Genomic DNA, 119,523 nt, shown 5'->3' with positions numbered 1-119,523 from the left:
CACGCTATCAACTTCTCATGAACTGAAGGTATATTCTCGATTTAAACGTTAAATTTGTTTCAACTAAACATTCAAGATGAAATCATTTGGTTTTATATTATAATTAATTGAAAAAATATTTGTCAACTTTTAAACTTTGATACTCCCAATGAAAACAAAATTTTGAAGATTAATTAAAAAAGCTATAACACCAAATTCGTTGCATAGAAGTTACAAAAGAATTATAATTAACTCTTACCGAAAATTAAAATGAAAACATAAAAGAGAGTGCTACATTTAGTAATAAATGTAGCACTTTATTTTTTGTTTACCTTAAACTGAAGAAAATTGCAGGAAAGATTTATATTTTAAATAATTAGAGTTGTGACTTCATGACTTCAAGATTTCTTTAAGAAATAAAAACAAAATGATTTATACTTCTAAAATGTAACCGGATTAATTTGCTAACCCTAACATTTAAGCGCAAAATCAAAATTAGAGTCGCTACGTCGTCACAATGTTGCCTTGAACAAATATTGGACCTTCTCCTTGTGTTCGTTTTTGAGTGTGTTCCCTTGAGACTATCATAAACCACTAGTTGTAATATTTTTAAATTTGACGTAAAAAATACGATAAATGTCTGTTTTTTTTTGAGTTCATTGTTTGGTCGAGAGTAATCCAATCAAGAGGATAGGTTGATGGCTATAGAATAACCATAATATGCCCAGTGCATAGCTTGTTGATTGCTTCCAGTACATTTTAACGGCAGTTTAGCTTTCAATTAATTCATTATTTTAGTGATCTAAACAAATACAGAAAAGACATGCAAACACAAGTGGTTACTTAGCTCGTTACTCATAGTTTTTGATATAAATGCAATAACCACAAATAAAAATATATGTCTTCAAACACAAATGATAGACTAAACATAAATAAATTTCATGGTGGCTAATCAAATTATGATGGAAAATAACAAAAATCATACTGCAAAGTACAGTTAACATTTTTTCTAAATAATTTTAACTCTTTCAAAACCTAAACAATTAATATTGTAAAAGCATTATAATTTATACATTCAAAGAACAATCATTCTACTTAGATAGAAAATAATAAATTTAATGAGATGGAATTTAAAGAATTTTGGCGGTTTAAATACGCAAAAACCCAGTTTAAATTCAGCGCCGGCTTAAATCTTGAAACATTTGATACAATTTTTAGTGGAACCAACCTTGTTTTCACTGCGGCTAATATTTAAACCGCCGCTCAAATTTTTTAAATTCGGCAACTGGTTACTTATCTCGTTACTCATATTTTATGATATAATTGCAATAACAACAAATACAAATATGTGTCTTCAATCACAAATGATAAGACTAAACATAAATAAATTTCATGGTGGCTAATGATATTGGCGAAAATCATACTGCAAAGTACAGTTAACATTTTTTCAAAATAATTTTAAATCTTTCAAACCTTAACAATTAATATTGTATAAGCAAAATAATTCATACATTGTAAGAACAATAATTGTCCTTGGAAAGAAAATAATAAACATTTTAACATTGAAAGTCGGTGATATTGAACCACGCCACTGACAGGTTTCCTGATGCTCTAGCACCCTAGTATTTGAAGTGATCCGGCTGGCAAACACATTTTTTTAATATTACAGAGCCAGTCAATCTGGTCCTAGAATCTTATCAAGATCCGTAAGTGTAGGCAGGCAGCCCAAAGTTTAGTACAGTTCCTAGAACTTTGAAAATTAGAAAAGTCCAAATTAATCCACTTTATGACTGCCGGTTGAAATGCCTGTTACTTTATTCATTGCCTCGCATAGAGTTTTCAAGGGATACAGATAACATATGCAAACAAAACTGGTTACTTAGCTCGCTACTCATATTTTTTTATATAACTGCAATAACCACAAATACACATATGTGTCTTCAATCACAAATGATAAACATAAATAAATTTCATGGTGGCTAATCAAGTTATGATGGAAAATAACTAAAATCATACTGCAAAGTACAGTTAACATTTTTTCTAAATAATTTTAACTCTTTCAAAACCTAAACAATTAATATTGTAAAAGCAACATAATTCATACATTGTAACAACAATACTTCTCCTTGGATAGAAAATAATAATTTTAACATTGATTGTCGGTGACAGGTGTCCTGATGCTCTAGCACCCTAATATTTCAAGCGATCCGGCTGGCAAAGCACATTTTTTTAATATTACAGAGCCAGTGAATCTGGTCCTAGAATCTTATCAAGATCCGTAAGCGTAGACAGGCAGCCCAAAGTTTATTACAGTTCCTAGAACTTTGAAAATCTGAAAACCAGTGCGATTGTGCTTTCTGAGCCATCGAAGATTAGGACGAGGTAACAATATTTTTTCACCCAGTCAATGTCCGTTCAAGTAGCCTGATAGAATTTTCACAACAGAAGTATGCAGTGTCCATTTCCATCACCTAAAATTAAACTTCATTAAAAAAGTGAAAAAAAAGAATAAGAAACAATAAGAAAAAAAGTTTGGTGGGTGGGGCAAAAACCAACTTGCAGATTTATTTTAATTAAGTAGTATTATGGTTAGTTTTGCTGCCACAAATTATTTCTTAATTTTGTAAAATTTCTATTTCCCTTGTTACACTTATCGCTTCAACAAATTCCCTATCCTCTTGCCCATTTACCCTTCCCTCTTGCTCATTTTGCTCTATGTATTCCCGTTTTCCATTCAATGTCCTAACACTCGCATTTTTGTCACTATCACCGTGATAAATAAAATACTTTTAATAAATGGTAATTTTAAGAATTTTTAGATATAAAAAATTGTTGTAATTTATAGGGTAATTTTTTCGTACTTGATTAGGTTGTCAAAAGCTGTTAAAGGTACTGAAGCAAACTCAACAAGCCATCTCTTGAAGTTTTATCTTCTTCTTACTCCTTCTCATCAAATGTGTCTAGAGGACGGGAAAACTCGTCCTGATCCTCATCCGCGTTCTCATCATCGTCATCATCCTCATCCTCGTCCTCGTATTCAGCATATAGTAAACTGCCTTATCAGTGAGTTTCAGGAGCTTCAAATTATCTTGGAACAAATAATATGATATATTTGGAGCATGAACTAATGGTGTATTTTTGGACCTACGCCCATCCCATTTAATGCCCATCCAACCTACAAGAACGTGGTTTTAACAGCTGTGGTAGGTCCGATGCAGTGTAGGTCGGATGTGCACGTTAAAAAAAGCATATTGGTGCATCCGACATACTATAAGCTGTCGCTTGGTCATCGTTAGTACATATGCTGGGCTGTTTTTGTAGGTCGGATTGGCACTTTTCGTAAGTCGGATGGTCATTTTTCGTAGGTCGGGTGGGCACTTTTCCTAGGTCGGATGGGCATTTTTTCGTAGGTGGGCTGGGCATTTCTTGTAGCAAGGCCAAAACATGTGGCCGCAGCGCTCGGCCCCCTAGCTTGTCCTAGCCGCATCTTACCTAACCTAACACAAAATATACACCAATTTTATTGACAACTGTTGAATTCAAGGTATTTCATAGCCGCAGCGCGCGGACCCATAGCCCTTCCTAGACGCAGCGCTCAGCCCAGGAATGAGCTTACCCTAACCTAACCCTAAATATACACTAATTTTATTTTTTAAAAATGTTGAATTAAAGGTCTTTTATGGCCGTAGCGCTCGGCCCCCTAACCAGTCATAGCCGCAGCGCTCGAGCCCAGAAATCATTACCTAACCTTCCATAAATATACACTAATTTTATTAAAAATTGTTAAATAATAGGTCTTTCATGGCCGCAGCACTCGTACCCCCCTACAAAAAGTGCCCATCCAACCTACAAAATATGCCCATCAACCCTACAAAATATGCCCATCCGACCTCAGAACAATGACCATCCGAACTACGAAAAATGCCCATCCGACCTACAAAGAGTGGCCATCCAACCTACGAAAAATGCCCATCCGACCTAGAAAAAGTAACAATCTGACCTAAAATTGAGTGGCCGTCTGACAGCTAAAATTAATTATTTCTGCCCTACTGTGCAATAGGCATGACAAAATAAGCTGCTGAATAGGTCGGATAGGCAAGAAATTATGCCCATCCAACCTACAGCTGTTGTAAATCAGATGTTGCAGTAGGTCGGATGGGCAGTATAGCGGATGGGCAATAGGACGGATGTGCAGTATAGCGGATCAACATTACCAATGAACTGAATGATTAATTCATTATACTGAAGGGATGTATCACATAAATTTCAGTTCACGTTCAGTTTTGTTGGGTCTGTCCTAGTGAACGATTTTTTGGACACCCACACCCTCATATCAATTTTGTACATGACCATTTATTTCTTAGCAGATTTATTATAAATTTTTTTGTTATTTAGGATTACGATAGGTTATAACACTTTTTGGGCCGATCGCAGCGGCTCGGACTGGCTATGGGGCCGAGCGCTGTGGCCACAGATTAGGTTAGTTAAGACACCTTCAGGGCCGAGCGCTGCGACCACGGGTTAGGTAAAGTTAAGACACTTCTTGTCAGACCCATGTACAAAATTGATAGGGGGGCCCAAAAATCGTTCTCTAGGAATATACGGTTTTGTTTTGTTTTAAATTGTAAAAAGTCGACCAAGTAATGTGGACAAATTTTTAAGGATTGATTTAACCTAAAAACATGTTTCTACGATATATAATAACCGAGTTCCAGTGCAAAGTCAATGTTAAAAATCACGAATTTGGGTGGGTACGTTTTTGGAATCAGTAGTTTTTTAATTATTAAATGACGACAAATGTGAACAAAATTAATTATTAAGCAACAATTTTCGTCGTGGTTATTTAATAGAAAACGATTCGGTAATTTCCTAGTACACGATTTTTGGACCCCCCCCCATCCTATCAATTTTGTACATGGGTGTGACAGGAAGTTTCTTAACTTNGTGCGGGGGGTGGGTGTTGGCGGGAGAGGGGGAGAGGTTGTGTTCGCAAACTAAATTTAGTTTATCTTAAAAATAATTTTAAGTGTTACAAGTATGCCTAATATTAGAAAATGTGCTCGTTCTTTTGTTTCAAAGATTGTAAAAAAGAAATAATTAATTCTTAAAATAAATTAAATAAAGGATCTTTAAAACTATTTTTAAAAAACCAAGTACATTTGAAGTACATTTTTATGGTTATAAATACATTTCAGAGCAAAATGTAAAAACAATGAAAACAAGTTATTGTTCATTTTAGTAGTAAACTTTTAATTACAATGAAACTACCTGTAGTGCGAGAATTTTTTATCATATTTTACCAAATGTGAGCAATCACATTTTAATATTTTATTACTAATTTGTTTTTAATAAAAAAATAATTCCAACAAAGTTCATACCAAGCCAATTTACGAAGATTGTAAAAACTACGTAAACTTTTGAACAAGATAAATCGCTGTTTGATAGGCTAAAAATGTTAAACACACTTATGAATATTACACTATGCAATACTCTTACCCATTACTCGGCTAGCAGCCAAATTCAAGTCATCCTTTGATTCAGCAACAATCTTTCTGACCTCATTCCTCTGAAGATTATAAAATTTATTTGCGGATACATCATTAGTTAAAGGAACTGAGTTTTTGCCACAAACTCAAATATTCTTATCCCTATATCTTGACAACCCAATGTCGTAGACCTTAGATATTTCAAACTATTAATTCTGTTAGATAAAATAATCTAAGTTTGAAATATGAAAGGGTTAAACCCACTGGTCGCAGAGATATAGAAATTAGAAAATTTGAGGTTGTGGCAAAAACTCAATTCCTTTACAATATTTCAAAACAAGGTAATTACAGAGGCCTACATTTGACAATTAACACTTGAATTAATAATTTAATGCGCAAGCAGTGAGAAGCTTCCCACCAACCCCCTCCCCACCCCCTAAGTTATAAAATCATCTTTACAACATTATAAATTAAAGTTAGGATTTATTTTATTCACTACTTATATTCAGTATATAAATGATTCGAACATATTCTATGTTCTCATTTGCGAGGGTGTGATTGGTTACGAAAAAACGGGATGGTTTAAAAACAAAGATTTCTTAGCATAGCAACTGACTATTAACATTAATAAAAAGTGTGAATGACAAAATATTACCGTGACATTGTCACTAAGAGCCATTAAGATGTCTAACTCTTCTCGTTAGTTTAGTTCTGTAAAAAAGCATTGTAATTAAAGGTAACATTTTAAGATAAGTGAACAGGATAAAGTACATTGAATATAATTTAAACAGTACAGGATTGTTATGATACATGATGATGAACAAAGTCCATAGATACATTTCAAGGAGGTGTGTATATTATTGTAATTGCTGAATTTTATATGCTTAAGGGTGTTTTAAGAGAAACAAAATTGATTAAAGGGGAAAATTTCAAGTGAATGATAATAATGATAACGGAACTAATTATGAGGATTATTCAAAAAACTTAATTATTATTTCATCTTGTAGTTTTTGCAAACCCAATAATTTCAGAAACATATATAATTAAGAAATAATTTTTCAACAATTAGTAAATTATGATTAGGGAAAAAGTAATGTAATGTCATAGTTTTTGTTCACACAGCAACATTTTAACAAAATTTCACATCTTTTTTAAAATTGACAAATGATTTAGGTCCATTTAAACTAGCTGTGTATATTATTGTGTTGACAAAAATTTAAGATGCTTAATGTGTTTAACGCAAATAAAATAATGCATTAAAGAGTCAAAGGGGAAACGTTAATGTTTCATAATATTGATAAACAAAAAAGTCTGAAAGTGTCACAATAAGTTTATCCAAAAGGGCATTAATAAGTTCAAAGAATTATAATGGCTAAATGACGTTTTTACTTGTGAAGACTAAATTAAGAAATTTCATCAACATGAAAATTACGTTCGTAATGCACCAAACCCCAATTAATTACAACTCCTGGAAAATTCTTAAACTTAGTGTTTAAGGTTCATGATACTTTAGACAAAGCCAATTTTTAGTTTATAATGTTAAACTTAAGGAACCAAATTTTATTCCATTTAATAGTTACACTGATCTTAACTTCATTTATTTTAAATATTTAATGAATAAATATTTAGATACCTTCAAATCCTGTTTTCTTTCCTGCCATCTTGTTTACTTAATCTGAAAAAAAGTAATTATTGAATCCAACACATGTATAGTTATATCACTCCTTCAATTTTAGTTTTATCATTCCGTCAGGTTTACTTTTATCTCTCCGCCAGGTTTAGTACAGGACCTTTTTTAGTTTCTGAACGCTCTCATGGCTGAGCGACTGCCAGCCATCTGGTATAAATCAAGCATTGATTTATCCAAAGATTTCTTCGTCCTCTTCTTATCCTTCTCTGCAAGGTTCTTGTTCTGACCCTTCTTCCTTTTCTTATCCTTCTGTCCTTCTCTCTCAACCTCTGGATCATTGTCTTCATCATTCTTTTTATCCTTCTCTTCATTCATCTCTGCATCGATGTCTTCATCATTCTTTTTATCATTTTCTTCATTCTTCTCTGCATCATTCTCTTCATCATTCTTGTCATAAATCTCTTCATCCTTCTCTGCATATATGTCTTCATCCTTCTCTGCATAAATGTCTTCATTATATATTCCATCATTCTCTTCAGCCTTCTCTGCATCCTTCTCTGCATCCTTCTCTTCATCTTTCTCTTGATCTAATTCTTCATTCCTTTCTTCATCCTTCTCTTCATCAGTTTCTGCATCCGTCTCTGCATCCTTCTCTGCATCCTTCTCTGCATCATTCTCTACATCTTTCTCTTGATCTTATTCTTCATCCTTCTCTTCATCAGTTTCTTCATTCTTTTCTTCATCAGTTTCTTCATCCTTAGTTTGATAATTATCTTCATCTTTCTCGTCATCCTTAACAGTAACGATTGATTTAAAAGTGTTGATTTTTTATTCTTATTTAACCCTTACTGCACAAAATTTAATGTTAACAACATCAACAGCAATTTATAATTGAATCATTTGTTATTATTAGTTGTTTTAATTATGTTAAGTAACTAATAGCCATTAATATGATGACAATAAACATGTGGGGACTCGTAAAGTTAGTGTTATTTTAATATTGATAAATCTTAAAGGGAGTGTTTGCGAAAAATGAAAGGGGGTATAGGGTTAATGCGATAAAAAAGCGCTTTTGATCGCTACTAATCTTACTTCTATCTGTTGCGTCTATAAGGAGAAAATTGATAAAGACGTCTCATACCGAAGAGCGTAGCGCCCATACAAATTGAGGAAGTTGGAGCATACCACTTAGTCCGTAAAAAAATCAAATTAATATCAAACAAATCATTCAGATATTACAACCTATAGTCATCGATTATCTTTCGCCACACTTGATATTTCATATATTTGATATTTCATACTAGTTTTGATATGGTTTTTTAAAATAATATTTAGCTTACAACTTGTTTTCGAACATTCCTGGAAAATATGAAAATGTCGTCTTCATTACCAAAAATCCTCGTAACAGGAATAAACGTTTTTATAAGTAACTCTCAGATCATAACAATTAAAACATATTATGAAAAATCAACTATATACAAATGTGGCGAAAGATAATCGATGACTATAGGTTGTAATATCTGAATGATTTGTTTGAAATTAAATTGATTTTTTTACGGTCTAAGTCGTATGTTGCATCTTTCTCAATTTGTATGGACGCCATGTTATTCGGTATGAGACGTCTTTTACAATTTTCTCCTTATAGACGCAACAGATAGAAGTAAGATTAGTAGCGATCAAAGGCGCTTTTTTATCGCATTAAGCCTATACCCCCTTTCATTTTTCGCGAACACTCCCTTTAATTATGATTAATCTTAATCTTGTTTTAAATATTTTTATATAAGGAACTAACCCTACCAACAAACTAAACTATCTAATCCCAATGTCTATCCAACCTGCTGTTGTCTACCTTTAAATATTTCAAACCATGAATTCTTGATAATCAAATAGTCAATATTTAAAATATCTTTAGTCTACACGATAAAGTTTTGAAGATAACGAAATTAGATAATATTTTTTGTAATTGTAATTCTTTATCGTTGTGAATGTGGAAACCTTATGGTCATTTTAAATAACAACGACAGTCACTTAGAACATGACTGGCAGACAATGTGGGAGGAACATCATACATTTGACATTCAAATCATTCTCAATTTTTTTGATAGGGACAGAGATTCGATATATTAATTGTGGATAGGAAGACATTAACATTATTATGAGTTGATACTGAGGTGCTTGTTGATTTGTTACATGTCTTGCTACCGAATTAACAAAGTATGAGACTTCAGAGAAACTGCAAAATTTAAACTGTTTATTTACTTATAGATCGTATTTCTAAATTTATTTCTCTATAATTTTTAAATGACGTTTTGAAATATTTACTCTCATACTTTGAGGGTAACTCTGAAATAAATAATAGATATTAACTTACTATTGAATTAGCATCTAAAACTGCTTCAGCAGAGTGTTTGAGTTGCATGTGTCTAAAGCAAAAATGTGTATATGAACGAGTAATTGTTGTATGTGTGCATGTTTCATCATAACACAAATACCAATTATTCGATTTGCATTAGAGTTTATTTTGTAAAGGAATGGATTTTTAGTCACAAACTAATATTTTCTAATTCCATTTAACTTAACAATCCTTATTCATAGACCTTTGATATTTCAAACTATTAATTATACTAGATCAAATAGTCTAAGTTTGAAATATCAAAGGTTTTCACCAACACTTTGTAAAGATAAAGGGGTTAGAAAATATAAATATCTTGCATAAAATCAATTCCGTTATAGAACAAGGGAAATGAATGTCTTTGGTTGCTTAAGATATCTATAGTTTGAGTTGGCTTCCTTAGAGCACTTATATAGTTTATAATGAAAAATGTGTACCACTGTTAATTTTATTCTATAAACTAAAGAAATTAAGTCTTTGTCACAAACTCTGAATTTATAATCCCATTATGTTTGGAACCCAATGTCGTAAATCTTTGATATATCAAACTTATATTATTTGTGCTAACATGCTTGATACTTTTAATTATTGGAATCTCAAAATATATAGTTCTCAAAAGCATAATTTGTGTCAAAGACTCAATTCCTTTAAAATTAAATATTTTTTAAGCATCTTATTTAATTTTTATTTTTATGATATGAATTAATTGTCAAAATTTAATCTAAAGAATATAATGTTCAGTAATTCAGTGGGCGCCAATCTTTGCAACAGTGTAAACAAACTTCCAATAACTGTAGAAACATATGAGAATGAAATAACATTTCACTTACGTTTAAAACGTACATATTACCTCTTGAGATTACTTTTCTCTTTATATGTTTTCTTGCATATGATGCAACAAATCTGGTTGATCCTTATGTAGTCATTTCTAAATAGAAGTGCAGCTATTTTATGACAACAGTAAAAATAACAGTCAAATTCAGTGGCCGAATTTAAAGAATTTAAGCGGCGGTTTAAATTTAAGACGCGGTTTAAATATGGTTGGTTCCACTTAAAATTGTATAAAATGTTTCAAGATTTAAGCCGGCACTAAATTTAAACCGGGTTTTGTCGGATTTTTGCGGATTTAAACTGCGGCTCAAATTCTTTAAATTCCATCTCAGCACGGTGTTAATTCAAAGATTATCACGGTTGATCTCTTGACAGTCAATTTGTGGAATTAGGACACTTTTAATTTTGAACAATATTACATGTCTGAGAAGGATGGTTGATACAATATTGCTTTTAATTTTCCAAGTAAAAATTACAAATATAAAGAGACAAGGGAAAAATTCCAATGATATAAACATACCGAGTAACAATATCTCTTCTTCTAGCCTTTGCCAGGCCAACCTTAGACAGGGTCAGACCATGATGAAAAGCTGATTTAAAAAAACTAATTTTTTAATTTATATATGTATATAACCCAATGTCGGATATCTTAGATATTCGAACAATTAATTTTTTTAAATCAAATAATGAAATTTTCAAATATCAAAGGTTTACGACATCAGGTTGGACAAACTCAATTTATTTTTTAAAAAAATTAAATCATTAATTCAAGTAAATTGATAGGAGTTGCTTTCCCAGTGAATGATCTGTAATGTCCTATATATTTCACTGTACATCTTCACTTAAAACATGAAGAACTTGTTGTCCAAAGGACTTGAGCCTTTCGCACTAACTGTGATTTTCTAATTTTTATATATTGACAATCCAATATCGTAGACCATACATGTTTCAAACTATGAATTCTGTTAAATCAAATAATCTGAGTTTTAAATATCTAAGATCTACACGATCAGGAACATAGGTATAGAGATTAGAAATTTTTAGTTTTAGGCAAGGACTCAATTTCTTTGTTTAAAAAAACCTAATAAACTCTAAGTGGACGAATGAATCATATCAAAAGAACGTTCATAAATAACAAAATTAATATACTGTAAGTGATAAAAAACATGGTTAATTAATTGTTTTATGTGTTGAAACACAACTTTTAAAAATGTTAAGAGATTTAAAGAACAATTAATAATAATTACTAAACAATGTGTCGTCCCAATGAAGTTTGATTAACAACATTATCGCAAAACCGACATTTTTTTTTATTCCGGGTACCATTTTGATCTTGAAATTAATTTAAAGTAAAATTAGGTTAACCTAAAATTAAAAGCAATAAATACAAGTGCATATAATAATGTGGAGGTTCGTTTACTGAATGAACAAGAAATTTAAATTGTACTAAAGGTAAAAGTGTTTGTAAAAACGAATTAAGAACATATGAACCTATATTAAGGCAAATGAACGAAACTAAGTTAAATCAAACAAAATCTTAAATTCCAGCATTTTGCACATTTACAATAATTATTTAAAATAAACATATTTTTGTGTAAATAACAAAAATAATAAATCGTACTTAAACAAATTGAGTCTTTGCCAATAACTAAAATTTTATTATCATTATATATTTGCAACCTGATACTGTAAACTTTTGATATTTAATACTTATAGTATTTGATGTAACAGAATTTACATTTAAGGGCTACGACATTGGGTTTGAAGGATATAGGGATTAAAGAATCATAGTTTGTGGTAAAGACTCAATTCCTTTAATATTTAACAATATTTTACATTAAACCTAATTATTACAAATGAAAATTTGCATTCAAACTAAAATTAGAAATGTCTCCATTTTCAATATAAATTATAATTATTTATAGGAAAAAAATAGTTCTTTTAAAAAATTAGGTTTGAAATGTTAATTTTCCCTAATGTTTATTATTATTAATTTTACTATTAGCCGTTGTTGCTTTAAGAAGAAATGTTAAAAACGTTTTTTAAATATCGGCAATAAAATTAACAATCCCATAAGAACACACTGACATTTAATTCTCCTGAGTTCCAATAAAGATGAAAATTTGTATTATATTTTTTGTTTTTGTAAAAACGTTTACCACGCCATGCAGGTGTATTTGCTGTCAATCTTCAGGATATTAACGTAAGAGATATCAATCCACACGTGGTCATACCTGACAACTCGTTATTTCAAATTCAGACCATAATTTTATGGGAAATGTAAAAATTAATTTAAATTGAAAATTTGATGGAAGGTTATTTTTTTCTAAATTTATAATTGAATACAAATTAACTTAAAATCGGCAATGAATTAATTTAATGTAACAAGAAACATGTTAAACATTGTTGGTAAAATGTTCACTCAGAGACCATTTTTATTGGTGTATTTCATGATACCCTGATGTCAGTTAAACAAATCATAATATATCTTATCAGAATAATAACAAAATATAAAGAGACATACAATCTCATTAGCACCGAACAATATAGTTTAATAAATGCATCATTGAGGGAGGGTGGGCTTTACGGCAATGAAACCGCAATATCCTGTTAGAAACCCAGTTAGTCCGCAGAACCCTAAATTATTAATATTTTTTAATATAAAAATTATATACTTTGTACACACTTCTGATGAATAGTGGAGAGCTTGAATGATAAATAATAAGTTGCAATATACAGTTATATATACATATTCCTTATACCTCTTTATCACTGCGGTCAGGTCATTTAAAGAAATTATAAAATTTAGCAAGTCAAAATTTAACACTTAAAAAGAGTTTTGAAGCATTGATTTTTATCTTAAAACTAAGAGAATTATGTTACATATTCCCGCATGTTTCAACTTTTGATTTTTTTCCTTTTTAAAGTCAATTATCATTAAAAGATTATTTTTTAAACAGTCTTTGGTTGGTGTTAGAACAGGATTCCGCGAGGTAAAAATAGGGTTCTGCTAACTACCTGGGTTCGAACAGGATATTGCGGGGTTCATGGACCCATGGTCCCCCTCTCTCCATCCTTAAGGCTGTAGAATAAGGAAAATTGTTTCGAAAAGCATGTATATACAAATGAAATAAAAAGTAAAGATATATAGAATAGATGTAATCAAAACGTTTCTGAACTGCATTTTTCAATACCATCATTTAAAAATGTAATAAAAGGTTCCAGAAGTTTTAAATATCCAAGGTGTACACAATTTTGTTAGAAAGATATAGGGCTTAGAATATTTAAATTTGTGGCAAAGACTCAATTCCTTTGTGAACAAGAATTAATAACTTTGGGGGGGGGGGGGGGGGCAGAATCTTGGCCCCCTCCCTATATCCAACCCCCTAAAGACTCCTCCGATCCTCAGCAATAGACAATTAGTCTACTTTTTATGATTTTAAATATTAATTAAATTAGATGTTATTGCTTTAAAGAAATAATTATCCCATGCTGAAATCTTTAATCTACATCGGTTAATAATCTGGATATTAATAACAAGAGGAGAACAATCATTATTTAATATGTAGAGTAAGATAAAGAGGAGATCAAACATTGCTTTGGATATTTGCAACTTTATTTTTTTATGGCTCTGAGCTTGTAACTTTTTAATGTTGGATATTGTGATTAATGCTTTTTCTTAACCAATATTTATTAATGCTTGTTTTCCTGTTGTTTTAAATTTCAAGTTTAATTAACCGAAGGTGATTTTTGATATCCAAAAGTTTTAAGTTCAGGTTTCATTAAAACCAATATCTAAGATTTTCAAAAGACTTAAGGAAAGTATTATTTGTGCACGGGTTTGTATCAGGAAGAGCATGGTTGGATATTTGGAATAGAAGAGGGAACCGATAAGTTATCAAGGACGGAGGTTGAATATTAAGGAAAATTATGTGCATTGCAGGGTTTGTTATAACATTAATGTATCACCTAGAAGTTTTTCATTTATAAAAAAAAGTTAAGGATATTCTTTAATTTTTTATCTATAAATACGTTATGGTACAGTGACTAGGTATTTAAATGATAGATGTCAATTAAATCATTGGTTTATTATTTCTTAATTATATCTAACTTAGATAATAACCCATTAGTTTAATCAGTCTGGACTGAAATGAATGCCTTAGTACATATAGAAACATTTTGATGCCAGAATTGTTTATTTTTAATAAATTTAATATTCAAAAAAAAGTTATTAAACATATTTACTTAATCACATTTTATGTCAATCGTAACGATAAAAAAATTTATACTTGAAGTGAAAAACTTAATCGAGTATTACATTATTTTATCATTTATAAAACCTTAACACTTTAATTATTAATATTTAGAACACGCTTATCAACTTCTCATAAATTGAAGGTATATTCTCGATTTTAAACGTTTAATTTTTTCAAATAAACCTTCAAGATGAAATCATTTGGTTTCATATTAAAATTAATTGAAAAAATCTTGTCAACTTTAAAAATTTGATATTCCCAATGAAAACAAAATTTTCAAGATCAGTTAAAAAAGCTATAACACCAAAATTGTTACATAGAAGTTACAAAAGAAATTATATTAACTCTTACCGAAAATTAAAATTAATACATAAAAGAGAGTGCTACATTTAGTAATAAATGTAGCACTCTCTTTTTTGGTTAAACTGAAGTAAATTGCAGGAAAGATTGATATTTTAAATAATTAGAGTTGTGGCTTCATGACTTCAAGAGCTCTTGAAAAAAAAACTAAAATGGTTTATACTTTTAAAATGTAACCGGATTAATTTGCTCACCCAACATTTAAACGCAAAATCAAAATTAGAGTCGCTATGTGGTCACAATGTTGCCTTGAAACGTCGCAAATATTGGACCTTCTCCTTGTGTTCAGTTTTTAGGGTCTACTCCATTGCCCCTGAATGGGTGTGGCATAAGTATACCCGCAGGCAGGTAGGCGTGAGGAGCAGGACTGCCTCCGTACTGCGTTGTTTCTGTTTGCTTTTGATAATAAGGCGCTAGTCCATAATTTGTCGGAGCAGCCACGGCAAGAGTATATAGTGGCTGTGCGATGGGCTGTTGAAAGTACTGTGGATGGGTTTGCAGTGGGGGAGCAGAGCTGTAGTTCCATAAAATCATATTATTGTTCATTTATTATTTATTGTCTAGTGATTAAATAAATTCATAATTATATAAATAATATAAGATTTTTATATTATAACTTTAGTACCTTGATGACCTGGATACGCATAAGTTGGAGGAGATTGGTGGAATCTTGCGACTCTAGTCTACATAATACAAATAAAGAAATTTTTATTTTATCTAATTACATTTTTAAAAATTAATTAGGTTTAAAAGGTTTACTCAAGGATATGGACAATTTGACCAATTTCTTATTCTTGCTACTGTATGTCATCTCTATCGCTACACTGTGCGGGTACAATGCAAGTATGGTAGCACGACTAAGAAATTGGTCATTTGTTTTTTTACCACATATCAAAAAACATGGAATTATAAAACTTAAACAGACTTTCAGCTGACTACGTTCCTGGCATGAATGAGGTCCGTCCACAATTTACATACGGGGACGATAATTTGTCAGAAAGATCTCTCATGTTAAATTCTTTTATACCTACCTGGAAGTAGGGAGCAGGTGAAGGTTAACCTGGTGTTTACTGAAGGGTATGGAGTGGGTGAAGGTTTACCTGGTATTTACCTTAGGGTAGGGAGCTGAAGGTCGACCTGGTATTCACCTGGGGGTAGGGAGCAATAGGTTAACATGGTATTCACCTGGGGGTAGGGAGCAATAGGTTAACATGGTATTCACCTGAGGGTAGGGAGCAGGAGGAGGTTGACCTGTCAGCACCTCGGCAGTTGCTTGGGGGTAGGGAGCAGGAGGAGGTTGACCAGTCAGCGCCTTGGCAATTGCTTGGGGGTAGGGAGCAGAAGGAGGTTGACCTGTCAGTGCCTCGGCAATTGCTTGGGGGTAGGGAGCAGGAGGAGGTTGACCTGTCAGCGCCTCGGCAGTTGCTGAGTTGGCGGAATTTCCAGCAGCTGACCTTGCCTTCAGAAAAAAGAAAGAAAAAAAATGATTTTTTCATTTAACCTTGTTATACAACATTTGTTTTGCTTTACAATGAAATAAATATAAAATTAACTTTTCAAATCCTGATGGTTAAGTTGTGTCGACATTAATTGATGATAGGAAACCACCCCAAAATCTAAGAAGAAATAAATATATATATAATAAAGCTCTTTGCTCATATATATGTTAGCTCTATCTGGAAAAACTGCTGGACCAAATTGGCTGACATTTTGTAGGGAAACTATGGGTATCCCGAGGGTAATTTAGGCTTAAAAATCGATTTTTTTTTTCTTCAAAATTTTTATTTTTTAAGTGTGTTCTAGTTCCACGCCCATCTTCTATTTCAATTGTGAACTTTTCTTTGTTTACATTGTAAAACAAAATTTTGTGGATTTTATAAATTTAAAAAAATCAAATTTTGTTAGGTACAAATTTTTGAAAATTCCATTATCCATTAACCTTTCCTGGGGTCTCTGAGGTCCCTCAATAAAATTGGGTCCGATCGGTTCAGCGATGTTGACTTTTATTGGATACAAACAGACAAAAAAAAAAACAGACGGTGAAAAAAGTATAAAAATAAACAGAAAAGTAACAATAAACATTCTGGAAATTTTAAAGGATGAAATTTGTTAAGAGTTAAATATTGTTTCCATGGCATCTCTTGTAGTGCTTATAAATAGCTGAACTGAGTCTAAAACTAAAGAACGAAAAGTTTTGACTTAAATTTTAAGTTCATGTTTAAATGCCACTTCTGACTTAATTTAAACCTGAACTTTAACCGTGAGGTTAAATATTTAACCCTGTGGTTAAATATTTAACTCGCCGAAATCGACGAGTTAAAATTCAAACTCAGGGATAAAATCTTGAAATCCCGCAATCCCTTCTTGTCTATCATCATTCAGTGGTAAGCGGAATTCAACTAATTACGATATATATAAAAGTAAAAACCTTGATTTAATAAATTTCACGTGTTAGATTAATTAATGTTTGCACGTAAACCCAAAATACGGTTGTAACTGAAAATGTGTTATGTTTTCCGTCACGTAAATAATTTCAAATTCAAAAAACAGCTGATTACCGAATACCGAAACTTACGTAATAAATATTTCTCGGTAAATCCTTTTCTCTGATTGGTTCAGATTTTTCCCGGGAAATTCAAATTTAAAACTGAGAAAGTTTAATATTTAAGTAGTTATTCATTATTTTACAGAACTTTTAACCCCGAACTTTAAATTCGCGCATTCTTTAGTTTTAGACTCTGGTATCATAATTCTATAACATATTCATTGTTCATTGTTCACATTCTTCAAAATTAAGTTTCATTCCTTAAATCATTTAATAGAAAAATTAAGGTATATTTATATTAGATTTTAATGGAACAAATTGTTTAATATCTTTTCAAATCAAAGATAAGAATAAATTGAAGAAATCATTTCTTTCAACTGTACCTTTAAGCAAAAACGACAGGAGTATTGATATCTGTTTTCTTTCAAAGGTATCTGCTTAGCATGTCTGGTTACTTCTAGAAGTAGAATATTGCAGTTAGAGGTACATTTCTTAGATCCATACAAAATATTGGATGATATGAAAAGGAAATAATTGATTCAAACATGGATGTTTTGACAATCAGAATTTTTCTTACATTTTTACAATTAAAAAAAAATCTTTAAAGTCATCTCTTCGGAATGAAAAATCTCTTTCAAACTTTTTATTAAAAAACAAGAACGCTACAGAAATAAGAAAAGTCTTTAGTAACAAGAAAAAATACACGAATATTCATTTACATATATGTATATATAATGCTTCTCTCTAATTTAAGGTATGGAATTCAAACTTAACAACACTGAGACATATAATAGGATTTACATGAAAAGAAAAGGACCTCTCTTTTTGAATAAAGTAGAAAAAGACTTCTCGTCTAAGGGAATGAAAAATGAAGGAGGATTTTAAAAATTGAATTTGCACTCTTTGCTGAACTGATATGCACCATAAAATTGTCTTATGATTCTGTAATGAGCCCAAATTTCTGTAAAAAATTGATATTGTCGATTGCTCCCTCTAAAGAAAAATTCACATTTTTGCATTTACTTATATTTGTTGGATACCTTTAACATTTGAAAAGAAATGGTTACAATAGAGACATTTCAGCCAATAATTCTTAGACTTGCATTTACCCTAAAATATTAATTTGGTAATTATTTTATTTACACTAGTGCATAATGAAGAGCTTAGAGATATTTCATATTTACAAGCTTTTTTAATAACTGTACTAAGAATTCAAAAGCAATCTTTTTTATTTAATACATCCTTTTAATTGGATTTCTTACATCTTTTAACTCTTTTTATTGGCAGACCAAAAATATGCTACTTTTGATAACACTTGCTCTAATCTTATTTAAAGGCTTTCTTTTATAAACTTACGATACTTAAAACTTATTTAAGTTGATCACCTTCTGTAATTTGTTGTGCTGGTTTAAATTTTATATGTTGCTGAACATTTCCTCACATATAAGACACTGGAGTGCCGTAGATTTAGTAAAACGTCTTCTCTGAAATATGTTATTGTGTTTGGAAATTTTTTTTTTTTATTAAATAGACACTAGACAGGGTATGCAGATTTTATAAATTTCTTTAAATGGTTTGTAAATAATATAAAATAATCACATTTAACCTTGTGTTCTTTTATACAACCAGGACAGCTCATACAATTTCCCTAGAGAAAATAATAATTTAAATAAATATTTATTTGTTGATCATTTTCGGAACTAAACCTGGATGATGTATCTGGATGAACAAAACCTGGATTATATTTAGATGAACTAACCCTTCTTGAGAAAAAAATTTTTTTTTCAGTAACCTCTACATGCTATAAATAGATGTGAATATCCTGAGGAAAACATTGAGTGATTTATCGGATATGAGAGAGATAAGGGCGTCCCAAACTAATAAGCTATTTAGTAGGTTACCTTGCTTCTACAAGTTCTCATTTCTCTTTGATCAAACAGATTTGTAGGACCAGTTTCCTCAGGTGTTGTATGAGGACTAATGGAAATTGTGTTTTCATCAGTTGTGTGAGTAGGAGGAGCAAGTGAAGAACTCGTTTCTTTCTTTCTCAGCTTCTTTCTCGTTTCCTCAGTTGTTTTAGGAGGAGGACTAATAGAAATTGTGTTTTCATCAGTTGTGTGAGGAGGAGGAGCAAGGAAAGAACTTGTTTTCTCAGTTGTTTTAGGAGGAGGACTATTAGAAATTGTGTTTTCATCAGTTCACTATTAAGAAATTTCAAATTTTCATCTACCAAAATTTGTTAGAGCACCAGACTCAAATACACCTTAGCAGAATCATTCGTCAAATCTTGTTGAATCTATTTTCAGTCGCCTTAATTCAAAGTTTGTTACATGATCTATCAACCAGTGTTTGTCCGCTCGCTGTGGCGACCGAGCCACGCCTCCACATAATTATCTCACAAAGTTTGTATCATGTCGATTCAACCAGCGACACTGCGCTGTTTAAAAATTAGCATGCGTCAAAATTTGTTGAATGTCCCTTCAACTTACTGCGCAACTATGTAATAAATGGAACGTTTGATTTCAGAAAAAAATTTCCAGGAAAATACTTTTTTTAAGCTATTGATGCCTAGATGTCATTGTCAGAGAGGAGTATGTATGATTAACTAAGGTACCCTCAAAACATTTATCAAAAATGTGGAAGTTAACATCGTTTTTTAAACTTAAAAGAACATAATCTAAAAACCAGTGCTTAGGATCCGTTGGATCCACAAGATTTTGGCTTCCTGGATCCGGATCCGGAAAAATATGCGGATCCACGGATCCCGATCCAAGGGGCAAAATATCAACTAAAAACTACAAAAAAAAATTTAATCTCAAAAAAGAGAGAATATAAAAATTTCCTAATTTCTGAATGGTTAAACAACTTTTAGCATGAAAATAAGCGAAAAAAATAAGATATAAATTTAATAAAAAATTTCAGTAAATTTGTAAGAAATAACCTGGATCTGGATCTGGATTCGGTTCCGGATCTGGATCCATTTTTTTACAGTGCGGATCCAGGATCCGGATCCGCATCAAAATTAGTTGGATCCTAAGCACTGCCAAAAACTAAGAACAGGATTTAAACAGTTGTTTGAGCTTGAAAGACAAAGATATTTTAGTTTTTCTATCTGAAAATTGATTATTTTCGAATTGTGCAGATTTGTGAAGAAGAGACATGAAGGAAGTTATCAGAATTAAACATGCATCAAGATACAAACACGACAATATCCTTTGTATTCATGTATGTATGGCTGGACCAAATTAGCTAAACAAATTGAGGAAACCCATGGGTGAGAAAGGCTACATTTTGTAATATCTTTAAAATTCCATGGGTACTACATCTCTAATCATGGTTTATTACCAAAGGAGGAGTATTTATCACTATGGATAATATAAATCTGGGCAACGCCAGGATCCAAGCTAGTAGGGATATCTAATTCATACTCAACTAGTGGATTTTGAAAATTTTATGGAAATTGAAACTTGTTTGCAGATTTCATAAAAAAAATTCACGGACTTTCAAAAAATTTTTACAAAAAAAAACTTTTAGCGCAATATTTTAAATTTTAATCATTTATAATCCTTCCCTGGGGCCATTCAAGATCCCACAAAAAATTTGGGCCTGATCGGTTCAGCTGTTTTGACAAACAAACAGACAGACAAGCCAAATTTATAAATATATTTTGAAAATCCGCGCACTTTTTTTAATGAAATCTGCGAACAAAATTCGATTTCCAATAAATTTTCAATATTCATGAAATTTGTTCATGAAATGTCTGAACTTTTTTTGTTTTTGTTTTAAAATGTACACAAAGAGAACATATTCACAATTTAAATAGAATATTAAAAAAAACATTTTTAAAGATGATTAAAAGCATTTTAAGTAAACTATTTCAATTTTTTTCTGGATAAAAGAACATTAAAACCAAATCTGATTAAATAAAAATTAAGGATGCTGCAGATCTGTTGAAACATTCGAAGGATAAGCGTAATTTCAAGTGACCCTCTATTAAAAAAGGGTATGGCCGAATCACAAAGGTACCCTTGAAACCTTCATCTGATAATGTGGAAGATTTATTTAGCTTTTAATTATCTATTGCTTCTGGAGTAAGAAAATCCACTAATGAAAATACTTAGTTTACAAAAACATTGATATAAATCACACTTAATCGGAAAAAGCTTTCAGGGTACCATTGTGAATCGGACATGACACTATCAATTGAGGGTTGCATGAAATAACGTTAAAGGTCCCTTAAGAGCTAAATTAAAGATTTACCTACTACTATCCAGTGAGCACGGCAGCTGTTTCTGAGCTTTCAGCTTTTTGCTCTGCTTTCTCCAACTGTACTTCTTTCTTCTCCAGGAGCAATCAGAGGTTTGTTAGTGGAGCTATAGGTTTATAGCTGCCCATTCTAAGTTCAACTAGACTTGTCTTGCTGTCTTGTAATTCACAGTCATTACAAATAGACAGTGGGTTTGAACTGTATAAACTCCTGACTTGGCGGTCGCAGGCTTAAGGAACCCGTGGCAACGTGCTCTCTACGAATACTACTATTAGCAAAAGATAAAATAACAGATAGTTATAACATATTTGACAAATTATGAACTATAACTTATGGCAACGACAAAAATATCCCGAATTAAAAATTAAAAAATAAAGAACATAAAATTAAATCTATAGTCATGTTAACCAAGGAATTGAGTTTGCACCACAAACTGTTATTTTCTGATACTTTTCTTTTTTTCAACCCAAATTCGTAGACCTCAGATAGTTAAAAATATTAATTCTGCGAGATAATAGGTCTAGGTTTGAAATAGCAAAGGTTTATTATCAGGATTCTAAGATAGGGATAAGAAAATACGCTAAAGATATTCTTTACTATAGCAACTAATTTAAGGCATTTACACCTCTATTCGCTCTCAGAGTTGATGTTTACCTAACCCACAAAAAAACATTCACCATGACAATTTAAAGGTTTATAGGAGAATATAATATGAAGGTTTTAATAAAGCATATTTTTGTTTATATAATAAGTCAGTGGTAGGCAATATACGAGAAATAAACTGCTTTTTAAGAAAATATGAACAATTAGGTAAAGATTAGATGAAGAAGCAAGGATTCACGCCATCCAACTATTAAAACCAAATGTTTACCTTGAGACATCTATCACTGTCAGCTAGCAAAGTTCAGGTCTCCAGTATGTATCGCTATCAACATTAATCCGATTATCCGCGTATTAGTCTATTAGAGGAAAAATGGCCGCAATCTGCTGCCTGCACCATGTAGGGTAGGACCGTAGGAATGAGTCTGAAATCTGTCCCCTTGAGTCATTGGGTCGTTTCATCACGTGATGTCATACGGCTACTCCATTGGCTGAGTCTTATTCACTGCCATTCCTGATGCTTGCACATGCGTGAAAGCATGCTGGGTTAAAACTTAAAATTTATCTCTTTTTGAAATATTTTTCACTCCAAAATCTTCATTAGCTCCATCCGTCGCACTTTAAAAACGTATTAAGCTACATTTAAATGTTTATCTATGAAGGGTAACTTGATTTTGGTGTCACTTTTGAAGCACAGAAATTTGCGTGTATGTTCAGCTGATCTTAATATACATCAAAGTTGATCTATCTATCCCGTTTAAACGATTTAAAATATGGAATTCAATATATGCATTGTCAGGCTGTTATATTTAAATCCAAACTTTAAACATTCCTATAACAGATTGAATGTTTGTTAAAGGTTTAAAAAGTATGCTTGTATCTAGCTTGTATGTAACTAGTACATGTTGTCTTAACACTGGACTTTCTGAGACTGGCAGTCAAAACCCCGCTCGACCTGCCCCACAACCATGTCACGTGATTATCTTCCTTGAAAAGGAGTTCCGACGGAGCTCCTCTTTTGGAGAATTCTCCTCAAACGGAGGGAACGAGGAGGATTCTCTACAAGAGGAGGAAATGAGGAGAACCATCCGTTTTTGGTGGAAGAAAGGAGTACTCCACTTGAGGAGTAATAGCAGAGCTCACCTTGAAAGGAATTCCTCCGGAATTCCGTTTTTGGTTGACTCTACAAGAGGAGGAAATGAGGAGGAATCTCCATTTTCGGTGGAAAAAAGGAGTCCTCCTCTTGAGGAGGAGAAGAGGAAAGTGGAGTAGGTTTTCTTGCTGGGGAATAAACGTCAAAATGTCTGAACTGATCAGGCCCAAATAAAAAAATGTGCCTCCATCAAAATTCGACTTTTATCAAATATTTTTTTTATAAAATCCAGAAACTTTTTGTTTCTTTTTATTTTACAGTGTTCACGAAAAAGAAAATGTTTACAATTAAAATAGAAGCGTGCCCTGAAAGCCTAGTAATATATAACCTTGAATGAACAAAATGTATCTTGACTACCTTTCAGTAGATGTAAATTCTTGGAATTTACATTGTCCACATAGACACATTGCCTCTTCTGGGTCAGGCAGCTCTTTGCTGTCAAGAGGTTCAGATTGATTATGAGGTTGAGGTTCGGTGGATTATCATTTGAACTACTGCCGTTTGAACTATGGTACATTTGATCTATTCTTCGTTTGAACTATTGTTCATTTGAACTACTAACATGATGTCATATCCTGTAGTTTAAATCAACACATTTCTTGCTCATTTAAACTATTTTTCTACCCCAATTCAGTTATAAGAAGTTATAGTTCATGACAATTAAAATAGTTTAAATTAACAAAAAAATAGTTCAATTAAACATAAAAATAGTTCAAATGAACATAAAAATAGTTCAAATGAACATAAAAATAGTTCAAATGAAATAGTTCAAATGAAAAAAGAATAGTTCAAATGAATTTAAAAATAGTTAAAATGAAAAAAAAAATTGTTCAAGTGAACATAAAAAAAGTTCAAATGAACATGAAAATAGTTCAAATGAAAAAAAAATAGTTCAAACGAAATAGTTCAAATGAAAAAAAAATTGAAATGAATTGAAATATAGTTTAAATGAAAATAAATAGTTCAAATGAAAAATAAACAAAAATTTCAAATAAAATTGTTGCCCCTTTATCTGTCACCTCCTTCGGGGTAATGTTACATCGTCTATATACGCAACATCCCCCCTACTGAACTTCTGACCTACTAACTTTCTGACCAACTGCAATATCGGACCTACGCCAGCTGTTTATTTTAGTATTATTTGAGGGTTAGGTTAGGTAACTATTTTTTTTGTTCAGTTTCCACGGAAGTTACGTTAAGTAACGTTATTTAACGTAACAATGCACGTATAGTTATGTACATGAACCTAACTTTTATGTCAATGAACCCTTAACATTTAAGCAGCTTTCACAAAAGAAACCCCAAATATGGGCACAGTTTTCACGGAAGTAACGTTAAGTAACGTTAATTAACGTAACTCAAAGTATGGTTCCGTGCATGAACCAAACCATACGTTAATGAACCCTAAATATGGAAGCAGCTTTCACAAAAGTTAGGTTGAGTAATGTTATTTAACGTAACAATGACAATATGTTTACAAAAAACCAAAATTTGATTTTTATGAATCCAAAATATATGCTCATTTTTCACCAAAGTTACGTTGAATAACATTATTTGACGTACCAAAGAACAAAACCAAACACATAAGTACTTACCTAATGTTCTGATGAGAACACATATGTTCTTACCTATTATTTTGTAGAGCACTATGTAGAGCACTTGTATGTACTTTTGTAGAGCACTATAGTACTTACCTATTAATCTGTAGGAAACACTATGTAATAAACTTGTAATGTAAAAAATACTTTGTACTTGCCTAATTTTTCTATAGAGAACACTATGTTGAGAACACATTGGTACTATTTTCTTAGTTGCATATTCAGAAAATACTGTACAAAAGATATTAATATGATCAGTTATTGAGGAAAAGGATAAAAATATACCAACAAATAAATAGTAAATATAAAAATCACGGTACTTCTATTAAACATATTTAACATCAAATTCAGTGATGGTTAATTATTTCTGTTAAATTCTTGTTCCAGCTTTCGTTGATCGTTGATTATTCCATGTGACATTTGTTCGAAATTTAACAAACATAATGACGCATAAAATAAAAAACTTCGTTTTTTGTTCTTCTGCTGCAGCTGATGTGAGGTAAACTGTGACTGATGTGTTTGTTGGTATGTGACTCGCAAGTAACTGGTCTGACTGGTGAATGAAGTGAGTGACCGCCCTGACTCAACACTCAACAGTAAGCGGACGCGGTACTTATAAGGCTACCGGGTGTCCCATGAAACATGACAGTTGGTAAATAGTTTAGAATGTCTTTTTCCATAATTTGTAAAAAGATAATGAAGCAAGATTTTTTAACTAAAAATAACGGTTTATTAAATGTCATGTTTCGTGGGACACCCTGTAGCAGCTAAACCTGATCGAGCACGCTCCAGCTGAGGCACTCTACTTCAACCAGCAACAGGGGTAATTTACGCTAATATATTACGTAAATTTAAAGTTCAATATAAACCTAAAACTAACGTTACCAACCTTCGTAAAGGTACGTAAGCTTACGTTATATAGATAACATTTACGTTATTTAACATTCTATAACGTTACAATTGTTGGTACGTTCCGTAACGTTGAATTACGAAATGGTTTAACGTTAGTCACGTAAGATGGTTTATAGGGGGGAGTAGTTCATATGAGATAGCATCTGAGGTTCAGACTCTGGATCCGATGGCAATGGGTCATCTATTAGTTAAATTGATAATTTTATACTTTATAGACTATTAAAGTATCATCCATTTGTCTAATTTTAATTAAATTGTTATTAGAATTGCACATTATTCCCTTAATTTAATTTTTCCTCATTTTAAATAATTTTCAACAGTTCTCAATTAGCCTAAGGATTCTGCAAATGAAACTGTGGGCGTAATTATATGCGGCCCTCTATTTCAAGAGATTGATAAATCTCTAAATGGACTGTGTATAAAGTTGCATGTTCGATTCACAATGTTACCATTAACAGCAGTCTTTAATAAAACCATATTTTCATGTGACACTTCATTTAAAGAAAGACATGCATAATTTACCAATCTCTTAAACCAATCAGCAGGTCACTTTTATATGAGAAACCCAATAGAAATAGAATATCAAAAACAGAAAAGTGCTTTATTTATTCAAAAATCAACAACAACAAAAAAATCAAAAATATGATGCCACCTCCCTGATGCGCCCATGATATATAGAAATTTGTATAAAACCTCGTTTTTATAAGAAATATTTAATTGTTATTACAAAAATGTTAATACAATCTCTGGGGATATTGCCGTACTTCACAACAAGAAAGATTGAATATATGTAACTCCCGGGGAAATGCATGTACAAAATTAATACGGGTCTGGAGGAGAAGAGCTCCAAAAAAACCAAAAAGCATTATGCATAACAATTACTTAATTAATGACTTACCTCTGTTAGGATCCAGCTTTCTCATGTAAATACTGGATGCAGCAATTTCAGAATCCGAATGCCTTTTGAGAATAATACCTGAATGTATAACATCCGTCCTATGATACTTTGGACCTATACCGTGCGTGGTTTCTTACCAAATTCTAGATGTTGTTGGTCCAATGAACTATATGTCGGATACACTCTAAATTGTAAAAAAGTTAGTGTATCGCCACTTACTGTAGGTGGGTTGATATCAGTCTGTTGAACCATACCTTATGTAGATCAGATAAACTGCATTTGTAGTTCATATGAACAACCTTAGCACTAGTCTGACATTAAAAATGTGTACATCCGACCTACAAAATGTTATGCATACGACCTACAATAAGTGTATGTACATCTGACCTACAAATTTGTGTGTAACTGGAACGCCGATCCTTAGTAGCAATAGCAATAAAGTTCCTCCGCACGTAGGTCGGATTAACAAAATAAAATGTACATCAGACCTATACTGCTGTCATAGTTCATTGACGGTCTGACCTAAAGAGCGATTTATGAAACCTCCCCCCCACCCTCTTACCAATTTTGTACATGACCTCTTTTTTATATGCAATTGGGGTCTGTCCTAGTGAACGATTTTGGACCCCCCCCCAAGCCCCCCCCTATCAATTTTGTACATGCCCAAATTAGTATTTATTTAGCATTATTTAGGGTTAGGTTAGGTTAGGACACTTTCTGGGCCGAGCGCTGCGGCTAGGTTGGGCTCGGGGCCGAGCGCTGCTGCCACGGGTTAGGTTATTTGAGACACTTTCTGTGCCGAGCGCTGCAGCTAGGATGGGCTAGGGGGCCGAGTGCTGTGGCCATGGGTTAGGTTAAGTTGAAACACTTTCTGTAAGATCCATGTACAAAATTAGGAATATACCTGCAATTGATTATAATTATTTATTTTTCATTATTTTAGAGTTTTAAAGTTTATGACGATTTCTGGGCTGAGCGCTACGGCTTTGACAGACTGGTGAGCCGAGCGCCGGGCGCATTGCGGCCATAGGACCAATTTTTACAAAAGGGGGGGGGAGGGGGGTTGGTCCAAAAATCGATGTCTAGGAAATTACCAATTTGAGTCGTAAATAATCCATTCTATATACATTATACAACCCTGACTATCATACATGTTTTCTTTTAACATGCATAAAAATTAACACAGTTAAATAATCACGGACTTTTATATGCAAGGGTGGAATGCTTTATTCCCGTAACACTATAAATACAAACTCCAAACTACATAACTTTGTTGATGTATCTTCACCGCTAGTGCGCAGTTGAAAATAATGCCGCACACCGTTAAACCTTTTCCAAAAATCCGGTTTGAAATTCGCGAAATCAGGAGTCGATAAATAGGGACTGTTCACAACATGACTAAAATAAATTTAAAATAAAATATATTTCCTTTATTTTAATAATGACAATTAATTTTTATTTTCTCAAAATGTTCCTCACCTTGACTTTTATATTTTTAATATATAACTTTTTTACATTTTATGTCGTCGTTAGTTAATAATTTAAAAAAAACTCATTCTGTAAGATGACTGTCCACAATTCAGGAGTTTTGAACGTCGAATTTGCCCTCAAACTCAGGATTTACAGATCTTTATATGAATGTATGTATATGTAAGTTTTATATGTATCAAATGAATCCTAATGAAGCTTTCCACAACACTGTGTCCTCAGTTCAACTACCTTACATAGCCAGTCACTCCCTTTAAAGGGAGTGACTGACTATGTAAGGTAGTTGAACTGAATATGCAGTGTTGTGGAAAACTTCTTTCGGATTCATTTGAAACTTTTTAAAGATCTGTAAATCCTGAGTTAGAGCGCAAATTGGACGTTCAAAACTCCTACTTTGGGGGTGGATACGTTTTCAGAATTAGTTTTTTTAAATTGTTACCCAGCTAACTTTCGATCTCCGCCGTGGTTTGGGCTCCAGATTTCCGCTATATCTCCTCTTTCGTAGGTGCGATGGCGAAGTAATTATGTACCACCAATCATAGTATATACTCCATATATATCTCCGCCGTAGATACTCTGTCGAAGGTGTGAGGGTGGAGTAATTACGTACTCCATAGTATATACTCCATATTTCTGATATATCTCCTCTATCGTAGGTGCGATGGCGAAGTAATTACGTACCACCATAGTATTTACTCCATATATCTCCACTGTAGATACTCTGTCGAAAGTACGAGGGCGGAGTTATTACGTACCTCCATAGTATATACTCCATATTTCTAAAATATCTCCTCTGTCGTAGGTGCGAGGGCGGAGCATTTATGCACCTTCATAGTATATACTCCATATATCCCCGCTGTAGTTCCTTTTTAGTAGGTGCGACAGTGAAGTGATCAATATACCGCCGTAGTATATAATCCATGTTGTCGCTGTCGTATATACTAAAGAGGAAATCAAAGTAACTAAATCAAACATTTGAACTGTTAATTTTTTATCAACCCGCGCAGCAGCAGTACACTCATGAGATTCAGTTACTCTCAAACTCTTCAACATGAAACACCCATGTGAATCTATCCCGTGTGATATTAATCCAACCAAGGAGCCTGTTGTTAATCCAACCAAGGAGCCTGATGTAAATCCAACCAAGGAGCCTGATGTGAATCCAACAAAGGAGCCTGATATGAATCCAACCAAGGAGCTTGATGTGAATCCAACCAAGGAGCCTGATGTGAATTCAACCAAGGAGCCTGATGTGAATTCAACGCAAGGAGCCTGATGTAAATCCAACCTTGGAGCCTGATGTGAATCCAACCTTGGAGCCTGATGTGAATCCAACCAAGGAGCCTGATGTGAATCCAACCAAGGAGCTTGATCCAACCAAGGAGCTTGATCCAACCAAGGAGCCTGATGTGAATCCAACCAAAGAGCCTGATGTTAATCCAACAAGGAGCCCCATTGTGAATCCAACCTTGGAGCCTGATGTAAATCCAACCAAGGAGCCTGATTTGAATCCAACCAAGGAGCCTCATGTGAATCCAACCAAGGAGCCACATTGTCAGGGGCGGATACAGGATTTAAGTGAGGGGGGGTAAGATTTATTAGGAACCAAAATATTCAGAATTAGGGGGAAAAAATCGTCCAGCAGGAGAAAATTTTTTTGACTTAAAATACTCAAAAAGAGTCAAAATTAGTGACTAAAGACTAAAATACTAGATTTTTAACTTTTCGCACATTATAGTTTATTCAGACAGATATTTTCCCGTCAGGACATTTGGAGGAAAGGTTATTCATGGTCTAAATTTGGGTTATTAATTGTATACATGATAAAATGGTAAATGAAGACTCTCATAATTATACAGTTCTCTCCAAAATAAAATGGTAAGTATTGACTACTTTTCAAAATATACACCACAGTGCTTCCCAAAATAAAATAATAATAATTGAAAACTTCTCAAAAATATACAGTGCTCCCCAAAATAAAATAATAAGCGTTGAAAACTTCTCTCAAATATACAGTGCTCCTCAAAATAATATGGTAAGCATAGACGACTTCTCTTAAATATTCAGTGCTCCCCAAAGTAATATGGTAAATGATGACTACTTTTCATAAATATACAGTGCTCACCAAAATAATATAGTAAGCATAGACGACTGCTAATAAATATACAGTGCTTTCCAAAATAAATCTTCTTTTCTCACTTTCTCTTTCTTCCTTTTTTTTCTCTTCTTATTTCTTCCTTCCATTTACAGTAACATACAATAATAAAATGGTGAAGTGAAGACAAATTTATTTAATATGCAATCTTTTTTCAAGAAGCACTTATATTTATGAATGGTAATCATCATTTACCATATTATTTTGGGGAGCACTGTATATTTATGAGCAGTCGTCTTTGCTTACTATATTATTTTGGGGAGAAATTAGGAACAAAATTAAAGGATTAGGACAGGGATTTAGGAACAATAAAAAGATTGTTCATGAATTAGGAATGTAGAATGTAGACATCGGTAGTATATACTACATCGTATGTACGACAGATCTTGGTGGGTGCCGTTTACTATACCGCCAGGACCTACATCGGACATGATGATCGGAGCTCCGCCCAACTCTGGCGAAGCCTGTCGTATAAACGAGGCAGTATAACCGAAATCGGTTATTTTGCTAGCTGGGATAAAGAACGACAACGAAAAATAAAGTAAAAATTATACAGAAAACTAATTAGATGGTTAGGAACATATTTCTCAACAGAAATTTGTCAATAAATCAATGCTAAAAACCGATTTTCGTTTTCATTATTATATTGAATTTCTTATTTTCTTTGAATTTATTCACAGATTTCTACAAATTTTTCAAATGTCGTCTTTTTAATAATAATTCTAGAAAATCTGCAGAAAATCTTTGTGAATAATGAGAAAATAGAAACTAATAATTGAACAAGATTACTTATTTTCAATGATAAGATTATTTTTTTCCTATACATGATGTCTGTAGTTTATTGTAGATTTTTTTTACATGTTATGTCGTCGTTATTCAATAATTTAAAAAAGCTAATTCTGAAAACGGATCCACCCCCAAAGTAGGAGTTTTGAACGTCGAATTTGCGCTCAAACTCGATTTACAGATATTTAAAAAGTTTAATATGTCTCAAATGAATCCGAAAGAAGTTTTCCATAACACCTGCATATTTAGTTCAACTACCTTACATAGCCGGTCACTCCCTTTAACTTATTAAGATTCATTCATTGGCTTATTTTTAAATGTCAATATTAGCATGACAAAGATGAGATTAAAATTATTTTTAAATTTTTTTAATCCAAGCTGGAAGTTATTACTAATCTGAAAAAATTAACATGAAATCCAAGTTCTTATCTTTCATTTTGTTTTCAGGTTTTTGGTCTCGGCATGTTGGAGAGATCTCTCAACCTCCTGTAGCAGTTCCTATACATCCTGCTGAGCACTATCATCTTCACACTAAACCAGTCCCGGACCTGCCTCCGGATACACCTGTAGTCAGGGACCCGGACGCGTTTATCTACTTCAGGGAGAACGAGGGCAGATTTCTAGCAGGAGGGTTTGAACCTATTGTAAGATATTTTTTATTATTTAGAGGAATTTTGAAATTTGAAAATAATTTCTTCAAATGTTATGATTAAGGACACCATATTTAGCATTTTGGGGAAATTTATTTGATGGAGAGGAACGGGGGGGATGGCGGAGATATACAATATTTAAACAATTATGAATACTGACGAAGTAATTACATCCTGATTGCATTTTCATTCAAAATGAAGAAAAGTCTAAATTGTTGTCAATTATTTCCTTTTAAAAAAGTGGTTACTCTCAAAAAGCTCTAATTCTCTAATGCAACCTTTGATATATCATATTTAAACTGAATATTAAAGGTCTATAACATCAGGTATTAGGAAAACTAGAGTTAGAGGCTAGTAATAAGTTCCGTTCTTTTATTCTTGTCTTTTTTGTAAGCTAAACATTGAGGGGTATGCTATAGATGACACAAAAGATCTTAAGTGTTGTCAATTATTTGCCATAAAGAATCAGTTTTCTCTGTTTTAATTCTCTAAATCCCATATTTATTGCAACTTAATGGTGTAAACCTTTGATATTTCAAATAAACTAGTTTGACATATCAAAGGTTTTTCATCAGGTTTCAAAGATAATGGGATTAAAAAACTAGAATTTGTCGGAAGCTCCTTTATTCTTGTTAAGGCTAAACCTGCCTACCAAGATGAGGATCTGCCTAGTAACCGACGAGATATAGAGGAGGACTGGGATCATTTTCATCTTCTTCTGGAGAATATTCTTCACAGGTTGGAATACACTGATATTATCTTCTTATTCAAGAATTGAGATTTATCTATGCATATGGTGAACAGCTCCCACCATGAACCATGTACTGTATAGCACCCTTAATTGGCTAAATTTGTACTCTATGTACTGTAAAGTACTGTATGTAATAATGACCACAATTAACTATTTATACAACTAGCTTGGGAACCCTGCGTTGCACAGAGTACTCATCGTTACTCCCGCCGTTTACCCGCACTTACACGATTTTTACCGGGAAACTAATTTTTCGCTATAAATTCGACCCACTTATCTAAGAATCTCAAAACCAAGCAAAGAACATTCTTGTGGGTCTCCCGAGTTCCCCAATCTAAATTTGAGGCAAATCGGTTCAGTGGTTCCTGAGTTATAATCGGACAAACAAACTTACACCCAAACAGAGATTACAACTGTGAATATATATATATAGATAGATATATTATATACTTAATGCAAGAGTAACCAACATAAACTATATATGTACTTTATGTACTGTAGAGTACCCACCATGAAGTCTGCCCTACTGGAGAGTCTATGTAATGGAGCTGAAGCTTTTTCTCCAGACGGAAAATGGGTTTTAGGAATATATTCAGTTCAACAAAAATTCTAATTTGGTTCACTTTTTATCATGGTTTAACTAAACTTTGTTTTTGTGGAATGGAATTGACGTTCCATGATTCATTTCTTACCACTATATTTAAATTTTATAAAAACTATAATTGATCTTGTTTCAGCCACTAACCAAATATATGTTTTCCATTCTGAACTGAAAAATACAGGACAGGCAACTGAAATCGCAAACTACTATGTGGCGGCGGGTATGCGAAGTAACGGTATTGCCTCCGCCGGCGGTGTGGGAACGATTATAGCGGATTGGATTGTGAACGGTAGACCGCCATTTGATCTGTATGGATTGGATATATCACGTTGTCTCGGTATGCACAACAACAAAAGGTGATTATTATTATTTTTATGTCATAAACTAAATTTCCTTACAAACAAACAAATTCTATAGCGATTTAAAATCTTTCGAACACAATTTAAATTGCTGTAACTTTGTGACTTGAAGGGACAGTTTATGTGTTTATGTAAGTTAGGTGACCTACTATTAACAGAGAGTGGAATATCCGATTCGCAACCTTTAAACAAGGAAGAATATATCATCCCCACTTTTACAGAGACACTCAAATTTAAAATAATTGATTGTAAGGAAAAAGGAGATCTCATTAATCCTTGATCAGATAAAGATTTCGAGGGTACTGCTGTGAATCTTACGTGTCACTGGAGGGTCACTTGAAATAAAGTCAACATTCCCTTCAAAAGTTTTCTGATGTTGAATATTCCAGGTTCCTGAGGGATAGAGTCAAGGAGGTTCCAGGTTTAAACTGTTCCATTAACTTCCCTCATGAAGAGTTTACAACGGGCCGAGCTCTTAGAACTAGTCCTATCTTCCCTAAACTACAGCTAGCAGGAGCACAGTTCGGTCAGGTATACTTGATAGCTCTTAGAACTAGTCCTATCTTCCCTAAACTACAGCTAGCAGGAGCACAGTTTGGTCAGGTATACTTGATAGTTCTTAGAACTAGTCTTATCTTCCCTAAACTGATGCTGGCAGGAGCACAGTTCTGTCAGGTATACTTGATAGTTCTACGAACTAGTCCTATCTTCCCTAAACTACAGCTAGCAGGAGCACAGTCTGGTCAGGTATACTTGATAGCTCTTAGAACTAGTCTTATCTTCCCTAAACTGATGCTGGCAGGAGCACAGTTCTGTCAGGTATACTTGATAGTTCTACGAACTAGTCCTATCTTCCCTAAACTACAGCTAGCAGGAGCACAGTCTGGTCAGGTATACTTGATAGCTCTTAGAACTAGTCTTATCTTCCCTAAACTGATGCTGGCATGAGCACAGATCTGTCAGGTATACTTGATAGTTCTTAGAACTAGTCTTATCTTTCCCAAACTGATGCTTGCAGAAGCACAGTTCGGTCAGGTTTGTATCCCCATAAAGTTTTGGAATAGGAAGGCGACTTTTAGACTTAAGTTATGATTCTAAATAGTCCAATGAACATGAAACTCTGCAAATTGTGCAGTTATCATAGACAGATTTCACTTAGTTGATTTTTAGGCTACTGGTGAAGTTATTTGATTTAATTGATTGATTTGATTTGATTTGATTTGATTAACTAGCCTCAAGATTGATTAAATGTCTTCTTCCTTTTCCACAGTTTTATGAATCGCACTGTATATAATAGACAGCTCTTGCAACTAGTCCTATCTTTCCTAAACTACTGCTCTCATAGTTAATGAGTCCTTGAAGTTAAGATCTGAACTTAAAAACCCCAATTCTATATATGTTTCATGTTTCATATAAATTATTTAATTTCCAGGTTATGGGTTATGAGAGACCAATGTTCTTTAAGATGGCTGCACCTCAATCCCTTGACCTCGGTCTCCTGGGTCTTGACTCTCAGGATGATGCAACCTCTAATCAGGTCAACACCAAATCTTATTTGTTGATCATGACCTCACGTTCTTTTTGATCTATTTTCTTCCTTTTATTTCATTTTTTGCTTCAATTTTATCCTACTTGTTAAACCTTTTAAATATTTTTATTCATTGTTTGACAGATGTGTGCTTAAAGATTTTTCTATCCATGGAAATTGTTATTATCCCTAAGAAAAGTGTTTTTATTTTAGTTCTCTTAAAGATAATGTTTTGTGTTTTAGGGTCAGACATTGAAATTACCGATTGCCAAAACTGAAACCTTTTACAGACCACCATGGTTCCAGGTAATACTTGGAAGTAACTTAGAAGTATAGATATAAGATACAGAAACGCAAGGAGCAGTAACACGAGTGGAAGTAAAAATATAAATATATATATAAGGGACGATTTAGTTAATGTAGACTAGAGTAATGTTGGCTATATAACGAGGGGGGCAGTGAAGAAGTCCTCAATGGGTAATTACCGCCACCCAAACCTGTTTTGCGGCATGCGCGCTCCTCTATTGGTAATCTCCATCACCTCAATTGGTAATCAGACAAAAAAGCGTAACATTAAATCGTTTATTTCTTAGAAATGAGGCCATATTGACCCTGTTAATGGCCCTATGGTGTACAATATTGTTAAAGCTTTCTTTATTGCTACTCAGTTTCGAAAATAAATCTATAATATGCCACATGATGCACTAGAAATGCCACTTGTTAACCCTGTGATTTTTTTTTATAAATATATTTACGTTGTATTTTTCAATAAAAGTTTGAAGAAGAAGAACGTTTTTAATTTCAAGTTTCGCTTCAATAATGTTTGCAGCATTTTCCTCTGATTGTTTTTGTTTTAAACTCCTTATATATCACATCTTTTATGAACGTAATAATAACTATAAATTATGTTAGTTTGAAATGTACGACTCAAATGGCAATCTAATGGCAATCTATGCCCCCCCCCCCCCATCCCCCTCCCCTCTGGATCAGCATTTAGGGAAGCTGTAACTTTCTGTTTTTTTAGGCAGCTGCTGAAGAGTTCCAGGCAACTAGGGAAGCTGTAACTCTTTGTGACTATTCATCTTTTGCCAAAATGGATCTTTGGTCTTCAGGCAGAGAGGTAACTATTTCAGCTTTTTTTCTCCTTACAACTTTCTTATAGTTAAGTACATACTCTTATGAAAACGATTAGTCAAAAAAATAATTTTGTTCTCATTTTGTAGCAATTTGAAATTTTCTTCTCCATTTTGGGTATTTTAACAATTCAAGAGATCACTAAATCTTCTTTGAAAATTATGAATTAATGGAATGTGGCGTGTGGGCTTCTAGTTAGTTTTGATAACCCGTAGATGATTCGTATCTCTAGGTTGTAGATTTTCTGCAGTATCTCTGCAGTAACGACGTTGATATCCCTGTCGGCCATATTGTTCATACTGGGATGCAGAACCAACATGGAGGATATGAGAACGATTGCAGTGTTGCTAGACTATCAGAGAACAGGTTGAAAATAAGATATTTTGGCTAAACTTAAAACTAGGAGGAAAATATTCTTTGACCTAAAGTTGAGATGGTTGGGTTGAAATGAATGAAATGAATTGATCCATAATTTGATCCGTTATAATTTATTTCATCACCTACACTAGTATCTAGATTATTTATATCTTGTTTTATCTTCTTCCTCCCATCCTTTTAGCCCCATGCTTCGCATGGATAATCATTGCTGATAGTCTTCTTAGTGTTAATCGAGACGGGACCTAGAAATCAAAAGTTACAGACTCAGAAAGTATCAAAACTTTTAAAGGAATTTAAAATTCGTTTTTGATATTTATGTTACAATTTACATATAAATCTTTAGTTTTTGTATAAACGTGTTGGGATTGCTGTTGAATATTCCTGATTATTTGATATTATTGATATTTTCTATATTTACCTCCTCCTCTTCAACTGATTCCTCTACTGTTGGTTTCTTTCTATCCGCTTCCATGCTAAATATTTAAATTTTTAAGAACTTTTAAAAATAAAAATTCCATAGACTATATCCATGCCAAAAATGTTTAAGTCTCCATATTGAAAAAAACTTCAGGGAAAAGAGACCAACAGGCATTGTACCCTCTGAGAATAATCTCAAAATATTCCGGTGGTCTTTATTATTCCATCAAATGGTCTTTTTCTGGAGAGTCAGAACTTATGATTTGTGAATCTCGAAATTAAGCATTGAATTTCAACTTGTGCAGATTTACGGATTTAATCTAATTCATCCTCGATGTCCACATTGGATATCGAAATTAAGCGTTCAATATTTAAAAGCTCATATCTCTGGTTTACCTGACTTCATCTTCCAGCTCCTTTTTTCTGTATAATCCTCCACTAGGTTCAAATCCTTCATACTTCATATCCTCCAGGAGTGAGAGTATATCTCTATCTCCAATCCTTCTCTTTAATTCAGTAATCTCACTCTCACACCTTCTCAGTATCTAGAAATATATTATCTATCCAGTATTCTCACTGACACACCTTCTCAGTATCTAGAAATATATTATCTATCCAGTAATCTCACTCTCACACCTTCTCAGTATCTAGGAATATATTATCAATCCAGTAATCTCACTGACACTCCTTCTCAGTATCTAGGAATATATTACCATTCCAGTAATCTTACTCTCACACCTTCTCAGTATCTAGGAATATATTATCATTCCAGTAATCTTACTCTCACACCTTCTCAGAATCTAGGAATATATTATCAATCCAGTAATCTTACTCTCACCTTCCCAGTATCTAGGAATATATTATCAATCCAGTAATCTTACTCTCACACCTTCTCAGTATCTAGGAATATATTATCAATCCAGTAATCTCACTGACACACCTTCTCAGTATCTAGGAATATATTATCATTCCAGTAATCTTACTCTCACACCTTCTCAGTATCTAGGAATATATTATCTATCCAGTAATCTTACTCTCACACCTTCTCAGTATCTAGGAATATATTATCTATCCAGTAATCTTACTCTCACTTTCCCAGTATCTAGGAATATATTATCATTCCAGAGCTGGGAACTTTTGAATGGTGGATATCGGGATTAATGCTTGATCCACTCTTTTTCTTAATCTCACGATTAAATAATGTTTGTACTCCTTTTATTATTAATCTGAAGATTAATTAACCAATCGGGATTAAGGATATCACAATCTTAAGTTTTCAGCTCAGTAATCTTACTCTTACACCTTCTCAGTATCTGGGAATACATTATCAATCCAGTTATCTCACACCTTTCAATATCTAGGAATATAATATCAACCCATTGCTTTACTTATACTCTGCCCTGAGGTCGGGTTTAATTAATGACGAGTATCACAGTAAATTTCTTAACGCTATTCATAACATCCGACGCTTTTTGATTAGATCAAATTTAAAAAATATATTACTGATTGTAGGCACGGACATTAATCAACAATCAACTGCTTTGTTTAGAACTAAATCCAAAAAATGGTTATATGTTATGCTAAATCCAAAAATGTTTATATGTTATGCTAAATAGATTTTAGAATGCTAAAAATATTACCTTGGTGAGATCTTCATTGAAATGTTCTGGGCCAACTATTCCTATCAGATTTGTTCTGAACAATCAATATTTGGGATGGGGGGGGGGGTCCATTGCATTTAATATTTTTTTCAATAGCTTTTTAACGAAGATGGCCTGGTATCTTATTCCCAAATGTTCTAAGAACACGAAAATGCTGTATAAGCCTATTTATTATAGTTATATCTGTTTTTTGGTAGGGTCCACTTTGTTCATTATTTTAAAAACTTTTATTGGATACTACCTTAGTTCTCTCTTTTTAAAGTTAATGGCTTTAGATATAACACGATTATTTAATTACCGTATACTCTGTATATGCCTGTGAACCCTAGCTAGCTGGTCCAGAAGACGACCTTTTTTCTCCAGTGATTCTTCAATATCAAGCTCAAGTTCATTTATTTTAACAACTGCTGAAGTATTCTCATCTTGGCTCAAATATCTTAACAGGGAACATTAAAGGGAGGGTTCACGAATAATTTTTAGGGTGGGAAAGAATCGATTTTACGCAAATTCATAATAGTTCAATTGTTAGATTTTTTGAAATTTCGAAATATATGTAAAATTTCCCATCGATAAACACCGATTAGAAGTGTTTAGCACTAAAACTAAAAAAATGTAAAACTTCAAACTAGCACGATTTCTCAATTTTAGTGTTCATTGAATGGAAATGTTGCATAGATTTCGAAAATGTTTAAACAAAAATAATATTTGAAATATCATGAGAGCTCAGGACCTATGAGATCGTTTTTATTTTGGGTCACCCGGTACAGTGAACATTTACTTGGTATTACCTGACGCTTTCCCATTCCTGCTGCAAGTCATCCTTCTCTACTCCAAACAGACGAACATCACTTTCTGCTTTCTTCTGTTGAGCATCAAGGATCTTAATAGAATCAGATTTTCAGAAGATTACTGTACTTTCCGTAAAAGGACGTTTGTCGTAATTCATCCGTAAAGAGGCTATGGCCGATTAACTTTATCTTATGCATAAATCTGGCAGATATGGTCGTTTTTCAAGCTTATAAAAAAAATTTATCTATAATTTTTGTAGCATATATTAGGAAGTGTCTTATACAGAGAAGCCAAGATTAAGAACATTTAACTCTTAATTGGTAAAACCCATTAATATAGTATTATTCTAAATCAGGCCAGCTATTGGTACCGTTGTAAATCGGACAAATGGAGGGTCATTTGAAATTAAAGTAAAAAGATTAAATTAAACTAGGACCTCAGTTGGTTTGCGGTGCTCTTTTTTCTCGGTGTACCTGAGAAGTGTATCCTTGAGTCCTGAATCTCTCAACTACGTCCTTAATATCCTCAACTCCAGCTGATTTCTTCATCTTCTCAAATGCATCCTCGTAGTTCTCTTCTTCTTCCTCCTCAGAAACATCCGACTGAGAGAATATTCGTATAATCGTTACTAAGGAAAGCTTAACAATGCTTGTGGTTTATTTCATTTTTTATTTTACCGCAAAGCAAACCCACTTTTCAAATTTTAAAAGTTGACTTTTTTCAAACCTGACTTGTTTCATCAAATACTGCGGAACCTAAACGTACAAAAACTATTTAAAATAAGTACTTTTATTTAAAATAGAATGCTTACATGCAATAATTATATTTTAAAATTGGAATAAATGTTTTGTTCCTGAAGTTGAAGAATTGATATCTACTGGTTTTGATGAGAAAGAGCTTCCCATGTTTCTGGTGAGGAATCCGTCAACATGGAGGAATGCTTCTCTTCTCTCAGATAATCTTCGTTTAGTGTCCGCCAGCTTCTTCTCCCGTTCTTTGTGCTCAATCTGGTACCTGGAGTAATTGTAACAATTCTACACCAATAAGATATTATGCTGTACCACCCTCGTAGAAGTTTAAACGTTGTTAAAGGAAGTGACTGGCTATGTAAGGTAGTTGAACTGAGTATGCAGTGTTGTGGAAAACTTCTGTCGGATTCTTTTGAGACATATTAAACGTTTTAAAGACCTGTAATTCTTGAGTTTGAGCGCATATTCGACGTTCAAATCTCATACTTTTGGGTGGATACGTTTTCAGAAATATTTTTTTTAGTTATTTACAGGATTAGGATTTACAGATCTTCAAAAAGTTTAATATGTCTCAAATGAATCCGAAAGAAGTTTTCCACAACATTGCATACTCAGTTCAACTACCTTGCATAGCCGGTCACTCTCTTTGATGAAAGTTTCAGAAAAAGTGTTTCACTCCCAGAATTTTGAATTTGTATCTTAATCACTGAAAAATTTAAAGGATTCTATTATGAATCGAACATGCCTCTCTACAGTGGAAACAAGGAGGGTCACTTGAAATTAAGTCTCTAATTTTATTTATTCATAAATATTTTACAAAACCTAGAGTTTGTCAATATTAAGTTTTTACTTGGTTTCAGCCTCCTTGGCTTCCTGGCGCTCTATTTCTCTGAAGGTAATTGCTTCTTCATAATCCTTCTCAAGGATATCAATCTGAACCTTCTGCTTGTTACATTTCCTGTCCAGTAATCCAATCTGGCTAGAGTAACCGTTCTGCTCCTGGTTCCATTAGATTGTATTAAATCAATTTTAAATTTCTGAGGAAAGGAGAATATTTGTGTTTACCCTTTTTAGGAGATCTTTGATGAAATCATACTTTTTCCGAACCATGTCTCCTTCCATCATTTTCAGATTGGTTTTATGAATTTCATTCTCAAGAAACCTTAATCCAAAAAGTACAAATTATTTTTTAAATAGAAGCCATAGATTATAAGGTGAAACTAGAAAAGAAAGACATATTTGTATTACAACTCAAATTTTTATATTCTATTGGAGAAAGACCAATTTTTGACCATTTAGTCTTGTTTTCGTTCAGATTATGTTTCTAGAAACGGTTCGTTTGCTTATTTAAATCGCAAGAAAATTAAATATCTCTCATTTCTAAAATTCTGGTTGTTATTCGTCGACCAAATTCAATGGAAGTTTAATAAAAAATAAAACCGTCCCTGAAATTACATTCTCCAATTTTGAAAACGCTGTTCTTGTCGAATTTAGCGGGGATGATTCTATTTACTAAACAGTTTCAAGATGAATTTTACAAACCTAGCTTGTTGTTCCTCTCTTGAATATTCCTCAGGGGACTCTTCTCTCTTCTCAGCAATTTTATTTATCTCTGATCTCAGAGTCTCCAGGTACTCCTCCTAGTATTAATATATATATAGAGTCTCCAGGTACTCCTCCTAGTATTAATATATATATAGAATCTCCAGGTACTCCTTCTATTATTAATATATATATAGAGTCTACAAGTACTCCTCCTAGTATCTAAGATCTAAATATTTATTATTATTTATTCGAAGAGAGGCTCACATTAGCCTTATACAGCAGGACTCTCAAAACTTTTTACTGTTTTAACCACCTCAGAATAAGTAGCGTCCATGGGTCTCTCTCTCTTGGTTTAAGGGCCTCAGTGGCAATTTAGTTGTATTTTTGTCAAAAACTGGTGTCACTCTAGATCTTACTTCTCTGTAAAATGTTCCTAGAGCCTTTTTTTTCTCCTCATTCTTCTCTTCCAAGACTGGGACTGCGTCTGGGGTCCAGGGGTTTTGGAAAATGAGAAGTACTCATTTCCTCCTTTACTCCACAGGTTCAACTTAACCTCCAGTCCAGCTTTCACATGGTCCTGGTATACCCCCAGTTATATTCATTGTATGATAGTAGAAGACTGATGAAGATACCTGGTCCCGCCATTTGATTCAGTTCCTCCTATTATCAATATATATAGAGTCCAGTTACTCCTCCTATTATCAATATATATAGAGTCTCCAGGTACTCCTAATAGTAACAATATATATAGAGTCCAGGTTCTCCTCCTAGTATCAATATAAATAGTACTTTATACTTGTTAATTCTTTCTCACCTTCTTCTGAGTTTTATACTTGAGTTTATTCAACCTTTTCTTCAAATCTAGAACCTTGCTGTCTAGGGTCTTCTCTGCAGTATTAGGGCTTAACCTTAAATTAATAAATGTATGGAGGGGGATAAGTAATATTAAATTATGAAGTATGATTCAATGAAATTGTAAAGCCAAATCATTACAATTCTACAAAATTCGTGAACTACTGCAAACTATGACATGAAAAAAAATTAAGTCTTTGCCACAAACTCTAATTTGCTATAAATTCCTATATCTTTGGAATGTTGTAGACCTTAGATATTTAAAACTATGAATTCTGCTAGATCAAATAATCTAAGTTTAAAATATATATTCTCTAAACTATCAGAATAAGAAAATATATGGATTAAAAAATTAGAACTTGTGACAACGACAACATTCCTTTCACAGGATTTTGACAAATACCCAACACAGTGCGTTTTCCGAGTTTGTGCAGAGGAAAAAGGAGGGAAACAAATGTAAATTCTTTTTTAATCAAGTAACTTAAGACCTTTAGAGTACCAGTGTACTTACACTGTTGATTTGCACTGTAGTCTACAGGGTAATTGTGTACTGAGTACATAGAACAAAGCAATCGTCCTATAGCATAAAGTTCATGAATATATAAAATTAATTCATCACTGCTAGTCATTTTAAGAAATCTTGGAGTCAGAAGGGTTCGAATGTCGTCTTTGATTTTTGCACAAACCCTGAAAACGCAATGTGTCAAAGTGTATGACACATTCCTATAAATTGAAATGTACAAACCTCTCAAGAAGAATCTGATCTAGGAGTGGTTTTCTTCTGAAGGGTTTTAGTCGTTTGATTATACACTCCTTAGTAGTTCCACTTCTCATCAGTCTCTCGTGGAAATCCTGATTTCATATTTCAAGTTTTTAGATTTTATACATTTCTCAAAGCTTGGCCATATAAAGTACTGTCGCTGTAAGTTCTTAACAGAACCCTTAAATCACTTTAATGATTAATTATTTTCAAGATGTTGTTTTTCTACCTTAAAGGGAGTGACCGGCTATGTAAGGTAGTTGAACTGAGTATGCAGTGTTGTGGAAAACTTCTTTCGGATTCATTTGAGACATATTAAACTTTTTAAAGATCTGTAAATCCTGAGTTTGAGCGCAAATTCGACGTTCAAAACTCCTACTTTGGGGGTGGATACGTTTTCAGAATTAGTTTTTTTTTTAATTATTAAATATCGACGACATAAAATGTAAAAAAGTTCTACAATAAACTACAGACGTCATGTTTAGGAACATGTTGAGAAAATACAAATTAATCTTATCATCGAAAATAAGTAAACTTGTTCAATTATTAGTTTCTATTTTCTCATTATTCTGGTTTCTCATTATTCACAAAGATTTTCGCAGATTTTCTAGAATTATTATTGAAAAGACGACATTTGAAGAATTTGAAGAAATCTGCGAATAAATTCAAAGAAGATAAGAAATTACAATGAATAATAATGAAAACGAAATAATTGATTTTAGCATTGATTCATTGACAAATTTCTTTTGAGAAATATGTTCCTAACCATCTAATTAGAATACTGTATAATTTTTACTTTATTTTTCGTTTCGCTCAAAAGAATATCAAACATATATCTTATTCATTCTTTATAAGACCAAGCTTTGATGGGTACAGTTGTAAATCTGACATGCAACTCTATAGATAGAGGCTTCAACTTGAAATGACGTCTGCAGTACCTTTGAGTTTATTTGCATAAAAGTTATATGTTACTTGGACCTAACTTTCTTCTGTAAAAATGATTAAATAAAACTTATTATCAGCTAAATTGCTGCTGATTTTACATTTGGATTCGGACAGGATTTTAATCCAACTCTAAAATTGTTGAGATTTATAATTCACCTTTAGTTCTTCTTCTAGAATCTTTTCTTTATTTTTATTCTGTTTTTTCTCTTTCTCAAACTGATGATAGATTGCCTAGAATAAATAAAATTTAAGTTTAAAATATTGGATTTAAAATTTCATGCCCTGTTGTTAAAATCATTTTCCAAAACATATTTTTATAATTGAAAATTGTTTTATAATTTTTGAATTGACAAAAAATTAAATGAAAATGATTTTTGTTTTTAATTACTCTTCGTTTTCCCTCGACCAGTGATATTTTCTTCTTACACTCGCCAATTTTCCTGAAATATATAATTCTAGATTTTAATTATTTTGTACAATTTTTCACACAAAAATCCTGGCTTTAATAATATATGTGCTAATATCATCTTTACAATTCTAATTTAAGATTTCAGTAATTTGGATAACAAGAAGTTGAAAGTGTAAATCGCATTTGTCATTTCTTAGACCTCAATGAATCTGTTAATGTTTAGAATTTTTACCTTAATTTTGGATGAGTTTTAGGATCTTGACCCTCTGTCATTTTGTGAAAACTAGGGTGGATTGATGTTTAATTTTTGTCTTGAAGAAAATATGAATTTCCCCTGAACTGTTTTTGTCTAGCTTGGTTCCTGAAGTGAGGGGATATATATGTCTACTGCCTGAAATCATGCAGTAATATTGTTTGTGGCCTGAGTTTCTTGTTTTTCAACCTCCCCTTCAAAACAATTCTTCCCCTCTCACCCCTTTCTTCCATGTTATCCCTTAAACTTCATATCAATAATCCCCCTCTCTGCTTTTCTTATTTTCACAGTTTTAGTTAACTTGTTAACATTTATTATTTTTAACAGTAAAAATTTCGAAAACTAGTTTAGTTTACGTATATGCTGATGTATTCTATCCATTAACTAGCCTAGTTTAGGTATATGCATAGAGAATAGAATATATAGAGAGGAATTAAAAGAATCTCTCGGTATGAATTTTTTCAGTCCCTTACAGTCTGAAAGGGAGTTCAAAGTGTACAAATCATGTAAATGTTCACAAATTATATGCAGTAGAGTACATTAATACAGTATGTTCCCTAGACTATTCATTTCAATTTCGAAATTTTTAAAGCTGTTAAATAAACTTTATAATGGATTAGGTGAATAACAACATCATTTGATTTATAGTTATAACGGAAAATCATCGTTTGTAAAGTGGAAGGCATAGAGTCTATGTGAAATGATCATTGGTCAATTATGAAACCAGCCTATTTCATTATTTGCTTTTCTTTTAACAATAATTTTAGATTTTCTATAAAATGATATTCCAGGGCCCAACAGGTTATATAGCATAAATATGTGAAGTACACCTGAGCCCAAAACTTAAGACAGGGTATCGTTATGAAAACCAGTTTTGGAACCCGGGTTTCACAAATGGGTTTACCCAGTTTTGTAGATATCGATATTTTTGTTTTGAAATATTATTTTATTTAATCCTTTATATCTTACCATTTTTATCAAATCTCTTAAATCAAAATCTACACAAATAATAAGACCCCAAAAAGGAACTCGGAAGTTTCGTTCAACGATACTCTTTTAAATTTCAGGCTCTGCAGTATGGAAACAGTACAACAAAATGGCTGTTTTACACTTTTTTCTAGTAAATTCCTCTCTAATATATATTCTATTCTCTATGGGTATATGCTGATATATTCTATCCATTAACTAGTTTAGTTTAGGTATATGCTGATATATTCTATCCATTAACTAGTTTAATTTATGTACATGCTGATATATATTCTATCCATTAACTAGTTTAGTTTAGGTATACGCTGATATATTCTATCCATTAACTAGTTCAGTTTAGGTATATGCTGATATATTCTATCCATTAACTAGTTTAGTTTATGTATATGCTGATATATATTCTATCCATTAACTAGTTTAGTTTAGGTATATGTTGATGTCTCCTTCAATCCAGCAAATGAGATCCTATACATGGATGAAGAGACATCTACCTAAGGAGGTCGTTCTAGAGGTCCGTACACATATATTACAAACCCTGGAGGGCATTGATAATTAGATAAAGCTTCAAGGTGATTTGTTCTAGAGACACATTTAATGAATCACGTAGTTGAACCTGTTCTGCCCTGATTAAAGTTAAAGAAAAGTAGTTCAACTTTACACATACTGTTCAACTTCTTGCTTCCAATTCATTAAATCTTTCATTGACGGAACAAAATTTAAATTACCTATTGTTTCATTGGAAAACCATCCGAACTAATGATCAGTAACTACATAGCGAGAGAGAGAAGAAAAAGATTAACTCCCTTAATAAACGGATTTACATTTTGTAGTTTCAACAAAACAACTGCTCTATATTCTACCCCTAGATCTGTTTAGGATGTAACCTCGTTGTATACTGCTCTATATTCTACCCCAAGATCTGATTAGGATGTAACCACGTTGTATACTGCTCTATATTCCACCCCAAGATCTGTTTAGGATGTAACCTCGTTGTATACTGCTCGATATTCTACCCCTGGATCTGTTTAGGATGTAACCTCGTTGTATACTGCTCTATATTCTACCCCTAGATCTGTTTAGGATGTAACCTCGTTGTATACTGCTCTATGTGTGATGGGACCCTTCTCTCGAGCCCTGATGGCTCGTCTTACAACAACTAGTCTGGATTCTAGATCCTTCCCGTTCTTTACAGCTAGATATATGGACGTAGGTTAGACATTTAGTTTTCTTTATTCAAACCATCTTTTTCTTTATTCTTCTTCTATTTATAAATTTGGCTTGTTGGTTCGTCTCTTCGCATCCAATAAACGTTAATATATGGCTGAACCGTAGAACCCAAAATTTGGTGTGGTAAGTCACATGACCCCGATGTTCAATCGAAATTGAAAAATGTCAATTGAAAACTTGGAAATCAATTAATGTTTGTAGAAAAATCCGCGGAATCTTTAGTTTTGATGTACGCAGACCAAAATGGCAGCTTTTAAATCAGCAATTAAAAATTAAAGTTCTCACTGGTATTAGAAAAAAGAAACACGAAGCGCTATAATAAACTAATGAACTAGTATTTCAACGTGAGCCGCTGATATCCTTACAATGAATATATTTCAGCGTGTGCCCCTGATATCCTGACATTGAATATATTTCAGCGTGTGCCCCTGATATCCTTACAACGAATATATTTCAGCGTGTGCCCCCGATATCCTGACATTGAATATATTTCAGCGTGTGCACCTGATATCCTTACAATGAATATATTTCAGCGTGTGCCCCTGATATCCTGACATTGAATATATTTCAGCGTGTGCCCCTGATATCCTTACAACGAATATATTTCAGCGTGTGCCCCCGATATCCTGACATTGAATATATTTCAGCGTGTGCACCTGATATCCTTACAATGAATATATTTCAGCGTGTGCCCCTTATATCCTTACAATGAATATATTTCAGAGTGTGCCCCTGATATCCTGACATTGAATATATTTCAGCGTGTGCCCCTGATATCCTGACATTGAATATATTTCAGCGTGTGCCCGCACATGCTAAAATATATTTATTGTAAGGATATCATCCCTGATATCTTGACATTGAATATATTTCAGCATGGGCTCCTGATATCCTGACATTGAATATATTTCAGCGTGTGCCCCTGATATCCTTACAATGAATATGACGCATACTGGGGAGCTAGGATATGTGTTCTATATACCGAATGAGTTTGCTCTGCATGTGTTCAACGCTATAGTTGAAGCTGGTAAAGAGTTTGGTTTAAAGCACTGTGGATACTACGCTATGAGAGCAGTCAGGATTGAGAAGTTTTACGCTTTTTGGGGACAAGATCTTGACAGTCATACTACTCCTATGGAGTGTGCCAGAGCTTTCAGATGCAAGATGAAATCCGACATTCCATTCATAGGTAAACTATTCCATTCATAAGTGAACTATTCCATTCATGTGTAAACTATTCCATTCATAGGTAAACTATTCCATTCATAGGTAAACTATTTCATTCATAGGTAAACTATTCCATTCATAGGTAAACTATTCCATTCATAGATAAACTATTCCATTCATAAGTAAACTATTCAATTTAAATTTTACAACAGATCTATTTAAGAATTTACAATTTCAGTGAACATTTTGTTATTAGGTAGAGAAGCACTCCAGAACCAGCTTGATACTGGGATAAAGAAGATGTTTGTTATGCTGATCCTGGATCATATTGATCATAATTCAGACCTAGATCCTTGGCCCTGGGGCGGAGAACCTATATATAGGTAACAAATAGGGAGCAGGAGCAAAAACTAAAATTGTGTTGCTAAAAAAAGAGGCAACATTTCAGATAATTCCAGGGGGGGGGAGAGAAATGAGTTAGTAGGTGGAGACTGATTAGGGATTAGGTTTAGAATGGTAGGGCGGAAAAATAAGGGATTATCGGAAGAATTGTATAAAAAGAGGGTTGAGTAGGGAAGGCATGGAATTTATATAAATTCATAAGTTTTTGATGCTTTTGGGGCAAAAAAAAAAGGGAGAGTGGGGGGAGGTAAGGAGGATTTGAATTGAAGAAAGAAGGGAAGAATGGAGTGTGTGGCATTAAGTATTGGAGGAAAATTGAATAAACATTTCAAGAAGAAAGAAGGGTCGTTTTGGGAAAAAGGAGAAATGAAATGAGAAGGAAAGGAGGATTAGGATCCGGGGGGAACTGAGAAGGGAAGAGGGGTTTGATTAATGAAAAAGAATATGGGAAGAATGGAGGTAGGTTTAGGATTAAGAAATAGGGGTTGGGGATATTAATGAAAAAGAATATGGGAAGAATGGAGGTAGATTTAGGATTAAGAAGAAAGGGGGGGGATATTAATGAAAAAGAATATGGGAAGAATGGAGGTAGGGTTAGGATTAAGAAGAAGGTGGGGGGATATTAATGGAACACAAAAATAAGGGAAGAATGGAGGGTGGTGTATGATTAAGAAGGGGTGGGGGATATTAATGAAAACGAAAATGAGAAGAATGGAGGTAGGTTTAGGATTAAGAAGAAGGGGGGGGATATTAATGAAAAAGAATATGGGAAGAATGGAGGTAGGTTTAGGATTAAGAAGGGGTGGGGAATATTAGTGAAAAAGAATAAGGGAAGAATGGAGGTTGTTGTATGTTTAAGAAGGAGGAGGGGGTATTTATGGCACACAATATAAGGGAAGAATGGAGGTTGCTATGGAGGTTGCTGTATGATTACGAAGGGGGAAAGAATGGAGGTTGTGGGGTTTATTGTATTATTCTTATAAAACTGGTGTGAAGGAGGGATAAAGTGTTAATGTGAAAACTATTTATCTATTAAATATTGTCAGGAAAGAGGGGTGAAATATTGAACACTAGTTGTTTTTCTATGAAGTCTATTTAATGGTTACATACTACATAGTTTCTTGAACTTTACCTGTTTTTTCTTTCTTTTTAAGTTGATAAATAAACGAATTTTTCGTCATCAGAACGCAATGAACTATTTTTATTTAATAATTTTCCGAATTTACTGAAGAATAGAAAGAATTTTTGCCAACCCCTCTCACTGATACACAGAACTATTCTGGTTAATTTTGTAATTAAGGAACGGAAAGTATTGTGGAACTGTAACAACAACCTCCTACGGGTTCTCTCTAGCTCGTCAGATTTGTCTAGGGTTTATTCAAGACCTAGATCAGGACGGAAACCCACAGGTGAATACCAAAATCATTTTTATATCTCTTTTATGTCCGACTGATTTTTTATATTTAACGATAATTTAAGGTACAACCAACGGTATTTAGTATTTTTTTTCTTGTATCCTTTACAGTTCCTCAACGCTAAAATTCAATGAAAAAAATTGCCAAATTATTGTGTGATGTGGAAGGCTGGAAAAATTTGTAATGGACACCTCTGCCTGAAAACATTGTTTTTTTTTAAGACACAATCTACTGACGAAGTTTATTTTTTTTAATATTTTTGATTTTAACCAAAACCGAATAGAACATGAGCTAAACGCTTACCGCAAACTCGATTTTTAAATCCCTATATCTTTGCAGCCTGACATTTCAAATTTTGACTTATCTTAGGTCTACAACATCAGTTTGAAATCGGAATTTGAATATTAAAATTGTAGCAATTGTTAAGCTTCTTTTTGTTTGTCATAAGATTTATCGATAATAACTAGTTTTTGATTAAGTACATTGGACCTGAATTCATCAAGAATGCTGAGTTTGAGGTTGATATATGCGGTGTCAACTATCCAGCTCAGTGTAGGCTTAATCCTCCAGTTCTACCTAAGAAGGTACATTTCATAAATAGATGGACAGAAATAAAGATGAACGGAAAACAGATGGACAGATGGACAGTTGAACAGACGGACAGATAAATATATGAACATAGAGACAGATAGACAGGCAGTTTGATGAATAGATTCACAGACAGATGGATAGATGGACAGACAGATGAAAAGATTTAAGATTGTCCGTCAGACAGTTAACTAGGTAAACAGATTGTTAAGCAGTCAGATGGATATATGAACACTGAATGGACAGGATAGATGGACTGTTAAATGAATAGGTAAACAGACAGACAGGCAGACAGATAAATAAATGGACATGAAGATGGCACAATTTTGAAAAACCAGTCGTAGAATAAATGGACTTCCTTAAATGAAATTTATTTTATAATCAAAATTTTTACTCTCTCAATTTATGACCATAGAGCATTCTCGAACTTTTCTTTGGAACACTGTTTTTTTTGTTTTTTTTTTATAGTTTTCACCTTTCATTTGTTTCAGGTTACTCTGGAAGGTCCGATGCCCGCAAACTTCGGACATCGCTAGTTCACAACATTTTTATCATACAGTCAGATACTGATACATTGTACATACAGTGTTCATAGTACGGTGTTAACATATATGTATCTTTAATTAGTCATTCTTCCTTAATTTCCAAACCTTAGTTAATATTTATTTCCTCTGTTAACTTTTATTTTATTTGCAACAAAATTCCTAATAAACATAGAAAACATTAAATATTTTATTCTTGTTCAGTTCTTTATCCTGAGCTGAAAACTTTAGAATGGGATATCCTTAATCCCGATCGGTTAATTAATCTGGAGATTAATAACATGAGGAGAACAAGCATTATTTAATCTCGAGACTAAGGAAAGGAGTAGATCAAGCATAAATCCCGATATCCACCATTTAAAAGTTCCCAGCTCAGATTTCTTTGAACATCTAATTGTTTAGTCCTAACAGTTGATAATTTAAATAAATAATAAAGTTTCTGAAGAATAAAGAATAAGTAAGATGTCTACCCAGTATTCTAATATTGCGTGAAATGTTATAACTGAAGGAAACAATGTTTTAGTTTCTAATTCCTAGAAGCAAACATTTTGTCGAGAGTAAATACAACTGTAACCTTTTGATTTTTTAAAGTTATAAATTCAACATATTTAGCAATAGAGAATTCGCAAATCGTATTTTTCCCCAGAACTAAGAGATAAGTTGCTGTAATATAGGTAATATTATTTTAAGTTTGTGGCAAGCAATCAATTTGCAGTACACATTGTTGATACTATAGTACCCATTTGGTGTTGTAACGCAAGAAAAAGTGATGATAAATCAGCTGCACTCCAAAGGATAAAATGCCTTGAGTACGACAGAGATGGTGCTGCTTTCAATTTTTCACAAGACCTCAAAATTATACGACTTTCTCTTATCCATATTATATCATCCTTGATGTAGACACGTAATTTCAAGTGCCCCTGCAAAGTGGCATTAAAAGACATATCCGATTTACATTGATACATTTAAAATAAGATCCTTTTTGTTTTGTGGTTTCGCTGTGACGTGTGGCCGGAGCACTTGTGGATTTCTGATAAAGAAAAAGGAATTAAAGAATTTTCAAGCTAGAAATCGGCAACATGACATTTTCCAGATAATTGATCAGAGCTGAAAACTTTAGAATGGTGGATTGAGATTAATGCTTAATCCGCTCTTTTTCTTAATTTCGAGACTAACCTAATCTTGTACTTGTATCCTGAAAAGTGTAAAAAATTCAACCAATCAGAGTCGCATATATATGAAGCCAATAAAATTGAAATTTAGCGCGCCATTTAAGATAATATACAGAAACGGGAGGGACTCTCTAATTTAGAAAAACCGGTTTTTGATTTTTCTCTACTATATCCAAGAAAGATTTTTTTAAGAATAAAATCAAAAGTGTGTCCATTGGATACTCAGATTAAGTAATCGGGATTAAGGATATCTCATTCTAAAGTTTTCAGCTAAGATTAATGTTCAAAGGGTACTGTTGTGAATTGGACATGACTTTTGTAAAAAGGGCCCTTGAAAAAATGTAACGTTGTTGTTATTTAAGGTTTTCCAATAAGCATGGTAGAAGAGTGACCATTTCTGAATCGTCATAGTTAAACTTTGGCAGAAAGTTCTACGGATGCATCAGTATCACCTACATATTATAAGAAATAATTCTAAAATGATCTATTTTATTTTTATAATCTGAATGTTTCCATGGATGCATTTAGACTAATTCAAAAATAATTTTTCATTTAAATGTATCAATTTTCTTTCTTTATTTTACTTGAAAAATTCAAAATTTGATATTTTATGTATATTTTTTTCCAATATTCACACATCGTGATTATTTAAATATTTATACCTCGACATTTTGAAGAATAATTAATTATTTTTATTAAATACTAAAATATATTTCTTTAATCATGAAAAAGTTAATATTTAGAATTTTTTCGTGTCTGATGATATATTTAAATATTCTCCATGAAAAGGTCAACATTTGATATTTGTGTCTATATGCCTGTGTGTGAGGTAGGAGGGAACGGCAGCCATGAGCCTCCCAGATATGCTATGCTGCACCGAGCCTCCGCTATGCCATGCAGAACAACCTTTAAACTAAAACTTCGATTTGATTTGTTAAGATCTTTGATTTAAGCGATACTTTTTTTAGAAAAATTGTTTATGTTTAGATCTTTCTTGTAATGGAAAATTAAATTTAAAGAATTATCAAAATTTTGACAAAAAATCAAGAAAAAAGGTAATTCTTAAATTAAAGATAAAATCAAATCAAATTCATTTTAAATTTTAAATATGTTCCATTTTGCGTAAAAAACTTTTAACTTTTAGAATAAAATTTGTACTGTTTAGCAGAGGCTCAGTGCTGCCTAGGAAATCTGGGAGGCTCATGGCGGCCGTGGGTTCCCTCCCTACTGTGAGAGAGTATAAAATAAATGACCAACCGTAAGACTGTCTCACATGAGATGAAGAAAATGTATAAACCACATGAGGTGTTCATTTTATTCTCTCATTCAAAGAAAGCAATATAAAATGGTTTTCCAAAAATCTTTTTTAAAAACGGCTAGCTGTTCAAGGGAAGGTTTATTTAAAAGGGGAATGGGCACATTTCCTCTCAAATGACACAAATTTTCAAGGGAGATTTGCGCCTTCATTTTTCAAGCTAATTTCTTGAGATTGTGCATAATAGTCAGATTAGTGATTAACTCTAAGAATGTATTTACAAAATGTACACAATAAAAAAAATAAAACATTTTTACCGCATTTTTCCGTTCTTTTGAAAAAATATAGGTTTTTGGTACAAATTGGGTCTTAATTATGTTGGGTAATATCCTTCCACATTTTTTTGATGAATTGTTTTTTTCCTTCTTTTTCTTCCTGCCATTTTTCCTTGTAAATTGAATTTGAGTTATCATCTTCATTTTTAAAGTTTTTCTGTTCAAACTTTGGATTCAGATCAAAATTGTGATTAACTTTCTAGACTGAAAATAAAAATGCACAAAAAATTTTTTTTTCCTGATATATTTTTTTTCATTTATTTCTTTGATAAACACTTTTTGCGCATAAAAAATCAATAAATTGGTTGCTAAATGGATAACATGTGCTTTAATTGGGCTGACAGGGGATTTTATATAATAAAATAAAAATGAAATCTCCGACCATAATTGAGTGACATTAGACACCCCACAATCCACTTGTAACAAAGGCAAAAAATTGAGAATAAAAACTACAAGAATCCGTCACAAATAGAAGTTTCAGATTTTTATGGTTTTCAATAACTTATTCCAGACCTAAATCAATATTCCATTTTCCCTGCAAAATCTAAGATTAAGGTTATCATGAAAAATAAGATTATACCCCCTTTTTTACTGATTTGTCTGTGATGATGGCAGGGAAAAAACATTTCATTTGGCGCATTTTTTTTACAGCAAAACAATTTTTGTCCTGATTTCTAATATCTAACTCATCTAACCGGATGAATTTCTAATATCTAACTTATCTAACCGGATGAATTTCTAATATCTAACTAATCTAACCGGATGAATTTCTAATATCTAACTCATCTAACCGGATTTCTAATATCTAACTCATGAATTTTGCATTCTCGTACTTGTGTGTAAAATCAAAACTAAGAGAGCTTCAAGGTCACCAAGTCCCTTTCCCTGGCATCTTGATTTGATTTGAGGTTGTTACGTGTATTTTTACAAACAATTTCATTCGAGCATTTAAACAAGTATGCAATTAAAACAAAGATTATATAATAAACATATCTGCTCTTTATCTGATATATCTTTCATAAATTGTTCCTTATTTCTACATTTTGGAACAACTTCAATCATTATTTTTTGGCAGCACTCTTCAGAAATGTCAAATTTTCATCTAACAAAATTTGCTGGAGCACCGAATCCAAATTCCTTCAAATTTCTTAGAATTATAAATTTTCTTCAACAAAATTTAAAAAATATTGCTACTAAGTTGAATTTGGCTTTGGCTAAGTTGAATTTTGTGAGATGGAAATTTGACATTTGAGTGCAGACATATATTCTGATGATGACCCTTTCTTATAATCTTATTAATTTTCGATTGTAATTTAAACTATATTTCAGGTTTCAGTGATAAGTTCTGCCTGGAGTCCGGATATTCCTGAAAAGCAGGGGAAGGTCAAACTGTTTTCACTGATTTCTTTACATTACATTACTGTGAGACCCAGAAAATTATGGAATAGAAAGACGACTTTTAGACTCAAGTCATGGCTTTGAATAGTACATTGAACATGGGACACAGCAATTGTGGAGTGTAAACAGATTCTTTTAACTTAATAAGTGATTTAATAAGTTACTTACAAATATTTGCGTTGTAACAACATCCAAAACATTTAATATACAGATTTCTATAATGCCTATTTCCTATTTCACAGTTTTCTTGTTCTCACTGTTTTCCAGATAGATTTTGCTGGTAAACATGTTTATCAAACTCATAATATCAACTCTGTTAAATGCAATTTTATACGAGGTTTGTTGAAGGTAGATACTATATTGCATGCTCAGATTAAAACCTTATAGTCTACAGGAATTTGTGCTAAAAAGAATTGAGTGTTGAAACTGTAGAAATTAATCTAAAACTTTTTCAGAAAAATTTAAATTAAAAAAACCAGAGAATTGACAAAACTGTTCTGTATCACAGTATAACTCTTGTTTGTAAGCTTTGTAGTAACCAAAATTAAAATAGAAAGTAGTCCGTATTGTATTGATATATACGACGACGAAATTAGTCTTAGTAATTATTTATTAATTAGTAATTAGTAATTATTTAGATGTTCTTTTTGTTTAGTTGAAGAGTGCTGTGAATGTATTGGAACAAGCAACAGATTTGAACGCGATCAATCCTCCCCAAAATGTTTCAGTTAAAGCAAAGGTTGAAAAAGAGATATTCATGGCAACCTTAACTATTCTGTCTGAACTAGGACCAAATTTAATCAATTTGTATTAAATTCTGAACTGCCTAATACCTGTTAAAATCTTGAATCATCGATTTAAAGTTAAAGATTCATAAAGATTTTAATAGGGGATTCTGGATTTTAACCGACGGTAATTAGTTCAGCGACTTTTCCAATTCATTAAATTCGGACTCAGATATCATAACTTTTATGTAGTTGATTCAGGGATAAAACAGTTCTCTGTATCTCTTGTCGTCCAGAGGAATGAATTTATTTCTCTTGCATATAGGTCGGCAGCAGCAGGGTTAACTAATTTTTAGGAATTTTACACTGAAAGGAATTGAGTCTTTGCCACAGACTCAAATTTTCTAATCCATATATTTTTGAAATTTCAAACTTAGTATTTTTGATCTAACATAATTCATAGTTTGACATAATTAAAGTTTACGGCACTGGGTTGCAAAGGTAACAGGGGTTAGAAGATCAAAGTTTGTGGCAAAGACTTAATTTCTTTCATGAGTCGTGACAGCTGATATTGATATCAAGCCGTAACTTGTAGATTAGCGCCATCTTACACAAAAGTTTTGATCTCTGATTGCTGTTGAAAACCATGAACCATTTTTAAAATTTGAATTCTTCCTGAGCAATATTTATTTTCTCCCCTGATAATGTTTAGGTTCTCCGTATTCTTGTCAGACTCCTCGGATTAGCTGGAATGATTGGACTTTTTCTCTGGCAAGCAAGTGTTAGTGTAGAGAAATATCAGTCAAAACTAACCTCTCTCCAGGTAGGGATAAGCTAACATCTCTCCAGGTAGGGTTAAGCTAACATCTCTCCAGGTAGAGTTAAGCTAACATCTCTCCAGGTAGTGTTAAGCTAACATCTCTCCAGGTAGGGTTAAGCTAACATCTCTCCAGGAAGGGTAAAGCTAACCACTTGTCAGGTAGGGTTAAGCTGAGCTCTCTCCGGGTAGGGTTAAGATAACATCTCTCCAGGTATGGTTAAGCTAACCACTTGTGAGGTAAGGTTTAGCTAATCTCTCTCCAGGTAAGGATAAGCTAACTTCTCTCCGGGTAAGGTTTAGCTAACCTCTCTCCAGGTAGGGATAAGCTAACTTCTCTCCGGGTAAGGTTTAGCTAACCTCTCTCCAGGTAGGGATAAGCTAACTCCTCTCCGCGTAAAGTTTAGCTATCCTCTCTCCAGTTACTATTAAGCAATTATCTCTCCAGATAGAGATAAGCTAACATCTCTCCAAGTAGTGATAAGCAAACATCTCCCCCCGAAGGGTTAAGCTAACCTCTCTTCAGATAAATATAAGCTAACTTCTCTCCAGGTCGGGATAAGCTAAAGTTTCTCTCCAGGTAGGGTTAAGCTAACCTCTCTCCAAGTAGAAGAAAGCTAACATTTCTCCGGGTAGGGTTTAGCTAACATCTCTCCAGGTAGGGTTAAGCTAACCTTTCTCAAGGTAGGGATATCTAACCTTTCTTCAGGTAAAGTTAATGTTGGATAAAACCTGTTCCCAGTTGCTGGTAAACATATTTCTCCCCAGTTAAGATTAATCTATTTTTTGTTTAAAGCACGTTTAAGCTGAACTTACAGAAATGTGTAAATTAATTAAAAATAATAAAACATAACATTCTGTATTTGTCCTGACAAAGATGAATATCCCAGGAAAGATTGTCTGATAATGGTAAGCTGATGTATCCAAGTATAACCTTCTGTACCAAGTACATCTGGCAGGACTTCCCTGGGGTTATGGAGATAATCAATAATAATAAATCCATTAATTATCAGGTCAGATTATTCAAGGGAGAAGAGGGAAAAGAAAATGAACATTTGAGAGATAAATCGAAATCATAATTAACTGTGTATAAATTAAGTATAAATCCTTGTTCGACATCATTTGACGACTTATTTTGTCTAAAATATGTTTCGGGAGAAAATATCAATTCGAAGGACGACATATTATGTTTTTTTGCTAAAACTCTTAAAGGGAGTGATCGGCAATGTATGGTGGTTGAACTGAGAATGTAGTATTGTGGAGAAATTCTTTAATGATTCTTTTCAGACATTTAAAACGTTTTAATGATTTATAATTCTACAGTAAACCGATGAGATGTTTAGGAACAGGTTGAGGAAATAAAAATTTACTCTTATTTTCGAAAATAAATAATCTTATTCAGTTATTTATTTCTCTACTGTCTCATTGTTCACAAACGTTTGCTGTGGATTTTTATTGAAAAGACGATATTGAAAGAATTTAAAGATATCTGTGAACGAATTCTTAAAGAATAAGAAATTCAGTATGATGATGAAAAAGAAATTATTGATTCTAACATTGATTTTTTGACAAATTTCTATTGAGAAATATGTACCTAAACATTTCATTAGTTTATTGTCTATTTTTAAAACATTTTTTGTCGTCGTTATTTAATAATTTAAAAAAACCTCTAAACGCAGTAAAAAAAAAGATTATCAAAACGTAACAACCAAAATGGAGGATTTTTACGTAGACTTTACGCTCAAACTAAGTAATTATACATCATTAAAACGTTGTATTTATCAAAAATACCATTTAATTATTTATAATTTTGAAACTAATTCGGTTATACAATGTACAGTGATAACCAGAAAACTCTTGAAAAGAAAGACGACTAGAATACTAAACTTATGACTTTTAATAGTCCAATAAACACGGGACACAGCAATAGTGCAGCGCAAACAGACCCATTTCACGTAGCATGTTGATTTTCAAGCTACTCATAAAACTATTTGCTCTGTAACCACATCAAATACACTTAATTATTACTTAAATGTCGTCTTCCTATTCCAGAGTTTTCTGGTTCTCATTGTATATTTATATCTTGTTGAAGGCAGTGAAGAACTACGCTATAAAGAGCCACTGGTCTAGAGACAAAGTGTTTAGCTTCTTTAGTCACAATAACGTTGATAATATGACATATCCTTGTAATACAGGTAAATGCTAATTCGTGTACATCCGAGCTATAGAGGAAACTGACCTCAGTATTTTCTGAACAAAGATTTTTCTCGTCATAAAATGATTGGTTGGGGGTTACTGGTTAAATGTAGTTATAATGGAGTGTCGATTTAAATCCGTGAAATCCGTGACAAGTATATGGGGGATTATGCTCCATCACCTAGAAAACTGGAATACAACGTTTTTTAATAGGATTGCATGGAATAAATCCTACTAAAGTATGATGGCATAATTATACACTTTGGTAACCTGACTTTATCTCATTCATTCAAGTTTTTCGTAGTTTTACAAATAAACTTGTGGGAACGTTTAAAATTTTTTCGGACAAAAATGCTGACATATGAAATCGCGGCCAGATTTTAACGTTTTTGTAGAACATTGTAAATAAGATTTCGGTTCCCTGTATTTTTAGCTATATTGATATTAGCTAATAGCTATATCCTAAGAAACCGAAACCGAAATAAAATTTTAAAATTAATGCTCAGACCATTTAAATATAAAATATTAATTATTTAAGTTGGGGGATCTATGACTGGACGACCATGTTCTTTTCCTTTTATTTATCAGGTACGGAAAAGTACGGAAAAGTACGGAAAAGTACGGAAAAGTACGGAAAAGTACGCACAAGTACGGAAAAGTTTGGAAAATTTTTTTGATTTATAATGTTTTTAGAAAATTGGTTACTAAGATCTGTATTTACTCTTATGAACTAGAAAGAAATGAGTCTTATGGACTAGAATTGAGTCTTTGACACAAAACTCAGATTGTCTTATCTTTGCAACCTGGTGTCTTAGATCTTTGAATTAAGATAGATCCGGATAAAGATATAGATATACTTATTAAAAGAAGATATATGCAAAGATATAGGGATTAGAAATTTTAGTTTGTGGCAAAGACTCGATTCCTTTCATCGACTTTTTGGAACGATTACTGACTTGTACAAGCGCATCCATGCAGAGTATTTAACCGATCAAACCTTACTAACTATACAACCAGTTTTCAACAACAATTAAAATTATCTTTTCTATATATAAATATATTTATGTGTGAAGAGTATTGTGGACCAAAGCTGGGAGAATGAGTCGATGAGCTCAGAAGCGAATACAACAGAAACAACGGTATAAACTGTAAACATGCTTTGTACTTCATCATCTATATACAGGGTGTCTCACCAGACAGACATGACAGAAATCTACTTTTACATGTATAATTCTTGAAAATGTTAATTCTAGAATGATACTTCTTAAACCAGGTTTACGATTAAATGCAGCAAATTTTTCAAAGATGACTTCCAAGTCGCCTGGCTACTGTCATGTTTCTTGGGAAACCCTCTATGTTGTTCATCAAATAAAAAATTGTACTTTTTATTTACTATTTCTACTTTGTTTCCAGTTTTTTTTTATAGCCGCGCATTTTTACGCTTGATTCACTCCTAAAGGAGATATTCATTAGCCATCTGAGGATGATGTGGGTTACAACGAAATATATTATGGCGAAAATGACAGTTGTTTAAAACCTAAAGTGATAAGTTGGGTAGGAGAGAGTACAATCATGAAATCAATGATCCAGATATATTAAGACTAAAAAACTAAATAAGAATGAAGTACGCTTTTCAACTGTTCCAACATGATATCATCATTTCAACCTGTCTTTTGTCTAGAGTAAGACTACATTCTTGTATTTTGATGAATGTACTCCGCTGGACGATGTAACTCCCTGGTGCTATACTAGAACAGATAAGAATAAAACATTTATACTTGGTAGGTTCAGCTCAAGGTTCTTTAATAACTTAGTAGTTATGTAATGTGTAAACCTGGTGACGGTAATTTTAGCTTGGTATTTTCAAGCAGGTTGTTTTTAGTATTTTCCCTCAAGGGAGTGTTCGCGAAAAATTAAAAGGGGGTATAGGCTTACGGCAAAAAATAATCGCTTTTGATCACTACTAATTATACTTCTATCTGTTGCGTCTATAAGTTAGGTGTTTAGAGTAAAGGAACTGAATATTCACTACAAACCCTTATTTTCTAATCCCTTTATCTGATAGTTCAAAATGAGACTGTTTGATCCAATCGTCAATTAAAATTTATTCCATCGTGTCCGTCCAGCGACGCGCTTTTTAGGTCCAACCGTTAACCTTGACTACAGTATTTTCCTTTCTCATCACGACTAAATTACTTTAATTTTTTTCAAACACCACTTTATTGTTTCAAATCTGACACCAAATTACTGTCCTTTAATTATCTGGTCGAGGGTTGAGTTCTCCGACATTTTAAAATTAAGTCGGGATTTTATACTTTTACTGGGTTGGGATCCCAACTTTACTTAGAAATTGAAAGTCAACCCACTCAACTTAAAAAATTAAAACCAAGTACAGAACATTCCTGTTCTCTGTTCAAAGTTTGAGACAAATCGGCCAAAGGGTGCATGAGTTTAGATCCGATTTACTAAAGAATAGACATACTGCAGACACTACTACTACAGACATATAGATCCGATTTAAAAAAGAAAAGACATACTGCAGAGTGCAGACACTGTTACTTTATACATATTACTCCGACTTAAAAAAGAATAGACATACTGCAGACACTATTACTTTATACATATTGCTCCGACTTAAAAAAAACTAAGAAATTACTACTTTAAACATATACGGTGGTAGGCCATTGCATCAATATAATGAACACAACTTTTTATGTAAGTTTTTTAATTGACAGCTTCTCATAGTTTCCATGTTCTTCTGTATCCATGCTGTTTTTTAAATGCTTTCTATAAATAAAAAGTTGAATCGAAAGTCGTCTTCATTATAATGTTATAATCGCCTACCACCGTATAAACGCTATGCTTGGGACATAATAATCTAGAACTTTTTTTGTTAATCTTAAGTTTGTATCCCAGAAAGTTTCTAAACTTCAAACAATCAGAGTGGTGTATGCAGAAGCTGAAAATAAAAAAATTTGTGCGTCATTTAATGAGAAAATCTCATTTGTCGAATTCCACTAATACTAGTAATAAACAATAAAAATGAGGGAAACGAGCGGATTAAGCAGAACTCAAAAGTGTCCACAGTAGTTATTAAGATTAAACAATCGATATTTAGGGTATCCAATTCTAAGGTTTTCAGCTCAGGGACATTAATACTTAATTGATATTTAGGTCCGTCTACAAAGGTTTTATTTTAGGTGATTTCTCTTATTTGTGTTTTCTTTTCAAGTCTTTCTTCTTCTCTCATTTCAGGACAATGGGGATACTGTTCTCCTGACTGTACTGGACAGCTTCCTAGATTTGATAGTGCATACAATATAGCTAATAATCCACAATACTGGGAGGTGGGTACAGTACAATATAGCTAATACTCCACAGTACTGGGAGGTGGGTACAATATAGCTAATAATACACAGTACTGGGAGGTGGGTACACTATAGCTATATATCCACAGTACAATCATATTGTCCAGGTTGGATTGTTTGATCTCTCAACCTGGGGAAGTGGGCTCTGCCATACCTACAACCCACCTGGAGAAGTTGAACCTGGTGTTACCGGCCAGCTATATGCACTTCTAGGTGACCAAAAACTAAATCTTACCCTGGTGTTTATTTATAATTACCGGGAATTGTTCACTTCTGAATTTGATATTGGGTATATAGTATACAATATCCATGGATTAGAAATAGCTAATATTTGCCAGTGTATCCTGAACATATAGTACTCATGAGGACATTATAGAAATGTCGAAATATATTTACTGAAAAACGCGAAAAACGAAAAGGGGGTTAGACTGAATCCAAATAGTTGTGATAATGCAACTTAATGAACTTATATGGGCTCTATTCCCTTTGGGCAATAATTGAGTTTTTAACCATTTTCTTCTTATCGACGCAACAGCAGGTCGAAAGAAGTTTTAGTAGCCATCGAATTCTATTTAACCTAACATCCCTGTCATTTTCGCGAACACTCCCTTTAAATAAATATAAAGACAAAAGATTATATCTAGGGGAACAGGATAAGATATTTGCTCCGATGAGGTTCCTAGGATATAATATTTTTATTCATGATAAAGGTAAATAATTTTATTTTAGGAAGAAAACAACTCCTGACGGATAAACTGTTAATCTAAGAGATAAAACACCTAATCTGTCCAGAGCTGAAAACTTTAGAATGGTGGATATCGAGATTAATGCGTGATCCTCTCTTTTTCTTAATCTTGAGATTAAATATTGCTTGTTCTCCTCTCATTTTTAATCTCCAGATTAATTATCCGATCAAGATTAAGGATATCCCATTCAAAAGTTTTCAGCTCTGAGCTGAAAACTTTAGAATGGTGGATATCGAGATTTTTGCGTGATCCTCTCTTTTTCATGATATCGAGACTAATCTAATCTTGTACTTGTATCCTGAAAAGTGTATAAAATTCAACCAATCGCGTATACGAAGCCGATCAATTTGAAATTTTGTGTGCCATTTAAGATTATATACAGAAATGGGAAGAACTCTCTCATTAAGAAAATCCGGTTTTTGATTTTTCTCTACTATATCCAAGAAAGAACAGTTTAAGAAGAAAATCAAAAAGTGTGTCCATCGGATACTCAGATTAAGTAATCGGGATTAAGGATATCTCATTCTAAAGTTTTCAGCTCTGGATATTTTATTTGATGATTGTATTTGATGCATGATGTCCTAAAGCAGACAGTTAATTATACCATCAACTTAAAATCAACTTATTAAGTAAAATGTTTCTTTAGACAAATACACTGCATGGTACATTGCTGTTTTCACTTATAAACATAATATGTGACACTCTTGTATAACTAATATACAAATGAGATAATATTCCATATGAATGTTCAGGTCAATTTTTCCCTGGACTTGAGATGGGACGGATTGGTCTCAGTGATGAACTCTTTCTACCCAAAGATATTGAATGGGAGGGAACATTCCAGATGAAACAAAAAACTTTGATCAACAAGAAAGAAAATCCTTGCTCTGAGGTCTGAAAAACCAGTGATACCCATGAAACTATGGAAAAGGAAGACGACTGTTAAACTCAAGTTATCAAATTAATATGAAACACAGCAATTGTGCAGTGTATTCACTGCCATTTGACTTAATAAGTTGGGTTTCCATAACGGGATTGCTCATCATGAGATTGCTTAAATACAGTTTTCCTATTCTACAGTTTTCTGGGTCTCACTGCATACTTGTCAGTATATTCAGATAGATAGTTTACGATAGATTTATAACAAAGCAGGCTTCAGGATGGTAGAGGGCAAAACTTTTGAAGATGTTGACTATATAGAAATTAGATTTAGAGACTGAAATCGATAATAAACTGCAATAACTATTAAATCGAGATTTAATTTGCTTATTCGAGGATAAAAACCATTAGATGCATGAAGTATACAACGTTCAAGGTTGAGTCATGGAGTGGGAAAGGGATCGGAAGAGTTACAAAACTTTTGCTCACATGTTTGAAAGTAATTGATTCTTTGCAAAATTAGTTTGTAAAAAGCTTTCACTCAAGAAAATCTGATTTTAAAATTTTTGTTTAGTTTTTGTTGTGATTATAAAATGCTTTGAGAGGTATTAAGAGGGGAGAAAAGCAAACACTAAGGCTAGGACTATTGTATCCATTATTATTATAAGGACCCTGAGTATAGTTTCCGAGACTGTGTGATGAGATGGGTGAGTAAGAATACAGGTTGCCACCTGGACTGGTTTAGTAATCTACAAGGAGAGAAAGTATGCTCAAAAAGGTAAAAAGAAAATCAAACAGTCTGATTCTGTCTGGGTCAGGTTACTTAGGTATAAAGCAATTCACTGTGGATCACGTTCCACTTCAGTGGGGAAGAAGAGGTTGTTGTGTCCGCCCAGCAAGATCTGGCCGGTGTGGTGCGAGGTTAAGGTCCCTGTGAATGACCTCCACTTGGGGGGACTGAGAAGGAGAACCATGAGCCGTTGCTGAGGTCTTCCTCTATGGCCGAAAGTTTTATAACCTTCCCATGCAACTTTAACTTCTTCGGCAGCTTGTTCACGTACTGTGCAAGGAACAAGAATGTAGTTGGAGGTTGGACATTATCTGCGTTCAGTTCTTGGAATTGAGTGAATTGGTTGTTAAATGACAACCTTACTTCCAGAGGGAGGCTTCTCATGATGTTCTGGACCAGTGACTGGGTGAGGGCGTCACTGTGGAGGTTCTCCAGTTTGTGGAATTGTTGCATGACCTTCAGGTTGGCCTGAAGTGTCTTGAACAACTTCTGAAGAGGACTTCTTGGACAGATTCATCGCGTGGAAGGAGGTCGAAAAGCTGGTTGACCTCTCTGCCAAATTGTCAATACTTCCAAATTCTTCAATTAATGTGACCTTGAAGGAGTCCCAGTTGATGATTTGGTCAAGGGATGGCATGGAGGGTGAGGTACAGTTCGCCAGGGTCATCGCAACTGGTCAAGGCAAATCCGTTTAGGACGGAGGATAGCCAGGGGTAGAAGTCGGTATGGCTGACCAGTCCAGGTTGCAGTGGAGATCCTGGGGGCCTTGAAGGTGACAGTGGTTTGTTGGACGTTCATTGCAGTCAAATAGGTGGTTTTAATGTTAGAGAGGTCATACAGATTGTATTGTTCGGCAAACGCGGTCAGTTTATGAATGTTGTTCTTTTGAATTGCGGTTTGGAACGCATTGGTGAGGCTCAGGATCAGTTGGTTAGCAGGAGATTGAGGGAGGTCAACATCGGTTGGAGAGGTTGGGGTGGAATTGTTGCTGTTCAGTGCCTAGTCCAGGTTGCGAACGTGGGTGATCGAGGTGCTACAGACCATGCATCCTTGTTGTCGGCTGGTAAAAACGACATTTCTTGGAAAAGGTTTCAAATTTGATTTATGGTCTACAATTAACCTGTATATTATATTGAAGACTCTAGTTTATTTGAATAACCCTGTATAGTATAGTGTAGACTCTTTTTTATTTTTATACCACTATAAGTGAAGACTCTAGCATATTTTGAATAACCCTATATATTATAGTGAAGACTAGTATATTTGAATAACCCTGTATATTATAGTGAAGACTCTAGTATAGTTGAATAACCCTGTATATCATAGTGAAGACTCTAGTGTATTTGAATAACTCTGCATATCATAGTGAAGACTCTAAGTAAATATTAATAACCCTGTATATTTACAGAGCGGATATCACCAAGTACAGTGAAAGTTTAACAATGGCACAACAAGCGCGTTGGTTAAAGCTGTCTAATATGACTGGATGTATCCCAAAATGTACTGTCAGGTGAACCCTCCATCTTTTTTTTCTTGGAAGACGACATAAATAGTAAAAGGCTGAAATATGTTGCACGCTTAGAATTTGAATTATTTTGTAACAAGAAAATATCTTTAATAAAACCTTTAACCTTTAAAACCATTGTAGATTTAGGTAAATAATTGTTTACTTAAATTGTATCAACAGACAACAACTGATTACTGATCACCAATAACCATGGTTAGTTTTGCCTTTTAAAAGATTCACAAACATCTGAGAAATTTACCAATTTCAAAGTTGTCTATTCTAAACTGAAATAAAAAACTATTGTTTTATTTCAGTTTTTGCCTGATATTTTCTCTTCGGATAAAATTTTTTGCATAGTTTATAAAGCCAAACTTTTATGGAATACGATTTTAAACTGTTGGAATCTTCACAAGTTATCAGTATTTGCGGGGTGCCTCTTACTAGTTTAAAACCTTCAAAGTTCTGGAAAAACGAACCAAATTATTGCCTATCACAAACCTAGTCTCCTTGTAGAAGCTATACCCTAGTGGAGAAGAGTAGTACTGAAGCAGACTGGGGAAGGAACTGGTCTGCTTCATTCTATCTCAGTGTTAAAACTTCAAGCTTCATTTCACAGGTAAAAGGGACTGTAGACGTAATTTCAAGTGACACTCCAGTGATAGAGTGGCATGTTCGATTTACATTGCAACCCTTTAAACTTTAGTCAATTGTACAGCTGAAAAGTGTACAGTTACACTAGCATAAAGCGTACAATGTAACCTTGAGCCCTCCCGTACCTTAATTTTCAGCTAGAAAAACAAGAATATCTACGTCATCCTTACTAGAAATAGGTTTAAAGGGGAACGTTGTGAATCTGATATGCCACTCTAAAAATGTAGGGCACTTACAATTACGTTTACAGTCCCTTTAAAGTCTACACAGTAATAACCAGAAACTCTGAAATAGGAAGACGACTTTATAACAATACTTATTTGTATTTCAGGTGTTGCAAAGCAAATCGTTTTACTATAGACACTTATGAAATCACCATTTAAGTGAAATGGGTCTTTTACACTACAAAATAGCGATGTCCAATGCTCATTGGCCTATTTAAAGTAAATATTTTTTGTTTTAAGTCGTCTTTTTATTCCGGAGTTTTTTGGTTATCACTGTAGAAAACACGTCTAAAATAAATGTCTGCAGTCCAATACATTTCAAAACAAAGGATACTTCAAAAACGTAAGATTTAAGGGACCGTTCACTTATTTGGCTAATTTCGAGTAAACTCATTATTCGCTATTAATTAGTTTTGGTCTTACTTTTCAAAGAAAACTGTGGCCGGAGAAAAGGCGATTTTTCGTTCAGAATTCGAGCGCAAAGGGACGGTCCCTTTGTCATACACTATTTCATATTTTTTGTCGATGTCATGGATTAAAAAAAAATTTTGAATATAAATTTAAACTGTAGTATTTAATAGTTAATTGTATATTTCATAATTTAAAAAAAATTAAAACTTTTTTAGGCGCATTGAACATTTTTTCTCTGTAAAATGCTGAATAGAACACGGCATAAAAAATGAAAGGTTGCGCGCATACGGGAACGGGATTATAAATTATAATTGGGTAGTTGATGATAAATTAGACAACTGATTGAGCGGTGTCATCATCTAAGGGGGGGGGGGGCAATACCAGATATCGGTTGGAGAACTGACATGTGTGGAGAGAATCGAATAGAGAGCGGTTCTCCCATCCCGACCCGAATACGAAAAACGTAAATTTATTAAAAAATTTCCATATTTTAGTATATGGAAATTAACACATAATGGCATTGAAATAAGATAAATTTGAATTTATTGGGTTGTTTTTGTTGAAAACGTCTAGTATAGTGTTTCAGACACTGGCTACGGATATCGTTGAAAAATAAGGCTAATACCGATTAACAGCTGATAGGGTGTTTAGTTTGCCATGAAATTACCCAATTAAGTTTAAAATTTGTTTTCCAATAAAAAAATGTTTAGAAAAACATGAAAATGAAAATTAAAGTTTAGAATTTATTTTTATCATTTTCAATTTGAATATGTATTTGATATTGCATCCTATTTGGTAGAACGAGTTCTTTGCCTTTGATATTTGGGACCTGACCTCCGGTATCGGAGGTCTTATGGGACTATTTGTCGGAGGCTCCTTCCTCTCCCTCATTTTCCTCCTGTACATGGCCCTGGAGAACTGTGCTGTGAAAGTTTTGACTTAACCAGGATTGAAGAATCAGGATATACTTTAGATAAATATACTTTAGATAAATAAACTTTTATTTCTTGGGAAACTTTTAAGATTATTTAAAATTTTCATTATTTTTATTTATGAAAATGAAAATAATCAAAATTTAATAAAAATGAGCATGAAAATAATAATAATTACATTAATAATTATTTGTATGCTTAAAATGATATTTTTTTTACAAATTAAGGAATTTATCCACGGTATAGGCTGGAGAGCATCCCATAAAAAATATTGTGATAATATCAAGCATAAATATATTTGATTATATATGAAATAATTTACCGGATGTCATTTCTGTATTAATTTTAGATAAAATTAAGGTTTTATCAATGATGAAGATTAAACTAAGGGGGATGTTCACTAAAAATGAACGGTGGTTAGGCTGATATCGATGGCTACAAATGTTAATTCTTTTTGTTGCGTATATAAGGAGATAATGGTTAAAAATGACTCATACCGAAGAGCCCAGGACCCATACAAATTATTTTACCCAAACCATAGATAATTATTAAATTTGAAACTAATCTTCAGATATTACAGTTATAACTTAATTCTATCCATTCAAATGAAGCTTTAAAAAACAATGACCTTTTCCTTTCATATGTTGTCACGAAAACTAATTTCGCAAGAATTCTGTTTAATCCTTAAAGATTGCTTCTTATTCTAATTCCGATGAAGACGACTTTCAAATGACGAGTGGAAAATTTGAACTGCAAGCAGGATATTTATTACAAAATTTAAGTTTTAATTCTTTATTTAGAATCTTAGATTTTAAATTTTAGTCCCAAAAAGTTTAGGATGATTTTCGATCAGTTGTTTAATCCCAGGCTTAAAAACATCAAAAAAAACGAAAGATCAATTTTACAACAATTTTTTTTATAATTCTCTTTGGTATCAAACAACTTAACAAATTCACTGTCGTGTTTGTGGGACACCCTGTACATGAATATTTACATTAAAGATTATTTTTATTGGAACACACTAAGAAGTTAGTTGATGCTACTGCAATAAGGAAAAAATTCTATATAGAATTTCTCCGTCCATATTATTTTTGCATTACCTTGAAATTTGTACAGACAAAAGCCAGAATATGAAAAATTGTGCGGGGAGGAGGGTGAAATCAGAAAATGTACGGGGGAGGAGAGTGAAATCAGTCATATTAAAATGTGTTCAGAAAACAAAAAAATACATTTGCTAATCAGGGGTCAATATAATTCCCAAAAAAGCTGATTTTCTCGATCCCAAAATAATTTTTTGCCCCCAATTTTGAAAAAAAATGCCCCAAGTTAAAATTTTTTTTTCAAATTCCACTCACACATTTGCCCCCATTACCCCCAATTTTTTAAAAAAATGCCCCCAATTTTTTTTTAAATTATCATATAAAAAAGATTTGCCCCCAATTAAAGAATTTGCCCCCATTTCTTTCAAATTTGTCAATCCCAAATGGGATTGAAAAGGGAATTATATTGACCCCTGTTGCTAATTAGAACATTATATATTTGTTATTTTCTCCTGAGAGTTTAACTAAACTTTTTACAACTCGGAGGAATAGAGATAATTTAAATATTTTTTTATTATCCTGACCAAAATTTTCAATTTCAAATTCTGTTCGTGCGCGATAATTTTTTTTTTCAATTTACTCGTGTTTAGTACTCCAACCTTCTGCTATGGTTTAGTACTTCAACCTTTACTCTTGTTTATTACTCTAACCTTCTACTTTTGTTTAATACTTCAACCTACTACTCCTGTTTAGTATTCCAACCTATTACTCCTGTTTAGTATTCCAACCTTTTACTCCTGTTTATTACTGAAACCTTCATCTCTGGCCTAGTACTTCATCCTTTACTCCTGATTAGTATTTCAACCTATTTCTCTAGTTTAGTACTCCAACCTGCTACTCCTGCTTAGTACTCCAACCTTCTACTCCTAATTAGTATTTCAACCTATTTCTGTGGTATGGTACTCCAACCTGCTACTCCTGCTTCTACTTCTGTTAAGTGGTCCAACCTATTTATCCTGTTTACTACTCCAGCCTACTTCTCTGGTTTAGTACTACAAACTTTTACTCCGTTTTAGTTTTCCAAACTACTACTCCTGTAAAGTACTCCAACCTACATCTCTGGTTTAGTACTCTAAATTGCTACTCTTGTTTATTACTCCAACCTACTACTCCTGTTTAGTACTCCAACCTTCTATTCCTGTTTAGTGCTTAAACCTACTAATTCTGTTTACTACTCCAACCTTATACTTCTGTTTAGTGCTCCAACTTTCTACTTCTGTTTAGTGCTCTAACCTACTAATCCTGTTTAGCACTCAAACCTTCTACTTCTGTTTAGTGCTCCAACTTTCTACTCCTGTTTAGTGCTCTAACCTATAACTCCTGTTTAGCACTCCAACCTTCTACTCCTGTTAGTACTCCCACCTATTACTCCTGTTCATTACTCCAACCTATTACTCCTTTTTAGCACTCCAACTACTTTAGCTTAGTACTCTAACATATTACTCCTGAGCTGAAAACTTAAGAATGTGATATCCTTAATCCTGATCTGTTAGTTAATCTGGAGATTAAATTCATGAGGTGAGCAAGCAATATTTAATCTGGAGATTAAGAAAAAGAGTGGATTAAGCATTAATCCTGATATCCAATATTCTAAAGTTCCCAGCTCTGTTCAGTTCTCCAACCTATTACGCCTGTTTGTTACTACAACCAACTACTTCTGCTTAGTACTCCAACATATTGCTACTGTTTAGTACTCCAACCTAATACGCCTGTTTAGTACTACAACCTGTAACTCCTGTTTAGTACTCCAACCTACTACTCCTGTTTAGTACTCCAACCTATTAGTACTCCAACCTACTACTTCTGTTTAGTACTCCAACCTATTACCCCTGTTTAGTTCTTTGAGGTTAGCCCTGTATATTCCTATTCGATGTTCCTTGTTCTGATGCATAATCCCTTTTTTCGCTGATTCATTGAGGTTTTTAAATCTCGAATAACAATTTTCATGAAATTAAGTTGCTCGGTCTAAAAAACCCTCCTATTCGATTTTCCTTGTTCTGATGCATAATCCTTTTTTTCGCTGATTCATTGAGGTTTTTAAATCTCGAATAACAATTTTCATGAAATTAAATTTCTCGGTCAAAAAAAACCCTCCTATTCGATTTCCCTTGTTCTGATGCATAATCCTTTTTTTCACTGATTCATTGAGGTTTTTTAATCTCGAATAACAATTTTCATGAAATTAAGTTGCTCGGTCAAAAAAACCGTCCTAGGATTATCTTCGCCTTTCACTGTTGCCTAATTATTTCGTTAGTGAAGTTAGGCAGCTGAGGACTGCCTGGATTGAAGCCAACGTTGTAAACAAGGATATTGTCTGTCCCCTTTCCTCTGCCCCTCAGGGAGATCTTAGGGTACATTCTTCAAATATCTTAAATTTAACTTTAGAGCAGAAAATAGCAGTAAACTTTCGTGATCAGTAAATTGTTTTTCTTCAACTGTCATCCATTTCATTTCATTTCATTTCATTCCCTTTTATTTCATTTCCTTCCCTTTCATTTAATTTCATTCCCTTTCATTTCATTTCATTACCTTTCATTTCATTTCATTTCATTTCATTTCATTTCCTTTCATTTCATTTCATTTTCTTCCCTTTCATTTCCTTTTATTTAATTTCATTCCCTTTCATTTAATTTTATTCCCTTTCATTTAATTTCCTTCCCTTTCATTTCCTTTTATTTAATTTCATTCCCTTTCATTTCCTTTTCTTTCAATTTATTCCCTTTCATTTACTTTCATTTCCGATCATTTTATTTCATTTCGTTCCCTTTCATTTCATTTTATTCTTGTTCCTTCCCATCCCTTTCATTTTCTTCCCTTTCATTTTATTTTATTCAATTCATTCCCTTTCATTTTATTTCCTTTTATTTCCTTCTTCACCGTGATTCCTTTTTAATTTATTTTATTTTCCATTTATTCCCTTTCATTATCTTTCCTTCTTTTCCTTCCTTTTCTTTCCTTTTTATTCCCTTTTGCATCCATTTAAGCTTCTCATTTATTTCTTCCTCATCAAACCTTTTTAATTCTTCCCTCTGATGCACCAGCTAAAGCATGATATGTACACTATGCATAAGACAGTACGGTAAAATGGGACGGTATACCAATTAAATCCTCCCCTTTTAGAGGGAATTATGTGATGCACTGCTAGATAAAATGATTTTTAAACTTATATATATATATGTTAACCCATGTTTATTGACTGATGAGGATCGAGAGATCTGAAATTCAACGTTTGAATATTTTGTTAAAGGGTGTGTAGCCGAAAACCCTGATGCAAAGATCCCAATGCCTGATTCACAACGGTACCCTTGCTACCTTTAAATGGTTAATGATTTGGAAGATATTGTACTTCTTCTAAGTTTGAGGTGTTTAATTTTGATAATTCCTGTATGTATTCCTGCAGTAGAAATATGCATGTCACTTTTGTGGAGATGACACAATTGATAATAATTAGTTTTCAAAATGATAAACATTGATATGTAATTAATACTTGATCAAACAAAGGTTTTCAGGATACCATTGTGAATCGAACATTGTCATCTTTCCATTGAGTCAGTTACGCTTACAGTCCCTTTAAATATGAATGTTAGATCACATGTTCTTGCGTGTTTTCCTTGACGTAAGACTTGTCAAAAGTGATTAAATTTTGAACGCTACAAAATTAAAGGCAATAAATAAATGATCTTACCAATAATGTGTGAACAGCTTTTAATTTGAAACTCCTTTCGTTTATGAGTCTTTTCACATGATAATGCATAAAACGTTGAAAATCTTGTCATCTGCACGTCTATAGGCTTAACTGTGTTTCTCGGTTTCAAATTAATATAATTTTTCTTTTAAAATGTTTAAGATCATTGCATAATGCACAGACAATTTGATTTCTTTCAGCTAAGTGTCTTTTTTAGAAATTTCCTGTATGTTTGATATCAAATTGAATTTCTTATCTGTACTAGAGTATAAAATGCCGGATTAATGAGCTATGATGATCTAGGATTAGATTAAGAGTGTATCCGATCTGGCGGATTAAATGACCTGAAGGTTCAGCTGTTCTCTCCGTATCCATGTTAGAGCAGTCTCAGGCACTGCTGTATCCAAGTATTGAAAGCCAGCTTAAATCAGGAGAGTTTCCGCAAATATTAAAAAATTCCATAAAACTAAAATATCTTTAGTTAATGTATTTATTATGATAAAGCTAACTTAGCTGTAAAAGTTGTTTAAGGTGTTAAAGTGAGTAGGTTGACCCCTGTATTCTGTAGCTGGGCCAGGGAGTAGGTTGACCCCTGTATCCTGTAGCTGGGCCAGGTGACAACGAAACTGACCGCTACAATATATACACTCCACACTAGGCAGTCAGCAGGTAAGCAGTCTAGGCTTTAACTACAGCCTTTATTAGAGAAATACATCCAATAGAAGCATAGAAAGACAATAGACTCTCCACTAAAACCCCACCATTCCTTCGGTCAGTGTACTGCAAATCACTGCAGTACACACCGAAAGCTTAGTTGAGGGTGAATAGATTGGACAGACAAAAAATAGATTAAATAGACAGAAGATAGGTTAGATAGATAGACAATAGATTGAATAGACAGACATTAGATTGAATAGACTGAAAATAGGTTGAATAGACAGACAATGAATTAAATAGACAGTCAGTTTGAACAGACACACAAAATATTGGATAGACAGAAAATAGACTGAATAGACAGACTATAGATTGAATAGACAGAAAATAGATTGATTAGAAAGACAATAAATTGAACAGACAGCAATAGTTTGAATAGACAGAAAATAGACTGAATAGACAGGCATTAGATTGAATTGACAGACAATAGATTGAATAGAGAGACAATAGATTGAATCGACAGTCAATAGATTGAATAGACGCAAAATAGGTTGACTAGACAGAAAATAGATTAAATAGACAGAAAATAGTTTGAATAGACAGACAATAGATGAAATCTATAAACATACAATAGATTGGATAGATAAACAGGTAAAATATTGGATAGATAAATAGAAAATAGATTGAATAGACGCACAATAGATTGAATAGACAGAGAATAGATTATATAGACAGAAAATAGATTAAATAGACAGACAATAGATTGAATCGATAAACAGAAAAAAGTTTGAATAGATAAACAGAAAAATACTTGGAGAAATAAGCAGAAAATAGATTTGATAAAAACCAGATTATTAAAGAACTTCAAGAATTGAACAGCAGTTCAAATAATTCTTATTTGTAGCGAAATTGTATTTTTCTCATTCCTATATATTTACAACCTGTCTGTTTATTTGAACAGAAAAAATTGTTGAAATAGCAAAGGTCTTCGTTAGTAAGTTGCAAATACAAATTAATTAAAAGACTACAGTTTAAGGTGAATAATCTGTTCCTTCGCTGCTTTTGGTTCATTAACTTAAAATACATTAATTAGCAAATTGATTGGAAAGAATATTGTTCGGATTTTGAAAAATATTATATGAAACGCGAAACCATACTTTAAACGAAATTCATCTAAGTTTTCAAGCAAATGCGAAAAACTTCAATGCCATTTAACAATGTAAAAGAGAAACCAATTTGAATCCTAAATATAGAATTCTAAAATGCTTTACATAAAGATTAAGTCTGTGTTCGACAAAATGCTCAGATTTTGCTTACAAATTCTGACCCGTCAACATAAATCAATTAAATGATGCTAGGCAGGTTTAGATTGTAGAGAAGTATATCTCTCCGGGTTTAGATAAGATACAGATAAATAGGATAAAATCCGACACGACCGCGTCAATTTTCCGAGAGAAATCAGTTCTCAACTGCCCAAAACTAAAAAACAGAGAGGGTTGCGATATGGCCATGGATGAGAAAATTTAACATCGCACANGGGGGGGGGTGAGATATGGCCATGGATGAGAAAATTTAACATCGCACAGGAAGAGATACTAGAAGGAAAACGTATCAAATATCTTGGACAAATTCCTAAATATTAGAACATTCTTCAGCTTTATTCTCTCAAATAGATATTCGACCCAATATCAAACACAATGCATCCTACCTACAGTTTTACTATATACCTGGTTATCCAGCCCATTATATATCCCATCTTCTCTATACCTGGATATCCAATTCAATGTATCCTACCTTTATTCAGCTCTATACCTGGAAATCCAACCCAATAAATCCTGCCTTCAGTTCCACTCAATACCTAGATATCCATCCTTGCACTCTGCTCTTTACCATGATATCCAGCTCGTTAAACCCATCTTTTAGCTTTACTTTATACCTAGAAATCCTGCAAAATTTATATATATATTCTTCTTTTTTACTTTATACATAGGTATCCAGCACAATATAACCATTCTTCAGTTTTACGTTGCACCTAGATGTACTGTCTAATCTTTAAAATCTACTCTATACCTGGATATCCAAACCATCATTCCGTTCTACTCTTTACCTAGATACGCAACCTTCCGCTATACTCTATACCTAGATACCCAACCTTTTGCTCTACTCTATACCTTAATACCCTGGCCAAGATATACATTCTTTAAGTTCTACTCTATACCTAGATATCCGGCCCAATAAATCCAATTCAATCCTTCAATTTTACATTATAACTAGATATCCAAATGTTTAGTTCTTCTCTTCACCCAGATATCCAGCTCAATATTTCCAGCTTTCAGCTTTGTTCAAAAATTTAGTTCGAAGAAGTAAATAACGCTCAAAGTTTTAAGAATCATAAAGAAATGTTTAGCTTTCATTAAGAAAAAGATTCAATGCGAAGATTTAGGTCATTAAGGAGAAAGCAAGTAGCAGTGTTGAGAATTGAAAAAAACTATTTTGTAATGACAATTTTCAAAATTTGGCAAGAAGACAATTTTTTGAAAATTCAATTATTCTTGAAAGCCACAAGGTCAGGCAGGGAGGTAGAAAACAACGTAAATAAACTGCGTAGAACGACAACTGTCCAACTGCGTAGAACGACAACTGTCCAACTGCGTAGAACGACAACTGTCCAACTGTCTGAACACATGAATTAAATACATTTATGTTTTGAAATATAGTAAACTCTTTAAATGCATATTGTATTTAATGATATTCAAATTTTTCAATTGTTTGTTTTATTTTAGAATCTTATTGGAATCATGTCTGGCGAATTCCCCAATATTCAGTCTACTCACTCCCTTGTGGCCAAGCATGTCACCAAGGATAAATGGGACCAGCTGAAGGACATTGAGACCAAGACCTGTGGATTCACCCTAGCCAAGGCTATTGCCTGCGCTGTTGAGTTCGACAACCAGCATTGCGGAATCTACGCCGGAGACTGGGATTCCTACAAGGACTTCGCCATCGTCTTTGATCCTCTGATCCAGGAGTACCATGGAATCTCTGCTGATGCCAAGCACACTTCTGACATGGATGCCTCAAAGATTGTTGGAAACATCGCCCCTGAAGTCCCATGCCACTCCACCCGTATTCGTGTTGGACGTAACATTGACGGATTTGGACTTTCCCCCGGAATCACCAAGGACCAGCGTATTGCCATTGAGAAGCTGATGTCCTCTGCTCTCTCCAAGCTGACCGGAGATCTTGCTGGAACCTACTATCCTCTCACTGGTATGGATGAGGCTGTCCGTCAGAAGCTTGTTGACGATCACTTCCTCTTCATGTCTGGAGACCGTAACCTCGCTGTTGCCGGTATGGAGCGTGATTGGCCCGAGGGCCGTGGAATCTTCCACAATGAGGCCAAGACCTTCCTTCTGTGGGTCAATGAGGAAGATCAGACCAGAATCATCTCCATGCAACAGGGAGGAGATGTCAAGGGAGTTTTCGAGCGTCTGGCCCGTGGTATCAAGGCTGTCGGAGATTCTGTCAAGGCTGAGTCCGGCAAAGAATTCGCTCTTGACGAGAGGTACGGATACATTCACTCCTGCCCCACCAATCTAGGAACTGGTATGCGTGCATCTGTCCACGTTGACCTGCCCGGCTGGACCAAGGAGGGAGTTGACAAGCTGAAGGCTAGGTGCGAGGAGCTCGCTGTCCAGCCCAGAGGAACCAGAGGAGAATCTGGTGGCCAGACTGGTAAGTCAAAAAAGATAGATTTAACTAATAAATTTTATATTTTACAATTAATGTTTCAGGTCACACTTATGACATCTCCAACAAGCATCGTCTTGGATACTCCGAGGTTCAGCTGGTCCAGGTTATGATTGACGGTGTCAACACCCTGTGGAAGGAGGATCTGGAGTTCCAGAAGAAGCACGGAATGTAAAGAAGCATAAAAACTTGTTCTAGATCAGAACTCTATCCAGCCATGTGCATGATTGTGTGTGTGCGTGCTCAATAAATGTGTTTGAAGTTAGTACTTTTTAGTTTTGAAAAGAGTGGGAGAAAAAAGAAGAGATTAAAGTTTAGAAGTTGTCAAATCATCAATAATTGTAAGCATAGTTATTCCTTTAAATGTTTATTGGAATTAAATAAAAAATTTTCCTTTCGAGAAATTTTAAAAAAAGTTATCAACTCTAATGACGTAAACATTTAAAATTGCGATGATACATTTAAGTATGCAGAGCTGAAATCAATGATTCCCAGAAAATGGGACAGTAAGGTTTGCCGTCGTGATTTTTATTATTTTATGGGTCGATTAAATTTAAGTAAAAAATTGCGCTGGATATTGTTTCAAATTAAGATCAAGCAATACAATTAAAAACTTGGTATTTGATATTCTTAGATTATTCTATTGTATTTAATATCAAATTCAAATCAATTATCATATTTTTTTCCAAGCTGATAAAATAAGTGTGCGAAAAGGCTTTTAAAATCCTGCAATATTTTCTAAAAACAGCTTTGTCGGGATAAAATGCGAGTTAATTGCCCTGAAACAAAAAAGAAACTTTATAGCCCAGGGATCATGAAATTGTTGGGTGAAAAACTACTTAAAAAGTGAAAAAAAAGGTATTTTATGATGCTCCTGTTGCAAACAAATAAGTTTTATTCACAAGATCCAAACTATGGTTTGACTGGAAGTGGAATTGCAAAATCTTGAATTTTATTCTAGGCCTACAATACTCACGAAAACAGAATTAAACTACAAAAGAATTTGTAACAAAGAATTGTTAAGGAGAAAAAGGAAAAAAATGGCGTTCATTTTTCAGCAGTTTTTCGTACAAAAACATTTTTCAAGTTAACGCTCGACGGACAGAGCTAGTTACTTGGCAGAAATGCAATACTGTTACACGAGAAGAAAAAACAAGATAATAATTTGAACTTTTTAAAGGAACTGTCAACGTATTTCATTGTAATACTGTTAATATTATTTTTGTTAGTGAAATTTCCTAAATGTGGCCCGAAAGTAACCTGCTGATTTTTAATTGTAAAATTCTGAAAGCTGCAAAAAATCTATGAATTTTCAATTTTTTGTTGTTGATGTTTTGCCCATTGTCGTTCCCGCCCCTTAAAAAAAGAATGGTATTTCATTCTTAAAGTTTAAATTTATTTGGAAATATTTTAAGAATTTCCTACGTTGACTTTTCAAATATTTTAATGCAGATTTGTCTATTTCACGGTAGTCAGGTCTAAAAACCTGAAAAAATCTAAAATAATTTAAAATATTTAAAACAAGATTATACTAGAAAGGTGCAGACCACGACATGTCTAAAGAAAAATTATCTTACTGGGTAACACATGACTATTAATCCTAATTTTGTTTGAATGTTTAAACCTTGTATTGTTCTATAAAAAGATAAACGGGTGTTTACTCCGAGTAGAGAGAAATAAAGTAGGTTTATCAAATGTTACATCTCCGCTAATAACAAAACATAAAGCATAAAAGTTGTAACAATACATACATACATGCTTTAAATCTGAAAGAAGATTCTGTAAAAAGTTTAGAAAATATAATAATGATAAAAAAATAAAAATAGTTTAGATATTGGGTTTTAATCATCGTTAACCATTCTCTTCTTAATCCCTTGTCAATTATTAATATATGTCGATATTTTACAAAATATATTTTGCAAGGACGTTTTGAATAATTGGATAAAGAAATTTCTATGTTTAATGGTCATAAAATTTAAGATAAACCCTTATTAGCTTATTCTGATAAAGATGAAAGTAAAGGAATTGAGTCTTTGCCACAAACTCATAATCTTCTAATCCATCTTTGTCGTGTCATAGATTTTTCAAACTACGAATTCTGCTGGGTTCAAGATTCAAAGTTTGATATTTCAAAGATGTTCACCGTCAGGTTGTAAAGAGAGGGATTCGAAAATTAGAGCTTAACTAAAGAATTGAGTCATTGCCACAAACTCTGATTTCTTAATCCCCTTACCTCTACAACCCAATGTTGTAGACCCTAGATATTTCAAACTATGAATTCTGATGGATCAAATAATCAAAGTTTGAAATATCAAAGGTTTACGCCATCTGGTTTTAGAGATATAGGTATTAGAAAATTGGGATTTGTGGCAAAAACTCATTTCATTTGTTCAAGTCCTTTGTTTCTAACTGAATTTAAAGAGACATATAAGAGAGTGTTTATATTCCAACTTCCTGGGCCGCTAAACTGCTTTCTCAGCATTTTTTCAATATTTTGCCGATTGCAGAGGTTTAAATGCCGTTCCCTGCAGACTCTGCAATTTGCAATCTGCATACATTGCTGATAAATATTTGCAATCTGCATACATTGCTGATAAATATTTGCAAACAGACTTTGCACTATCTGGGAAATCTTTTCTCACACCAAGTAACTTTTATTATTCTAAACTATTATGTTTTATATTCTATATTTTTTATTCTAAACTATTATGTTTTATATCCTATATTAATTTATTGATGAATTTCTGAGGTTGTCATTATTAAATATATTAAAGAAGTTGAACAAGCAAGGTACAAATAATAGATCAATTAATCTATAATCATTAAAATTCCGAGGTCGGTAAAGTAGTTGAACAAGGTACGGATAATTTAACTACCTTCTGGTATGGCGGAGAGTGTATTAAAGTTCAAACTCTGGCAGATCAACAAGCTCGGCTCTTTAATAACAAAGTAAATTCTTAATTCTCAATAATATATTATATGGAGTTGGTTGATTTGGTCCGCTGTAAAGAAGGGTTCCGGGGGCCGAATTTGATAAAATTGAACCAAGTCTAGACGCGATTCAATTAAAAACGGTTATTAGGGGTTCAGTATTAGCAGTTAGTTTTACTTGGGTCATACGGCCACACATTCGATTTAATTACTATAATAATAATAATTACTATTAATAAGTACTGATTGGATAATATAATGTTCAGATGGTATATGTAAGAATGTTTGGAGGATTTGTTACTTACTTTTGTTACGTTTGTCAGTATCCGTACTGCATAATATAGATGTTACATATGTGAAGTATATAGAGTAAAGTGAACCTTCATATTAATTTTCATTCCAAATTAAAGCCGTTTAATTAATTCATTGACACCAAGACATAAAGATAATATATTGACAAGATCTTTTTTTCAAACTTAAATTACGGGATTTATTTAAGGTTTTTGCAAAGAATGTTATGTGCACAATCGTAATAATTGTGCAACTGCAAGTCACTATAATATTCTGTGCGCATACATAATAAAACATCTTTAATCAAGAAAAGAAGAAAAATAATGCATCCTAGAAAATGTTTACAAGTACAGTATTTAAGACAACCTTCATTTGCGAAAATTTTATAAAATAAGTTTGTATGTAAATGCTATTGATTTAGAGATAAGTAGTTGGCTATTGTAAAAATCAATTATCTAAAAATCTAATTTAAGATCATAGAGGAAATATTCAAAACATTCAAGGCCCTTTGAATTAGTAATTTTAACCCAAACAATATCAAACAACTTTTTAAATCTATCAAAATCTGCTATTTGAATTTTTATTAGATGGCAAAGGAACTGATCTCTTGCCACACACATTTTCTAATCCCTATATCGTCACAACTTGATGATGTAAACCTTGGATATTTCAAACTTAGACTATTTGATCCAACATAATTCATAGTTTGAAATATCAAAGGTCTTTAACATTAAGTTAAAAACAATAGTTTGCTGGAAGAACTCAGTTCCTTTAGACAATTTTGATTTGTGGGTGAGGAAGATAATCAATGGATCTTCACGACGGACAAGAAACATGAGGAGAGCTACCTGAAGCTTCAAATGCTACCAGAAAAATCAGAACTTTTTATAGAGCCAATAGGACTGATACTAAAACTTTCGAAACTAATTCCAGAAGTATCAGAACTGATACTAGAAGCTTCAGGATTGCAACCAACAACTTGATGACTTCTTATATCAGAAGTTTCAGGACTGCTATACCAGACGCGCCAGGACGGCTACTAGAAGATCTAAAACTTCAGGACTGCTACCAATAGCTTAATGACGGCTGCTTTAGTTACAAACTCAACTTTTTTAGAGCTTATCTAGCTATAAAAAATTCAGGCAGTACCTGGGAAGCAAGGCAGTTGACCAAGGGCTTTCAAACTTTGATACAACATGCATTATTATTGAAGTCTCTAATATTTACCTTTCAAAAGTTATTGCAGAAAAAGAAACCTAACTCAATATTATTTTGTATGGTCATTTTGTATAGTCATTTTTATTTCCGCAAATACATCGATTTTCATACTTCATTTTGTTTACCTATTTAGAAGCATATAAATGTTTATTCAAAAATTTTTTATCAAATCCGAATTTTCTAGATGTGAACTTTGATTATTCAGAAAACAACAAGAATTTTTGTTGGTTTTCTAAGCCATGAGACCTTAGCTTCTGAAATTAAAATCTTAGCTTATGAGCTAAAAACTCGTAAAATTTCAATAAGAAATCATACCTCTTCTTTAATCGCACTTAACAGTCATAAAAAGACAAAATATGAAGAAACTCATATTTTCAAAAGTTTTAGAAATATCGTTTTGTGAAACATTGCTTCTTTACAATACAACTCGATTGCTGTCCAATTCGGATCTGTAGGTCATTGAATGAAGTAAACCTTAGTTTTATTATAATTACGCACATCAAATGTATCAATATAGAAGTACACTTTACTCGTACTAGTTATAAATAAAAATTTTAAAAATCACGATTTATATAAACATTGTTTACATAATTAAATAGTTTGATAAACATCTCTGAGCTTTAGTTCTCCTAAGACAAGCTTAGTAAGCTGTGAAACTAACTTCGAACAAAACTAATCAATTTTCAATATTTCTATGAACAATGTTCTCAACATTTTTTTAGATAATCATTCTTACTTGTGAATGTATTAATTATCTAAATCTTCTGTTTAGTTTCTTTTTATGTTCGTCCTCCTTCCTATCCTTCATATCCTCCCTATCCTTCCTATCCTTCCTATCCTTCCTATCCTTCCTATCCTTCCTATCCTTCCTATCCTTCCTATCCTTCCTATCCTTCCTTCATTCCTATCCTTCCGATCCTTTCTATCCTTTCTATCCTTCCTTCATATCCTCCCTATTCATTTGTGTCTCTACTACCTTTCCTAACCATCCTATCCTTCAAATCGTAATATTCATTTTTGTTTCTCCGATTCTTCTGATATTTTTATTCTCTATATATTTCATATCTTTCCCCCCTTCAATTCTTCTAATCATTCATTTTCTTCCAAAACTCAACTCTCCAAACTGTCATTCGATTTCCTTACTTTTAATATCTTTAATAGATACGCGCTGACCAGTTCATATTATCGCATCTCATTCAATCAGTTTAAATCAATTCTCCCTGGACTGCCGCCCCCCCCCCCTGATCAGTTCACACACACACTGCACACACGCTTTCGTTAAAACCTGTATTCCTGGGACTACAAACTGCATTCAAACAGTATTCAGTTCTTAGTTGTGTTATACAAAACTCTGAGTTTCCAAAACCCATTACTGAGATAAGAAACGGGTGGAAGGATAGAGGTGTTCATTTATCAAATGACAACCAGCTGTGCTCTATTTCTTGTAGATAATGCTTGATCTTTCAAAAATATCAGGTTTTGTATGAGAACATCACTGCGACACATTGTAACTGTTTTATGTATACATTGGGGTTGCACTGCAAACTAAACAGAAGGATAAGATTGAATTGATACGAAATTATTGGTACAACTTTGTAAACTAGTTGCTCCGCTTGCTTTTATTTTATACCCAAGTATGAAAAAGGCAATTTATCCGGTTAATCATTATAAACTAAAAACGTTTTTTTTTTTCTTTAAAATATATTTTTAATAAGAGTAGTAATGAATATAAAGTTTTAATTTTATGTACAATTTACTTTAGTTTAACGTGGTTTGTGTAAACTGCAGGAAATTGAAACCTGGAGAACCAAATAGAAACATAATTCTATCCCTGTTATAAACTGATATTCACAAATATCCTTCTTTAGGATTATAGCCAGACATTTATCATACATTTGAGTGTCGAGATATTTCATATTTAGTTCAGGAGATATATTTATAGACCAATATACAGATAAAAATGTAAGAATTTTGCATCCTTTCCAAACTTTTTAAAACTCTCAGGGGGAAACTTTTATTTATTTTAATTTTAAAGTTTTCTAGAGGTCCAACTATGGTATTTTTTGTATGGGGGGGGGGACATTTGTGTTTGTGTTAATTTGTTAATGATATATTTTTAGTGTGAAATCTTAGAGAAGTTTAATCAGATAAATTCGTCCCATTGTTTTTTAAATTTGAAAATTCCCCTTTTTTGATCTCAAGGAGGGGGGGGGGGCGCCCCCTCCCTTAAAAAATCTAAGACGTATGTACGGTGTATTATTGCTAAGTAAGAGGGAAAAATCTATCTTTATAATCCTCATTGGCGCTCGCCCTCAGGCAGGTTGTGTCACAGCACGGCGTGTACAAACGTCTTATTGGTCTCAAACGATTTCTAAAGCAAATTTCTCTTTAATATTGCACTCTCCGCTCAACTACCATGTCTAGCCAGACACTCCCTTTAATTCAAGAACTATAAAGCAGACAGTAAATATTTAAATATTCAAAGCGTCAGAAATGACACTAAAATTAAAAAATACAAAAATCGAAATTTTTATGATTGTGATTATTGTTTTTTTATTTGCAGAAGAATGTTTATATTTCTGATCCTTTGTTCACTGTTACGTTTGTATTCAGGCAAAATACATTTAATTTCTTTAGTTAAACATGAAAGGATCTAATCTTTTACTAATTTGCAATGTGATAAAAATATAAGGATTCATATATTTTTATAAATAAAAACATTTTCAGGGGCGGATCTTTCTCCTATCATCATAATACCAGGAAACAAGAAAATAATTATTCACTGTTTTTCATTTCTTTTAAATTTTATTTGGAACAAAATAGAGGGTGGCTCAAAAAAGTGAGAAAATATAAATTCCTTTCAAAAGTCTAAAACCTGTGCCATTGAAAATAATTCAGAAATCAGGATAAAATAAATATCGTTCGTTCAGATTCAATCAAGATTGTATTATAAGGTAAGTTACTCTCGATGCGCTCCTATGTATGAAAAATGTTGTCTTCTTTGATAGATTGATAAATACCCAATATGACGTCACTCTCGCCTTTATAATTAATGACGTCATATTGGGTATTTAGCTGTTTATCTTAGAAGACGACATTTTCTGCACATTGCAGCACATCGAGAGTAACTAACCTTATAATACAACCTTGGATTCAATATAGATTTACAGTTTCCCATGACGTTTTTGAGTAAGTGTCCTCATGAATAAACCAGTAATAATTTTTTCTTAATTTTCTATGATTTAGGTTTTGTTGCGATATAGTATAAAATAATAAATGAGAGTTAAAGGTTTCTCAAAGTAAGTTCAAAGAGCAAACATTTATGAGATTCAAAAAGTATCCCTAATCCCTATCTGTTGGGCCACCATGCAAATGAATAATTTAGGATAGGGTGTTTTAAAGGGACCGTTCATTTATTTGGATATTTTGAGGGCAAACTAAATTTTTTAAAAAGTTATTTAAAAATTTTAATTTTCAAAATATAACTTTTTTTAAACATTTGACAGATTGAACAAACGTTTAAATAGTATCGTACCTTTGCAATGGAATTCTAAGCGATAAATCTGCCATAGCTATCATTGCAAAGTAAGACTAATACCAATGAAAAGCTACTAACCCTTTAATAAAGCTTTTAATAAATTATTATACAGCTCTCATCATGGTTCAACTTTTAGTTATTTAGCTGGGCACCATAAAATCTAAAAATATTCTGGTCAAATAATTATTTTGCACACAGGTTTTAGTATATTTCAGAAATATTAAAATGAATGATTTTGCTTTATTCAAAATTATTTCTGACAGAAAAAGAAGATGTTAATTCGCCACAAACTCTAATTTTTTATCACTTTCTTTGCACCTTGAATTTTAAAACTATGAATTCCGATGAATCAAGATGCCAATGGTAGAAATATCAGTTATACACGATCAGGCTACAAAGATACAGGGTCAAGGATTAGAAAATTAGATTGCTGAAGATTCATTTACAGCACGAACAATTGTTTAGAGCTATCAACGGTGGTTTTGATTTATTTATTTTATTTTATTTATGTTCTGGTTTAAAGGAGACGGGGGTAATCAGCTGGAAGCCCGCCTAGATAAACCCAAGGATACTTCAGGTTAAAACTATGTCATCTGGGAACTTGTTGGATACTTATACTACCGATCGTTTGATCTCGATACTTATACTACCGATCGTTTGATCTCGATACTTATACTACCGATCGTTTGATCTCGATACTTATACTCCCGATCGTTTGATCTCGATACTTATACTCCCGATCGTTTGATCTCGATACTTATACTACCGATCGTTTGATCTCGATACTTATACTCCCGATCGTTTGATCTCGATACTTATACTACCGATCGTTTGATCTCGATTTCCACTGAAGGCACTTTTAATTTGAAAATCAATACTTAATCTCTTTTTCGAGTAATTCTTTTTGGGTACTGTTACCATGCAGGATGTCAAATAACGATGAAATTAATCCTCAGATTATGGATTAGCAAGCATTGATTCCGATATCCGAAATACAAGAGTTCCCAGCTCAGAATACATATAAGCGGAGGTCGAAATTTCGATATTCAATTAAAGTTTGAGAATAAATACTTGATCTCCTCAATTGTATCTGCAGTGAAGGACCACAATGATTTATCGAAGAGGAATTAAATCAATATGTAGTTCTGCAAGAGATGGAAATCAATGTTTTAACACAACATTTTTCTGTATATTCAATATTTTCCTCAACCTGTTAGGCCAAATCGACACTTATCAATTTTAAAATTGATCCAGAAATTTGACCCGAATCAGATTTTTACAGTTTTAGTTCAGTCAGACTGTTTCAACCTAACGGTCTTCGATAGCATTGGTCATCATGTTATATAGCTGTAAGTAGGTTAGATTGGTCATCATGTTATATAGCTGTAAGTAGGTTAGATTGGAAAAGAAAGACTTTGACTCGTTTTCTTCCTATATTTCATAATTATGTATTAATTTCTTTTTTTAATGTTACAAACCGAACACTGAACAATTCTATTTTGTTTATTTTTTCATCTACTTTATAAACAATATCTTCGGTGGATCGCTTTATTTTAATTCAGGAACACGGGAAACATTTTCCAGAACACAGTTTTCTAAACTACTTCTTATAATTTTATTAAAAACAACTGATTTTAGCTGAACACAAACTTTTTAAATTGAAAAAAATTAACATTTTTTGAGAAAGAAAAATGACGATATCTTCCTCCTTGTTGTTCAGTTAGAAAAAATACTGTTTTGCATACAACTCATACAACTCTTTAACTGAGGTTACTTTAAATTAAGCCGACAGACTCTTTAAACTTATTTTAAAGTTAGTCTGCATAAAATATTTATTCGCTCATGATTTTGTGAACAAAATTCATCTCCTTCCCTCCCAGTATTCAGGTTCAAAATAAGAAAGATCTGAAAAAAGAATCGAAATATTTTAATATTTTAATATTGTTTCCAGGATGCCCACATCAAGATGATTGGCACAGGATGTGGTTGGATGTTTGGAGCCTCCAGGGCAGCAGGCTCAAGTATTCAAATAATCATTCAATCTTTTATCCATTCATCCTTTCGTTCATCTTTACACCCATCTATACGCGAGTTTCAGGGTGAGGGGACTAAGAACAGCCCAAGGGATCTAGGGGACCTAGAACTTTTGTAAACATTTTACGGTCAGTTTTATGAGGGGGTGTCTATCACAAACACATTCTGTATACTTCATTTTAAAATCGTAGCACGTTTTTTTCATAGCATTAGATGAGTGAGAAATAGTTTGTTAAAATTAAAAGTTCTTTTTATTTGAATTTAAACACAATTAAGATATCACCTATTCCCAAAATACTAAATAAATATTCACGCAACCTCGAGCCTACAATTTTATGATTCAAGTTAGAAATAAAATATGGTCATAATTTTGGTTACAGTATATATTTACGTTTTTATTTTTGAACTTCAATTTTTTGTGACATCAAACTGAAAATATGAATTTTGTTATAATTTTTCTTTTGTCCCTAGGTCTGTATGTTTGTTGTTTATGTTTTTTGGTTCGTTTTTGATTGGTTTTTAAACATTGATGGTTTTTGGCCGCGGTTCAAGACAAAATCAAAATTCAAACTGAATGTTTATTCTAAAAGTTTTTCTTTTTTCATGAGCAAAATCTTACTTTGACAAAAGATTATATACACAGGCACTGAGATCTATACAGCCATGAATATTATGCATCAACTATTAAGATTGGACCATCTTTAAAGCGTCTCAGTGCTTTGATGCTTCGCTTTACCTTGACAACAAACATAAAGTTCTGGTTTCGAAATTTCAAAAAACTCAACTAGATCTGCCGAACATGAATTTATGCCTCCATGTTGGATCAAACAAGCTAAAGTAGACTTTTTGCGTAAAACAATAAAACAGATTCTTGGGTTCCAGTTTTAAATTATGTTCTTTAGAAATAAAAACATAGTTATCAAGATAATTTAAATCAGAGCTTAGTCACTTCTAAGATTTACTAAAATTTACAAAATCTTCTATAACAAATGTACAGGGACATTCACCTTCCACTAGACATAAGGAAAAGGTCAAATAGATTCAAACCTACTGGTATACGACTCTAGTCATCTAGTTCACAAGTACAGTGAATACCAAAAAACTTTGGAAAAGAAAGACGACCTTAAAGCGATAATTAAGTGTGTTTAATTGTGTTACAAAGCAAAGTCTGTTAAAACTGCTCAATTTCTGTGTTTAATGTTTATTGGATTTTTTTAAAGTCGTAACTTAAGCCTAAAGTCATCTTCCCATTGCAGAGTTTTATGATTATTACTCCAGAAGAAAAGTTTTTGTTGTTGTTACATTACTAGAATTTCAAAGAAATTTACCTCCTCAATAGGTGTTCAATAATAGGATTTGTGATTAAAAACTGATGTCATTTTTTAATATAACTTTAAATTTACTTAAATTTAATGTAGGCCCCGGACCAACCATGATATGGTAATAATATCACATTTCCGATTTCTTTGAATTGTTGGCATTGACTAACATTTGCCACAAATCAATATTTTGAATCATTCGACCCAGTAAGTTTTGCAGATGACACAAGTGTTCCAGAGAAATTAGAATCAGTAGAATATTATCAAGAGCTTCTAGACTTCTTCAACACACTAATCACAGTGACGGATTATTCAATCAATCAAGCAAAACAGAAATTCTCGCATTCAATCAGACCCAGCACGGTGAAATAAACAATATAGAAAAGGGAAAGTAGTGACAAAGGTGAAACATCTTGGAATCATTCTCATAATTGAAAAAGCCAACTACAATTATCTGACTCCAAGATTAGAAAATGCAAAGAGTAGGATCACAAGAAGAAACAGCACCACATACACAAGAACTCATAGTCAAGCAAATCATGTTCTTATGTCAATTATTGGATAAAGAACAAATAGAAGAGATACTAAAGCTAATTTACAAAGCTCTTTGGAGGGAAAAAATTAGTGTTGATGCAATCATGGAAAAGGGTGGAGTAAGCCAGTGGGGTCGGTCGGTCGGTCGGTCTAGTTAGCCCTTCGACGGGACTATGCCAAGAAAATTGACCCCTGTCGTATGTTAGTCTGGTTAGGGCGACGTACTGTACCATAGAATCGGTCAGTACACGCTGTTATCTGGCAGGCCGGTACAAACTGGGCAGGTCATGTTCGAATTCAAATTTACTACGACCCAGAGTGGGAAGGACGGCACAAGATATCAAAGGAAGGAACAGATGCACCAGTTAGAGTAGGAGGTCTCACCATGAGAATTACGAAGATCAAAACATCTATATTACGACTCTGGAGTAAGACATATAAGGAAATATTACAGTGATGAAATATAAACCTTAGAAATGAGAAGGAATGCTCAGATAGTCTAGAAACAGACAGGCAATCAGGAAACAGACAGGCAATCAGGAAACAGACAGGCAATCAGGAAACAGACAGGCAATCAGAAAACAGACAGGCAATCAGGAAACAGACAGACAATCAGTAAACAGACAGGCAATCAGGAACCCCAGTGAGAAGAACAAACTTCGAAAATCAAACAAAAAAGAAGAAAAAAATAGAAAAAAGCAAAAAATAGATAAAGTTAAGAATAAATAAAAGAATAAAAGAAAAAGACAAAAGAGATCTAGAAAGAAGGAACTAAAAAGACAAAAAAAAATATATTTGCAAAAATGAAAAAAAAATAAAAATCCTAAATAAGGAAGAATAAATAAAAAGATAATATCTCTGTTGGGTTTAGAGATGGTTTCTCATAAGGTAAAGGAAATAAAAGTTTAAGAAAAAGTATAGAATGATCGGGTCTTGTAAGTTGAGTCTCGCTGACAGCCGAAACAGGGAGAGGAGAAAAGAAATGAAAACAGGGGGGGGGGTGTAAGAGACAGGAGATGAGAAAGAAAACCTCAAAAAAAGAAATGGAAAATCAAAGTAGGGGTGGGGCATCTAATGTTAGAATTTGTCTTAAGCTGAAGTTGTTTACCAAAAACTATAAATGAACAAGGAAAAATAATAGAAGCAATACGATGCTATGAAGTTTGGTTGAAACCGGGAGAAGCTGAAAGCCTAGCCGACTATGTACTTAAGCTAATAAAAATTCTTTGATGTTAAAACCATAGAGAATAGACTATATATTAGAGGGGAATTTAGACAATCTCTCGGTATGAATTTTTTCAGTTTCTTTCAGCCTGAAAGGGAGTTCAAAGTGCAACAAATCATGTAAATGTTCACAAATTATATGCAGTAGAGTACATTATTACAGCTTGTTCCCTAGACTGTCCATTTCAATTTCGAATTCTTTAAAGCTGTTGAATAAACTTTATAAAATGAATTAGGTGAATAAAAAACATTATTTCATTTATAGTTATAACGGAAAATCATCGTTTGTAAAGTGATAGGCATTTAGTCTATGTGAAATGATCATTAGTCATTTATGAAACCAGCCTATTTCATAATTTGATTTTCTTTTAATATTAATTTTAGATTTTCTATAAAATGATGTTCCAGGGCCCAAAAGGTTATATAGCACAAATATGTGAAGTACACCTGCAGTATGGAAACATTACAACAAAATGGCCGTTTTACACTTTTTTTTGAGTAAATTCCCCTCTAATATATATTCTATTCTCTATGGTTAAAACATAAAGGTTTGTATAGGTTCTTAAGTGCATGAGTTTATACTAGGGGTCCATGGGTTCATAAGTTCAATTTCATAGGCTTATAGGTTCATAGATTCATATCATTGGTTCATAGATTTATGGGTTCAGAGGAAAGCAATTTCTTTTTAAAGGAATCGAGTTTTTGACCAAAATTCTAATATGCAGCTGATGGTGTAAATTTTTTATATTTCAAATACAGGTAGTTTTATCTAACAGAATTCATAGTTTGAAATATCCAACGCCTACGACAGTTAAAAGTATCGGGATAAGAAAATTTGAGCTTGTGACAAAGACTTAATTCCTTTAAACTTTTTATTCCAAGTAATAACATAGAAAAACTAAAAGGTCATTCTTTTTTGTGTTAATTAGCTTTGGTTGATAATTAATTGTCAAATATGTCAGTATTTCAGAGGCGGGGGGGATACTTTATTACAATACCAGGTTTATCTATGCAAGGTGAGATGGGTGTACCGAAATAACAAACAAAAATATATTTTAAAATGCACTTTTTGTTTTCCGGTTTCTTTATAGATCCAAGAATGTAGTTTTAAAAAATTCGGTAAAGATTAATTTCAGCATTTGGTCAAATGTCTGCAGGGACCCACACAATAACAGATAAAACACTAGATGTCGTCTTTTCAAGATTTAGGGGTTTTCGTTTACAATAACCCTGAGATATAAACCCAAATGAGTTACACGCATGCGGCGTAGAACAGTCTCTCTCCTTGTTTTGTTATTCTACGCAGCATGCGCGTAACTCCTTTGGGCGTCTGACTCAGGGTTATTGAGAGCGAAAAACCCCTTAACCTTGAAAAGACGACATCCAGTGTTCCATCTGTTATTGATAATTAAGGTATCCCACAAGGAACACTGTTTAATGTCAACCATGAATGACAGCTAGGAGTATGATAAGTCTATCTAGTCTGGCTGCAACGTATTAAGTCAGGAAACTAAGAGTCCTGACTGAAAACTTTAGAATGGAATATCCTTAATCCCGATCGGTAAATTAATCTGGAGATTAATATAAAGAGGAGAACAAGCATTATTTAATCTGGAGATTAAGAAAAAGAGTGGATCAAGCATTAATCCCGATATCCGCCATTCAAAAGTTCCCAGCTCTGGATATTTTTTATATAAACCTGTAGATTAAAAAAGATTCTTTGCCACTTATATAAAGGATCTGTAATCTATAAACGTTATACAATAACACCCTTGAAACTCTGAAAAAAATAGGAAAAGATAACGTCATTTTCTGGCTCGAAAAGTGCTTTATTTTTTAGTGAATTTTCCCATTTGTTTCCTATTTCTAACTTATTGATCAGAAAAATCATTTTAGGGTACCGTTATTAATCAGGCATTGCCATCTTTTAATGGAGGGTCACTTGAAATTACGCTAGCAGTCTCTTTAATATATATGTCAATAATCTGTAATTGTATTTAGAGAGCCAGGCAGGAAAATTGAACAACTACTAAATATAAATGGATTATATATAATCAGTTTTCTTTTTAAATTAGATATCATGAAACTGTTCAATGATTGAAAATAAAGTTTTATTTAAAAGCTAAAATGTTTGATAATAAAATTTACAGATTAAATTATGAATAGAAATTATATTTGGAAACTCATCCTAGATTTTCATCTCGATGTTTTAAACCCAAAATCAACTTTTAAAGGGAGTGTTCGCGAAAAATGAAAGGGGGTATAGACTTAATGCGATAAAAAAGCGCTTTTGGTCGCTACTAATCTGACTTCTATCTGTTGCGTCAATAAGGAGTAAATTTTTAAAGACGTCTCATACCGAATAACTTAGCGTCCATACAAATTGAGAAAATTGCAATGTACAGGGTTGCCAAGTGGTTCTGTACGGAACCAAATAACTCAAAATTGGTTCTCTAGAAAATCAGTGGTTCCGGTGGTTCCCAACTGGTTCCAAGATTTTTATTTTGCCTTATCAGAAAAAGAGCATTAAATAACCAAGAATTATCAAAATTCAGTGAGAAAAATGTGATCCTGTTTTGGCCCCCCTCCCCCATCCCTCCACCTTCACTGTGTAGTGTGTATTGTGTACAGTGTACACTGTACACAGTCACAGTGAAGTGAACCTCGCCAGCAGCAGCAGGCTGCCTGCAGCTATAGCGCTTCTTCAAAATCTTCACAGTTTATTTGTAGTTAATCTTTAGTCAATCACGAAAACATAGTGTTTTGTTTAGATGATATTTTTGATATTTGACATTTTCGCTTAAATTTGTATTAATTTAAGTATTGACTGTGATTAATGACTATTAGTAATTACACTTAAATAATTTTCAGACTGAAAGAATGCCGAAAATAGTCGGAAGAAAATACAATACCGAGTGGGAGAAAGAATTTGTTTGGTTGAAGAAATGTGAAGGTAATATACTTATTCTGTGACAGTTACAATTAAATTATAACCCCCCCCCCCCCATTCAAATATAAGTGTCATGTATCATTCTCAAAGGGACTGTAAAATAAATTAGTTAACCAAAGATGGCGATGTCCAATTCTCAAGGATACCCTTAAGAAACCTTTATCTGATCAAAATGTTAAAACTATATGTTTTTTTTCTAGATTTAAATTGTTATTTGTGAAAATTCCTAGTTTTCTATTTTTCCTGCATTAAAAATGTTAAGAGAATCAACAATATGAAAAAATCAGTTTTCTACATTATAAGCGTGGATATTATCAAAATAAATATGTTTCAGGTTTATCTCAGCATGGATATTGCAAACTCTGCAAAATAAATCTGACCCCCCATAAAACATTTATAACTAATCATGGAAAAACAGCATCTCATTTAGCTCGAACATCCCAGGGAGTGCCTTCAGTGTCAAATCATTTTAAACCAGTCAATAGTGACAAAATTAAGGCAGCAGACATTTGTATATCTGTTCAGATTGCTTGCCATTCAAGTGTCAGATCAATTGATCATCTTAGCTCAGTGATTAAAGCACATGGAGAAGGTAGTGTTCTTGGTGCCTTGAAACTTCATAGAACAAAGACTGCAATGATAATAAAGAATGTTGTAACTCCTTCTCTTCAGGCAGAGTTGAAGAAGGCTTTAGCAGGAAAAAAGTTTTCTTTATTGATAGATGAGTCAACTGATGTATCAAGCAGGAAAATTCTTGCCATCTGTGTAAGGTTTTATAATGATGGTGTTGAAGACATCATTGAAGAATACCTGGGATCTGCTGAAGTATTGAGCACAAGTGGAGAGAGTTTATTTACAGCTGTGGCAGGAGTACTGAACAACTTTAATCTTGACATCAAGGAATAGGATAATTTAAAATTCGGATATTTTTTTCCACTCCTCTAAAATTCTTTTAATACATTGGTAAATGGTTTTCAGATTTTAAAAAAATTAAAAAATATCCTTTTCATTAAGGATGTTGTTGGATTTTCCTCGGATGGGGCCAATAATGTAAGTGGAAAAAACAACAGTGTTTGGTCCAGGATAAAGGAAGTTTCTCCAGGATGTGTTCAGTTAAAATGTGTTTGCCATTCTTTGGCTCTCATAATGGAGCATGCATTTACATGCATTCCATCTACAATAGGATTTCTGTTGACAGAAATTCCAGCTCATTTCTCTATGAGTTCACTAAGGAGGGATGAATTTATGCAATTGTTCTTCACAATGAACCCTGATCATCAAGGCGTTCCAACACCTTTTGAAAAATTCTGTAAAACCAGATGGTTAGTTAGGGGAAAGATACTATACAACATCTTAGTGAACTGGGAAGAGTTGCTTGCATACTTCCAGCTCATCATGGATACAGCTCCACCTGGCCAGAGGATGAAAATAAGACAGATCTATCAAACATTGAAGTTAATTCGGATTGTACTTTACAACAATTGCATAATTGCATTCATAATTCATTTATTGAAATCTAAACAAAAATATAAATGTTTTTCTACTTTTTCAGGATCGGAGAAACTTCTTGTATGTTACATTCCTGGTTCCTATTGTCCAGGAATATGAAGCTGTAAATGCCAGTTTTCAATCCTCTTCCCCTGATGTTGATTTGCTTCATTCAAATCTAACTGTTCTCTACAAGAGTACTAGAGGAAGGCTTTATGAGTCAATCTTGGGAAGAGAAAAGATCAAACATGTAAAGGTAAGATCTTAAATTATAAGTTACAAGGTAACCTTACCACCACTTTTTTATTTCTAGCTGAACATTGTATTTATTTACAATGAATTAACTGTACTATTTTTAATTGTGGTCTACAAAAGATTATTTTTAGAGGATTGACTATGGTGTGAAGTTCAACCATGAGTTGGAAACTGCTGAAATTAGACCCGAGTCCAAGGATGAAGTTAGGGAGGTATGTAAGAAGTTTTTGCTGATCGCTGTGGAGCAGACTGAATTACGTCTCCCACAGACAAACAAGATTCTGGCAAACCAGCTCAAACTGAGACCATCTGAGATTGGAAAAGTCTCCTTCCAGGAACTCCCCTTCCCTGAGTTCATGAAGGACCAGGAAAAAGTTGCAGAAGGCTGGAGAAAGGTTGTTCACATGAACTGGGAGGAGGAGCTAGGAGAGAAATGGCAAGAAAATCCTACAGTATTTTGGGGGAATCTAAAAAAGCTTCCAGTTTTCACTGAGCTTGCAGAGTATGCTCTAGCAGTATATTCTCTCCCCTGCTCTAATGCTCAGGTTGAGCGTGTATTCTCCATTATGACATATGTCAAAACTAGATTGAGGAATCGCATACAAGTCCCCATGTTGAATAGCATTCTATTTTTGAAATCTTACCTTCAGGCAAGGGTACCCCTCAAAACTTCACAAGATTTACTAAAGATGCATAAACATCTTTCCCCCCTTTTTAATGTGTTGTGTGTATACACTATTTAACTAAATATCCTAAAAGTTAAGGAAGGGATATTTAATAGACATTATAATTTAAATTCTACCTATTATTGAAAATTACACTTTCCTTGCCTGTAGGCTCGCAGCATCTGCTGTGATAAGTTTGTTCCGACCCCTGATATGTTTAGTCGCATGAATGTTACAATGTATTCTGAATCTGATAAGGGTTCTCATCATCAGACCCCTGAGGAGGTTAATGAGGAGGAAGTGTTTGAAACCATAACATCTCTTCTTGATTAAGCATATTGATATATCAAAACTTATACTGTAAAACCCTTTTTTTTATGTTCTGAAAATTTGTTGCTAAGCTTAGTGCTTAACTTGTTATTTTTTTGATTTTCTTTACATTTTTTTTGCTAAAACTTATGATTCACATGTAATTTTTACTTACTTTATGCTTAATTTTGTTATTTTTCAGTTATAAAATGCCCTTATTTCACTGGTTTTGAAGTGGTTCTGCATAAAGAAATCTGGTTCCCAACTGGTTCCCTACAGTGAAATTTGTGGTTCTGAGCAAAATTTTGGAGTTGGCAACCCTGGCAATGTACGACTTAGATCGTAAAAAATCAATTCAATTTCAAACAAATCATTCAGATATTACAACCTATAGTCATCGATTATCATTCGCTACATTTGTATATAGTTAATATTTTATAATATTTTTTGATTCATTTTTTTATATTTTATTTTTTAGAAAACGTTTTTAACGGATTTCGAAAAATGTGAGTGGTGCGTGGCATTCTAAGATAGTTGCGCAAGCGACAAGAGAAATAAAATTATAAAATATTAAATATAAAACTCCCTTTAATAATGTTGATATTTTACGTATTCGGGCATATTTTACTTTATCTTCAGCATTTCATCTTTTACTCTTTTTATATAAATAAGACTTATATCCTGTCATGCTCCCTATACCTCTCTCCTCCAAGCATATTTATTGTCCAGCTTCTGATTTGTAACAAATATAATGTTTACATTTATTCAAAACTTTTTTGCTGACGGAAAAGTTTTCCACTGTATATCAAACTTTTTACCCAAAAATATCCATATTGCAACTATATCCGCATTTAGAGGTGTTTGATTTTTTGACTTGTTCTTTCGCCTGCCATTGCTCTTTTAAGTTAACTTTTGAATTTACTTCTATTTTTCTGCTAATAAATGTTTTTCACACCCATTTCTAAAATGGATTGAATTCTAAATCTTTTTATGCTTTTTATTCCTGATTTACAAGAAACAGATGTTTTTCTGAGAGTAGAGGCTTTTTGATCCCAGCTAAATTTCTGTGGATTTTCACCAGCTTTCTTCGCACATTTCAAAAAAAATATTCAAATATATGATTATGAATTAGTGAAATCGAATAAAATGGCGAACTAATCTTAAAAACATTCAGTTCAACAAATTAGTAATTGAAATGACCTTGTTAAAACAACCTTGTATCTTAATTGAACAAATTAATTGAGTTTTGTCAAATTCTGATTTTCTAATTCCTATATCTTTGCAACCTGATGTTGTAGAACTTTGATATGTCACCTTTGAATTATGTCCGGACCAAATTGCCTTATTATAGATATCTAAGGTTTACACCTTAAGGTTGCAAAGAAAAGAACTAAGAAAATTTTAGTTTGTGGCGAAGACTCAATTTCTTTACATTTACACCATGTGTTTCTATCTATAGATTTAACTATGATCTTTACTCTTTCTTTTTGTTTTTGTATGAGTAAAAATCCTAGGATTAAAATATTGTCCATGTTATAATGAAGCAACCGGTGGAATTGACAAATATGTTCCTTTTCGGGAAAGGGGTGTGATTTCTTGAAGAAAAGGTGATTTCTTGAAGAAAAGGTGATTTCTTGAAGAAAAGGTGATTTCTTGAAGAAAAGGTGATTTCTTGAAGAGTGATTTCTTGAAGACAAGGTGATTTCTTGAAGAAAAACTGATTTCTTGAAGAAAACGTGATTTCTTGAAGAAAAAGTGACATCTTGAAGAAAAAGTGATTTCTTGAAGAAAACGTGATTTCTTGAAGAAAACGTGATTTCTTGAAGAAAAAGTGACATCTTGAAGAAAAAGTGATTTCTTGAAGAAAACGTGATTTTTTGAAGAAACAGTGATTTCTTGAAGAAAAAGTGATTTCTTGAAGAAACAGTGATTTCTTGAAGAAAAGGTGATTTCTTGAATAAAACGTGATTTTTTGAAGAAAAAGTGATTTCTTAAAGAAACAGTGATTTCTTGAAGAAAAAGATTTAAAGTACAGCCTTGTTTGCAGCATTCTCCAATTTCCAGATTTATTTAGCGTTTATGAGGACAATAAGGAGTTTATGTTGAACCATATAATATGTTAACATCTGGTGTACTTACCCGTCATTTATAGTCTTTCTTTATCATCTTCCTTATTCACTTATATCATCTTCCTTATTCACATATATCATCTTCCTTATTCACATATATCATCTTCCTTATCCACATATATCATCTTCCTTATTCACTTGTATCATCTTCCTTATTCATTTTATCATCGTCCTTATTAATTTTATCTTCCTTATTCACGTATATCATCTTCCTTATTTATTCTATCATCTTCCTAATTCATTTTATCATCTTCCTTATTTATTTTATCATTTTCCATATTTATTTTATCTTCCTTATTCACGAATATAATTTTCCTTATTTCTAATATCATCTTCCTTATTTATTTTATCATCTTGATTTTTCATTTTATCTTCCTTATTCACGAACATAATCTTCCTTCTTCATTTTATCATCTTCCTTGTTTATTTTATCATTTTCCTTATTCATTTTATCAGCATCCTTATTTATTTTATCATTTTCCTTATTCATGTATCATCTTCCTTATTCACGCATCATCATCTTTTTTTATTTCATCATCTTCCTTATTCATGTATCATCATCCTTATTTATTTCATCATCTTCCTTATTTATGTTTGTATCTCCCTCATTTACTTTATCATCTTCCTTACTTTTTAGTAACTTTAAAAAATTCTTTTTTTGTAGAAATTCAACGTGGCTCAAATGTGTTTACTTTGGTAATGTGAATTTTACAACTATTATTCTAAGCGGGGAAAAGCTGCAAAAATATTTATCAATATTTAGCCTGTAAACATTATATAGTTGGTGGAAGGTTTAACCAAACCAGATTATAATAATGTAAACATATACAAACATTATTTTGTACTTCTTTCGTTTAACAACTTGAAATTTGATCGATATATACTATTCTAATAAAATAATTTTTTGTAACTTTTAGTAGTTTTTTAGCATCATCATCAACCCATCATTATCTGCAGGGACTATGGTATCATCATTTAGATGACCAGCTCTATTTTGTGGCGTCACGGCGTGTTCGATTCAGAACGGTACCCTTAACAGCTTTGTACCATCCACACTGAATGAATATCTATGTTTTATCATTAAAAATTGATTATTTTCAATTGCGGATTCTTCATAAAAGTGACTTGCACATTTTCTAAAGAAACAGCAGAGGAATTTGTCAGAGTTAAACACTTTTTGAGCAAACTAAGGTTTAAAATATCAGGCACGGGACGAACTTGGTAAAATTATCAAGGTTTAATGAGTCTTAGTGAGTCAGAAGAATTTAAGAAACTAGGCTTACAGTGCGCTTCGCGCCCATTTTCTATTTCTATTGCAAACATGTTCTCTTTGTATACAATGAAAAACAATAAAGAAAATTTGCGGATTTAAAAAATTTAATGACAATCGAATTTTGTTCGAGGCTAATTTTTTAAATTTTGATCATCCATAAACATTCCCTAGGTTCATGCGTGGTCCCGTGTAAAATTTGTGCGCACTCGGTTTAGTCGTTTTGAAGTTTATTGGATACTATAACAGACAGACAAACAGACAAGCAAAGTGTATATATATAGATAGATAAAAGAAAAAATTCGCCACCAATTATATAAAATTATATTTCTGAAATCCAGGTTTTTTAACGGTATCATGCCTTATCTGGGGTTTAGTCTTTTCATATTTAAAAATCTTTTTTTTTTAATTAAACTCTAATCTTACCTTCCCCCCCCCCTCCCCGGCCCCCGGGCTGGGTTTGATTGATTAGGTATAGTGTTCAAGAAGGAGGGAATAAACATCATGAACTAATAACAAAATGGAGACCGATAATATAAAGAAACATGTAATATTGTCATAAATCACAATTTATACTTTTTAGGTTTTGTTCATTATGTTCTTTGAAATATTTGGTTCGTTACTATTTTATCAGAAAAAGATCACATTGTCGTCTATATATTCTATTTTGCATGTTTTCCATTTTTTCAAATCTCAAAGTAATTTCTCGGGAAATAAAAAATTCAAAGGTATTTTGGACTTAATTTTACCATACTCTTCATTAGTAAAGAGTATTCACGACAGTACCAACATTTATACCTTAGTCTCATCCAGGCGCACAACCAGACATTGAGCAATTTGTTCGCGCAAACCGTGAACATTTTTTTGCCCCCTCCTAAACATTTATGGGGGGGGGGCAAGAAAAATGTGTATTATACTCAACCATGAAAAGACTACCTTACCAATTCAGGACAATATGGGTGGAAATTTTAATTTTGGGTGCATTCATTCAGTTTGGGGCAAATTTAGTTTTTGTGGGGCAATTTTTTAAGTTGGAAGAAATTTAAAATTTTTGTCTCTGAGGCAAATTTTTTAGTTTGGTCAATTTTGCGTATGGGAAATCTTAAATCTTTATTTTGGGGTCAAATTCTATTATTTAAGGGTATTTTTAATTTAATATTAATGCAAATTAAAAATATTTGGTGGCATTTCGAAAAAGCCAGGGTTAGAAATGTTAAATAAAGGGGCAAATTTAATTCTGGTTGGGCAATTTGAATAAGAATGGCTAAGTGTAATTTACAAATCCAAAATTTGGGGGATTTTTTAAAGAAATGTGGAAAATGAAAAGAATCTGAGCTTCTTTTTAAAAAAGCGTAATTTTTTAGATTTTCGAGAACTTTCGAGAATTTCTGGAACTATATGGACCCCTTTTTTTAAGTTAAGGATTACTTTCTAAGCGGATCAGCTGAAAAGATTGGACTTTAAAAGATTCACATAAAATTTTGGAAGTTTAGAAAAAAAATTAAAAGTCACAAAGAACAAAATAAACTTGACAACAAATGGGTATTCGGTATATATTTATGTGTGAACTTGAAACATCTTCTTAAAAGTAGTTTCCTTGAAACTATTGATCATTTAAAATACTGTTAATTTTACATATTCAATTTATTAATGTTAATGTTAATTGTTTTTCTTATTTTAATACATTTTGTCCTGTCTTGTCCTCTCTTGTTCTGACTTGTCCTGTCTTGTTCTGTCTTGTCCTGTCTTGTCCTCTCTTGTTCTGACTTGTCCTGTCTTGTTCTGTCTTGTCCTGTCCTGCCCTGTCGTGTTCTGTCTTGTCCTGTCTTGTTCCTGTCTCGTCCTGTCTTGTCCTGTCTTGTCCTGTCTTGTCCTGTCTTGTCTTTTCTTGTCGTGTCCTGTTTTATCCTTTCTTGTCTTGTCCTGTCTTGTCCTATATTGTCCTCTCTTGTTCTGTCTTGTCCTGTCTTGTCCTGTCTTGTTCTGTCTTGTTGACAATGTTATCAGAACCATGTTCTGTTCTTCTTTATACACCATTGTGAAGAAAAAATCCAGCCAAATTGCTTTTTATTCATAATAATCCAAGGACCAACATTTTTTGTAGTATCTCACATGACTGCAGGGCAGGTTTATGGCCGGTCTAAATTGTATATTGTTGTCATAATTTTTTTATTTACTAGAATTTTGGAAATCTATCAATGCCATCAAATATATCGTGACATTTAAGTTTCCCATGTACCCTTAAATAGAAACCTTAATTTGATCAAAATTTTAATTTAATAATATCTTAATTGTTTCTGAATCAAATCAATTTTAAAGAGAAGCAACAAATGAAAATAAATATTTGTTTTCAAAAACAAAAACATGGATATATATTAACCTTCATATTTTTAGAGTTTCTGGTCAGAATAAGAGATGACTGCACAACTCCAATGTGAATATAGTATTAAAAAATGATACAAACATTCGTGTAATCTGTGGCTTGTGAGCTCTTTTAAGAAATATAAACATGAATGTTTTATTTCTCCCTGAAACATATTTAAATTCCAAAAATGAATATACAAAATGTATGTGAGCAATAAGAAAATAGATGCGATATTCTTGTTCACCATTAGGAATATTTTCAAAAATAGTGATGCACACATTTTTATCCCGCGAAATTTAGATTTTTCAAAGAAAAGTTTATTTTCCTTTTCTGTCTTATCTTTCCTGAGTGCACCATTTATTAAAATTTTCAGTTTTGATAAATGTAATAAATGCTATGTTTTTAGGACACTTCTTACATTGTCTCTGTTTACCCACCAACATTTCTTTTTCATACACTTTTTTTCAAAATAGCCATTCAAGATTTTTTTATTTGTAAAATCTATTTTATTTTATTATTTTTATTACAGAGAATGTTTGGCCGAACCAGTTTAGTCGTTTCGATGTTTTGGGATCCAAACAAAAGGGAGTTTGTTAAAAATACTTTTCTAGTAACAATTTTCGATTTTAACTGTTGCTTTCTGAAGCCACCGTACTCTGCAAGAAACATTTACGTGGATATTTCTGTTTAAATTGGTAAATTTTTTCGTACATACATTCATGCATTGATTAACCCTATAAAGACTGGGGGGTCTGAATCTATGCATAAATTGGAGGGTGGAAAAAATGCCTTAAAAAGATAAAAAAAAATGAAGAAAAAAAATTTTGTTTTTGTTTTAAACAAAAATCAAAGTGTGACACATGTTTCTAGATGCATTTTTCAAGAGCTTTTCAAAAAATATAGTTTTTAGATCTGTAACCTTAGTCACAGACCTGACTTTTTTTACGCTCTGTACCCTACCCTATAGATTAAAAAAAAATATTATTTAACAAAAAGAAATCCTTTAAATTACTATTCATTAAAAGTCACAAAATTTCACGATGATAGTGTCAAAAATGAGAGTGCTAGGACAAAAAACTACAAACTCCCCCCCCCCCAGCCTGTTTAGAGTTAAAAAACAATTGTAATTTAGAAAAATTCAAACTCAGTGATGGGAAACCGGGAAAACGTATTATCTGGCTGTCTAGTCCAGGACCCTGAAAACTTTAAATACATTCGGCGTATGCTTCGAAACAAAAATAAAAAGAAAAGATGGTGAATATTTTCAATTCTTCCTATCTACCCCTTTTTGCAAGTAGTAAACTAAAGGGAAAATCATAAACAATAATATCTTATAGATCCTCAAAGTTGTCTTTGAAATTAAAGTTGAATGGAACAGTTTGATTCGTTTCAAGGTTTATGTCATGACAAACTATTTCTTAGTTCTATCATTATACAGTAATTCAACTCTACTGAGTAATTTCAAACTTTGTGCGAATAGAAATAGATTTGAACTCAAACTCATCCTTTAGGCTTGATCTATACAATACAACTCTTCTCTTATATATATTTGTATATTCACATACATATATGTAGATATATGTAGATATATGTAGATATATGTAGATATATGTAGATATATGTAACAGTGGTTTAAAGGTTGCAAGCTCTTCCGCAATAAAAGAGGAAAATTTTATACTCATACATAGCTTGAAATCTCATGACTTTAAACCGCAGATCTAATTAAGTAAAAATGTTTAACGAATTGAAATCTAAAATCTAAGTTGGTTTGCGAATAAAGGGAAACAAGTCTAAAAGCCACAATTGAAAAAAGCGAACGTTTTATTTGGCTTAAAATTTGGATTTCCACCACAGGCAAATTTTCTCACAATCTTTTGCAATTTAAATCTATTACTATTTTTAAAGTTTATAATAGATTCAAACAAAGACAAAGAAAGATAGTACAAGTGTAAAAAATATCGTACCAAACCCTTTATTTGTAAACCTGAACAAACCTAGATAAATTACGTTGTACATTGTAACCCACCTATCTCTGTAAATAACTAAACCAAACCTGTATTGTGATTAGCCTAACTACGCTTGTATATAACGATGCAAAACTCATAATTACGTTCATTAATTTAACCTGTATTTAGAACTCAAAATAAAGGTCAGTTGGAATAATACTACGCATGATTACAAGTGTTAAAGTAATTATTTGCCTTGTGTTTAAACGAGTGGGAACCTGAGTCACATCTTGAACAGAATAATTCTATGCCTTGCGTATTAACAAGAAGGATTGAGTTGTATCTTGAAACATAGATACCTGAAGAATACAACAGCGCCTAGATTGATAGATTGAGTATTCTAGCTTAAAGTCAGCACAAGTTATCTTGAAGCATAGATATCTGAAAATACAGATTAAGTTGTATCCGGATTGATATTGACTAAGGAATTACTGGGGAGCCATGAGTTCTAGATCATGAAGCTCATTCAAATGAAGAGGATTCTTGGTCGGAAATACATTCAAAAGTATTAGTGGATAGAAAATCAGATTACACCGAAAATGTACTTGTTTATATATATCTTTAAGAAACTATAGTGTACATTATTACTCATTTTATCATGAATTTCATAATGAACGTGCTATAAAGTAATCATCGTGCTCTAATGTTTAATTAGCTATACATTATATCACGTGTGCTGTAAAGTTCGGATCGCTTCCCGGATTTTCTCAAAAAAATGTAAGATATTTCCAAAATTCTCTTTCAATTGAAATGAAAATAAAGTTGAAATCAACTTTATATTTTGACTTCTGCTTTGTTTCAAAGCTTATTTGATCTAGAAATAGTCATTGAAATAAGCCAAATACACAAACGTTTCATGAAATTACCTATAACACTATTATTTTGGCACAACGTGCTATAAAGTTTTTAAATTTTCTCTATATCTGGAAGGTTCTCGCCTTCTTTGATTATATTTTGTCCCTCTCTAAAGCTCAGGACAAAATTAAATCTAAAAAGGCTTGAACCTTCTCGATAAAGAGAAAATTTCTGTTCAAAAACTGTATAACATTGTAAACCAAAATAACAGTGTTATAAATAGTTATTGTGCACTGTTACATTTAAAAGTGGTATGAAATAAAAGAAATCTAAAGCCTTAAAACTGATGTGAGTAAATCTACACAGTATAGGAAAAATGTATTTACAAGTAAAAAAATTAATAAATAAATATGATACTAATAAATCATTGAAAGCCAGAGCTCTCTGGCGGACTCTGTCTTTCATTCGCCTCGTAGGATGAGTTAATCTTCTGATTTCAGACGATTCGTGAATACTTCCGATATATTTAGTTTATATAACTAAAGCGATGTAGGTATACTGCTATTACTACAGTTTATTCAGATCCACAGGTTCTTTTTCCCTGCAATCCTTGCTGAACCCTTGGCTAGGAGCTCATCTGAAGTTCAATCCCTGAGATTTACTGTTTCTCAGGACTCAGGCTGTCCGTAATAAAACCATGGGGAGTTCTCCATCCTCTCTTAAAGAGGGCTGGTCGCCAGCTGACTTGTACTTCCTTATGACAATGAATATACCCTCCCCCTTAACAACCTTTGATGAAACGACTAATCCAAGTGATCAACCCAATGAAGGATCATATATGATTAAAATATTTGTGTGCAAAAATAATGATAAAATTGATCAAATATAAGTGGAGAGGATTTCTGAAGGTTTGAAAGGGTGAAGGATAAAAAGTATTAGACTCGATAAAACAATGATATATTTATACAGTATTTTCTCGGCAGAAAATAAAATTCAAAATGGAAAATCATTTCCTTGCAAACAAACTCAGGACACAGGAATAATATTTGCAATGTATGTAAATTGTAAATATTATTTACCTATATCAAGCTGTGTGTTTTTATTATCAATAAAAAATGTGCAAATGTTTATTGTAATTGAATCTTTGTCACAAACTCTGATTTTCTAACATATTTAGCTTTACAACCCAATGGTTCAGAGCTTAGATATTTCATCCTATTTCAATTCTAGGTCAAATAAAATAAGTTTGAAACATTTAAAGTGTACACCATGAGGTTGCAAAGATATACGAATTGGAAGGAAAAAAACTCTTCTTTAACCTGAACCCTTCTATTCTCTAACCTGAACCCTTCTATTCTCTAACCTGAACCCTACTCTTTTCCAACCTGAACCCTACTCTCTCTAATCTGAACCATACTACTCTACAACCTGAACCCTACTATTCTCTAGCCTGAACCCTACTCTTCTTTAACCTGAACCCTACTATTATCTAGCCTGAACCCTACTCTTCTTTAACCTGAACCCTACTATTCTCTAACCTGAACCATACTACTCTATAACCTGAGCTCTACTATTCTCTAACCTGAACCTTACTCTTCTTTAACCTGAACCCTACTATTCTCTAACCTGAACCATACTCCTTTATAACCTGAACCATACTCTTCTTTAACCTGAGCCTTACTCCTCTTTAACCTGAACCCTACTATTCTCTAACCTGAACCCTACTCCTCTTTAACCTGAACTCTACTCCTCTTTAACCTGAACCCTACTTCTCTCTAACCTGAACCTTACTCCTCTCTAACCTGAACCTTACTCCTCTTTGACCTGAACCCTACTATTCCCTAACCTGAACCCTACTACTCTATAACCTGAACCCTACTATTCTCTAACCTGAACCCTACTCTTCTTTAACCTGAACCCTACTCTTCTCTAACCTGAACCTTACTCCTCTTTAACCTGAACCCTACTCCTCTTTAACCTGAACCCTACTATTCTCTAACCTGAACCCTACTCTTCCCTAAGCTGAACCCTACTCTTCCCTAACCTGTACCCTATTATTCTCTAACCTAAACATGAACAAGAGAACAGAGATTAATCTATTTTCTTTAACGTGAACCCTACTCTTCTATAACCCTAACCGAAAACCGACTCTACTCTAACTACTTTTCCCTAACCTTAACCCTACTTTTCCCTAACCTGAACCCTACTCTTCTCTAACCTGAACCCCACTCTTCTCTAACCTGAATCCTACTATTCTCTAGCCTGAGCCCTACTATTCTCTAGCCTGAGCCCTACTATTCTCTAGCCTGAGCTCTACTATTCTCTAACCTGAACCCTACTATTCTCTAACCTGAGCCCTTCTATCCTCTAACCTGAACCCTACTATTCTCTAACCTGAACCCTACTCTTCTCCTCAACCTGAACCCTACTATTCTCTAGCCTGAGCCCTACTATTCTCTAGCCTGAGCCCTACTATTCTCTAACCTGAACCCTACTATTCTCTAGCCTGAGCCCTACTATTCTCTAGCCTGAGCCCTTCTATTCTCTAACCTGAACCCTACTATTCTCTAACCTGAGCCCTTCTATTCTCTTGCCTGAGCCCTACTATTCTCTAGCCTGAGCCCTACTCTTCTCTAACCTGAAACCTACTATTCTCTAACCTGAGCCCTACTCTAACCTGAAACCTACTATTCTCTAACCTGAGCCCTACTCTTCTCTAACCTGAAACCTACTATTCTCTAACCTGAGCCCTACTCTTCTCTAACCTAAAACCTACTTTTCTCTTTCCCAAATCCTGGCTTTCTTTGCATTCTTAATTCCATTTCTCCGCTTAGAATCCAAATTATGGTTTTTATTTTAATTTTGTATCAAATTCTTTTTATTCTAGAATACTTTACAATAAATTGCATATCCTCTGTGGAGATAAAAAGAGTCAAACAAATTGTAATTCATATTTTAATGTGTAGAGGAGTTCATGCTGTGTGCAGTGTTTTTTCAATTTAATAAGTTTTATTTTATTCTTAAAATTGACTGTCTTTGTAATTTTCAGAAACTCTCCATATCTTTATATATATATATAGATATATATATATATATATACAAAATCATGCCCGATTTATAACGGTACTCTTGATAATTTCGATTTTCTGGCTTGAAAAGTGATCATTTCTTACGTTGTTTTCCTGCAGCAGAAATGCACCTTCAGTAACTTTCTATGAAAAACCACAATTGAAAATAATATTCTTTTAAAATCATAAACATTGATATCTACAGTAAGGTTGATCGATTTTGGCCATTGCACTCCCCTCTTCGTGCATAGGGTTGGTTTTGGATATTTAAACAATATTTAGAAAAGGCGATTTGTTCGCAAGTTGAAAAGTTAAACTGGAAACCGTTCCTTATGAAAGGAATTGAGTTTTTGCCACAGACTCAAAAGAGTTCTAATCCCTTTATCTTTGCAATCTTAAACTTTTGATAGTTCAAACTTAGATTCCTTGATCCAAAAGAATATTTGAAATAGCTAAGGTCTACTATATTGGGTTGTGAAGATATAGGGATTAAAAAATCAGAGTTTGTTGCAAAGACTCAATTCCTTTAAGGTTGATTAATTCACTAATGCAAGCGAAACTGAGTCGGATTATTGAATGATTCTAAAGATGATTTTTATATCCCTTTCTCTCTTTTATTCTAACTTGACAATAATACGTTCATCCTTTCCAAAATGTCGTCTTCATTCCTATTTAACATTTTCATCCACTAAATCACTTATTCTCTTATAGTTTTACACACACGTATTTTATCCTATCGTTATCTTTATACTAAACTTAAAAATATTGCTTATTCTCTTTCAGTACAGTGGTTCTCAAAAAGCATCTATTCCTTTGCCCAATCTTTCCAATCACTCTAACTACCAACATAACAACCCTTATTTTCATCCTAGCTCTCATTGATTCCTAATCCCAAATCTTCCAATCCCAAATTTCTCTACAGCTGATTTCCATCCCAATCCCAACTTCCTCTTTAGTTGATATCCTTTCCAATTCCCAACCTTTTCTACCTACTCCCAATTGGTTCTATCTCATTCATATACCTTATTCCCAAACCAAGTCTAATCCCAATTTCTTGAACATTAGTTGATAATCGTTTGGGATCCCAATAGTTTGGATTTTGTGTAAAAGTTACGACACTATAAACTTTTTATATCATGCTTTATTTATGACAAATGACAATGGACAAGAAAATATGAATTTTAGAAGTATTAGAAAGAAATAAGCCTGTGCAAAAAAAACCAGCCTGTGTGAATATTTTGCGCAGTATTATGCTGCCTAGCTAAAGGGGTGTTTAGATCCCTTGAAACAAAAGTTATTAATATGTTTTCATGTTTTCACTTTTATATCTTTTTTAAGCCTAAAAGTGTTTATATTGTCAAATATTACTATCTTTAAATTTGCCCTGCATTTGGCAATCTGCAAAAAAACAGGCTATACACAGTCGATATAGAACCAGTAAAGAGGAAGGATTCAAGATGTAACTCCTACAAAGAAAAAAAGAACTGTTCGACCCGCGTACCACCCTCGCGGTCAAAGCGAGTGCAAAGAACCCTATATTCTGTATGTGACCAGATCTGATCAATATATACTTCTTTAATTTGCAACCACATCGATTCATGAGAGAGAGAGAACATCATATTGCTGGTTAAAGATTAAGAAGTCTTTTATATATTTCTGGTTATATATATCCTACCATCTCAAGCTACCCTCCCCAACTCAACTTCCAAAATACTTCCTCGCCAATCATTCATATTCACATTTCTCATTTTCTGAGACAAAACACTGAACTCAGAAATTCTTAAAACGGAGAAACCCAAAATAAGTCCCTAAAAATCAGCTTTTTGGCCGCATATCAAACAATTTCATAAATATTGAAACAAAAACAACGGGACTGTTTTCACCAGCTCCAGGCACATCTTTTCATAGTAATTTCGATGTGTTCTGAAAAAATTAAATTTGTTTTTGTCAGTGACTTCTTTGGGTTTTTGATATGTTAAGTCAATTGCTATCACGGTTTTTAGACCTATAAACCTGAAATTCGGCAAAAACTGTTGTTTTTATGAGCACATGACATCTATGGTAGAGGGGGGGGGGTCCAATTTAAAATATAAGTAAAAAATCGATCACCCTTAATCTACAACCCCTTTAAAAGAAATGTTTTATAAAATGCATTTATCTGTTGTTTAAGCGTTTTAATCTTTAAGGCAAGATTATAATTATAAAAATAAATATTTTTGAAGGCGTTGTATTGAAGCATTTATTAAAAGATTTAACAACTAATGAGTTTTATTAAATAAAACTATTAAAACGTTGGTTCAGAATAATCTGAATATCCACTCTGCACACACTCTTCGTTTCTGCTTAATCCACTCTTTCCTTCTTTCCTTTTATATCCCTACTGGATTACAGGGGCGTATTCAGGGGGGGCTATGGGGGCTAAGCCCCCCCTGGACCAGTGAAATTTATTGATTTCAGGGGGTTTTCAGGCCCCAACGGGTGCTGATCCCCCCCGCCTCCTGGAAAGATATTATAATTTAAGCCCCCCTGGACAAATTCCTGAATACGCCCCTGCCAACCAATGAGAGTTCTCTCATTAAATTGCTAGTAAAATTTCAAATTTCCCGGCTTCTGCCTACACCCCTAGGATTTTGTTAGAAACTTTCCGAGATACAAAATAAAGATTAAAATAATCTAAATATTAATAAAAAAGGAGATCAAGCATTGATCTTGATATCCACAGTTCTTAAGTGTTCAGCTCAAGAGAGACAGTGGATTTAATTTGGAAATATTTATAATTTTTAGAGACAATATCTTTTTTTCAAATCATTTAAAATTATATGGACATAATCACAGTAATTCTTGAATTGGAAAATCAAGCATTCTAAAATTTACAACATCATTAAAATACGTTCAACATAAAAACTTTTCTTTTTCGAAAGCTTTTTTTCACATTAAGAAATTGACTCAAAAAAAATTTTACCCGGTATTTTGCAGGTTTTTTTTTAGATAAAATCATTATTCTATGATGAGTTGAATAAAAATTGAAAAACTTATTACTGGAAAGTCCGTCAAAAGAAATTAAATATTGGAAGTAAACGAGTTCGTTTACAGTTGTATTAAACTGTATAACTGTAGGGTTATATAACTGTAGAGTTATCTGTAGGGTTATATAACTGTAGAGTTATCTGTAGGGTTATGTAACTGTAGAGTTATCTGTAGGGTTATGTAACTGTAGAGTTATCTGTAGGGTTATATAACTGTAGAGTTATCTGTAGGGTTATGTAACTGTAAAGTTATCTGTAGGGTTATGTAACCGTAGTGTTATCTGTAGGGTTATATAACTGTAGAGTTAACTGTAGGGTTATATAACTGTAGGGTTATATAACTGAATGTAAAAATCTAGTGCAAAAGAAAAAGAATTTTCCTGATATCTTTATTCATTACCCCACCCCTTTTATAAAAAATGTAAACTGCAGCGCGCAATCACCTGTTCAAATCGCGGTGCTCGGCCCAGAAATTATAATAATCTAATTTGATTATTAATTTTTGACGGATGTGGTGTTCTTGTGGCGCTTAGTGAAATCTCATATTGTTAATGTTGGTTCATTCTTAATTTATTATCAGGTTTTTTCTATTTCTTGAGATTCAAACAAATTATGACTTTAACTTTTTGTTGAAAAGAAAGAATAGAAACCAATATAAATATCCAAGAAAGAACCAGTTTTGAACATTTGTAAACATCTAAACCTCTTTAATGTTTGTAAACATAAAATTGCTGCAATAAAAGGTGATTCTCTAGGGACCTTTCAGTGTTTTATATTTTACCTCATAAACCACCATACCATACCATATACCATTCCATAGCATACCATACCATACCATAGCATTCTATACCATACCATACCATACCATACTGCATACCATACCATACCATACCATACCATACCATACCATACCATACCATACCATACCATACCATACCATACCATACCAAACCATACCATACCATACCATATACCATTCCATAGCATAGCATACCATACCATACCATACCATACCATACCATACCATACCATATAAAGGAAATTCTTACGATGACTTATTAAGTCAAATAGTGCATATTGCACAATCACTGTGTCTGAAGTTCATGGAACTATTTAAAATCATATCTTTAATCGATCTGAAGTCGTCAAATTGTAATCTTAGTCTTATGGAGACCACGGTATAAACTTGATCGAATAGGATCAAATACTGGCATGTCAGCTATATGCACATAAAATACAAATTCAAATATTTTACAAAATATTTTGTATAAATAGATTAGACGATAATTATCTGGCATTTAAATCTGAATAATGTTCAATCAAATTTAACCAATTTAAATTAAAAATGATGAAACAATCTCAGATCCTTCCTGAAAACATGATTAGGGTTTTAGCCTAAAGTGCCGTTTTGGCGTTCAATAGGTTAATTAGTAAACTTTTATTTGTTTATTATATGTTTACTTGTTACGGTTTTACCAACAAATCTAGATTAGCCCATAGGTTTTTAAAATTTATGTCATATAAACTTAAAGTTTTTATAAATTCTTGAAAGATTTTCATAAAAAACATGTGTTGGAACTACACAAGTCAAATCTAAAACATGAATCATTTGTTTTATGGAGAAAAACTGGCGGTTTGTAAAAGTTTAAGTTAATATTGCGCCGCGAAGCGCCCTAAAAGCCTAGCAGGAAATTATTTCTTTAGAATAAAAGAAACTCAATAATCTTTATTCCTAGCAATTACAAATATGCAAAACAGAATCATTTAATCACATTAAAGTAGTTAATTTCATATATATAGTGAGACTCAAAAAACTGTGAGATACTTCAGCAATAATTAAGTTTATTAATTGTTTTTTTACAAAGCAAATAGTGATTAACTTATTAAATCGTATATTAACCCAATAAAGGCGGGGGGGGGGGGGGGGGGGACGCCTAGAAAAATGTCTTAGAGTCAAGGTACAGGATTGGAATTTGACGATAACTTTAAAAGTATGGGTGCCATGGAGGGGTGAAAAAAATGCCAAAAAAGGGTCCAAAAAATGTCAAAAAAATAAATTTTTGTTTAAACAAATATCAAGATGTGACACATGTTTCTATACCACTAAATTTAAAGGGCTTTTCAAAAATATAGTTTTTACATCTGCAGCTTTAGTCACAAAAAAATCAAGGTCTAATTTATATTTTTTCATGCACAATCCGGACTTTTTACCGCCATGTACCCTACCCTATGCATAACAAAAAATGTTTACAACAAACAATTGCTTCGTCTCAGCCTCATGTTCTTTGGCAGTTTTAAGTCAAAACTTGAGTCTAAACTTGAGTCTAAACTTGAGTCTAAACTTGAGTCTAAACTTTAGTCTAAACTTGAGTCTAAACTTGAGTCTAAACTTTAGTCTAAACTTGAGTCTAAACTTGAGTCTAAACGACGTCTTATTTTTTATTGTACGTTTATTTTATTTGTCTAAATTATGTCAACTTTTTAAAAGTTTTTACATTTTCTAGACTTTAAAAACTCTCTCACTTATTCTTTTATACAACCTTTCTCTTAATAAATTGAAATGAAAAGTCAGGGGGGGAGGTTGCTATGGGGGTCAGGGAAATATATAAAGAAAAACAAACTTTAGCTCCCCATGGACAAATTCCTGAATACGCCCCTAAATAAAAAATAATTAGATGTTGGCTAAATGTTATGGTTACGACATTATGTTGCAAATATACGGGAATTTGAAAATTATTAAGTATTCAGAAGATTAACGATGTTCTGATGATTACTTTTATTTCTGCTACAGTATTACATAAAAGTTTCACAATCTTCTTAAAACTTAATAAATAAATCATTCGATCAAATATTTATAAATTGTTAGAAACAATATAAAATAATACATTGTGAGCTGAACAAAAGGAAAAGTTGCTCGAAGCGGGATGTACTTAGGCAAAGGACAAGTAATTCGAAGAATGACAAATCCAAAGGCGATTAGATTAGGGAAACACTCTCTTCTACCGGACACACATAGATGAGAACTTCTTGAAAATGTTTATTCAGTAACGAAGTTTCCTACAAAATACAAATTGTTATTGGCGTACATGCATGTAAATAATAATTGTTAATAAATGGGTATTGTTTCATAGATCCAGACTGCTGATAAAGTTGCATGAAGGAAGGGATTAAAGAGGATAGAAGGTGAAGGAAGGGATTGAAGATTATAGAAGGGGAAGGAATGGGTTGAAGATTATAGAAGGGGAAGGAAGGGATTAAAGATGATAGGAAGGGAAGGATGGGATTGAAGATTATAGAAGTGGAAAGATGGGATTGAAGATGATAGAAGGTGAAGGAAGGGATTGAAGATTATAGAAGGGAAAGGAAAGTATTGAAGATGATAGAAGGCAAAGGAAGGGATTGAAGATAATAGAAGGTAAAGGAAGGGATTGACGATTATAGAAGTGGAAGGAAGGGATTGAAGATTATAGAAGTGGAAGGAAGGGATTGAAGATAATAGAAGGTGAAGGAAGGGGTTGAAGATTATAGAAGGGGAAGGAAGGGATTGAAGATTATAGAAAGGGAAGGAAGGTATTAAAGATGATAGGATTGGAAGGAATGGGATTGAAGATTATAGAAGTGGAAAGATGGGATTGAAGATGATAGAAGGTGAAGGAAGGGATTGAAGATTATAGAAGTGGAAAGATGGGATTGAAGATGATAGAAGGTGAAGGAAGGGATTGAAAATTATAAAAGTGGAAAGATGGGATTGAAGATGATAGAAGGGGAAGAAAGGGATTGAAGATTACAGGAAGGGAAGGAATGGGTTAAAGATGATAGAAGGTGAAGGAAAGAATTGAAGATGATAGAAGAGGAAGGAAAGAATTGAAGATAATAGAAGGGGAAGGAAGGTATTGAAGATGATAGAAGGGGAAGGAATGGATTGAAGATTTAAGAAGGTGAAGGAAGGGGTTAAAGATGATAGGAAGGGAAGGAATGGGATTGAAGATTATAGAAGTGGAAAGATGGGATTGAATTTGATAGAAGGTGAAGGAAGTGGTTAAAGTTGATAGAAGGGGTAGAAAGGGATTGAAGATTATAAAAATGGAAAGATGGGATTGAAGATGATAGAAGTGGAAAGAAGGGATTGAAGATGATAGAAGGGGAAGGAAGGTATTGAAGATGATAGAAGGTGAAGGAAAGGGTCAAAGACGATAGAAGGGAACGAAAGGGATTGACGATGATTAAAGGTAAGGAAAGAATTGAAGATGTAAACTCCCTTGGGTCAAATCAATTCTAACTGAATATATTCCATAGTTAATATTTCCTGCAGAGAGGATAATTTAAAAACTTCTGCACAAAATTTATCTTTTTAACACTTTAGTTAAGCTTAAACCTCCTCAGATGCAATTATCTCATCCAGACCAGGAAATATATTTAGATTTTTACTTTTTTCTTTTTTTCCGGGGGGGGGGTTTGGTCATCGAGGTACGTTCTAGTGGTTATGTACGTTTATCCTTTACAACAGAGCCCAAAACTTAAGACAGGATATCCTTATAAAAACCAGTTTTAAAACCCGGGTTTGACGGATAGGGTTAGGCAGTTTGTAGATATCAATATTTTTGTTATGAAATATTATATTATTTAGTTTCTTCATACTCTCCTTTTTTCCGAATCTCTTAAATTAAAATCTAATTAAATGTTAAGACCCCGAAAAGAAAACTCGGGAGTTTCATTCAACTATACTCTTTTAAATTTCGGGCTCTCGGCATCGTCTTGAAACCAAGTACTAGAAACGAGGTAGTTTTGTACAATACAATACAATAGTTTTGCTGCAAAATATCATTTTAATTGGTTTCTTTTAATTCACTTTTTGTTTTCTAATTTCATAAATCAAAATCTACACGCATGAAGACCTCAAAAAGGACACTCGGTCAGTTTCCTTCAATGATACTCTCTTAAATTTCCGATGTTAGGTACTTTCCCAAGTAGCAACTTTCCCATGAAGGAAAAGCGGCAACTTCCAAAATTTGGGAATGTAGAATTTCCTTAAATGATTAACTTCATTTTCTTTAAAACAAGTAATACCCGCAGCGTTTGACCCCCCAGCCTTTAGTCGCAGAGCTCAACCCCCTAGCCCATCCTAGCCACAGCTCTCGGCCCCCTTGACCATCCTAGCCGCAGCTCTCAGCCCCCTTGTCCATCCTTGCTGCAGCGCTCGGCCCCCTAGCCCATCCTAGCCGCAGCGCTCGGCCCCCATTGTAGCTTGATTCTGAAGGGGATGTTGCGTATAGACGATGTAACATTCCCGTAAGGAGACAACTTTTGATCCCCTTAGCTGGGGGTTAGTCCGTTCAGATGACAATAACGCTTTTTCACAAAAGTTTTACAAATCCTGATTTTTACTTAAATTTGTACTTATAACACATCGATAATCCCCCCCCCCCTCTGGCCCCCTAGTCCATTCAGACATAAATTCCAATATAAAAAAGATTAGTGTATGAAAGTACTGTAGAATTTAACACAATGGCTTTCCCTGCAAACCAGCTTCAAGGTTTTGCCAACATTAAAAGTTCAATTATAATCATAATAAAACAGAATCTATAACAAAGATTTTAAAGATAGGAGTAGACAGGTTGTTGTTGATCTGGATATATTACCACCATAGAAAAGTTAACTCACAGAATTGATAGAAAAACGATGATATCTTTCTCATCTTTGTCCAGCTAAAGAAGTAAAGGGAACCAAATTGTGAATAGGGCATGCAGTTCTTTATGGAACGGNTTTAAGGGGGGGGTCCATTGAAATTACGTTTACAGCCACATTAACAATACGAAACATTTTAAATATTAATTTAAGAAACGCCAGTACAGAATGTATCTACTCTAAGAGGTTATTATGGTCTGCAAATTTAAAACAAGACACTTAATAAACTATTTACCTTCTGCGTTCTTTGTAATCTTTGATGAAAACCAAATATAATTTAATAAAAGAATAATCTAGAACTATATCAGGACTAGATTTTACTAAACTAGACAAGACTAGAGTCTAAAATCTAGAGACTATAGAGACCTCCTGGAGTCAGATCATTGGCCTGGATTTAAATTAGAACTCATGGTTTTTGTTTGGCTTGTTCAAAACGTTATCTTTTGTTTAGCTAAAAATAGTTAACTTGGTAAATAGAATCTTCAATTTATACAACGCTACATAAGATAAATTAGCTTGCCCCCCTGTGGCCCAAGAGATGAGCCTCCTTTATAGAAGGATTTTGATAGAACTTTTAGCTAAAAAATTGAAAACCTAATTTGAAAATTGTCAAATGCTTGCAGTCAATATCCTCAAATTCTCGTTATATAAAGAAAGAATATCTAAAATTTATCAATTCCAAAAAATTCCCCTTAGAAATACGATCGCTCTATATACAAGTGTACATCAAGGATGTAATGCAAGGAAAGTTATTTCAGAAGTGTACACATCTTTTGTACTGCAGTGTACTGTTCCTGGGCGGTAATGTAAACACAAGACGGATGTTGAAGCCTGACATAGGATCCATCTTTCACATAAAAAAATCAATGAAATATTCTGGTCATATTAAACTATTATGTGAATTATCAAAATTTAATGGTTTTAACCTTCCTGGATACTAAACGAACACTGATGCATCTATTCTTGTTTACAAATTCCGCCCAAAGAGAACTGGTTTCCATGTATACGCAGAGTATACACGACCGCAATTAACTTTCCTTGCATTACACCCTTGTTATATACGTAAACATATCGTGATGTACACAACCGGTTGTGTAAATTTCCTTTCCCTTTATTCCTATTCCCTGGCTTTACCTCCTCGTATCCTTTCTCTATGCACAAATCTAGAAATAGGTTAAATTATAAATCTGTGCGTTTACGTCACAACGTGGGGCATACAATAATATTTGTAGCGGTTTACGTGATATTCAGTTAAAATTGTTAATATTGCTAGCGGTTTACGTGATATACAGTTAAATTGTTAATATTGCTAGCGGTTTACGTGATATACAGTTAAAATTGTTAATATTGATAGCGGTTTACGTGATATACAGTTAAAATTGTTAATATTGCTAGCGGTTTACGTAATATACAGTTAAAATTGTTAATATCGCTAGCGGTTTACGTGATATACAGTTAAAGTTGTTAATATTGCTAGCGGTTTACGTGATATACAGTTAAAACTGTTAATATTGCTAGCGGGTTTCGTGATATACAGTTAAAATTGTTAATATTGCTAGCGGTTTACGTGATATACAGTTAAAATTGTTAATATTGCTAAAGGTTTACGTGATATACAGTTAAAATTGTTAATATTGCTAGCGGTTTACGTGATATACAGTTAAAATTGTTTACAGTGCTATATAATTGACGTTCTTATACATAATGCTATATATCAAACAGAGGCAAGTGTATTCTATAAATTTAACTATGCATGAAATATACAAAGTGAAAATATGATTTAAAATGTTGAAAAGAACATGATAAATGTTTATCGTTTATCATAGGCATTACAATAGAAAACCCAAAATGTTCATAATTTTAAAAAGAAAAGCTTTCAATCAAAGCTGACTAAACTTAGTCACTAAAGATGTAGTTTCAAAGGGCCCTTCATTTCTAAATTTGGATGTCTGATTTACAGTGCCCTTTACACACTTTGCGGATCATGGATGAATGAGATATCATAGTTTTTTGTTTGAAAATTGATATTGGTAGTTAAAGTAATTTTCTTATTTATTTTTAGGCGATTTTTTACTAATCGTCAATCGGATAGGAGTACCATTGAAATTTTTTTTTAATTTAGAATCACTTTAAAATGTCATCTACAGTCGTACTGAGATATCTATACAACTCTGAAAGATAATCATCAAGTAATTATCTTCCACTTAAAAATGGCGCAACGCCTTCTCCTCTGGTTTAATCTGACCAACTCACATATACTTTTTTTTGTAGCCTTAGGCAAATACATTTTAAATGCTACGCGCTTGTTCTTAGCGTAATTTTCAGAAGAATAATTGGCAAAATACTGCTCGAATTTGCGTGAGAGAGTGCACATCTTGGTTTG

The 119,523-nt window shown here is 33.0% G+C and overlaps 5 protein-coding genes and 3 long non-coding RNA genes across 8 annotated transcripts; 6 read left to right on the top strand and 2 right to left on the bottom strand.

The window, feature by feature from the left end:
• Nucleotides 1–1,026: 1,026 nt before the first annotated feature.
• Nucleotides 1,027–3,098, bottom strand: LOC111703417 (uncharacterized). The gene is made up of 2 exons (XR_002765609.1): nt 2,841–3,098; nt 1,027–2,450 (listed from the first exon to the last, which is right to left on the bottom strand). It is a non-coding gene; the product is annotated as an uncharacterized LOC111703417 (long non-coding RNA).
• A 4,686-nt stretch (nt 3,099–7,784) lies between these two features.
• LOC111703428 (uncharacterized) lies at nt 7,785–11,017 on the bottom strand. Its single transcript, XR_002765612.1, has 4 exons — nt 10,839–11,017; nt 10,338–10,415; nt 9,467–9,518; nt 7,785–7,887 (listed from the first exon to the last, which is right to left on the bottom strand). It is a non-coding gene; the product is annotated as an uncharacterized LOC111703428 (long non-coding RNA).
• Nucleotides 11,018–31,731: 20,714 nt separating this feature from the next.
• LOC111703425 (pyruvate dehydrogenase phosphatase regulatory subunit, mitochondrial) lies at nt 31,732–51,631 on the top strand. The gene is made up of 16 exons (XM_023475364.1): nt 31,732–31,980; nt 32,624–32,724; nt 33,239–33,321; nt 33,520–33,694; nt 34,087–34,228; nt 35,130–35,234; nt 35,469–35,531; nt 36,250–36,345; nt 36,592–36,725; nt 46,531–46,615; nt 47,185–47,314; nt 48,245–48,520; nt 48,755–48,881; nt 50,201–50,309; nt 50,795–50,899; nt 51,395–51,631. Exons 1-16 carry the CDS (start codon nt 31,747–31,749, stop codon nt 51,437–51,439), a joined length of 2,010 nt encoding a protein of 669 aa, XP_023331132.1. The 5' UTR covers nt 31,732–31,746; the 3' UTR covers nt 51,440–51,631.
• Nucleotides 51,632–53,828: 2,197 nt separating this feature from the next.
• On the top strand, nt 53,829–68,945 carry LOC111703419 (uncharacterized). The gene is made up of 17 exons (XM_023475359.1): nt 53,829–53,922; nt 55,537–55,590; nt 56,261–56,344; nt 57,043–57,153; nt 58,038–58,160; nt 59,240–59,342; nt 59,882–59,931; nt 60,417–60,482; nt 61,025–61,124; nt 62,599–62,690; nt 62,819–62,924; nt 63,356–63,421; nt 64,210–64,349; nt 65,005–65,114; nt 66,535–66,636; nt 67,147–67,249; nt 68,719–68,945. The coding sequence occupies exons 1-17, from the start codon at nt 53,866–53,868 to the stop codon at nt 68,860–68,862; spliced, it is 1,611 nt and encodes a 536-aa protein (XP_023331127.1). The 5' UTR covers nt 53,829–53,865; the 3' UTR covers nt 68,863–68,945.
• A 2,788-nt stretch (nt 68,946–71,733) lies between these two features.
• Nucleotides 71,734–74,601, top strand: LOC111703427 (uncharacterized). The gene is made up of 2 exons (XR_002765611.1): nt 71,734–72,302; nt 73,940–74,601. It is a non-coding gene; the product is annotated as an uncharacterized LOC111703427 (long non-coding RNA).
• Nucleotides 74,602–77,047: 2,446 nt separating this feature from the next.
• LOC111703426 (arginine kinase) lies at nt 77,048–78,308 on the top strand. The gene is made up of 2 exons (XM_023475365.1): nt 77,048–78,025; nt 78,085–78,308. Exons 1-2 carry the CDS (start codon nt 77,089–77,091, stop codon nt 78,213–78,215), a joined length of 1,068 nt encoding a protein of 355 aa, XP_023331133.1. The 5' UTR covers nt 77,048–77,088; the 3' UTR covers nt 78,216–78,308.
• Nucleotides 78,309–85,047: 6,739 nt separating this feature from the next.
• LOC111703429 (group XV phospholipase A2) lies at nt 85,048–88,531 on the top strand. The gene is made up of 4 exons (XM_023475367.1): nt 85,048–85,093; nt 85,208–85,240; nt 86,542–86,595; nt 87,970–88,531. The coding sequence occupies exons 1-4, from the start codon at nt 85,048–85,050 to the stop codon at nt 88,119–88,121; spliced, it is 285 nt and encodes a 94-aa protein (XP_023331135.1). The 3' UTR covers nt 88,122–88,531.
• Nucleotides 88,532–93,979: 5,448 nt separating this feature from the next.
• On the top strand, nt 93,980–97,140 carry LOC111703418 (uncharacterized). The gene is made up of 5 exons (XM_023475357.1): nt 93,980–94,082; nt 94,414–94,979; nt 95,094–95,534; nt 95,632–95,823; nt 95,954–97,140. The coding sequence occupies exons 1-5, from the start codon at nt 94,010–94,012 to the stop codon at nt 96,563–96,565; spliced, it is 1,884 nt and encodes a 627-aa protein (XP_023331125.1). The 5' UTR covers nt 93,980–94,009; the 3' UTR covers nt 96,566–97,140.
• The last annotated feature ends 22,383 nt before the right edge of the window (nt 97,141–119,523 follow it).

This window comes from Eurytemora carolleeae, unplaced genomic scaffold, assembly GCF_000591075.1.
Source record: "Eurytemora carolleeae unplaced genomic scaffold, Eaff_2.0 scaffold511, whole genome shotgun sequence".
NCBI classification, from domain to species: Eukaryota; Metazoa; Arthropoda; class Copepoda; order Calanoida; family Temoridae; genus Eurytemora; species Eurytemora carolleeae.
The sequence above is the reverse complement of the archived record's forward strand: the minus strand, read 5'-3'. Positions and strand labels throughout refer to the sequence as shown.

Bases quoted from the DNA above. Each gene is read 5' to 3' on its own strand.
- LOC111703425 (XM_023475364.1), top strand. From the start codon at position 31,747: ATGAAATCCAAGTTCTTATCTTTCATTTTGTTTTCAGGTTTTTGGTCT. The intron at 36,346-36,591 runs GTAACTATTTCA...TCGTATCTCTAG, and splicing joins TTTGGTCTTCAGGCAGAGAG to GTTGTAGATTTTCTGCAGTA. The intron at 46,616-47,184 runs GTCCGTACACAT...AGATCTGTTTAG, and splicing joins CTAAGGAGGTCGTTCTAGAG to GATGTAACCTCGTTGTATAC.
- LOC111703419 (XM_023475359.1), top strand. From the start codon at position 53,866: ATGACCAACCGTAAGACTGTCTCACATGAGATGAAGAAAATGTATAAA. The intron at 59,343-59,881 runs GTAAATGCTAAT...TAATTATTTAAG, and splicing joins GACATATCCTTGTAATACAG to TTGGGGGATCTATGACTGGA. The intron at 65,115-66,534 runs GTAAAAAGAAAA...GTATATTTACAG, and splicing joins GAGAAAGTATGCTCAAAAAG to AGCGGATATCACCAAGTACA.
- LOC111703426 (XM_023475365.1), top strand. From the start codon at position 77,089: ATGTCTGGCGAATTCCCCAATATTCAGTCTACTCACTCCCTTGTGGCC. The intron at 78,026-78,084 runs GTAAGTCAAAAA...TTAATGTTTCAG, and splicing joins AGAATCTGGTGGCCAGACTG to GTCACACTTATGACATCTCC.
- LOC111703429 (XM_023475367.1), top strand. From the start codon at position 85,048: ATGTTTATATTTCTGATCCTTTGTTCACTGTTACGTTTGTATTCAG. The intron at 85,094-85,207 runs GCAAAATACATT...AAACATTTTCAG, and splicing joins ACTGTTACGTTTGTATTCAG to GGGCGGATCTTTCTCCTATC. The intron at 85,241-86,541 runs GAAACAAGAAAA...TCTGGTTTAAAG, and splicing joins TCCTATCATCATAATACCAG to GAGACGGGGGTAATCAGCTG.
- LOC111703418 (XM_023475357.1), top strand. From the start codon at position 94,010: ATGCCGAAAATAGTCGGAAGAAAATACAATACCGAGTGGGAGAAAGAA. The intron at 95,535-95,631 runs TTAATTCGGATT...CTACTTTTTCAG, and splicing joins AGATCTATCAAACATTGAAG to GATCGGAGAAACTTCTTGTA. The intron at 95,824-95,953 runs GTAAGATCTTAA...GATTATTTTTAG, and splicing joins AAAAGATCAAACATGTAAAG to AGGATTGACTATGGTGTGAA.